Below are 137,975 nucleotides of genomic sequence, written 5' to 3' on the forward strand. Positions count from 1 at the left end.
TGCGCTTGGAACTATTAGTTACTAGTTTTATATGCATACTATGCGTGCGAAGTAGTTTATAAAATTAAATTATTGCATACTTACATCTAGATTTTTTATATAAGTTTTGAGTTTTATATATATGTGCGTGAAATCGTGATTGGAATTCAATTAGTTGCGTAATTACATCTAGTATTATTTATAGAAAATGTATTTACAAAATTTACCTGAGAAAAAATATTCATAATGTAACATTATAATAAGAAGATAGTAACTTTTAAAATAGTTTCCCACACATAATATGCATATAAAGCTTGTATGAAAAACAATCTAATAAGTTAAGACTTAAAACCTTGAATTAAACCCAAGAAAAGGAGAACACAACAGTTTACTTCTTATTCCTCTGAAACCGTCTCTTGGTTTCTAAAAAATTACTCAACCTCTTCAAAAAAAATAACCAAAAATTTGTGAGCAATCAGAGGCACTTCATGTCTCTATGTCTCTCTTCTCTTTTTTCATTCAAACCTTCAAACATTAGAATTTATCTTATAAAAGTCTTCCCCTTTCTACACCTTCTTTTCCATATCTCTTTCACTTAAAAACATCTACCAAATGAATTAGCAAGAAATCCATAAAACACACGTATTTATTTTCATTTTTTGCATGTATTATTTTTAATATAACAATTTATTTTTTTTGTACTATATAGTCTATATATTGTCTTGCTCAAAATTCAAAACTGAAAAACTCCGCATTACTAATTTTTCGTTGCTGTGTTTTTATAGCTATGTTCTTGAAGTAATTGGGTGCAAGAGTATAGTGAAGAAGATACCTTTTGCTCGACTTGGTTCACGCAACAATAATTTCAACTCCACTTTAACGACATTCCTGACCGAGCACTACCGCAATAAAATTATGGCAGATGAATTGAAGAAGATGACGATAGCTTGCATCTTATGTACCGTAATTTTAGTTTCAAAATTTACACATAAACAAAAGGAGGAGAGACATTAGAAGGCAATAACAATTATTCTGCCATATTTACATGTAACCGAAAATAGAAAGAGAAGGAATATGAGAGTAGTATACAAAGCAAATGAAAGATGAAGATTGGAGCCGAAAAAGGGGTGAAATACTGAAATATGTGCAGTTTTTCGTTTATATTATGAATTTGTCCATTTTAAATTGAACGGTTAATGCTTATTATGTTTTTTTTTCTAATTTTAAATAGATAGTTATCTTTTTATTTATTTTTATTTATTTTTATTTTTTGAAATCCTTCTAGTGGTGAGGGTAAAAAAGGGTTTTAGAATTTTGGTGTCGTACCCCTCTTCACATATAGAATAGAGATGCTGACGTTAAATTTCTTCTGGATGAATTAGTTAAGCGCTAAAGTATATTAGTTAAGCGGTTGAACTATATTAGTTAAGCATTGAAGTATATTAGTTATATTATAGAAACCATATTATAAAGCATTTTGTTTGCCCTAATTTCAACATCACGCATAAATCATTCTATACTTCTTTTCTAATCCATCGAGACGCCATTAAATCTGCATTATTTTCCTCCATTGTTCTATTCCACAACGTACATGGCGATTCAATTACATGGTCATTACTATATAAATTAATAAAAGTAATCAGTGGTTTAATTTGATGAGTGGAAATCACTAACAACCAATTTGATAGGTAAACTATATAAAAGTTTAACCAATTGCAAAAATTGTGCAACTATTTAATGAAAACATGTTGACTAATCAACTAAAACACATAACTAATAACCAATAAACCATAACATCAACCATACCGGCATAATTATAGCCCAAATATGATAACTTTTTATCTAAACCTATAACTAACAATCCAAAACAAAAAATATTAACCCGAAAACCACAACAAATAACAAGTAAACCATAACTATTAAGTATCCACGCAACACCATATTTTATCTCGAAAACTATAACTAATAACGTCAAAACTATAACTAATAATGTGTAAACTAGTACTAATAACTAAAATCATAACTATTAACCTAGTACCAAAACAGTTACTAATAGCGTTAACAATTACTAATAACTAAAAATTATAACTATTAACCTTACAAATATAACTATTTACCATTAATCAAACCCTAGCATGTCCCTTCTTTTCTTTTTCTCTCTCAAACCCTAGCCTCCACTACCCCTTCTTCATCAGTTAGGGTTGTCATGGATGATTTCATCCATGATAAGCCTCTCCCTTTTATTTTCAGTTTTTAATTCATTTTCTAGTTTAGTTGAATACATTAGTCTCTCTTTATGAGAATTTTTTTTAAACCTTGTTATGGGGATCTTAGTCTCTGGTTGTGGAGATCTCCTCCTCCCTTATGGGAGTTGTGAATATGATTTTTGTGTGTTTAAGTATGAGAAAATTGTTCTCATTGGTTGAAGTCTGAGGTGGTTAACATGATCAAGAGTTCTCTTCCCAAACTATGTCAAAATGATAGACTTCCTCATCAATAGCTGTTTGATTCAGCAAATACAAGGGGGTTGCGCTGGATTGCTCGATCTGATTTATTATAGTTTTTCCAAAGATTAATTTGATTTAACCTTGTTTGGTTGTATATTGTTTTTCTTTAATATATATAGTAGATGTCGTTTGACCTTCAATTAATAAAATTTATCCTTTAAAGATATATATAACTATATACCCATAACGACACAACCATAACTATTTACCTAGAATTGACAACTAATTAGCAAAAAACAATAACTACTTACCCAAAACATATACTACGATGAAAAATGTAACTATCTACCTAAAAACCATAACTCATATAATAATAGATATATTAATTACAGTTTAGATCCATTGATAGATGAAAACAATGAGTTTTGACAATTAAGAATATACTTTTTTTAGGGAAATTAAGAATATACTTATTTGACTTTGATGCCACGATGTCGTTGTTTAAGAGGGAGAAACTAAACTAAGTATCATCAAATTCTCATCATTAAGATTGAAGAAGACATGAAAAAGGACATTAGTTGAAAGTTTTAAATATTCGAAAAAGAAAAGAAATAAAAAGAAAGAGATGTAGTCGTGTAGGCTTTATAGAGAAATGGAAATTGGGTGGAGGAGACGGAATGGCAGTTCAGGCGAGAGAGAAACACGAGAGGTAGAATAGAGAGAAACAGGAAAGGTAGAAGGGAGAGAAATGACAGTTGGTAGGATGAGAGGGGCATGCATGAGAGATAGAAACGAGGGTTGGGAAAGTAGAGAGAAAATATAAATTAAGGGAGAAATGTGATGGTTTACTAGTATAACTAATAAGTCCAAATGCTTAACTAATTTTACAGTTAGCATAACATCAGTTGATCTCGCGTTAACACTAACGTGAGACCATCTTTTTCAAGAATTTGTGAAACTTTAACCTTAAGATGGATCATCAAAGGGATCAAAATAAGTAAGGTATTAGTTATTTTGCCATTATTAGGGATGTAAAGAAAGGTAAGAAACCATTAAGCATATAAATAATTTCATGTTTTTGAGTACACCTAATATATTTTTTCCATTGAACCATACAAATAGGAATGTTAGTGGATCATTTTTTTTTGAAGACCCGCCCCGTTTCCACTTTAATTTGGCGGGGATAGGTAAAAGTTTGTGGGTGATAGGGATGAAAATCGTATCCCCCATACGTGATGGGACAAGTGTAGATTTTATGTTGTACCTACCCCTTCCCCACCCGCCACGCTTGTCCTCCATCTATTACATTCCCATTTATTGAAAAACATATTAAATATCCATATTATCATTGTTAACCCTTGTTTTGTAAGTATTTGAAGACAATCAACATATTTAAGATATTAGGTAATATTTTCTTTTGTGAATTTATGACTAAAGTTTATTTTGTAATTTAGTTCATCAATTAGAGATGACTTATTAATCTTATAATTTTTCCAATATATAATATCTGTGTTAGAAAATGTGTTTGGGTGGAATATTTGCACTCTTGAAGTTTATTTGATAGGTATAATATCAACATATAATGGTAATTATTTGTTACTTTTTACTTAACAAAATTTAAATTAAAATTAATGATGGTTGAGGTGATGAGGCGAACCTCCATATGGGTGGTGAGACATGAAATTTTTTTAGTATTTACTTGTTGGAGCTGAGACAAATTTGAAAATTTCCCCTGAACGAAGATGGTGATGAAATTTTTAGTAAGTACAGGTGTAGAAAGGACCATTATCCGTACCCGCCCCATCCCATTAACATCTCTTATATACAAAAATGCCTCGATTTAGAATGCTCCAATACTTCTAGCAGCACCATATTATATGTGGATTGAACCTTGCTATAACTAGCCCATTTTTTCATTGATTGCTCAATTCTATTGAGATTGAGTCCCAAGATTAAGTTTGGATTGGTAGGCAGGCAAATTAACAAACAAAGGCCCATCTCTTGTACCCCCACGTAATTCCCCCCTTTTTTCCTCCTAAAATTCTAAAACCCTAAACCTCTTTTCTTTCTAAACTTTCCCTCGATTCCCTGGTTTCTCTCACCACCAATTTTAATGGCGGATAAATCAACTGAGATTCAGAAAGAAGAAATCGAATTAGATGATGACAATAAAAGCTTCGAGGATTTAAGCTTGGATCCTCGTCTTCTTCGTGCTCTTATTAAGAAAGGCATTCAAAAACCTACCCCTATTCAGCAAGTTGCCATTCCATTAATTCTCGTAGGCTCAATTTATTATTCTTAATTCTTTGATTTTAACTCTAATTCCAAACATAATTCTAGAATTTAATGTAAATGTTGTTAATTTTTTGTAGGAAGGAAAGGATGTGGTTGCCAGAGCAAAAACTGGGTCAGGGAAGACATTTGCGTATCTTCTTCCATTGCTTCAGAAGTTGTTTTCGGTTTCGGTTTCGGAAGAGAAAAATTGCCTAGCTCCATCTTCGTTCGTCCTTGTTCCCACGCGTGAATTATGTCAGCAGGTTAAGAATTGAATTTTGAGTGAAATAATCAAGCCTTTTATTGTACATTCTTGTGTCATTGCTGTATTAATGAAAGTGATGTGATTTTTTTGCAGGTTTATTCAGAAGTCACGTCGATTATCGAGTTGTGTAGAGCTCAGTTGAAAGTGGTTCAGCTCACTAGCTCCATGTCTACTTCTGAGATGGTTAGTTTGATTTATTTATTTGTTATGATTGCATTATAAGTGAGGTAGGTTAAGAAAATAGTGGTAAAAAACAATTGATTTCACCTATTAATGGTCAAAGTTATGTGTTGGCAAGCACAAAAGTGAAAACCTATGAACATTCGCTTGGCTATTAAGCATAGAAAGGGATGAAGTGATTTCATGGAGTTAAAAGATCTAAAATTGTTGGGATTGTTTAGGGGACAACTTTTGCTTTTTTTGCCCATTAGACAGCCATTAGCACTCAATAGTCACCTTTCTTTTCTCAATGGTTTCTGTGATTAGAGTAAGCTATCAAGAGTTTTAAAGTTGTGGTCTTTGAATTGGTTTCATTTTTCCCATGTTTATTTTTTCAGAAACAGGCGTTGTCTGGGCCTCCAGATATTCTAGTATCAACGCCTGCTTGTGTGCATACCTGTTTATCAGCTGGTATTCTTCAACCGAAAGCCATTCAGGATTCGCTTTCCATGCTTGTACTCGATGAGGTTACTTTGAATTCCTTATCCTAGTTGAAAGCCATCGTTTGTGTAGTGTCTGTTTTCCATGGTAATAAACTTGAATTTATGTTCAGGCAGATCTTCTTTTGTCATATGGCTATGAAGATGACTTAAGAGCTCTTACTGTCCATGTCTCTAGACGTTGTCAGTGCCTCCTGATGTCTGCTACATCTAGGTTTGTTTTGCATTTTTTTTGCTGGCTATATTTTATTATTTTCTTTTGAGTTTCTGTTTATCTTTCTCTGCTTGAGAAGTGCTGCAAATTGTTTATTCTGTTTGGTCAAATCCATGAATAATTTTTCCTGGAGGTTGACTTTGTAGGTTTGCGCCATTTGATTTTTTTTGTTTACTTTGTTTCATTGCATCTTTAGTGCTGATGTTGAGAAGCTGAAGAAGCTCATGCTACACAATCCCTATATTTTGACTTTGCCAGAGGTTGGTGGTAGCAAGGATGAGATTATTCCAAAAAATGTGCAGCAATTTTGGGTAAGGATCTTTTTGGATAATTGTGTAATATTACATCTCCATACTTTGTTATCAGGGTAACTATTATGATAAAACACGTCTTTCTTGCATGAGGTTTATTGTTGGTTAAGAAGTCAGAACTACACTATGATATCCAATCAACTATATAGTGATTAGTGATCAAGTGCTTTGTAAAGAAACCATTATAATTGATGTGAGGCTTTTGGAATAAAAGAAGGCAAGTTAGGGAATTGCAAAATTCATAGGAAGGTTCTTTTTCATTGATTATTGAGTGGCAATAATGAATGAACCCCCAAAGAGTTAAGGGCAGGGAGTTTATAACCAAGATGTGTCAAATTCCTATACTTCAAATAGATTTCAAATGAAATTTCCATTTTTGCGTTCTTGTGAAATGCCATAAGCTGTTGAGGGGAACAACTTCTCTCCTGTGCTATTGCAGTGCATTTATTTTTCACTGATACCTTTTGCTTTGCCTGATATTGTCATGACTTAAATGATACGAACACTTAGTGGATCTTATTATAAGTTGAGTTTGCACTCTCTGGCTATGTGAATGAATCTCCATATATCATTTTTACTATGAAAATCGATACTCTGACTATCTTCCTTGCTGCCCTTCCCCCTCTTGTGTTTCTGTTATTTGTGAAGGTTAAGGATCCATTGTGTCCCATGTCAATTTCTTTACCAGAGTCTGGTTTGGTGTCAGATATAACTGCTGCTATTTGTTTTATGGAGATTGATTTTCTCTTTTTTCGAGTTGTCTAGATTTCTTGCAGTGCTCGCGATAAGTTCATCTACATCCTTGCTCTCTTGAAGTTGGAGCTGGTTCAGAAGAAAGTGCTCATCTTTACTAATACAATCGACATGGGATTTAAGTTAAAACTTTTTCTAGAAAAGGTATTGCTGACTTTTATGATATGCTATGGTATCTTGCAAAACTGTAAAGTACTCTCATCCGGGATGTTCAGGACTATGTTAATGAGAGTTCTTTTTGTTTATCTAATGTTTCAAATGTTTCAATGATAAGATGTTTAGCTGGTGTGTCCATGGATCTGTCAAAAATTTGGTTGATGGTACCGAGGATTTCCTACTGTGCTCAGAGAGTATTGAAATGGAAGCTATGTAAATATATCTCTTTTTTGTTTTTTTATGGCAGTTTTCTATCAAATCAGCTGTTTTGAATGCAGAGTTGCCACAGAATTCAAGGCTACATATGCTTGAGGTATGCCAACATCTCCTTCTCATCATCGTTAACTTTTTCTGAATTTGTTATAGTTGCATGTTTTCTACGTGTGTATCTGACTTTTGGACCTTGAGTGCTTACCTATATGACTTTTTGTTTATCAGGCATTCAATGCAGGCCTTTTTGATTACTTAGTTGCAACTGATGACACCCAAGCAAATGGAAAAGATCCGGAAGACAGTGAGAAAAATTCAGAGGGAAGGAAGTTCAAAAAGCGCCGGAAACCAAAGTTGGATGCTGAATTTGGTGTAGTGAGAGGCATAGACTTCAAAAATGTACATACGGTATGTAAATATTACTCTCTCTGTTCCTTAAAGGATAGTGCAATGTTTTTTTTTCACAATCTCCAAGACAAATATTTGATTATTACTATCTTTTTTACGATTATACATTATAAGATAGTTGATGTATTGCGAGTATATAATGATTAAGTCCAAGTTGATAAACTTCTACTTTGGAAAAAGCAAAAGTTAAAACCTTTGGAAGACACAGAGAGAATGATATTTGGGCTAGAGATCGTGCTACTTTCTACTTGAAACTGTTTCATGATGAGGCTTAATGTTGTGGAAACCGAAATTTGAGCATGATGGTTAATCCTAATGAAGATTTGGTGATCTTCTAATGTCTTATAGAGGCACCAAAGTAGAGCTATTATGAGGCAATTATTGATTGTTGATAGCTTTTATTTTAAAAGCTTTATAGTTGCGAATTGGGATGTATTAGATGGCGGCACAGTGAGGTGAAATTTGGTGGTTGTGACCCGCGGCTACCGAGAAGGTATCTTTAAGTTAGATTCAGGACATCTGAAAATTGATTTGAAATAGAGGGAGTAGGAAAGGTCACAAATGACAAATATAGGTGGAGTCCATTGATTCTTCCATAAATGCATCACGAGTTCATGAGACCATAGTGCTTTTATTAGATCTTTAGAGTTCTTGAGTTATTGAGCATATGCTTAGAGAGAACCGGTTATGGTGGTTTGGGCATGTGAGTTATCGTATAGAGGATGCTTTGTTTAGGGCAGTGGAAGGTTTGGATATAGGAGATCTTAGAAGAAGTCGGAGGAAGCACAAGATAACTTGGATGGAGGGCGTTAGATACAATATGAAGAAATTAGGTTTGCACGAGCCTTTAATACTTGATAGAAGGTAACAAATGCAGAGGATCCATGTAAATAACTACCAGAGATAAAATCTTGAATTATGTAGTGGATCCTATTTAATGTCACTAAGGCTTTGACATTCTTGTTGTTGTATAAAATTCATAAGCGATTATTTAAAGCTTAAATTTGCGTAAGCCTTTAGAGCCATAGGGAATCTGACCAGAATCACCTTTCCTAGAGACACAAAGGTCCAGGCAATGTGTTTCACACATTTTCATACGCTGCATATTATATAAGAATACCTAACTCAGTTTCTACATGTCCCGGCATTTGGTATGGAGGGATCAGCATAATCCTCACCAGAATCACCCTTCCTATGGACACAAAGGTCTGCAATCTGTGCGTTTTGTACCTTTTCACACTCTGCATATCATATAAGTATGGCTGTATGGACAGTTGCTTGCTATATATCCTGGTAGATGGTTGATATAACAGGTTCAGCCTCAGAGAGTTTACTCATTGTTCGGCAGCTTTTGTTGTTTAACTTGCCAAAGTATGATGCATTCGGAACTCCCTTATCCGAATCCAAGGTTTGTAGTCTAGCTTTGCAATCCTCCACAAAGAATTAACACATTTTTTGACTGTGTTCATGTCTCACATGCCAATCGGAGGATGTACTCTGAACTCGGTAATCCAAATTACAGGCTTCCAGGTTTTCTTGCCAGAGAGAATGCTATGTTTGTTTACTGACAAAGATACAGTGAGCAATGGATATTGAGCTGTCATGGCGGCATTTTCAGTAGTGATTGTTTTTCGGCTTTGCTAGACTTTCTTACACTGCAACAACTATTTCTCATAGGAGGCTGTGCTTAAAATTTCTCCTATTTTTATAAGAGAATAAGCTAGCTAGTTTGAGCTCAAGAACATTCCCAGGGCCTGAATATAGGGTTGTGTGTGGATGAGATGCTTGGTTAAATTGTTTTTGGAGCAGGTATCCAGTATCCTAAATTACACAATAGCTACCATAACTTTTTATAATATTGTTTAGGTTTGCAACAGATTGAGTACTTGGCAGCCAGATACTTCCTTTAATCCAAATTGATTTGTGTGCAATTCAATGTTTTTTTTTATCACGAGTGCTGCTGCTAACACGGAAAAGGAGATTGTGCACACTTAACTTGGACAATAGATTCATGAGTGTTCTTGGTCTAACAACCCGTGGACTTTTTTCCTGCAGGTTATAAATTTTGAGATGCCTCAAAGTGTTGCTGGATATGTGCATCGAATTGGACGGACAGGAAGAGCTTTTAATACCGGTGCATCTGTTTCTCTTGTAAGTCCGCCAGCTAGTATCTACCTTTTTTTTTTCCTGGACTATTTTGAAATATTGCACAAGCAACCTTTTTTTTGGGGTCTCATGCCACATTGAGGAGTGCATTCAGGTAGTTCAGCAGCATTGAGAGATTTAACTCTTGTAACTATGCCATTTTTTTTGTGTAGCATGAATTTCTTATTTACTAAGCTTTCGGGGAATGATATGAAAGATGTACAAAATGTAGTCTAGAAGCAAGATCGATCTTTTGAAAATCTTAAGCAACTGCTTTGTGATATTCGAAAGACTGATGAACTGTGTGTCATATCAGTTTCCAGAAAGTTGTCTTGATCATAGCTCACATGTTAATTGCATAACAGTTCTGGTGTTGATTTGTGACCTGCAGTTCTGGAGTTGTATCGTGATATTATGCATGTGGTTTAAAGGTGTTATGAATTTTACTCTCTGTGTCCTTGTTTTTCGGGGTTTTGGGATGTAGGTTATCCATAATTGTATGATAGTAGGCTAAGAGCAATATGACAGAGTAAGTACCTCCATTATGTGGTTCATGGTGATTAATCTTTTATGGTCCCATCTATTGTGGTTTGATGCAATAATGCAGACATTATATGACTTTTTACTGAACATTCACCTTAGAGACCGGGTTATGTGCATGCGTTATATTTGAAACTGCACTTTTAGATTTCTTAATGACGAGCAAGCTTATGTTTGCTTAAAGTATGAATTGCCTGTCTTTTTGCTGTTCTAATATTAATTAATTGGTAGGTCTCTTCAGATGATATGGAATCTTTTGAAGAACTCAAGTCAACATTATCAGAGAAAGAAAGTGGTGAAGCTAACTTCATTGCGCCATTTCCTTTACTCACCAGCAACGCGGTGGAATCATTGAGATATCGAGCAGAGGTATGTCTATTGCATCTGCTCATTACCATATTTGTGTTAGATTACTATCGTCGAAACTGTTGCTTTTAACTGAGGATGGGGTTTGACCCAAAGCTTAACAATTTTACTGGACGATAGGAGGGATGCATGGCTGTAAGATTGATATAAATGAAATTGGTTTCAAAACTGTATGATGGTACTGGGTTGTTCCCTAAAGCATTTCCTATCTTCCCCTTGGCTTCATTGATTAGAAAAGCACTTTTATCCTAGGATCGAGCCATATTTTTTATCCTTTGATTTGTGAACTGGATTTGCTAGCTACTTCAAAACATTTAATCTTGCTTTGCACTATGATTGGGTCTATTTTGAATATATTTCTCCTTTTTATCCATTCCCTCACTTCTTTATCTATTAAGGTCATTTTGACACATTTATAAAAGAGAATGTAACAACCTTGTGACTTTGAAATTTATCCTAATGGAAGGATTGTATGATTCTTTGTGGTAGATGCAATGAATCGATATAAGAGGGGCATTTTAGAAAATAGCTTTACAATATTAGTAGCTTGAACAAGAAGATAGTTTGTTAGTAGAAACTCTATAATAAGGCAGATTCGAGAGGAAAAAAATATGTTAAAAATAGATGAGAAATTGGGTGAGCTTTTAAGAGTTCGATTGGGAGAGAATCAGGCCTCTCGAAAGCTTGAATATCGGTTACTTTTGCTGTTTTTACTATTATTATTCAATAAAGTTCATCTTCTTCCTTAATTTCTCCATTTTAGCACTATAATCTGTCCAAGGTATGTTAATTCATAGCAGTAGATTGATTGTGGAAGTTAGGATTGTGAAAAAGTTTGGTAGGCTGTGCTATTCCAGGTTCAGTGCTTGACTAGGGGAACAGTTTCATGGCTTTTTTTTTGGTGTATGCTATTAATAGTGTTTCTATACTTATGGGGTATCTGGTTTATGAATGGAATAATACTGGTTTTAAAATGTTCCTGGGAGGTTCTAGAGTGGTACATAGGGTACTGTGGAGGGGAAAAATGAGTGTGTTGGTATAATAATAAAGTGATGTGGATACACTCGTAGAATGTGTTGATTCCGGTGGGGTTTCCAAGCTTGTGGGGACTGTTTACATTTTGACATAAAAAAGAGGACTTTTTGATAGTATCTTGTTATAAATTGTAGAGAGTGATAGTGAATGTTGTTTGAGAGGATGGATATACAAAAGAATGCAAGAGCAAAGCCTACATGGTTTGAAGCCTTGACTGCTGTTCGGATTGACTACGAGGAGTTCTTAAGGGATGTTGCTAAAATCTGGCAATCTTGAACCGTGTGGTGCAGGATGTTTATAAATTATACCCGTCACTAGGCTGAAAGTGCATGTGTTGTAAGAAATTTAAAGCCTTTAATGGCTTCCAGTTAAGGAGGTCTATAGAAAGGGTCCACGTTCATTAGGCTTAGGATGTCTTATCTGATATTCAGAGGCAGCTGATTTTGTCATCTTTGTAAGGAGACATAGCTATGCAAAATTATATCCATATGAGGATGCTTAGCTGAGTATAATGTTTCTCAGGGCATAGGTCCAAGATACTAGATGGGTTACAATAGGTCCAAGATACTAGATGGGTTACAATATACTGCAGTATTGCCTATATTCATATAAAGGTAGTGTGAAGTTGACGTAGGGCTAGACTAACACTTGATTGGATGTTGATGGAAGTATAATGACTGATCCAGGGGGTGCTGAGGCCTTTGTAAAGTTATAGGTTGTTGCTGTGTATTGCTCACGATATGGATACTTTTTATGCTTCAGTGCTGTCTTTGAGTCTTTTCTTAGCAAAGGAGCATTATTGCCTTGTTCTTGCCGAGATAAAAACTTCGTTGTGTTCAAATCCGAAAGAGAAAAGCCCATAATTGGTGGCTGAACTTTTGAGGTTTACCATGGGCATGGAGTAAGGTTGAGCGAAATAGATGTGAACCTTTTGGAGAAGATCTTAGGTTTGTGAAAAAATTGGAACAACAAATACCACATGGATTTTGTCCAAATTTTATGGTGTATTGCATTGCATCAATATTAATGGAATTCATTAGGGATTTTCCTGGGAAATTAGGGTTGTGGGAAAGAGATCCGAATTCCAACATCTCTATAATTGCTTGTGCTGTCTATGGAAGTCCTTGCTAGGATGTCTAGGTTGCTTGCTTGAGGGCTGTGTTTGAAATGCACTTTGAGTGTGATGGGAGTAGGCCCTTACTTGCATTTGCAGATGACATTGAGCTGATAATAGTACTTTTTAATATTTTATCTCGTTATCTTGTTTAGCAATATTCGCAAAGAGCTAGTACTTGGGTGGTTAGTGCTAAGCCAGATGTTTTGGTTTTCGAGGCGTTCACTGATGGTAAGACTTGACTTTTTTCAGAAGTGGGGGGTGTTTAAATGTGGCATTGTGGCTAGGGTATTCTGCGTGAATGGAGTATGATCGGTAGACTGATGGTTAGTAGTTTGGAGAAAATGAGGCTAGGGATTTAGAATGGTTGAGGAATGATGGGCTATGCCATAGCATAAAACTATTGCCTGGTTAGCTGTGTTTGGGGGATTGGCAACCTAAGATGAGCTGATAAGTGGATTTTGCTGCTGGTCTGTGTAAGGGACGCTAAAACTGTGGACATCTATTTATGGTCTGCTAGAGTTACGTAGATAGGAGTTCAAAGGGGCGTCTTTTCATACAACCATGAGATGAAATTGTTATTAGAGCATTGTCAATGGTGAACAAAAAGTTCACCAGATTTCCCTCCTTACTCATGTTTTGTTCATTTCATGAACAAAAATATCATCTCCATTCCACTCATGAACAAATAAGTCATCACTATACCTCATTTCATTTTAAAAAAAAAAATTTCGAAATATGTTAATATGGGTATCATTTTATAGAGGGAAATAAATTATGAATTTTGGTATAATTTTTTTTTTTTGATAAAGGAATTTTCCGGAAAATTCCATGGAAATTTTCACAAAATTTCCCAAAGTTACCCACACATGTGGCAACTTGTCATTAGCTTGTTTTGTGTAGTTTAGGATGAACAATTTGTTCACATGGTGAACAATGAACAATTTGTTCATGTCACAAATTATTATCACCAATGGGAGAGGTGTTTTTTTTGTTGACTCAAAAAAATTGCAATTTCATGAAAAATTGTGTCACCATTGGCATTGCTCTTAGGAGTTTTAGGAGGAACATTCTTGCATAGGATACATAGTTTTGCATACAGGTCATAAGTTGAGGTATGATCATAAATTTTGAAGGGGTGCGTTTGTGTTTGTAGTGGAGAGTCTGCTCTTTTTTTTGGTTTAGCTACTTGTACTATTAGCACAAGATAAGTCATATATATGTACAGATTATTCTTTAGTGTGGAGGAAAAAGAACAAGCTTACTTACTGTGAGAGCTGATTTTCAATCTACAGGATGTATTAAGGAGTGTGACAAGTTTTTCTGTTCGAGAATCACGAGCGCAGGATCTAAGAAATGAAATGATCAACTCTGAAAAGTAAGTCTCATTGACAACCAATTGCCATTGATGTATATTCGCAATTTACACTTGTAAAATAGATGGTGGTGGTCATAGGAAAGCATCATTTTTTTGTTAAAGTAATGCACAGGTTATCTAATTATAAAAAACGGTTGATCTTAAGTAACGAAATAAAAGACATAATTAGACCGTTGTGAATCCGTCATTTGATAGAAAGAGGTGAAGCTCATATCTCAAATTAGATCTTGTATACATTGGCTTCTTTTATTCTTGGCATTCGCTATATGTTTAGCTATTATATTATTTCGTTCTTAAACAGTCAAAATGGGAAATATACACAATTTTTTTTTTAGCTTGGTTTAGCTTCTAGCTAGGTTTAATTGATTGGATAAAGTGAAGGTTAGGTACTATTTCTTGCATTGGTTTCTCTATATTTCTCTTCCTCTTGAAAAGCTTGTCATATTGCTAAATATAGAAGTAATGAAAGTAAAAGTTTTGTTCCTCTGCAGTCTAAAGTGTTCCTAAGATAATACCAAGTAGCAAAATCTACATAAGCATGAATTGTTTATATGGTTCGCAATCATTATCTGCTATAGTGGATGGACTTGGCTCAACTCCTATCCAATAGAGCTTACTATTGTAGGATACAGTGCTCGTAAAGAGGTCTCGGACTAAAATGGAAGACCTTATTACGTTGGTTTGGTGGGTGTGATAACATTAATTAGAAGCTGGGTAACACAACTCAAAAGACCCAACAAACACCTGCACCAAAACCCATTGAAGAGGTTCACATAAGCCAAAACGACTAACCTTGTTTTAGTACGAGAGCTTGATCACTTATAATTATAAATAATGACCGTCATTCATTATCTTTGTATTCTGCGTGGCACATGCCTATCAGTTATTTAAAAATTTGATGTTGCTGTATGGTACACAAGAACAAGTTTTTCCTTCAATCTAGAAGCCTTATCTTTTTATGCATATCTCTGGCCCTGTTCTTTCAACTGAACTTATTTGTCTGAACTGAATTTGTCTGAATTTCCATTAATTCAACCCAAAAGAACTGCGCCTAATTTGTAACAGAAAGCACAGCGCTGATGTAGTATGTGCAAAGAAGCCCGTAACACAAGCACAACCAGAAGATAAGGGAGTCCTTAAAGTGGAGAGAAAACCAAATGCACAGTACTCCCTCCGTTTCGAAGCATGTGTGCACTAAACTAACTTTTCCTGCTCCATTTATTTATCATTTAAGCTACCAATACACTATTGTTAGTTTAGAATTGCAATGCAGTTTTCTTTGTTAATTTTAAATTCCAATGTGTAAACTAAAGTACTGTGATTTGTGCACATAACATTATAAAAAACTTAAAATGGGAATGGTGGGAGTAAGATGAAAACAGGAAAAAGTACCAAGTTAAGTAAACCCATAAATCTCGAGCTCAACTGCTGAAGGCTCCTCGTTTGTAGAGGTCAATAATAAAGCATAAAATCTAACATGTGTGACTTGCACCATATTACTATCTTAAATAATTAAGTATTCATTCCTTGCTTTGGATGAAATTTAGGTCTGCTGTACTTGGTATCTATATGACTGACCGTACTGTCCCTTTGCACTTTTTTGTTCAGATTGAAGGCCCATTTCGAAGCTAATCCTAATGACTTTGGTAACTATTTGTCTAGTGAACTTTCAATTTTTTCGTGGTGTCGGATTTAGATCTGAATTCGGAATACTCTTCAACAGATCTTTTGAAGCATGACAAAGTCCTTAGCAAGAAGGAACCTCCTGCTCATCTGCGGGAGGTCCCTGAATATTTACTGGACCCAACCACACAAGAAGCAAGGAAGATTGTCAAAATTGCTCGAGCGGCAATGGGTCATAGAAATCCCGGTCCTCATCCTGGTTCAAAGAGAAAATCCAGAAGAAAACGAGACCCCCTCAAGACCTTATCAGCCGAGGTACCTTTTCCATCCTTTTACCAAATCTCTGTCTTAACAAAATCAAAACCAAATGTTTGGCTGTTGATTAATGGTTTTAATGTGTTACAGGGACCAAAACAACGTACCAGGATGAAGAAGAACAAACCAAATTAACCCTGAATTTGTAGAGTTGAGAAAAGGTTTCAAAATTGGCGTCAAACCAGATCACTTATTGTACGAGAATTTGATGTGTATGGAATATAGAGATTTCGTCGTGGCGTGATCTACTCCTCAGAAGATCCAGAGTTAGCCATTTCAAACTTTCTGAGCCTTACCAAGTAGAGGCATCAGCAGTCTGGAAGTAATTGTTATTATTTATGCAATCCGAACTAGCAATATGGCAATTTAATTCAATAGGAGGTAACATTTATGTTCAATTCTTAAGATAATTGTTACTCGAGGTGCAATGAATGTTTGAATTTGCTATATCGTACAAGAAATTTTGGCAGATAGTAGTAATTGATTTATGGAGTCTGAGAACGATTGTGCATAAATAAATGGATAAATTAACAATGACCAAAAAAAAAAAAAATTCTCCTACAAACAACTTGTTAATCGTGTCTGAGTGTTTACATAATTGCTACTCAACTTAAATTTTCAGTTTAGTTGTGAGCTAAACTCTGCTCTACTTTCGCTTTGACCGATCCAAATTCGAGCTCGACTTATCTTTCGCAAGGAGAACTCTATAAGAAAGAACTCTACTATTAAATGCCAATAATACAAAGGTTTTGTTACTTTGTAGTATAGAGAAATCTAACACATCTAGTAGCAGTTAAATTGGTATGGATTTACCAATTTCCCTCCCTCGAGAATTGCGTGACAAATTTAGTCACGCTTAGCTGTTTTTAGGTTGCGCCTCGCGGATAGCGTGGAAAGAGCCTACGTCCAAGTCCACCCATACTATTTGGTCCATCATAAATCATAATGCGTATGGACTAACAATAGGCTACGTGTTTCAATCTTCTCTGGATGCCATTCCATGCTACGCCATAAAATGACATAATTAATTAATGCTCCTCTTCAACTACTTCATCACCCCTTTCTCAATTCTTCACCTTTTGTCGTCTGGTTTTCTTACATATTTGTTTTTCACACCAACATATGTCAAAAGTAACACGTTCACTAGTTGACCCATACCTCTATAAGTAATCAACATTATATTTATATATGGACTAAAATCTAAATAAATTATTATTCATTGGGTGTTTGTTCCTAACAATGACAATAAATTTATTTATCTCAAGAATGTCTTCAACGGGTGGTTAAGATTGAAGTACTGTGAATTATAGGTCATATATTCGAATCATCCATCCCCTTCTTTATACTTTGTACTGCCTTTGTGACTCAAATGGATAAAAACAATAAATTTAATTATAAGCTAGTTCATTGATTGTCTTGAACTATAAGTATAAAAGTTTAATTAGTTAATTTTTCTTTTTGTATTGACTCTTTGTTGGCCTTGAATATCTCTATATTTTCTATTCAATTACCCTCTTGGTTTTCCTTCAAAAAGAAAAAGTTACTCAATGGTTTCCTTTTTTTTGTTTACATATGAAAATAGTAAAATTATTTGATTGGCAATAGTGGACAAAGAGAAGGTTGCTTGTCTAATCCACCTTGGATTGGTAAAATTCTACAAGAAAAGTTTAAATTTCTAAAATTAAGTAAAAAAATTTGATAGATTTTCAGGAAATAAGTATTACTTCCTATCATCAATCAAAGGACTACTTAAACGACTTTTTAAGAGCTATTAAAATACGCATTGTGTAACCACTTTTCATAGAGATTTACACAAGTCAAGACTCTACTAATTGTGAAAAAAGATGCTTAAATTAGGGATTGATATAATGTTTTCAAAAAATTATAATGGCTTTTTGAAGCATAATGTAGTTTAGTTGTTTCATTCTTCTACTAATCCAATCATTAGTTTTATTGAAACTTAATTGATTATAAGATTGTTTTTACTAGTATCATCTAACGGTTAACAACTGCCACAATAACTAATATTGTCAAACAAGTCCTAGGTTTTGATATGATTGCTCTAATGTTAACAAGCGTGGAAGTTAAAATGTTGCAACTAATAGAAAAAATAATAATATTATAAACATTACACAAACAATCTCAAATATTACCACCAATGACAACCCCATTTTGTTCAACTTACTTTCAGGCTTTATTTGGTTGGGTGTAAAATATTTTCAATGTAAAATGATTTTTCATGTAGAATATTTTACATTGGAAAATTCAAATACAAAGCTAAATTTTATTTGTTTGGTTCAATGTAAAAAAAGTTAAAGGAGAAGAGACTAGGGAGAGGATGGATGAAAGGAGAGTTAAAGGTTGCTAAGGAAGAGGGAGGAAAATGTGTTTTCCCTTCTTTTTGAAAGGAAAATAATTTTCACCTACAACTCTCTTGATGGAATAATTGCGTTTACTCCCCTTGCAAACCAATCAAACGAAAAATAAGAGAAAAAAGAGAACTCATTTTCATGGAAAATATTTTACACCCTAACAAATGAAGCCTTAGTCTTTATAAGACAGGAAAATAAGTTAAGAAAATGACTAATAATGTTTAATAAGTTCAGTTCAGAAAAAAAAGCAAAAATATAATTTAACACATTTACAAGTCACAAGACAACTTCAAATAAAGATTAATAAGTCGATTAAGTTCATATAAGTAAAAATAAGTTGAAAAATAAGAACCTGTTTTTTTCGGCATAAAACAATTGAATTAAATTGACGTGAACTGAAATAAATATTGATATGTGAGAGTAAAATTATTGTCCAAAACTAAACTAAGATGAACGGAAAATAAGGTAGGGAGGACAAACCCTAACACTCCTTAACGAGTGAAGCTAATCAAAACCTAACCGGGGAAAGACAAGTGTATAATTCAAAAGTGAAAAAAAGAGGTGAAATAACCCGCGAAAGCAACGACAACCACACATAATGAACAACCTACCATAATTCGGGAGGAAATATAATAAATGAAATGAAAGGGTCTCCATTTATCTTCTGCAACATTAAATCCAGCTTGTACATAATATCTCCAACGTCTTCTTCTTCTTCATTAATCTCTTTCCCTCTCATCCACAAATTTAATTCCCCCCTTCCTAATTATATATCCTTCTACAATCTTCCCACCTACAAATCAACCATTACTGCATATTCATTTTCATTTTCTCGAAAAAACACTCAAACTACAAGCAACAATATTAGGAGAGAGATTCATTATTCTTCAAACCTCCATTCTTTTCTTCAATTCCATTCTTTAGAGGTTAAATCTAAGATGATGATGGTGGTAATTGACCAATACATTGTTGGAATTTTTGTAATCTCTCTCCTAGGGTTTATTCTTCTTTTCTCTCTCTTCCGTGACGTTAAATCTAAGAGCAAGAAAAAGGATCGTCGGAGTGTTGTCGGAGATTTATCGGAAGTTGATCGGAGCTGCGATGAAGGACGTCATAATTCCGGTGAACCTGACGTCATTGTCGTCGGTGCTGGCGTTGCTGGCGCTGCTCTTGCTTACACCCTTGCCAAGGTGATGCTTATGCTACACGCTTCTTTTTTCTTTATTTGTTTTTTGTTTTATTTTAATTCCAGATTTGTGGATGTGTGTGGTTGTATTTTTGCCTGCAAAGTTGCAATTTGAGTTGCCTGTTTTGGATTTTTTTCCGGATTGAAATCTAACAAAATTTCCACTTGTGGTAGATAGGTTGGTCTGGAAGTTTCACAATTCACATGTGATATAATTTTATTATTATATGGTTTCAATTGAATATTATAATTGAGGAGATCGTGCAATTTCTTTTTTTTCTTCTTCTTAAAATCAAGGTATCCACCGTTGATAGACCTGAGTCAGGTAAAAGGCTGGCCAAAAATCTATTTCCATTCCCAGGTTGAGGATCGTATCCACGATCAATTGGTTAAGGGACAAAGTGAACAATCACTATGCTAAAATCATTTCGTCAATTTCTGAAATTAAGCTTCTACTTTGTCGCCCTTTTTTTTATCTCTTCCTTCCCAATAAGTACTTGCCAAGCTTATACCAGTCAAATTCGCCCCTTAAGTTGTTTCAGCCTTCAGGTTGAATATTGTGTTCAGAGCTCTTTATTTTTCAAGTAAACTCGTGTCAAGTTAGTGTTACCTACTGATTTAGACTGTGAGACCGGGTACGAAAATGCAATTCGCTATGTGATTTTGCTACGTACCATTTGTATGTACCAAATCGCCTTTTTGGGAACGCCTTTTATGTGGGTTTAGCTAATTATACAATATTGAATTTCTTATGATGCCACTGGATGACATATTGAACTTTTGTCATCAAAAGTGCTGCAGTGGTTTATTTTTTAAAGTATGTTAGATCTCATCTTTAGTTGCTTAATATGATATGTGGTCCTTATCACATTGGTTAGATCCTTATTCGTTACTATATCAAGAGATTGAGGGACTCCCACCTAACAGAATTTAAAAAAATCTTATTCCAAGAGTGGGGTTTAGTCATTTCTTGTGCTTCAATCTCTGCTGAAAATTGGGCATATACTGCCTCTTTTATAATCTTACTTAATCACCATTAGGGACAAATGTTTGCTTATAAGCTTCAAAAATCCACCCTTCTCTCTCTGTCTAGCTTATTTTTGGTTTGTATAATTCGTGCTCTGAAACTCAATTCAAAGTTCAAACACTTGTAGTAAGATTGCTCAGAAAACAAGACATTCCTCTGTAAAAGTAAGGAATTGCCTATTGTATAGAAAAAAGACTAAAAAGCGTATGTTCTGGCTATTGTTTTTGGTTCTTTTACCAGCATCAGCATAAGATATCACAGTGCTGGAAACATTAAGAGCAAGTTGTAGCCTTTTCACTTAATCTCAACTAAGGACATGGGAGATGAGCTACAATGACTTAACTTGTGTCTTTTGTAGTTTCTATATTTGCTTTCTGAAGGTCAAAATTAAATAATATTGATTCCTCTTTTTCACTAATATGACGTGAGATCTTGTGAGATTTGTCTTATTGTATATTTTCATAATATCAACTTTTATAGAGTTTTCTAATGATACGTAAGTAAAACATGTTAATGGTCAAATGCGTATTTTGGATACTGGTGAAAAAGCAAATGTAGCAAGTAAAACAGAAGACATGAAAACCAGGGTTGTTACAATCTTAAGCCCACTTGTCTTTAAGAGTAGCCGATTTGCTTTACACATTTTCATGTAAGGTTTATCCACCGTGTTTACAGTGACATGGTGACATGAAAAGTGTATATCCACCATGTTTGATTATGAAAATATAGTTTATATGTAAAAAAATCCTAAAGATCCTTTTAACCTGGATTTTGGTAAAACGTAAATAATGTTTTATGCAAATCCCTTGTGCAAGACCTTTTAACCTTAGTTCAAATGATATACGTAAGCTATAAAACCAGATTGATCAAGTTTAAGCCAAATCAACGGGAGCTTTGCACATTTTCTCAGAGAGCCACTGTAGACTTCTGTTAAGTCCTTGAAAGAAATCTTCCATTTCTTTGATGTTTGGTATACAAATAGGGGATGTGATTCATGCGAAATCTCATCAGCCCATTGGGTAAAATGAAAATTAGTGTAGATTGCACCTATTTACACTATATTAAGGCAGTTCTTATCCTCTCTTATTACGATGTGAAGGTTATTTGCTCCCTAAGGCAGCCTCACAGACTCACAGTATTGATTTCATAAAGAGAAGAGGAAGATATTTTGGACATTTTATTACACCTATCACTTATGTAGTCAAATAGTTAACCTTGGAGAAAGCCAAGTCTTGGATTTTCACTAATGAAGTTGATAATAGGGCTTGGAAGACCTTGCTTTACGTTCTTGACTTTAATGTACTAGGAGTAACTAGTAACTAACTTTACGAGGAAGGGAAGATATTCAGGGTTAACTACTGCAAATATTCTTGGTTCATGAATATGTTATTGCTGGAGTAATAAATTGTCACAAAGAAGTTATCCTTTCCTCTGGATAGTTCTCGTCTTCCATTTGAAGTCAAAGTTTCTAAGTTGTCTGTTTCTAATAATTAGGCTGTCAAAAAGTATATATTGATCTACAGTGCGAAATTATATTAGCATACTAATGGCCAAAACTAGCAAACTTTCTTGTCAATATGAGGACTGTCTGCAGAGTATGAAAGGATTACTTGTAAAGTTGTAATACTTGCCGCCCCTCTTTCTTGATTTGGACTTTTGCAGTGACTGCAGGATGGTCGACGTGTTCATGTTATTGAAAGAGACTTAAGTGAACCTGACAGAATTGTTGGTGAGCTACTACAACCAGGAGGATACTTGAAATTGATTGAATTGGGACTTGAGGGTATGCATGTAACTCGACCCTCAATTTTATTACAGAATCCTGCATCAAAGTGTTTTGGAACTCACTATAATTTTACATTTTCATCTGAGTTTCAGACTGTGTTGGAAATATTGATGCTCAAAGGGTGATCGGCTATGGTATTTTTAAAGAAGGGAAGCACATTAAACTGTCCTATCCCTTGGAACAGTTCCATTCAGATGTGGCTGGGAGGAGCTTTCACAATGGACGTTTCATACAAAGGATGAGAGAAAAAGCTGCTTCTCTTCCCAAGTACTTTGCTTTTCTTTTCTCTTTTCTTTTTGTTTCTTGGTTTCTTCAGAGATTGGAGCCTTTCACTTTCAAATGGTTTGCTGTAACAGTATCTCTTGTACTAATAACTGATTGAACTCCGTGTCCTTGGAGTTTCTTCTAGTGTGCGGTTGGAGCAGGGAACAGTTACATCGTTGGTTGAGGAAAATGGAACAGTTAAGGGGGTTCACTACAAGACTAAGAATGGTGAAGAGTTGAAGACCTATGCACCTCTTACCATCGTCTGTGATGGTTGCTTCTCAAATCTGAGACGTTCTCTGTGTTCACCAAAGGTAATGTTTTTCTTCTCAACCACTTCTATCCCACTGAACTAACCTTTTCTTCTTTCTTGGTCTTTTTAATTCTATGAGGGTTCTACTCAGATTTCATGTAATCAAATGTCTTTTGTTTTTGTTTTGCGTTGTTAGAGGAGATTTCATGTCTTGCTTATGGCGTTATCTCAATTTTATAGGTTGATGTGCCGTCACATTTTGTGGGATTGGTGCTTGAGAACTGCCATTTGCCATTAGTAAATCACGGGCATGTTATATTGGCAGATCCCTCACCTATCTTATTTTACCCAATCAGCAGTACAGAAGTCCGTTGTTTGGTTGATGTACCAGCTGGTGATAAGTTGCCTTCTATTGCGAATGGGGAAATGGCCAAGTATCTGAAGACAGTGGTGGCTCCTCAGGTCTGATGGATCTTTGTATATTATAAGCATATTTGTCTCTCTTTTGATTGTGATGTGAATCTTTCTGGTTTTCTGGTTTTAACAAGTCATGTTACTGATGTAGGTTCCTCCTGAAATTAGAGATGCATTTGTAGCAGCAGTTGACAAGGGGAACATAAGAACAATGCCTAACAGAAGCATGCCAGCTTCTCCTCAGCCTACTCCTGGTGCTTTACTAATGGGTGATGCTTTCAACATGCGGCATCCTTTAACTGGAGGTGGGATGACAGTGGCATTGTCAGATATTGTTGTGCTCCGAGATCTTCTCAGGCCTTTGCAGGACCTAAATGATGCCGCTTTGTTGTGCAGATATTTGGAGTGTTTTTACACCTTGCGCAAGGTAATTTGCATCATGTGAAAAGCATTACTTCAGAGTGACAACTATAATGATCCGTCAATTGTACACTTTTACTTACTTAAGTTTGTGTTTTCCTCACTTTATTTTCTCTTATTTTAGGTAATTAAATTTAGATAAGTTAAAGCTTAAGGCTAATGAATTCAAATAAGTTAAGGCTAATAATATCAGATGAGTTAAGTTCAAGGCTAACAATATCAGATAAAATAAGCATAGGGCCAACAAGTTTAGATAAGGGGAATTCAGGTTCAAATAAGTAGGTAAAATTTTTTAGGGCAAATAAGTTTAGCTAAGGGAAATTTAGGTGAAGTAAACAACTAAACACACCCTTAGTCAGTGCAATAGTCATAGTTGTCGCAGTTTCCCATACTCTTACTCCACAAGTTTGACAAGCGCCCTCCCCACCCCCCCTCCAATTTTTTTTTTTTTTTTTTATATATGTTAGCTGAAGTGGATACAGGTGAATTTCGCTGCTTGAAGTTCAGATATATAAGCGACAAAACTGGAAAAATCTATTCAAAGTTGATATGCAGAGTTACACGGTAACAACATAGTTTTTTCTGATTCTTGCAGCCTGTGGCATCCACAATCAACACTTTGGCTGGTGCCCTCTACAAGGTGTTTTGTGCTTCACCTGACGAAGCTCGTAATGAAATGCGTGAGGCATGCTTTGACTATTTGAGTCTTGGGGGAGTTTTTTCAAATGGCCCAATTGCTTTACTCTCTGGTCTAAATCCTCGGCCATTGAGCTTAGTTGCTCACTTCTTTGCTGTGGCTGTATATGGTGTTGGCCGCTTGTTGCTACCTTTTCCTTCAGTAAAGCGCCTTTGGCTTGGCATGAGATTATTATCGGTACAGTACAGTTTCTTTTGTCACTTATTGCTATCTCCAAGTTTACTCGCATGCTCATTACACATGTTTTCCTAGCAAATTGTTATTACTAGGAATATTGTTCTTTTGAAGTGGAAAAAATAGAACTTATCCTTGGCAGCATATGTAGTTGACTTGGGCTCTGTTTGAAAGAATTGGTTGATATGTTTGTTTAACGTTAAAAACTTATCTGATAGTAAGCATTTATGTCTGGTAAATCTAATTGTTAAACTGGATGATAACTTTAAACTAACATCATAAAACATTTGTTACATTCTATATATCAGATAGCTAGTTTTGGACAGTGCCAAAAAAATCAGAAACTTAGGCTCCGTTTGGTAGGGCGTAAAACGTTTTCCCGGAAAACTGTTTTCCTCTATTTTCAGTTTTACATTGTTTGGTTGGCAAAAGAGTGTAAAATCATTTTCCCTTGGGGTAAAATTACTCTCCCAAGGATGGAAAACCATTTTTCTTTCAAAATGAAGGGAAAGCTATTTTCCTCCTCTCTCTTGTACACTCCTCTCACTACCTCCTTACTTTCCCTTTCATTTTCCTTTCATTTCATCATTTTTTTTACATCGAACCAAACAACGGAAAACTAAATTTGGAATTGTGTTTTCCATTGTAAATTGTTTTCCATGAAAATCATTTTACACTGAAAATATCTTACGTCCTACCAAAAGGAGCCTCAAATATAAAACAGCTAGATGGACTTTTATCCCATGGGCAATCCTTATAGCAGAAGCCACTAAAACTGGTTTTCCCTCGAAGAACTCCCCCCTTTAAACACATCAAGAGTCAAGACTAACAAATGATTGTTTTAGAAATCATACAGGGGTCTTATTGGACATTAATAAAATGTTTGCATTGCAATTTAAATTCTAGCTCATCATTGCCAAATATTACATTGAACATTGTAGTTTAATTTATATATACTTAAACATCAATTAGAAAAACTAAGCATGGCTTGGGCTTACATACCTGGTAACCGAAATTTACAGCAGCGAGATTACTGATGAATTTGTCAAAATCTTATGCAGGGTGCAGCTGGGATCATCTTCCCGATAATGAAGGCAGAGGGACTGAGGCAAATGTTATTCCCTGCAACTGTCCCAGCATATTATAGGCGTCTTCATGTAAAATGATATCTTATAAACAATGAAGAAGACAAGTCACACACCCGTAATTGCTAACTAGTATGCTGCTGCTGAATATACCAGTCTGTGTCAAAGTTAATGGGGCTTTTGCTCACTGCTGCTACAGGGAGCAAACAAGTCTATCATCTATTTCCATCACATATAAGGTTGATATGTATTGAACTACACCCTATTGAAGTTTGAACATAATTCATTCATGAATATCAAGATCATATGTGTATGTTTCTTATATAGTCGAAACATATGTATTTATTTCAAATTAGTTATATTTAGTGTTGAGTCAATAATTATATGTTGTTATTACAGTCTGAAACCTAATTCTGACTGGTTAAGTGATTCTATCCATTTAAAAGATATGCTATGATCCCACGAATGAGATTCTCTTAGGTGATAATATATGCACCTGAACCTCTTCTAGAATTACATAATATAACTCGAGGATTATTTGGGTATTACCTAGTATACATACAAAATGAAGAGTCAGAAGAATCAGCATGACTGCACTGCGATAAGCTTGAATCATATGTTTTATCACAATGATAATGTCTATTACCCTGTATTCTTACAGTAGTTAAAATTTGAAACTACAGTTTAAACGCCAATCCATGGCACATTTAATCAGTCCATATGATAATCCAGATTTTAGTACACTCACAAACATGAAGGTAATGTAGTACTGCAGTAATGTCGAAATGTTTATCTTGTTAAACGTCGTCCCAAAATTATTTAAAATCGCCCCAAATTCAATTTTATAGACTATTTTACCCTTCCTTTTTTCCACACCACCCACCACCCCTTGCCACCCCCTGCAACCCCTTGCAACCACCAGCCATCACTACCTCCCCACTGCCATCCGCCACCTCCTCCACCACCCACCTGGAAGCAGTCGAAATATTTTTAGGACAATGGGGGAACGTCTGGCATGGACGTTCGGGTCATGGTGATGGGGCGAACGTCCAGGCCAGAGGTTCGTCCATCGTCCTAAAAAGATTTTGACTCCTTCCAGGTGGCTGGTGGGTGGATGTGGCAATGGGGTGGTGGTGGCAGAAGTTGGATGGTGGTGGAGTGAGGTGATAGGTGGTGGGGGTGGTGGTGGTTTAGGGAAAAAGAAGGAAAATGTTAGAGATGTAATTTTAACTTTTTTTGGGGTGATCTTTAAGTATTTTTATGACGATGAATAGAAGTTCAGCTTTAGCAGAATGAAAGATGACTTTAGAGGCTTCTCCAACGGCACAGCTCCCCTGTAATTTATCAGTCTATTGCCAATTAATCACACTCATATTGCGTTAATTCCAAAAAAGAAAATATGTGAGTCTCCTGCTGATTATTGACCTATTAGTTTATGCAATGTAATCTATAAGCTGGTGTCTAAGGTGCTTGCAAATAGACTGAAGAAAGTGCTTCCTCTTATTATCCATGAATCGCATAGTGGATTTGTGCTGGGTAGATTAATTACTGACAACATACTAGTAGCATATGAGTGTTTTCATTACTTGCGCAAGAAGAAAACAGGGAAAGAAGGGTATTTGGGCCTCAAATTGGATATGAGCAAAGCTTATGATAGAGTGGAATGGTGTTTTCAGGAGAAAATGACTGTTAAAATGGGATTCCCGGATTGTTATGTGAAATTAATTATGAAGTGTGTTCAATCTACCTCTTTCTCTCTTTTGGTGAACGGACAGCCTTCTAGGAATTTTCTGCCCACTAGAGGCCTGCGACAGGGTGATCCTTTGTCCCCATTTCTATTTATTATCTGCGCGGAAGGTCTTTCTACTCTCCTACGTGATGCTGAAGCAAAAAAATAAATTCATGGGTTAAAAATTGACTGTTTGAAGCTCATCTCGCATCTGAAAAAAGGAGTGAAGGAAAATATTAGTTTTGGCTTTATTGTATCGGATATTTTATTCTTTGGTAGCTTTTGCTTATCTTTATCTTTTAATCATGTTCGTAGGGACGGTAATAGGGTGGCTCATAAGCTAGCCCAGTTGAGCAAGGAGTTTAGGGAGATGAGGGTGTGGATTGAGGAGGTTCCACACGAGGTTTGGGCCATTGTAAACTCTGATTTGATATCTATAAATGAGTAGGTGTGTGGTATTTCTCCATCAAAAAAAAAAAAAACAAGATCTCACATGAAGATTTACATATTGTCAAAATCTAAATGGTGGACCATTGAATCGTGTAAACCAGATATTCTCTGATCCACTAGAAATATATCATGATTACAATGTTATAGAATATTCAAATAACATCAAAGATATTTTAGGAGTAAGGATTCTCTTTACTCTTGAGTCCTTCATCTCTTTAGAAGTGTTGCTTGTTTAGTTGGGTCAAATTGAGCCTACGAATTAGAAATTTCTCATAGAATACTGATTTGTACATCTCAAAGAATGTTGCATCGTCTACAAGCTCATCTTAAGTAACCAAATAGAACTAAAGTAATCTTCCCAAATCAATAGTGATCTACATTGTTTTTGTCAACTTGTATTCTCTTTAATTTCCAAGTATAATATTAGTAGCTCTATTTTTTTTACGGTCATATTATATGACTAGGGAAAGTTCGTAGTCTATCTTGCAACAAACAATAAACACATTTTTTTCTCTTTTTGGCAAGTTGTAACAATTAGTTGAATCTAGTAGAATAAGTTGTCTTCTTTACCTTATTATATTTTGAAGTTGGTGAAGGGTGGAGGTCGATTGGTGTCAATGTATATGTAACGCCAAGTTGCTACCTGCTAGCTAGGCTGGAGGCTACTGCTACTACCATATTTTCTAAAATAAAAATTGGACAAATGGTAATATATGAATTGTGGATATTAGTTGTCTTTATTGTAAAATATTCTATAACATGATGAGACTTATTGAAATTTCACACCAAACCTCATATGGGAAATAAATTTTAATAATGGCCAATGATTCATGTTTCTAATAACTAAATTAATAAGTAGTGACATTATATTTTGTGTATATAGGATAATTTTACTATATTTCTTTTTCCAGGAACAGAACCTATAACAAAAATAATTTTTTTTGGGACGGTAGCTCTGAAAAGAAAGATTGTCAATCTTTTCTTTCATCTCTGAAGAAATACAATCGGATGGGGTTAATTCAAACTCCCTTTTTAACTGTTAGCAAGAACTTGTTTTGATTACATATCATAAGAAATTCGAATAAATGCTTCAAATGCTAGTAGTTGGCCGCCATGACCATGACGACCTTAACCCGACATCGATGCCATATAGCTAAGAGACTCTATGTGAGTAATTTGGTCCATGCCCAACCGACTGTTCTTGCATACGTCAAGAGTGTAACATTCAAATCTATGAGACTAACATGTAGAAAATGTATAGTTTGATAGCTTTTATATTGGACTAGTGTTTAGTGGGTATATAATAACTCCCTTGTACTAATCATTAGATATTCACATTTACTCTATCATTGAGAAACATATTTACTATTATATTGTAAGAGTAGGTGTTAGAGTGCTAAAATGAACATGCATATACTTCAGACTTGTACAATGAGTCATATCGGGTCATGTTGTATAAGGGTCGGGTATGTTGTTGTTAACAAACCAGGTCGGTCTCGGGTCAAGGGCTACATTGACCCGACCCGACCCCAAACCTATTTTTTAGAGTAAAATTAGGATAAGAAATCTGTTTGTTTCTTGCGAAAACCAGTACAGCACATTATCAAACATTATTTTATTGGAGTGAGCAATTTTAGGCCTTGACAAAGCCCGATCAAGAACATTGAGTTCTTTCCATGTCCCACTCTTCAAATAATACACAGTGATATTATACTTAGCAAATGAAGCAAGAATCTTGTTTTAACACCTTCAAGCCATTACGTACTGTTTTAACATGCATCATGCTAGCTCCCTAGTAGTATAAAGCTAGAGGTTCGTTGTTGTATATACAAGTGTTGTAGCTCATAAATTTTTGGAAACTTTGAGTTGCTCCCTAAAAGGCTAAAACATAAGCATAGAAAAGTTATCATCCATGGATATAGAGCTAAAGGAAGCAGCATGCTCTGGAGATGTTGGATTCTTAAGAAGAGCGGTCGAATCGAAACCAACAAATTACTTCCATCATCAACACAAGCCATCAGATGTTGATGGCTATGTCGGAGGTAATATCTTTCACCTTGCAGCGTTTAAGGAAAAAGTTGAGTTCTTTAGAGAAGCCATGGAAAGATTACCAACAGAGCTTCAACAACAATTTTTCTCCCAAGTAGATGGTAACAATTGGACTCCTCTATTTGTGGCTACTTGGATCAACAATCTAGAAATTGTTCGACTAATTCTTGGGTTCTACAAATCAAAATTGAAGGATCATGATCATATACAGAAACCATGGTTAGCTCTTTCTAAAACGAAAAAGACTCCGTTGCACGTTGCCCTTGCAGCGCCTAACGAGGAATGTGCAATGGAGTTATTGTCGATGGACATGGAATTGCTTTGTGCCATGGTTGATGATGAAAAGAACAGCCCACTTTTCCTTGCGCTTCAAAATGGGGTGAACTTGGTTGCTGAGAAGATCTTGATGTCTTCCTTCTCATATAGTGTTAGCGGTGAAAATGGTTCTACTCCCCTGCATTTTGTACCAAAATATACAGGTTTGTCATACGTATTTATTTTCGTGCCCTTATTGGAAACTTACAACTATTTTCGAACAACTAAAATGGAACGGAGGCAGTAGCTTGCTTTTGACTCGGTAAATGTTTTGATTTTACCTATATAAAGGGTTTCAAAAACTCCTTTAGGCTACACATTTACAACAATACGCTTCAAACACTACCAGTGAATTCACCCATATGGTGTAAAGCTCACTAATTTTATCAAATGGGTGAAAATGAGGATCTCAAAACTAACATGCACACTTTAAAATATTGAATCGTCATGTTATCAATTAGAAACTTTTGCCGACTTTATCTATTAGAAATTTTTGCCGACTTAACTGAGGCTTTGTTCGGCAAAAGTAGTTATTGTGGTAGCTAGTAACTGTTAGGCAACATATAAGTTGTTTCATGTTAGTTGTTATAGTTTAGTTGTAAAATAATTTTTAAAACTGTTGAATTCTTTTTTTGAAAAAAAATCAGAATTAAAAATCTAATCTACCTCCAATTTTTTAGTTTTTTTTTTTGTACAAAGCTTTTACTTAAGTTTTGACTTGGTGAAACTTATAAAAGTACTTAAAACTTATTGTTGAACACGCCTCCACGGAAATTGAGGGAAAGGGTAGAGGTACAACAGAAAGTATGGCTCTGTTCTTTTGGATTGAATTAATAAATTGAGTTCAGTTCAGACAAATTCATTTCAGTTTAGATCAGTTTAATTAGTTTTCTCTCACAGTTTTCATTCATTTCTGTTCAGTTCAAACAAATTCATTCTAGTTCCGTTCAAACAAATTCATTTCAGTTCAAACAAATTCATTTCAGTTCAAACAAATTCAGTCCAAAACAACAGAGCCTAACGTCCTAATAATCATAACCAATAGCAAATAGTTTCTTAAAAACATGCAGAAAATGTTCTAAGATTGCTGCTGGAGAAGAATACCGACCTCATCGACAGAGTTGATGATAAGGGATATAACGTGCTTCATCAATGGGCAGAAATGGAGGAAATTTGGCCATTAAACTTACTTCTGAAAGACGACTTTCCTACTGTTAGGAACAAAATGTTTAAAGAATTAATCTATTCCACGACAGATAAAAGTGAAGGCAACAGTCCATTACATATTGCAGCAAAGAATAAAAACCCTGAAATAGGCAAGACGCTTGTACGAGGTTACCAGCAACTACAAGAGATAAGAGCTGTGGAAATACCTGAGTTACTTGACGGTAGAAGCTCTCCTTGGAAAACAAAGAATAAAAATGGAGATACGCCTTTGCACATAGCTTTATCATCAAAACATGAAGAACTTGCATTGTATTTCTTATCACTCGATACAGCGATACGTAAGATTCGTAACAATAAGGGGGAGAGCCCACTCCTCCTTGCTGTTGCTTCAGGATTTGGAAAGGTTGTAGACGAGATTCTGAAAACTCATGAACCTCGTTTCTCCATGCTACGTCGCAATGACGGAGTCACATTGCTTCACCAGCTACCATTCTGTACAGGTAACTAAATTTTCTGGCTGCTTTTCACCATTTAAACTATGATCCCTGCGATGCCTCGAATTACTGTATGTCCCATCTTTTGCGACGAATTAACAACTCTTGTGAAGAAGTATTAAAAAAAAGGTCAGTACAATGTAGAACCAACAAATAATGTAAAATCTACAAGGATACTGTGAAGACTTTGGAAAATGATGAAAATACAATTTGAATTTCATTTAGAAAGGAACACAAGGCATAACATAGAAAGAAAAACCTTATTATCTTTATATATATATATATATATATATATATATGTTCTGCCTCGGGAACTACTAATGCTCACTTGACTGTGATGAACAAAGAGGAAACTGGCAGGCGGTTGCTTGAGAAATTTTGGTGGCTCATCAACTTAGCTGATGACAGGGGAAAAACTGCTCTAAACAACGCCAAAGAAGCATGTGTCCCCTGGCTTGTATGTTTGCTGATGAACCCTTCTTTAATCCAAAAAGAACCCTTCGATTGGATTACAGCATGCGAGCGATCAGATGAAACCTGGGCTGTATATGCCTTCATTGATAGTTGTCAAGATCTTCAGATGATGTGCCGCGACCAAAATGACACTCCTCTGCACCACATCAAATTACGAACTTACAGAGATTACTTTAATTTCCTCAAGATACCATCCATTGCAGAGCTTAAGAATACAATCGATTATGAGGGTGCAACGCCTTTGCATCGAGCACTCGAGAGGAAGGACATGAATCTAGCTAGGGCACTACTCATTGATAATGGGGTTGAGCGAAACATGGAGGACTATCATGGTGCAACTTCCATGGATTTGCTTGCCAAGCTTTGCAAAGAAAATGACCACTGGGTATGTTACGAACTCTACAAACCTTGATCTTTTTTCCTGTTCGTGTTATGTTCGGCTGACATGCATCACTCTTTGAAATTAAATCATCATGTAGTTTAGATCTTGAGGGACATCATCAATGGTGGAACTAAGGAGGGTCGTTCGTCTTAAGAAAGGTGGCCCTGCTAATGTTAATGATTGGGACTAGAAAAAGCAGAGCACAAATTTAAATAGATAACACTTACAGTTCATGTCAATTTTCTTAATCAAAATGTTTAATAAACACTAAGCTGCAGGCCATGTGAGATGAGAATAAAAATATTTTGTATTTTCAGTTTGGTTTGTTGAGAACATCTGGGGCCTTATACTCTGGATCACTTTGAGTACCCAATTAGGTGGTTCTAGAACTAACATATTAAGCATACATAATTACCTGCAGGCGAAGATGTGCAAACAAATCAAAGTAAATCCATACCTGAAAACAACATACATCCAACCTGGGACGAATCTGGACCAGATGCGAAACACACTCTCTGTGGTTGCAGCTCTGTTGGCAACAATTACATTTGCAGCTGGGTTCACTCTTCCTGGTGGCCTTAACAGTGTAACTGGCGATGCTATTCTCGGAAAGAGAGCATCATTTCTAGTGTTCTTACTATCAGATGCATACGCCATGTGTACATCCATGTTCGTCTTGTTTTGCTTGATATGGTCCATGGTTTCTGACCGTGATATGTCATATTTATTGGTTGATCGCAGTGTTCTGATACTTATGCAATCCCTATATGGGACGATGGTTGCATTTATGACCGGCATTTATACTGTAATTGGCCATAGCTCTTTGTGGGCAGCCATCATTATCTTTGCCATGTGCTCTTTCATTGGAATTTCAGCTAATAGAACCATTTTGCATAACGTACTTGCCAAGTTAATCCCTGCAGCAAACCAAGACCGGAAAGATAAATTTCGATTGCTTGAAGAGGTAAAATAATGTTCTATATCTCTATTCGTAATGTATGCACTGTAGTTTAAGGTTTAAAAGATTGATCTAGGCTATGTTAAATGGTTGAACTATTGTTCCAGGGAAAAGCATCTAGTTCTGGAAATAAGGACTCTCAGGGAGGCGAGGGAACATACAACGATGCACATGAAAACCACGAAGATCACATCCCATTGCTGAAAGAGGTAAACTAAAATTTATCTAGAGTCCTATTCTTATATATATATATATATATATATATACTCTACATTCTATAGTTAATAGAAGGTACACTAGATAGTTTTCATTTTTACACGTTCTTATCAAACAGTGCATGGTAAACAAACCAAAACCAAAATCATAAAATTACATGTTATAGCTCCTAACTTAACCTGACAGGAGTTTTCAACTTTCTGTTATAGGGAGAAGCATCTATTACTCAGAATGATAATTCTCAACAAGCCACGTTAATTCCTGCAGCAAGCCAAGACCATGAAGATAAACTACAATTGCTTGAAGAGGTAAAAATCGTTCTATAGCTATATTCGTAATGTACGTTCTGTAATTTGTGGTTTAGAAGATTGATCTAGGCTACGTTAATTCGTTAAATGGTTGAATTCTTGTTCCAGGGAAAAACATCTACTTCTGGAAATAATAACTCTCCGAGAGTCAAGGGAACACACAACGATGCACATAAAAACCACAAAGATCAAATCCCATTGCTGAAAGAGGTAAAACTATTCTAGAGTTCTATTTCTTATATACTCTCCACATTCTATGGCTCATAGAAGGTACACTAGGTCGTTTTCTTTTTTACAATTTCTTATGAAACAGTGCATGGTTAAAGAAACTAAAACTAAAGTCATAAATTACATGTTGTAGCTCCTCACTTAATCTAATAAGGTAGTGTTTGGAAACTTGTATTTCACTTCAAATAATGAAATTGAAATCTGGAATTTAAAGTTTGTATTTCAATTCCTAATCACGGTTTTGTAAAGGGTGTTTGATAGAGGAGAGAGAAATAGAAGTTCAATGGAGGAGAGAGAAAAAGTGTGGGTTTACTAAAGGAGAGATAAATAAATATTAGAAAGAGAATGAGTGAAGTTGGGATATAGGTACTCATAGAGTTGGGATATGTATGAGGAGAGAATTTCAAATGACAAGGTAATAGCTTGGATTTGAAATGCTACTAATATAGGCTTTTCATAAGAATTTGGACAAATTCCATAATTTTAAATTCCATGTCATCCAAACAATAGATTTCATCCAAATCCAGGATTTGAAATGAAATCTTGCTATCCAAACATAGCATAAGAGTACTTCAAATTTCTGTTACAGGGAGAAGCATCTATTACTCAAAATGATGGCTCTCAACAAGCCAAGTTAATCCCTGCAGCAAACCAAGAGCAGAAAGATAAATTTCGACTGCTTGAAGAGGTAATAATCGTTCTATAGGCTATATTTGTAATGTCCGTTCTGTAGTTCGTGATTTACAAGATTGATCTAGGCTACATTAATTCATTAAAAGGTTTTTCTTGTTCCAGGGAAAAGCATATAGTTCTGCACATAAAAACCACAAAGTTCAAATCCCATTGCTGAAAGAGGTAAATAAAACTATTCAAGAGTCCTATTTCTTATATACTCTCTACATTATATGGTTCACAGAAGGTAGACTAGGCCGTTTTCATTTTTACACTTTCTTATCAAACAATGCATGATAAATAAACTAAAACCAAAATCATAAAATTACATGTTATAGCTCCTCGCTTAATCTGATAGGAGTATTTCAAATTTCTGTTATAGGGAGAAGCATCTATTACTCAGGACGATGGCTCTCAACAAGCCAAGTTAATCCCTGCAGTAAACCAAGACCAGAAAGATAAATTTCGATTGCTTGAAGAGGTAAAAATTGTTCTATAGCTACGTTTGTAATGTACTTTCTGTAGTTTGTGGTTTAAAAGATTGATCTATGCAATGTTAATTCGTTAAATGGTTGAGTTCTTGTTCCAGGGAAAAGCATATAGTTCTGCACATAAAAACCACAAAGATCAAATCCCATTGCTGAAAGAGGTAAACTAAACTATTGAGTCCTATTCCTATATACTCTCTACATTCTATGGTTCATAGAAGGTACACTAGGTCATTTTCATTTCCACACTTTCTGATCAAGCAGTGTGGTAAACAATCTAAAACCAAAATCACTACATTATTTGTTATAGCTCCTCACTTGACCTGATAGGATGATTTCAAATTTCTGTTATAGGGAGAAGCATCTATTACTCAGAATGATGACACTCTCAACAAGCCAAGTTAACATGTAGCAGTTGAAGGGAGAAAACGTCAACTTTTAGATATTTACTTTGGGGTTTCAGATTATGTAGCAGTGATGCAGATTTACCTACTTAATTCTTCTTTATTTGTTCTGAGTTTAATACAGAAAAGATTTATATCATGCGCTAACAGCTTTTTGTGTATATTGGGGCCTGGGGAGGGCGGAGATCCTATTGTTACTATTCAAAGATGAATGTTTTCATTGGAAATAGTTGACTGTTTGCTCTTTTATATAGCCCCACTTAATATTTATTGAGAGACAAGTTCTATTCTATTATTACTAAACCGAGTTAGTTATAATTAGTTATAAGTAAACAGATATAAAGTCTGGTCTGGTCTGGTCTGGTCTGGTCTGGTCTGGTCTGAAGTTTTCTGGTCTGGTTTGATTCTAACAGGAACAAGTAATAAATTCTATAGAAGGGGTGAAGAAAACACAACCTGATGATCAGAGCATTAGAAAAAGGCCATCTCTAGTTGCCTTGGCTGCAGGACTGGAAGTTGGGACCTCCAAAGTGTCCTGCAAAAATGACACAGTTCAATGCATATTAACCGCACAGGCACACAGACTTGCAACAACTCAGTGTCACTGATGACCCCAATTATATAGACTCTCAAAATGAACTATCACTTATCAACTATGGAGGCCTCCTAAAGTCTGCAGCTAAAAAACTAACACTAACAAATTGATCAAAATTTTCCATCTTATCTAACATCTACTTTCCAAAAAGTATGTGGAGACATGCAACATGGCGTTAGCCAGAAGCACAGTATACAACATCGAAGAATCCCATTGTCAACCTCACACCCTGTTTCCCAAGCAACTTTCAGCGAAGCAGCAGTAGCATAATATCACTGAGTTACATCAATCGTAAGATCTGGCAATATAATATATTTATTGCAAAAGTTCACCATTGTTACCTATTTTGCTCGATGTGGCCAGTATCATAATTTTGAAATAGAAAGCTTGGTTAACTTGATTTAGTAGACCATCAATTTTCAATTATAAGATGTGAACATTCAATGTCATGGAGAAATAAGAAAGACTAAGACCTTCCTCTACGTACATGATATATAGAGTAATATGTTTCCCGTGTAATATTAAGAGACTAACACCCAAACAAGCCAAACTTAGGATCTGGTGGGCTAAGACTATGTTCAATATTCTCTAGTCTGCAAGTTGTACTGTCAATTCATGCCAGCATTTGGCTTTGACACAAGAAGCCACATAATAATTTGCACATTCAAAACAAGAATCAACAGAACAATCAGGGAAACTATGGTAATCTTGAACATGTGTTACCAATCTGGTATCATCCGTTGCCCTGCATTCCCAGAAAATTTGATTTCTAAATACTGCACCTTAAACTCCAAAGTCTGAATCTATGGCCCATCTAATCAATCCAAATAGTTATCCAGTTTATTCCACTCACAAACATGAAGGTAACGGAGTATTCCAGCAATGCCAACGGCTGTTTTTGTGAAGTTGCTTAAAATGAAAGGTGACTTTCATGGCTTCTACTGTATAGCTCAACCACTGTACCTTACTGCCAACTTGATCTTTTAAGATTTTTATGGCTAAATCCAGCTGCATCCAGGTTGCTTTATAGCTCTAACTGTCTTCATCAACTCCCTAACTTGAGCTGCATCTTCCCACTGTCCAGCATTTGCATGAATATTTGACAGCAACACATAAACTGCTGGGTCGTTTTTCTCGGTTCGGAGAAGCAACCCAGCAACAATCCTTCCCAGCCTTACGTTTCCATAAGCAACACATGCACTAAACAAAGTCCACCAAACATTGGGATCAGCCTTAAAATACTCACTCTCAACAAGTCTCTCCATCTCATCAACATATCCAGCTCGCCCTAAAAGGTCAACAAGGCAAGAGAAGTGATCTACTCCCGGCTTCAACATATAATCATTCACCATGGAGTTAAATATGCGAATGCCATCACAAACTAGACCAGTACGGCAACAAGCAGAGAGAGCAGCAGTAAATGTGGCTTGATCAGGTCTAAGACCAATCTCATATTGCATCAACGTGAAGTACTCGACAGCTATTTTCCCTTCTCCATACTGTGCAAATGCAGAGATGACAGCATTCCAACTCACAACATTCCTTTTGTTCATGGAATCAAATACCTTGATAGACCACTCCAGAAGCCCGCATTTTGCATACATGGTGATGAGGCCATTTCCTAAGGATATCTCATTGAGAAAATGATGTCTAAGAATGTAGCAATGGACCTGTTTCCCATGTTGTGAAATTGAAATGCCGGAACAAATGCTTAACAAAATAGTTAGAGTGCATACATCAATTTTTGAATTTTGCATCTGACGAAACAGCTCTAGAGCTTGAAAAGGGTATCCATTTGATAAGAAACCTGAAATAATTGCACTCCAGGTAATCTGGTTTCTAAAGTGCATGTTGCAGAATATTTGACAGGCCAGTTTTATGTCACCTTGCTTAGAAGATGCAGAGATTAAAGCATTGACGACTTCACTTGTCAGACTAAGACCATTTTTCAGCACAAGGGCATAAACCATCTGGACAAACTCTAAGCTCTCTGAGCCACTTAAGAGGGCTCCAATTGTATACTCATCTGGAACAAACCCAGTTTTCTTCATCTCCATATAAGCCAAGATTGCTAATTGCATATCATTGTTATGAGCATATCCAGCTATCATAGTGTTCCATGAAACAACATCCTTCATTTCCAATTTCTCAAATATTTTCCTAATCGAATCCAATTGCCCGTGCTCAGCATACATTGCCATTGCAGCATTGCTCACAGCTGTACAAGGTTCATAACCTGCCTTTATAGCCTGGGCATGTAACTGGAAGCTCATGCTCAGAAGCAAACCCGAGCTCATAAGGCTCACAAAAGTTAACTCAGTAGGTCTTAGCTGAGCATATAACATGTTTTGGAACATTACCAAGGCCTCTTCCTTCCTCTCAAGGCCTGCTAACCCATTGATCATTGCATTATAGGTAATCTCATCTCGCACCATCTCATCTACTTCTTCAAAAACTCTACAAGCACCCATCACATTTCCGAAATTAAAATACATTGTAAGCAAAGAATTCACCACCGAGCTCATACCCAAAAACCCACTCTTATAAATCAAAGAATGCACTTGCTTCCCAAAGCCATATAATTCAACAACATTACACAAGCTAAGAACACAAGCAAAAGTGTAATTATCATGCCTCACACCCAACATATGCATTCGCCTAAACAAATCAAACCCTACATCCTCATACCCATTTTCAGAACAACCAGTGATCACAGCATTCCAAGGCTCAACATTTCTCAGAGACATTTCATCGAGCAGTTTGCAGGCATAAGAAACCTGACCCAACTTAGTACATGCTGATAATAGAGTGGTCCAAGAGTAAATATCAGGTGCACCCAGTTCAGAAAAAACCCTTTTAACATAACCCAACTCCTCAGATTTGGCATAGAGTGAAAGTAGAGAATTTGAGACATGGGGAAAGTGATTTAGTCCAGTGTAAGTAGCAAGAGCATGAAGCTGGTTCCCAAATCTGGAGTTGCGTGTATTGGCAGAGGCAGTAAGAGCAGATGAGAGAGAATAATGGTCTGGGGTTAGGATATCAGATGAGTAGATTTGCAGGAAGAGAGAGAGACAATCATAGTGACGATTTGAGCGGGTAAGTTTTGACAATTGGAAGTTGAGATGTATGAGTTGCTTTGCGGCGTCCGCTGCTACAAGTTTGGCTTTTTGGGTGTGGCACAGCAAATTCATCAGCTTCTACATGTTACTTGTTACTAGTTGTTAACTTGTTACTACTATTTCTCAATGGCAGCGCCACCTCAACTCCTCAAGTGCTAATATAGGGTGCGCGCTACGTGTAATGTGAATCGTGTTCACTCTAACTTATCTCTATTATATAAGGAAAAGGTGTCTCTTTCAAAAAAAAAAAAAAAAAAATAAGGAAAAGGGGAAGCAATGTTGTCTATATAAAATAATCTTCTTATTCTTATTTATACAATAAATCATGTAATTAATAATAAAGAAAAATTTAAAAGAAAAAAATCAAGCATATCTAATAAGTTGAGTAATTATCTATTTGACATAATTGACAATGAATACAAGTTTTAAAAAGTATTACATTAAACATTGATTCCAAATCTTGAATAATAAGGAAAGTTGTTATATGAAGCAAAAAAAAAAAAAAAAAAAAAAACTCTTGAAATTACAATTCAAAATTTTTAGAGAACGTATTGTGTCGGACTCGTCCGACCATAATCTTTGGTCGGACGACTTTCAGGTGGTTCCAATTTTTTTTCAGTTAGTCTTAATTTTTTTTCAGGTAGTCTTCATTTTTTTTTCAAGTAGTCTTCATTTTGTTTTCAGTTAGTCTTCTTTTTTTTTCAGTTGGTTTTTGTACTTCAGTTAGACTTACTTTGGGTTTCAGTTGGTCTTTATTCTTTTTCAGGTAGTTTTCATTTTTTTTCAGGTAGTCCTCATTCTTTTTCAGGTAGTCTTCATTTTTTTCAGGTAGAAAACAAAGTCCAACTGAAAAGAAAACAAAGTCCAACTGAAAGAAAACAAAGTCCAACTGAAAGAAAACAAAGTCCAACTGAAAAGAAAACAAAACACTAACCTCTGCTTTCTCTCACTTTCTCCTTCTTCTTTATTCCTCTTCTGTCAGCTTAACAAAATTGTACACTTTGTTGGCCTCCTCGTTCCAAATACTCCTAGAATGTTGGTCCATAGGTTGTAGGACTGCAACATTCTCTTACGAACAGATCCAGAAATTTCTTTAATGTAGCAATAATCTTTCCCCTAAAGAAATCCTCTTTCTCAGTAAAAGGTGTACCAGACATAAAAGCTCGATCATCAACAAAAACTTCTTTAAGCATGGTGTCACCAGAATTATCACCATCTCCACTTGAAGGGCCAACCTCTTTGTTGTCGAGTGCGCGTCTACTAGAAGGTTCAGCAGGAATCTTGAAGTTCGTGTCGTCTGAAGAGGCCTTGGTTGCCCGACTATGTTGCCGGAGGTATGTGATGGGGAGCAATGGAGGGTTCTTGATGTTGTCGGGTTCACTGTGAATCTTCAATGATGATGATGAAGAAGGACGCGTTATTATTGTTGGTGAATTTACTGGGCTCAGTCCGTCTGACGAGAATATTGGGTCAGACGGTCTGACCCAATACTTTCATAAATTTTTAACACCATTATTTTACTTAAAATTTGAGTTACAATTAAATTAAATCCTTACATAAAATACCATGGTTGCTAAATACAACCTCACTTTACTAATACAACCCTATAAAATATCTAAAATACCCTTTACCTTAAAACCCATTTCTCTCTCCACTCCTCTCTCTCCATCTTCCATGGTCGTCCTCTTCAGTTATAGCGGTATAATTATTTATCTCCAATTGATGCTTTCACTTGCCAGTTGCCAAATGTGAGAAACATATTCGACAAAAATGTTTGCCCACCCATTTTCCACCAATACACCCAATGTGATAATCTAACCGTGTTCCATTCATTCATGAAAATCATGATTCGTTTCATAGATACTCCCTCCGTTTCATATTAATCTACACACTTTGACATTTTACACTATTCACAAATTGCACTTTGACCTTCGTTTGTGATTTATACGTGAATGAAAATATAGTCATGTGGGATCTTGTTAGATTTGTCTTAGTATGTATTTTATTAATATGCACTTTTTATAATTTTTACAAATACAAAACTAAAGATATATGTCCTCAAAGTTTTACATTGGCATGCGTGAAAAGTGTAAGTGTGTAGATTAAAATGAAACAGAGGGAGTATGACTTATGTCTTGAATTGCCAGATTGGATAAAATTTTGTTGATTGCGAAAATCAAAATCTTCTGAAAATTGAAGCAGAATCAATGGTTACATGCAATCTGTACGAAGTAGGCTCGATTTTTTCGAGCAATCTGCACGAAATGGAATCGATTATGATTTGTGTAATCCACACGAAACAGATTAATCACGTTCATGTAGATTGCACGAAATAAGGCGAATCATGAATTATCGTCCGACATATCATAATTACGAAAAAAAATTAACAACTTACATCAGATTGAAATTCGATTGGGTCAAAATTATCGTCCATTGAGTATGAAACTAAAATTTATAGATCTTCTATGAAGCTTTTTTTATCTAACAGTTAGAGAGGAAGAGAGTATTTTTAGAGAGAGAAATGATTTTTTTAGAAAGAATATGATAATAAGGGTTTTTGGGGGTTTTTTTAAGGCTGCGTTAGTAAAGTGAGGCTGCGTTTAGCAACCCCCTAAAATACATTCATAATTCACGATCCCTTTACAAGTTCGCTCAACTTTGTGCAAGTGGAGTATCTAACAACTATCAGATAATTTCAAGCCGAAATACAGTCGAAAAAATTGACAATTTATTGCTTTGTACATAGTGTTTGATTTCTCTAAACATAGTCATGTACAAAATTGTTGTTTTCTTAATTACAGCCTGTAGATCATGAAAAAATATATGTTGATCATGAACAAGTTGACATATGTATGACTTGCATCAATCTTTAATATAAAGAAAAAGAATGATATGATATATTGTAATCCTATGAAAAATTATTAAGTAACCTTTATATTTAAAAACTAAAGCAGAATTTCAAATTCACGCACGCATCGCAGACATAAATTGCTAGTTTACTATTGAGCCCACGTGGTGACGATAGTGGTAACGAGGATGGTAGGAAGGTGGCTAGCAGATAGTTTGTGTGGTGGGTGACTATGATTGTTTGAGATAGTAGACATGGAAATCTCAATGTTACACATAATTATCTGATATATTACCACGTGAAATTCAAAAGCTTTCAATGATACTAAGCGCAATTATGTAGATAAATTTGATCTCACGTCTTAGGGTATGTTCTTCGTAACTTATTTTTTGTTCAGTTCAGTTGCAATCAGTTCAATTCAGTTCATTTATTGTAATTTAATTCAGTTTAGTTGCAATCAGTTCAGTTGCAACTTATAATGCAACCGAGAAACAATTTATAATGGAAAACCCAATTTTGAAATTAGTTTTCCATTGTTTGGTTTCATGTAAGAAAAATGATGAAACGAAATGAAAGGGAAAATTAAGAGGTAGTGAATAGGGGTCTAAGTTCGGTTTTTAGTTTGGTTTTGGGGTAAAATCGAAATAATTCGGATTTCGCATTTCAAGTCCAAATTTCGAACCAAAATCTTCTTAAACCAAACCAAATCACAAAACCAAAACAAATACAAACCGAAAAAAAATCGAAATTCTTTTTTGTTGCAATTTTTTCCCCCAAAATTTTACAAAGATAATACACAAATTATCAAGTTTCAAATCATCAAACATAGAAGAATTACTTAAAATTACAACTAAAGCTTAAAATTGAAGTATTAGAACTAAAAATAATTGATTATAATTGAAGAAAATAATGAAAAAGATAAAGAAAATACAAGATGTTATTCGATTCTTGTCAAAAACGTTCGTTATATGACTTATAATCTTATATTCCTTTCTTAGTCCATTTCGAGCTACCAATTCAATATCCATCATTAAGATTTCGGGATCTATAATTTAAGTGAGGAGAGAAAAAAGAGTTGAGCGAGAAAATCAAAATCCATAAATGACTTTACAAACCAAACAATAAAAAATAAAAAATACACAAAAATAATTTTGTAAGAAAATGTTTTTACACCTTTAAACGAAGCTTAAAAACTAAGGTAATGTTATATGTAACCCTAAAGGGCTACATATAAACATTAAATACATTTCTTTAAATGGAAACAGTTTAAAAATTCACGATACATTTTCACGTCAACTGAGGTAATAAATGCTTGATTCAACTGAGGTAATCCCATTCCCCTTCACATGGGAATTTAGATATCCCCTCAAACAAACATGGAATATCTAGTATCTACACATGTATATCATCCCGTTAGGACTATGTATATCATTTCCCTAAAAACTATTATTTTCCCTTAAATAAACAACTTTCATGCTGCGTCGATGAAGAAAAACTGTATCCTCAAAACCCCTCTCAATAGTGAAAGTTGCTGGTGAGAAAAATTGCGAAGTTGAAGAGAAAAACCGCCATTATAGAAGACCACTGAACAAGGTTAGAAGTCATCTTTTATGCCCTAGCAGCATCTGAACTCCATGAGCTCTTCTCTGAATTCAAATGAAAATTTATAGAATTTAGATTGAATATCTAGATAAATCCTTCATAGTTGAAGCAATAGAGAATCTTTAAAAGAAAATAAAAATGCGTAGATTGTGTTTAAGATCATTTTATCTCTGCAAAAAGCGTTACCCTACTTTGTTGGTACCCTCAGAATCATATGCTGGAATAAAACTTGTTACCCATTTCTCGAATATATCTGCTCCTGATAAATTCCCAGGTCTTGTTCATCAGAAAAGTGGGTTTGGATTGATTAGTTTAGATAATGAGCCTCAAGATGGTGTTGCCCATGATCATAAATTTGATGAATTTGAGGCTGATGTTGAGAAAATTTATCGAATTTTGAGGAAGTTGCACTCTAGGGTTCCAAAGTTGGAGCTTGCTTTACAAGAATCTGGTGTAGTTATGCGGCCGGGGTTAACAGAACGTGTGTTGAATCGTTGTGGGGATGCAGGGAATTTAGCTTATCAGTTTTATGTGTGGGCATCAAAGCAGCCTGGTTACAGACATAGCTATGATATCTATAAGTTGATGATTAGGACTTTAGGTAAAATGAGGCAATTTGGAGCGGTTTGGGCAATAATAGAGGAAATGAGGAGGGAGAGTCCACAGTTGATTACCCCGGATGTGTTTGTCGTGTTGATGAGGAGGTTTGCTTCTGCAAAGATGGTTAAGAAGGCGGTTGCAGTGTTAGATGAAATGCCTAAATATGGATGTGAACCTGATGAGTATGTTTTTGGGTGTTTGTTGGATGCATTGTCTAAGAATGGTAGTGTTAAGGAGGCAGCCTCACTGTTTGAGGATATGAGAATGAGGTTTACACCTACCATTAGGCATTTCACTTCCTTGTTGTATGGATGGTGTAGGGAAGGGAAATTGTTGGAAGCAAAGCATGTCTTGGTCCAAATGAGGGAGGCAGGGTTTGAACCTGACATTGTAGTCTATAATAATTTGCTTAACGGGTATGCAGTGGCTGGGAAGATGGCAGATGCTTATGATCTGTTGAAAGAAATGAGAAGGAAAGGTTGTGAGCCAAATGCGGCATCTTACACGGTATTAATCCAAGCACTTTGTACGATGGAGAAAACTGAAGAAGCAATGCGACTCTTCTATGACATGGAGAAAAATGGTTGTGATGCTGATCTTATGACTTATAATGCCCTGATTAGTGGACTGTGCAAGTGCCGAAAGATTGATAGAGCCTATGAGCTTCTAGATAATATGCTTCGGCGAGGCCACTCCCCTGATCAAACAACTTATCTGCATATACTTTTGGCTCACGAGAAGAAGGAGCAATTTGAAGAGTGTGTGGAGCTTGTGGATGAGATGAAAAAGATTGGTTGCTTTCCTGATACTAAAATATACAATACCTTGATTCGTTTGGCATGCAAGTTGGGTGAGGTTAAAGAAGGTATTCAACTTTGGGATGAGATGGAAGCAAGTCGGGTTAGTCCTGGCCTGGAAAGCTTCACCATAATGGTTCATGGCCTCGTTGAGCAAGGTTGTCTACTTGAAGCTTGTAATTATTTCAAGGAAATGATTAATAGAGGTCTTTTAACTGCTCCACAGTATGGTACTCTAAAAGATTTACTGAACACCCTTTTACGAGCTGAAAAGCTTGAATTAGCTAAAGATGTGTGGGAGTGTATCATCACAAAAGGATGTGATCTGAATGTGTATGCATGGACAATCTGGATCCATGCCCTTTTCTCAAAGGGGCATGTGAAAGAGGCTTGTTCTTATTGCTTGGAAATGATGGATGCAGAGGTGATGCCACAGCCAAGTACTTTTGCAAAGCTAATGAAGGGCCTGAAAAAACTGTATAACAGACAAATTGCTGCAGAGATAACAGAAAAAGTGAGGAAAATGGCAGCTGATAGACAGATTACCTTCAAAATGTACAAGAGAAGGGGAGAGAGGGACTTAAAGGAGAAGGATAAGGAGAAAATTGATGGAAGAAAGAGGAGGGCTCGTCGACGGCAGTGGGGTCAAGGTCGTAGTAGAGCTGATATTGGTATCTGATGAATATGATGCCTATGCTTCATAGACTCAACTTGGGGTGGAGCATTTCTTGGGCAGTGGCTTATGTCTCAGGTACAAATTCTTGCTCTCTACATCCAGCAACTTTTATTTTGTATGAGTAAGTGAACAGGCAGCCATTTATTTACATCATTAAGCTATGACCTGTTGTATGTTATTTTCTTTTCCGATCAAGTTCAGCTCATCCTTATGTAGCTTATCAGAACCACTACAGAGTATTCCCTTCAAAAAATAAAAAAAAAAAGTAAAAAAAGAACACTACAAAGTCAATAACTTAACGTGTTCCCAGCGTTTTGTTGTCATGGAGAAATTTCTTTGATACGAGCCTCAACCCGTGGCATGGAGAGTTTCCTAATCCTAAGAGCATTGTCGCTCATGATTGTTTTGGTCATGAAAATTGAATCATGGATGATGATTAAAAACATCCCCACCCATGATCTAACTGATCATTAGCTGGTAGGAGAAATGTAATTTCTTTTGGCTAACTACAGGTCATAACGACGTGTTTTGATCTCTAGGTAGCCAAATTATATATACTTTCAGCAAGCCTGACGTGCCAGATGCGTAGACGAATAGTGAAACGCAGGCCTGTTGTCACAATAATCATAATACAATTTCATTACTTAGAATGACTATATTTTAAAAACTACAAATAAAAAAAATAAAATAACAACGATCATAGTTTTTTGAGATCTATAATCTGATAACCATTTTGTCGCATTTTGATGCACTTTTAGAAATATAGTTTCCTCTCTAAATACCATATACTTGAGTTTATTTGGGTAATTGGTGATCTTTTTTAGTCATGAGTGGAATACATTTTATGAAATTTGTCATGAGTCATGGAACTTTTTTGGAGGATGAGAGAGAAAGTTGTAGAGAAAGATGGATGTTAAATTTTTGTTGAGCATGAGTGACAATGCTCTAATTAAATTCGTTTCCAACCTTTTGTTGTCATAATGAAGACATTCTTATTTCCTCACAGTTAGAAACATGTTCTCGTTCCTTGTTGAAAAGAACCTTTATATGCTGTGTGCTCAACTATGAATGTTGTTTATTGAATTACAAATGTTGTATACTAAATTGAATGTTATCTATGAAGTCTATCACCTACCAGATATATTAGGTTAGTTTTGTAATGATATTTTTTTTTTTGTTACATTAGTGATTCAAATACACTACTTAGATCATTCATGATTCAACATGGAAATACAAAATTGTTTGTCCTGAACATTACAAACTAGGCAAAGCTTGTCATAATACTCATAATACAAGCCATTTATATCTTTCTCTTGATTAGTATTTGTTGATCATAATTAAGGCAATCAGAAGAAGAGATCTATCTGATTTGAGCATGCATATTTTTAAAATCAACATAGACACAATACTCAAAGGATATGAGATTTCTTTATTTGCTACAGCAGATCTTTTTCAAGGGACTTTAGTGTTCAGTAGGACTAGTATCGGACATCTGAAAAGAGCCCTTAGAGAAAGGAAGAATATAATAATGGATGATGAGTTTTGCTTTTTGTCTCTTTTGACCATACTAAGTTATCATAGAATTTGTGTCTGGCTTGTCAGGCAGAATTGTTGGGAAATTTTGGAGATTTGAGTCATTTGACAACGCTGGGCGTGAGAAGTGGGAGAGAGACTTTTCTCGCTGCTCTACCTGTGTTGGAGTATGCTTATTAATGCCGACATGTATGCAAGATTGGAGTTCAGAATAGGTCAACCTTCCTGTTTACACAATAAGAAGCACCACTTGTTAATTGCCATATCTTTTTACACATCATGGAGCTGCATTCGGTGGTTGAGCTGATCTAGATGATTTAAGGTAAGAAAAGCTCTCAAAGTTGGACCATGTTCTAATTTCTGCCATGTCCTGAGCCTTTATTTACAGAGATCCCGCGTAGAACCTGAGTTTGCTTCACGTCTTGTTTCATTCTGGATGTTTTGGTAATCTGTGTGGTATTCTTTTGTGCTAAGTGTCTTCAAAAGTCTATCTCTGATATTGTCCATTGAGGACTGAGGTTATGCTGGACCATTTCAGTTGAACATAACATATGCTTCAAGAAAAAATATCAATACTTAACACAACGTAGAAAAGAATGAAGTGAGTGACGTGAAAATAATGTTGGCAAGGGCACTTCGCCGCGATCGTAATTGAAATTCAAAAGCCAATACTAGCTCAAAATTTCAAGGTAAATCCATCCAGAATGACAAGATATTACTTCTAAATATGATTTCATTTCTTGTCGGAGGAAAGCAATTAGAACTGTGTGGCTAAAAAATACACCTCGGCTTCTAAATCGGTTACGTTTTCGCCTGAACCTGTGTTATAAACTCTCATGTCTGTGGTCAGTCTCATCATATATTTCCTCCTGCACATACAACAGAACCAGCGATAGCAAGTTTAGATACTTGGCAGACATTGGAAAGAGGGATTCTGTTCTTTTACCACACTCACCTGTAGTAGTTCTTCCATGACATCTTCCATTGTGATTATGCCAATAGCTTCTCCATCTTCTGATAACTCATAAAGTGGTTTCTGGTTGAGGTCCAATATTTCGGAGTCCACATTTTTGGACCACTTTTTACCTTTTGAAGTTTCTCTATGAAGCTCATAGGTAGTATTAGGCAAGCTCTTCAGCTTCTTCAGTGATCTTTTGCTCCTCAATTGCCTTTCTTGAGACTGCATATCGCCATCTATCTCCACTTTCACCTCTGTCAATGATTCTATGATTTTGTCATATAATCAAGAGGGAAAAGAAAAGAAATTCAATGGAAGTTACTTTGAATTTCAGTGTTCTTATAATCACATTACATACCTTCAAGTGGATAGTCGCTGGTTGACTGCTCTGAGCGACTTTTTCTAATGACAACAGCCATGTGACTACGGCCTTTCTGGAATTCATTGAGTATGTCATACAAAGGCATGTTCTCTGAAACCCTGTCATAGAAAACTGAATTTTGAGATGAAAAGAAAAAGGCTGTCCCTTTTTATCAGAAAAAAAATCATGCACATTAAATTTGACTTCCTATGACATCCTTTTCTGGAATGACAATAGTAGTGTTAGGAAAAAAAAAAAGCTCAGAAATTGGAATTAGATAATTTACAGCACACAGTATTCTCTAGTGAACTGAAGCCTATGCAAGCTCAAAGCTCAGACACATGACCCCATTAACTCCAGGTGTAGTTCATATGTGCACAGTGCACTTATGTTTCAACTGCTTTTGGTGATTGTCTGGAATTTTCTTTTTCCTTTCCTTTTTTTGGTCATAAGTGGATTTGCGAAGCTAAAGCAACAGAATTACGAGAATAAAGCTGAAGAAGTGTTGCTAAGTGGCATGACCGCTGTGGTATGCCACATTGTGTCGTTCTTATTCTTGTACCTTGGGATTTTCCGAATGGTGACATCCTTTACCGGCACATTGTCATCTGGATTAACAGTCAGCAAATTCTTCACCTGCATTGGCAAGGATACATGGGAGTAGGAGGATAAAAGATGACACAGCAAAATGCCTTGTTAATAAGCTGTGAACATTTGCTTATGGAACATTATTGTCTCAATATCTTTATCAAATCAAGTAGAGGTCACTACAATAAATCATACCCACAAATAAAAGCTGGATTATGATGACAATGTTTGGTTAGGAGAAAACAATTTCTAGGAAAAATGATTTCCCCATTTTTCTTTGTTTGGTTATTAAAGAGTGGAAGACATAGTATTTTTTCAAAACTTCAATAATGAAAAATAGTTCTCAAGTGTGGAAAGCGTTTTCCTTTCTAGAGGAAGAATGCCACACTTTACTCCCTATTCCTTTTACCTTGCTCTTTACCTTCTCCCCTCCATTTTCATTTCACCTTTTTGTTGAAGAACAAAAAACATAAAACTAATTTACGATCATGTGTTCTTTCGGAAAATGTTTTTCCATGATTAAGTATTCTCAATGTCCAATCATAACAGACCCTAAGCTAATAAGTAATAACTTAAGAGACAAAAAGAAAATACCAGAACAAGGCCTATTATGTTTGTAGGATTCTCGTAGTATACTGGAACTCTGCTATGTCCATTATCCAATATCAGTTTCATTGTATCCCTGTCAACTTGCAAATAAAACTCTGTGAGCTCATTGCTTGGACACTGACATATTCCCTTCTATCTGATTCAAAGATATGTTCTGGTAATAGATTTCACCTGTCGAGTTTAGAATTAATCTCAATGGCGAAAGTTTTTGCTATAGGGGTCATAGCATCCCTTGCTGTTTTTTCTGTGAGTTCAAGTGCCCCTGCTATGATTGTAGTTTCGTCATGAGTAAGTTCTCCTCCCTTTCCTGCCTATTTCATGTCCACAATCAGAACTTATGATTTGACATTCTTTTGTTATCTGGAAAACAGGTTTCGGTTCATTGAGGAAGAAATAGAAGATATAGCCCACCTCATTTCCATGCAGGTCAACTAGAGTTTTCAGTTCAGCTCGCCGGAAGAGTGCTTTGTGTCTTTTTCCCAGCAAAAGGTCTAACAACTGGTGAAGTGAACCAAAAAAAGGATTAATGAAATAATGAAATATACTTATTTGCTGGCTGCTAAACCGAAAAAGGATAGCGAAATGTAGATAACACATTGATAAGTTTGTCACCTTGCTTATTGGATATGCAACGGGAAAACAAATCCAGACAAGAAGTCTTACAAGAGGGGTCACAGCAGCACCAATTGCCAAGCCATACCGGGAGCAAACAGCTTGTGGGATTATCTGTATATTCAAACATGTTAGATTAGATCTGAGTTGGTTTCCGTGCATTACAGCATTGATTTTTTGTCAAGCAAACTTAAATTACAGGGATCCCACCTCACCAAACAAGAGTATTAGTGTCACTGAGAGCAGAATAGCACCCCAAGCTACTACTAAACTGTCAAGAAATATTGGAAGAGCCTGCAATAATATCAATGAATGTCATTTTTTATCAGTTCTCTTCCTTTGCATATGTACCAGATATGATGTCATTATCAATTTCTTTTACGGCGAATTACCTCCATGGCAGCTGCATTGCATATTAAGAGGGTGCAGAGCAACAGGTGCTGGTTTTTGACAACAGGTAATATCTTTGCTGCATGCCACAAATTTACTGCTGTTAAAACATTTCATTTCAAAAATGTGTCCAGCTTTCAACTGTTAATTTTTCTTCTTCAGCTGTCAATTCTCCGAATTGCTTTCATGAAGCCCCTTTCACTTCTTTCATGCATGCAAATCTTTTTAGTAGTCACTGACTAGTGACTAACATCAAAGACATAACAGTAATTACTGTACTGAATTTATAACTTTTTCATCATGTAGTATTCTCTCTCATTCAATGCAATAAGGTCATTATAAGCCTTATGACACAATCTCAAGCAAGTATAATAAATGGCAATATAAATCCGAAAATCTAAAAACTAAGCCAATCAGTTTATGATAGGCTATGAATAGTTTTCCATGCAACAACCCTGGACATCGTCGCGGCCCAAGTATTAAGCAAAGAAACAAGAAAATGTTACCAGCATATTTTCGGTCGCATGGAGTTCCAGATTTAGCAAGAACTTCAAGCTCAACAAGACTGAGGGACATGAGTCCTAAGGTGAGTCCAGACATCAACCCAGCAAACAACACCAGCATGATGCATATCACTATTCTTATGAAAAACTGTGACCCACAACATGAATACTCCACTGCCATTCAACTTTATTTTCTGTAAATGAATTCAGAGGTCTAAAGTTTGTTAACTTTTACCTAGATGATCAAATGACAATGAAAGAGAAAACAATGGTTTATCAGCTTTGATTGAGATGGGTATTTTTCCAGATTTTGTAACTAGAAACCTCCAGAATTGGAAGTTGACAACTTTAACCCTTTATTCTTGCTTGCTTACTATATAAGGAAAAACTTTAAGGCCCACCATAGATTAATGCAGGATTAAATTGGAATGTTTAAGAATTGTTTATCAAAACAGAATAAACAAAAACTTTTTGGCTGTTTGTTTTGGGAATGAGGAAAATTTTGTGCATTCTGATTCTGGTGTGTTGTCAACTAGCAATATGAATAACTCAGCATCTTGGAATTTCAGTGATGACATTAGTGTATGGAGTACTCTAGTATGCCTGCCGACTTATCTGTTAGCATGTATTTTTGGTGCAAACTTATCTGTTATGTTTGAAATTTTAAATGAATATTTTGAAATATATTATCCTAGCATTTTTTGTACGCTATGCGTGCGTGTCAAATTAACGTTTTTTTTCTCAATTAGTTATTCATTAATATTAAAAAAATATGATTCAAACACACATTTATAGTTATTCTAATTTTTAATATGTTTTTTTTAAATCAATGTTCCATTGGGTTTTTAGTTAGTTATTTACTCCCTCCGTCTTTTTTTATTTGCTACATTTTGCCATTTAAGGGTGTTTCAATTTATTTGCTACATTTGCAAATATTTCCATATATAGTACATAGGTCCCACACTTTATTTACAAATTTGCCATCACTCCCTTCTTGATTTTGTAAATGTTTCCATATATAATACATAGGTCCCACAATTTACCTATTTGTTTTTTTTTGTTAATTCCATTTATGTCAATGGTCCCCACTCCCTCCTTGGTCTTTGTGAAAAAGTGCTTGTAGCAAATAAAAAAAGACGGAGGGAGTATTCATCATTATTTAAAAATAGTAATGAGAGAAGGCAATATAAAGCAGAAGAAAGTTTATGCTCAAATAAAGTAAAGGAATCTGTGTATCAAAACTCAATCGTTAACATTTAAAACATTATCGATATTAATAGAGATTACTTAATAATAATAATCAATATTTAGGTTTTAAAACATTATCGATATAATAATTAATATGAAATTCAAGTTATTATTTTTTCTTCTTATTGCTTCAATCAATTATATTGTCAATTTACTTTTTGATCAGATTTTCTCACACAGATGGAAGAATTAGGAAATCATTCTCCTTGATTTAATATTTAATTGAAATTTCAGATTCAATTTCATTGTTTTTTTTTTTTTTTTTTTGACGGGAAAACAAACTCAAGCCTTCATTAACTCCAAATTAGAGAGTACAAAGACAACAACCTCAGGAGGCACTTCTTCGAGCCATACACGCATACAATCATACTCCTTGCTACGTTGAGCAAGAATGTGAGCTACTCTATTTCCTTCTCTACGTACATGGCTGAAAGATATACTGGAACAACAATTTCCTAACCACAAGATATCCTCTACTATGTTGCCAAAGCTTGTATCATCTCGCTTCTTTCGCTTTAGATGGGAGATCAATTTTAGGCAGTCACTCTCCAATACAATATTGCAGAAACCCGCCTCCATAGCAATCTTCAATGCATGACGAGCAGCACACGCTTCAGCTTCGTGCACCTCCATATCCAGCTTCAGATGCATACTCGTTGCCCCCATGATATCCCCATTCGCGTCCCTCATGACTCCTCCCAGTCCCACCGTGCAGTCTTTATAAATAGCAGCATCCGAGTTGACTTTATAGTGCCCTTCCACAGGTGGTTTCCACACCTTACTTCCTCCTTTGTCAGTCATGTTCTCTATGGAACGAGCTTCCTGGGCTTTTGCAAATTTCCCGACTGTACCCACTGCCCGCTGAATGGTCTCCATAATGCCCACCTTTTAAAACTAAAAAATCCATGAATTCCTACGAAGCCACACACCCCACAATATACTCCAAAAAATGTCCCTCCATTCCTCGATATCATTGGCGAGTCGTATTTTCAGCACCCAGTCCATCACTGTTTCACCCTCCCTTGCCCAAACTTCAAGTCTCAAAGGGGAGGCTCGCCATATCTGCCTTACTTCATGACACAAAGCTAGCGAGTGGAGGCTCGTCTCTGGAGCTTCGCCACACATTGGACACACCTTTTCCACCGCACAACCTCGCCGAAATAAATTCTCCCTCATAGGCAGGCCTTGATGTAGAGCTCTCCACCCGAAGTTCTTGATTTTAGATGGCACCCTCGCCTTCCATAGAGATTTCCATACCCTTTGAGTCCTGTCTTATGAGGTCGAGGCCGTCGCCTCCTTCTTTCCATTTAACTCCAAGTAGTACGCACTTCGTACCGAAAAGTGGCCATTCTTCGTGAAGTGTCAGGCCCAATTATCTTCACATGGTCTTATGGGAATGGGTATCCGAAAGACTGCCTCACTCTCCCACGGTGATAACCATTTCAGCACCTCCTCCTTATTCCACCCGCCATCCCGTAACAGCTCATTGACCATCTTCGGCGCATCAGTACCGCGCTCATCTTGTAGTACTCGAAACCGTGGTAAGGATGGGATCCACGGTTCTTCCCATATTAATGTGTCATTCCCGCTGCCAATCACTTTCCTCAATCCTTTTTCTAGAAGAGGTCTTGATGAGAGAATTGATTTCCACGTATAGCTTGCCAAGGGGCTAACTTGAACCTTCATGAAAGATTTCTTCGGGAAATATTTGTTTTTAAGCACTTTCGCCATTAGAGAATGCGGATATTTCAATATTCGCCAGGCTTGTTTTGCGAGCATTGCCTTGTTAAACACCACCAACTTTCTCATCCCTAAACCCCCCGCCTTCTTTGACGCATACAATTTTTCCCATACCACCCACACCATCCTTCTCTCATCATTTTTTTGCCCCCAAAAGAACGCTCTACACATTTTTTCAATATCATTTAAAATACTTAGCGGGATGTTGAAACACTGCATCGCATAGGTTGGGATAGCTTGGGCGATAGCTTTGAGTAATACCTCGCGCCCTGCTCGAGATAAAAAGCCTTCTTTCCACCTTTTAACTTTTTCAGGATCCGATCTTCAATTTCATTGTTAACTTGTTCAATTGTACGTCAAGTAGTTAAGAGAAGAAATATATATATATATATATATATATATATATATAATATAATATAGGCAAGATCACATGAGAATGCACCTTACATGAGAAATGAGAATAAATCTCAACCACACGATTGGTTTAGAGTTACAACACTTATTCATTAGAGTTATATCCCTCAAAAAAAATTTGAATTCAAAAAAAATTTATTTTTTTTGAATTTTTTTTTTCAAAATATTTTGTTTTTGGAGTAACATCACTTTTTCATTAGAATTACATCAGTTATTTATAAGAGTTATAGCGTGTAAAATTCATTCTCATTTCTCATATAAGTATGAATTCTCATATGAACTCAATTATATATATATATATATATATATGGCAATTTGAAATCATGAAGGTAATTAGATTTTTTTAAAGGAATACTATCTTCTCTCTCCCTTCACTTACATAATACTCTATCCATTTGTTGTTTTTTTAATCTATATATACACTGTTACTTATTCTATTTTTGATAATATATTTTCTCCTCTTTTTCCACCCATGTCATCTACTTTTTAATATTTTAACCCACTTTTTAGTTTCTCTCTCACTTTTCAATTTCTTTCTATCTTTTCCGTTTCTCTCTCACACTTTTGCACTTTATCTTTGGTTCTCTCCAAAGTGGAGTGAGGAAATAAAAAAGAAACGAAAAAAGTAGAGAGTATGTCAGTTTTACAAATTGTTAGTATTCTGATAAGGACAAGCACCACATCACACGACCTTTTAACTTGACTCGTACCTGAACTTGCCCTAATGGGTTAATAGATCTTGACACAATACAAATTGTTAAATTAAAGGCTAGAAAGAAACCTAAATTACTAAAAAAATTGAGGGCTTGTTTGGTTGGGCTACAAAATAAATAAGTTTATTAATATTATGACAAGCATTAAAGACGCGATGTTCTTGGTCTAGTGAGGCAAATAGTGTAGTTGCGAGAATTCAGCCTTATAATCTTAAAGTTATAAGGCGAATCCCCAATTAACTACATCAAGCAATCTGATATAGCCTCATACGACTACTACATGGAGAATTAATTAGTGAAGAACAACAATTTATTAACTTTTGGAGTTTCAGCTGGTTTTAGTAGGCCTTTTCTTTTCATGAGAATTTACTTCAATAAATTCCGATAAAGAAGATTTTACTCTGAAATGAAACAACGATGATGAACAACAACAAAACTGTCACATCAGTTACTTTTTTAATTTTTAAATCACGTTCATTTGGGTATATATACATGTTTATTAGCTTAGGACTCGTTCGACATCACTGTGATTTTCAGGTTTTTGGTTTTTTGTATTTAAAAGTCGTATGATATATGTCCTATAATGAATCAAAAATTAGTCAAACTTATTAGAAAAATGATGATTTTGAAAACTTACAACTAAAAATTGAAAATCACTTTTTCTGTTTCTTATTTTTTGTTTTTAGTTTTCAAAATAACTGAAAACAATAAAAATATGATAACCAACGGGCCATTAATAGTTACCTTTAGTTGCCAACATTTTGTTTTATTTTGCTTGCATTTTAAAGCGTACATACCTTTCTCATACAGATCAAGGGACCTGTGCACAATCTAAGGAAAAAAAGATTTTACTATGAAATGAAACAACAACGATGATGAACAACAGCAAATTGGCCTTGAGAGGGTTTTCTCTCTCTCTCCTGCAGCTGCGATCACTTCACCTCCTTCAATCCCATTGTTGCTTCTCTCACACTCCCTCCTTGCGTAGAAATTCAAATGAAGATGACCCGAATCTTGACCCACAAGGCCCACCCAAGATTCTGGTGGTTCAACCACGTGTTCGACCAAATACCCATTTACAGACCAAGCTCAATGAAGCTCTTAACCTCGCTAATTCACTTGATGAACAAAGAGATGGTTTCTTTTCTACTGATTTGAGTCTCAAAAATTCGCCCCCTCATCTTGTTGTTCAGAACCCACTTTCTGGCTCTAACAAGAGCCGTTCAGGTTACTTCATTTTCAATTAAAGTTGGGTTTTTGTTTGTTTGTTTGTTTGGTTTTATAAAGCTGAAAATTGGGTTGATGTTGAATTATTGAGTTATGCAATGTTTCATTCTTTTTTGTTGCAATTTGAGTTATGCAATGTTGTTGTAGATTGTGGCATTTTTGTCAAATATGTTTTGATTGATATACACTCCCTCAATTTGGAAGTACAGACATATAGGACATACTACTTACTAGTACTATCCATGTTTCTTTTTTAATCTACACAGTTCGAGCTTGCCAATACACAACTTTGTCCGTTTATTTATTGGGAAATTTCCTGAGTTAACATTGAGGTTTGGCTTAATTCTCAAAATACCGTTATTGAATTTTGAAGTTCAAAGTTTAAGTTTCAAAGGTACTTTAGGAAATTAATGCACTTGAATTTCGATGTATGATAAAGGTATTTTAAACCCAATTACAAATTTCAGGGGTATATGAGAAATTCCCCAAATGTGAGGGGTAATTTGAGAATTACGTCAAACCTCAGGGTACCGGAGGAAATTTCCCATATTTATTTAATTATGAGTAACTAATAATTATGAAAGTTGATATTTTGAAGATATATGCTGTGACGAATTTAATAAGATCCCATGTGAGATGTGACTATGTTTTTCTTTATGTATAAGACACAAATGATGGTCAAATTGAAGTATGTGGATAAGGTCAAAGTACAAAGTATGTTGATTAAAAGAAAGTGGAGGGAGTATAGAAGGAGATTGTTGTAATTTTGTTGTTATTGATTGTGATGGATGGTTTCTAATAGATCATTTTATGGTTGCATTTCGTTTATGAACTTCTGTATTGACTATTTAACATGGACAGATACGTACTTTGGGCCGGGGACGGTTGATAATATTAAGTGCCATATACATGCCATTGAATCAAAGGCAAGGAATTTTTATGATACATGTAGAGTACTATCTTTATCACTTAGATATATTGGATTGATAACGTTTTGATAAATACTCATTATGGTTGTGTAGCACGATGATGAGTTGGATGCCGTGTTTGTCAATGCAATACTGTCTGCCATTCAGCAGAGAAATTTGGAAGTAAGTTGCTTAAGTTAAATGTTAATATCATTGTTCCTAGTAATATCCTAGCAGGGGATATCCTTGAAAGTTTTGGCGTGACTTATGATTCATGATTGTGCATTTGCTTTGTTGCAGAGGGTGTGGGAGAAACCTGTTTTAGATCGTGTGGGTCTTATCATAGAGATTTTTAATGCTCATGCATACACTAAGGAAGCGAAACTTCAGGTAGACTTGTGAACGATTCAGTGACTTCTCTTTTTATTGTTTTGCTGTCTTTCATCAAGATACGGCTTTGTTTAATGGGAACTAGTATAAACTCTTTTTCTGATACTTCTAGATTTTCAGGCTGAGTTAGCAGCAATAATGTATAAGAAGAGCCGGCTTGTACGAGCACGGGGTTCTGATGGACGTTACACTTTTGGAACAAAAGGAGAAGCTGAAGTTGTGAGTGCTCGAGGGTGAGTTTCTACTTATCTACTCTACATATAGCAAGATAATGATTGTAGCATTCAAAGCTCATCATGAAATTGGAGAACTATGCTATACACAGTATGAGCTCTCTGTGTTGTCTTTACATTATTGACTAGAAATATGTGAACTTGAGATGATGCTGTTGGAACCTCTCATTTTTTTTTGTGTTGGCACTCACTAAGCAAGTTCCTTTTTGTGATACTGCCATTGTTGTTGAAAGGGAACTAAGTTGCTTCTCGTCATTATTGAATCCTGAAGTTGAGTGGACTTCATATGAATCATAAATTTCTAGTTGCTTTGGGATCCTACAAACCTCAGATCAAATGTCATTCTTCATAAATACTTTATGGTGGTGTTTCAGCTCTTTAGAACACTGTTCTTTCGCTTGCATTTTACCCCTCATATCTTTTGATATGAGCCAGTTGCATCCATTTTACCTGGAAATTTGATTTTATTCACACTTGCTTGAAATATTACTACTCTTGTAGTTTGTTCATTGGTCTGTTGCTCTGTTACTGAAAGCATCTTCTAATGTGCATGAATGGCCATTACAGGAGAGGAAGTGGTGGACGTGGTTTTATTAGTGGTGCTGGAGAAACCGAGCTTGAGCTTCAGCGACGAAGGTTTCCTTTTCCGACTTTAATTTTTTCTGGAAATTTTGGATATATAGTTACTTATCTGCGTAGCAGGCATCTGTCTTTGTGTTAACTATTGATTAATCATATAGTACATTATACCTGTCCTATTGTTTCAAAATTCAACCAATAGTTCCTGTCACATCGGGGTTGAATTGGTGTTTAAACAGGCTATCTCTATTAAAGTTGTAGGGTTTTGCTTTGGCTCCTATAATTTTGTGATTTATGCTAGTCCTGAAAGCGCATAGCAGCTGAGAATGAGATCATCTCTTTTTTGGACACTTGGAGGATCTTTAGCTCAAAACCTAAGCCAACCTCTTTCCACATGAACATGTTCTTAAATTTGCACTTTCCTTGTATACTATAAGTCTATGAGCCCCTCCATGACCTGAACTCTGGCAAATTGGCACATACTTAACCTCTCTTGGTTTATTATATGCTTCTGAATAGTGGTGTGAAAAAGTTTTTTTTTTTGCTAGACATGACCATGTTCTCGTATCATCTGTGTTTCTGTCCTCTTTTACAACATGTATACAGTTCTGGATGGGTAGGGGGGATTCGTGCTTCCCTCACCTTTAGATAATCGTGAGAAACTACCTACAGATATTGCATAGTTAATGTTTGCAGTAAAATAAAATTTGGTTTTTCCAATGGCAGAATCTCAGAAAGAAGAAAGCGCCTGCTGGCTGAAATTGAAGTAGTTCGTAGAACACGTGCTGTGCAGCGTGCTGGTCGGAGAAAGCAGGGAGTTTTAGATGCTCCAGGGCTTGCCTCTGTTGCTGTGGTTGGATACACTAATGCTGTCAGTGATCAATGTCCCCTACACATTTTTTCCCTGCCTTTCTTATGCATTTGAGTGACAAATTCTTGTGTTTTCAACTAAATAATTCTTCAACTACAGGGAAAGTCTACATTAGTTAGTGCACTCTCAGACACTGATCTTTACAGTGATGATAGGTATATTTGTTTCAAAAGAGCTCCTCTGTTGTCATATATGGTGTAATGGTTGATAACCATGCTGACTCAATGTTTGCAGATTGTTTGCAACAGTTGATCCAAAAGTACGAGGTGTGACTCTTCCGTCTGGGTAATATACTGCATAGGCAGTCTTCAGTCTATTACTGTTGGCTAATTTTGGATATAATGAAATTATATTTCAAATTATTGCTAACTTTTTTGAGCTATCAAATTCAGGAGGAAGGTCCTACTTAGTGATACAGTGGGATTTATATCAGATTTGCCAGTGCAAGTAAGTTGGGGGGACAAGTAAAATGGGCGGAAATTAGTTGTCACACTATCCCAATCCCTAGTCATAATGAGGATATGATATGATTTTGCAATATATATATATAATATATTATAATAATATATATATATATATATATATATATATATATTATATATATATATATATAATATATATATATAGAAGTGAGTTCATATGGGAATGCATATTTACATGAGAATGAATTTTACGCGCTATAACTCTAATGAAAAAGTGGTGTAATTGCAAAAAAAGAATATTAGAAAAAAAATCATTTTTTTTTTGTTTTTTGGGTTCAAAATTTTAGGGGGATATAACTCTAATAAACAAGTGTAGTAACTCTAATTTAATCTTGTAGTTGAGATTCATTCTCATTTCTCATGTAAGAAGCATTCTTTTTATGCTCATTTATATATGAGAAATACCCTTATGGTGAGAACCATGAGAATGACTCATTTTTCTTCATTTTATGAAGATTTTGCTCATTTCACAACGTTTTTGCTCATTTTATGTTTTGCTTATTTTATGTTTTTGCTCATTTAACATTTTTATGCTCATTTCACAAGTCTTTTACTCATTTTACGTTTTTGCCCATTTAATGTTTTCTACTCATTTAATGTTTTTGCTCATTTTCTTTTCTCATTTTATGAAGTTATTGCTTATTTTTAGTGTTTTTCACGATTTTCAGCATAAAAGGTTTCTCATCAGAACCTAACCCTATAGGTTATATATATATATATATATATATATATATATATATATATATATATATATATATAGTATTATGAAGGAATATTGACGCTACCGGTCCCAATTATGACCGCTTTACTAGTTTACTTTAAATGGTCCCAACTTACGAGGGTCTCTTCTCAAAACGGTCCTTTAGCTAAGAAATATTTTGATAAATTTTTACTGGGGTCAATTGGTCAAATTTTTTAAGAACAAACTGAAAAATCCAAAATTTTATGAAGACAAATTTTCATTTTTTCATTTCAAGTGGGTTCAAGTGACCCCACTTGGTCTAATGTGGCTCCGCCACTGCTTTAGCTTAGCTAAATGGCTAAGTTAATTGACGCACCGGACACTCATCCAATAACCATTTGTTTTGATTAATTGAAGTCAATGGAAGAGTAATGTGTCATAATTAACCAATTTAAAGGACTGTTTTGGTAAAAGATACCCCAAAGTTGGGAGCACTTTTGAGATAAGCAGAAGTTAGGACTTAGGGCCTTCGAAGGTGAACTGGCCATAGTTAGGACTGGTTGTGTCAATTTTTCCAATTAGGAAAGTTAAGGACTTTTCCCGGTAGGTGACTATTAGTTCTGCTGGATGGTGGGCTTGCACAATGTGTTCAATCTTTTCCATTAACGTCTAATATGCATATTTTGCACTTGTTGTGCAGCTAGTTGAGGCATTTCATGCTACCTTGGAAGAAGTTGTTGAAGCAGATTTACTTGTGGTGCGTAACTTTACTCAGGCCTGTGTTTCGCATTGTCAAATATCAATGATTTTTTACCTGGGAGCTAAATTATTTATAATGAAACTATGCGATGTTTGTGCACAAAAATTCACAGCATGTTCTGGATTCCAGTGCACCGAATCTTGAGGAGCAACGACAAGCTGTATTAGATGTCCTGCAACGTATAGGTGTTTCAGGGAAAAAGATTCAAGACATGATTGAGGTTTGGAACAAGGTAATCTAATCTATCTGCTAATGCTAACTCTCTCTTTTATTTTATTTTTTCATCTTTTTGAATCATTGAGCTTTATTTGATTTATACTCAGATTGATATTCAAAGAGACACAGACACTGGAGTAGAGAACTTCAATGATGACTTTGATTCCAAGTTTGAAGAGGATGAAGATGAAGTAACTGATGAACAACTACTGCAAAAAGATAAGATGCAGGAGGACCAACGAAGTGAATTCTCAAGTGACAGGCTTGGACCAGGAGTTGAGCCACATGATCAGAAAGGGGAATTCTTCATTGAATCAAGGATGAAGGAAAAAGGCCCAGATTCTCATCCCGAAAGTGAACACGTTCCACATGTCAAAACTTCGGCAGTGGCAAGGATAGGGCTGCAGGAGCTGCTTGGGCTCATTGACGAGAAGCTGGTGCAGAATGACAAGGAGCAACAGTCGTCACAGATAGTGCTGGAGAGGGGCAAACTTGACCGTAAGTGGCGGCCTCCTCAAGCTGAGAAGATTGAGATTTCTGTGGAATAGGGCGTGCCTTTTCTATTCTCTCTTTTTTTGGCTACAAGTTACCATGCATGTTCATCATAGTCATAGCCGTGCACGTTCCATACCAAAGAGTTGATTATGACTTGTTGCCAATGGCTTACAACTTACAAGGATGTGGGGGTCTTAACGTTGCTTTCTTCAATTTTGTGTGTACCAAGTCGCCAAATCCAAATCTTGGTCTGTTGAGAGCCATGAAGGCATTTATGTAGGCGAGATATTGATCCACCTCTCACTATACAAACTAAACTAGTTGACATCGATAATACTGAATGTCGATCTCTATCTTATACTACCTCTGTTTTTATTTAGTTGCAATATTCACCTTTTTGCACAAACTTTAAGAAATGAGAAAAGAGAGTATAATTGATCCACTTATCCCTGCTACTAGTATTGTAATTAAATGGCGAGAGTAGGTGAATAACGCAAATTAGATCCTGCACCGAGGTGTAGGATGAGCATCCTGCACCTTGCCCATGTGGCTGACTTTTGGCAATATTTTTGAAAGTGGGCCAGCTCTTTCTCTCTCATCACGTGAAACAATTTTTTTAATGTACAAATGCATATGGTTTGGTGTACAATAATCTACGAGTGTACATTTAGGGATTTTCAGTGATCAAAGCAATGACCATCAATGTACATTGTATTTTTATTGAATTTCGGTATGAGAATGTAATTGTACATATTGAATTTCATTAGTGAACAAACATCAAACACACCAGTGTACAAAGAATGGAAATTACTCACTTGACATATTTCGGTATGGACTGTAATTGTACATATTGAATTTCATTACTGAACAAACATCAACACACCCAGTGTACAAAGATTGCAAATTACTCACTTGACATCAACTTCATGAATTGGGTTACTTTCAGCTGGGGGATTGTCATTGTACATTTTGATTTTATTAATGAACAACCATGAAGCCAAGGATGTACAAGGAGGTTGAGTGTGGAAAAAGAGAGAAGTGGTGAATTTCGGTATGAGACTGTAATTGTACATATTGAATTTCATTAGTGAACAAACATCAACACACCTAGTGTACAAAGATTGCAAATTACTCACTTGACATCAGCTTCAGGAATTGGGTTACTTTCAGCGGGGGTTGTCATTGTACATTTTGATTTTGTTAATGAACAACCACGAAGCCAAGAATGTACAAGAAGGTTGAGTGTGGAAAAGAGAGAAGTGTGAACAATATATGGGGGACATCAAATCAGTTATTAAATGGTGAACAGTAAATGTCAAATCATTTACTTTTTGAATTTTCGATTTTGTACATTGGATGTAAGGGGAATGTACATTGGCTGTCAAATCAATTACTTTTTGCATGTTGAATTGTGCGTTTTATTCTTTTTGCCTTGCGTTTTGTACAAGGTGCAGGATGCTCATCCTACACCTTGGTGCACCATCTACGCATTGGGTGAATAAGGGTAATATAGTCAAATTATCCCAAAAGCTTTCCTAAAAAGAAAAATGTTGCAACTAATAAAAAATACCTAAAAGTATAAATTGTTGCAACTAAATAAAAACAGAGGTAGTATGTTATAGTTTTCAAACTTTTCAATCATACTTCCTTTTTTCTAATTGCACCATTTTGCTTTTCACGTTTGTCGAGATGTTTTTTTGAATGTAAATATCTGTGATTGCATATAAGTAAAAATTATTAAAATTTGAAATCCTTGCATTGAGATGAATTTGACAAGATCCTATTTGACTATATTTTTCTTTATAGTGATGCAAGATAGCTCAACAAAGTTGGTTGATGAATAGTGCCAAAAACGAAATGGTGCAATTAAAAGACTAAGGAAATATAATAATATAATTGTAGGATAGTGAAGATAATTTTTGGGGGTTAGCCTATTCTGATGGATCGCAACCTTTTGTCTTGACCATTGTAGCACGAGTGTTGCCCTAGCATTAAGGGGATGATGACTTGACTTAGAGGTGATCAAAATGTAGGTCGGTTCGCCGCAATTAAAAACGACCTGCACAGCAGCTAGGCCAAAATTTGGGCTGATTTTTGTTACCCAAACCCACTTTTCAGGCCAAAAATAACGAGCTTTAGGGTCAAAATCACGCTGGGCCAAAGTCATTTTTGACTTGTCCAAGCTCTTCCCAAACAAAAAAAATCAGAATGGACTAGAAATTGGGCCCAAAAATCTGCCTAAACTCGAGCATTTTTGAGTTGGGCTACTTTTGTTCAACTCTAACTTCCTTGCCTTCCTCCAACTTATCATCGGAACTTGGCATTGGCAATTAAGTAGAAGGGTTCTACTTGTTGATTTTAATCAACACCTTACATTACAATCAGATAACACTTATATTTGTGTCGTAATGTCTTTGTTCTTGAATGTAGCCTTCTCTTTGACAAGGACTTGCGTAATGTCAAGTCTTGTCCATATACTACCTCCGTTTCATATTATTTTCAACGATTAGACGTTTTTTACTCAAATTTCATATCAAATCGTTGCAAATACTCCCTTCGTCTTTTTTTATTTGCTACAAGCACTTTTTCACAAAGACCAAGGAGGGAGTGGGGACCATTGACATAAATGGAATTAACAAAAAAGCAAATAGGTAAATTGTGGGACCTATATATTATATATGGAAACATTTACAAAATCAAGAAGGGAGTGATGACAAATTTGTAAATAAAGTGTGGGACCTATGTACTATATATGGAAATATTTGCAAATGTAGCAAATAAATTGAGACACCCCTAAATAGCAAAATGTAGCAAATAAAAAAAGATAGAGGGAGTAATATAAAACAGAGATAATAAAAGACCCCTCTCAAGAGTCAAGATTTCCCTCGTACTTGGACAAAAGTACCCCTTGGCCCTTTCAAGAAAAATACGAGGACAGTGAAGTGGACCAACGCCGACACTAAAAGTAGTGAGTGAGTGAGAAATGCACAGTCTGTAAAATTAAGACCCTGCTTACTCTGCGCCCCACCGCGTATTATAAGATCTTCACTCACCTCCTTCTCACTTCCCATACAAACGCGCTCTATCACTCTTTTTCTTTCCCTCTTTTGCTCCATCCACTTTTCTTTCAAACGCTATCACACTCTCATCATCTTTTTCACAATTGCAAAAATACCCAACTCATTAAAGTTCAATTCTATTAACAACCCATATCACTGATTTTGCTAAGATTTTAGTAGATCTAGATCCCAGGTTTTGGAAATTTTCCATTTTTTCTTTTGCTTAATGTGGTGTCATATTCATTGATCTTCAGGTATAATCTCAAACCCCATTTTTTTATATCTGATTAGCAATTTGGGAAATCTTATTACTCCATCATTTGCGGAATTGATGCTTTTTTTTATATATTTTTCTGTTGGATCTCTATCTGGTAACATATTTTTTTGTTGATTCTTTATGTGCATTTTTATATAGTTAGTTAAGAGTGAATCTAATTAAATTTTGTGAATATTTTTTTTAATATTTTCCTAGTTGAGAAGATCTGTGATGCTATGTTATTGATTGATTAGTGGTAAGGGATCGGTTACATTCATGACTGTAAGAAAACTTGTGCTCATTTGTTGATGACTAGCATTAGTAGGGTTTGAATTATTTTGCTTGTTTTGGCAGAATATATCTTGATTTATTTATGTATTGATCTTGTTTATGTTTTTCCTTTGGTGGAAAAACATTCAAAACATCATATAATGCAATATTATGTTATAAATTTGATTCAGTTAAGCTAAGATTTGCCATTAGTTCATCAAAGATACTGGCTTTCTTGTCGGGCTTGTAGGTAGAAATTGTGGATGTTTTTTTTTTTTGAAGAAGTTCACTCCTAGATATGTTTACTTTGATTTGCAGCTCAGCTAATGCTATGTTTTTCATCTATTTTGAATGCCAGGTAGACCTAATTCATCTGAGTAAATATATTATAAACAGTAAACAGAAAGAAGGTATGTCAAGGAGACCCGTAAATCCTGCTCGCCGACTGGTGGGCAATGGAGGGTTTCCTCTTGTAGGAGCATTCCCATCAAAGACACGTTCGTCTCCTTTGGTGTCGGTTACTCTTGTCACATTGGTACTTTTCAGGCTTTTTTGGCAATAGTCTCGGAACAATATCATGTGTCATTTATTGTCGTACTTTAGTTATCTTAAATTATCTAAATGTACAGCTCTTCATTGAGCTAGATAAGATGAAATGTACTTAAGAAGAATTTGTTTCTCATTCTGTACTTTGTTCTTCTATGTCTGTAGGGCGTCTTCCTTATTCTTGGGTATCTATACAGTGGCTCAGGTACGTCTTGCATTTGCTCGCTATATTTCAGAACTGGTCCCCTTTTATGCTATGACTTTATCATATTGAACTAAGTATTCAGTTGTTGTCATTTGTCAATGCTCTTCTAAGTCCCATTTATCCGCAGCGCCAAAACTTCACTTACTATCTTTTATAGCGTGTTTGGATATGTAGGGAGGAGGAGAAGTGAGGGATAGTGCGGATCTATTTTCCTTTATATATATATGGAAGGGGGAATCTTTTTTTCCTTTTGATAAATTAAATCCTTTTGATAAATTAAATCCTTTACTATTCGAAAGATTTGAAAGGAATATGTTAGCCTTACTGGTTACTGCTTTCCCTCCTCTTTCCAGCTCTCCTTGTCACTATGATTGTTTACCAGACAAACTGCATACTGGCGGAGTATATGTTCCAAAGACATGTACTAGATATTTTTCCTTGAGCTACAAGGCATGATATTGAAACTCTTGTTGCTTGTGAAACCAAGTGATCGCTTCTTGTGTTGATGACAATATCCATTGTCTCCTTTCCTCCGCTTTGTTTCGACATGTTCATTTGATTGCTTCTAAAGCTTTTAAAGTCATTTTATTAACCCCTCCACAAAGGATTGTTGTATGACAAGTAATTTAATCGATTGCTTGTATCTTGCAGGTAAAAAGGACGTCGTTAGCAGGATCGAAGGTAGATATGCTTGCTTGTTTTTAGATTTATGCTTGGTTTCTTATTCTAGTTGGTTTCTTTGACTCACATCTTATTCAATTGGATGTGTTGTTGAATCTATTTGTTTTTCTTCTGTGTACCTGAAGGAAAAGAAGCTATGTAATCTTTTTCTTGATTGAAATAATTCTTGTCAATATTCGTTAGCTGTACTGATGAGTTTTTGTTGCAAATTGTTTTTTCAACTTTTTTCTCGCTTTTCTATATCACGCAATCGTGCTTGCTTGCTCACATTATAAAATCTTACTTCTTTGATCCCACCTGCAATGGAGGCTGTGTAGGCTAAGATATATGCAGCTTTTACCCCTGAGAAGTGGATAAGCTGTTTTAAAGAGACTGCAAGAAACCTTTTTTGACAAGAAGCTTAAGCCTGAAAAAATTATTCAAGCTCCTTACACAAGAATATTACTTGTTATCTATTTGACTTCCTAGTTTTTATAGCTCTAAAAAACTCACAAAATCAACTATAGAATTGAATACTTTAGCCTTTGTGAAAGGGGGAGCTTTTAGTTAGTGTTCAAATTTCAAAACATCCTTTTCCAAAACTTATGCTTTAAAATCATGGTTTGACAACATGTAGTCTGCCAGCATAGTTAGCAAGAACTGGTTATTTTTTTACATCTGTTTTGCTTATTTTGTCTACCTCTTGTTAATATACCTATTGTCGACCTTTGAATGAAGTTCTTTAAAAATAAGTTTATTCTTTACCTCCAACGCAGGTGAGTTTTCTGGAACACTAGAACTTCAAAAGGCGATACCTCTTCTGAAGAAAGCCTATGGTGATGGCATGCACAAGGTTTTGCATGTTGGACCCGAGACCTGTTCAGTGGTTTCTAAGCTGTTAAAAGAAGAGGATACTGAGGCATGGGGTGTGGAACCATATGATCTAGAGGATGCAGACTCAAACTGCAAAAGTCTTATGCGAAAAGCCATTGTGCGTGTTGCTGATATCAAATTCCCGTTGCCATATAGATCACAGTCTTTTTCACTGGTCATTGTCTCAGATGCATTAGATTATCTCTCACCAAAATATCTGAACAAAACTCTTCCGGAATTGGCAAGAGTTGCTGCTGATGGTATTGTGATATTTACTGGTATGTCTTTGTCCTTTTCCTCCTCTTTGTTCAACTTCATTTGATCATTTCTGAATACATCGCAGCAACTGTCTGAGAAGATAATGTCTTCTCTAAATATTTCATGATTGCTGTTAAATTGATGCTGGCCGATAAAGGGCCAGATCAGCTATCCTAATTTTCTTTAGTAATTTAATTATATGTTCATATGTGTAGGTTTTCCTGGTCAACAGAGAGCCAGAGTTACAGAGCTATCTAAATTTGGACGCCCGGTGAGTGCTTAGTGACTAGTGTTTGTTCATGGTCATTTTGTATCATAGTCATATTTCATTAGTTTGGTCTGCCTAGAAAGCAGGAGTCACTGGTGCTAACCTACTAAATAAGGTTTTGCCGACCATAGACTTGAGGGGTTTTGTATATGCATCAAGTACCTTCTCCAAAATGATATTATATCTGAAATAAATGACACTTCTCTTTTTATGTGAGATCTTTTTGAGAAGTGTTTCATTTATTTCAGATTGGAGGAAATATTTATTTTGGAATTTATTACAATCAATTGCTTAGTATTACCACTTTTAGCTTATAAGCCACAGTTGGCTATATTTAGCGATTTCCAACTAAATAATCTCAAATGTAGCATATTACTAACCACCTCATGAACACAAGGTTACTATTGGCTTGAGAAATTATGTGAAGAGTATAAAGCTGTCCTTTCTTGTGTAATGGCAATCTGTGCATTTCTGCTTTTCATGGGATCCGAAGAGGAAAAAGGAGGAAACTAAAAGTCTAGTATGCTAAATTTCAAACTTCTATTAGTACTTACACTTGCTGGGTTTCATTGAATAAAGTGCTTGCTTGGTTGACATAAAAGAAAATTGGGGAAGTAGAAATTCCTAAAAAGCGGAAGTGTGAAGCTGTTTGGTTAGCAAAACTATAGGATGTTGTACATATTAGGAACATATGCCTCTGTCGTCTTTTGCCGGGTTAAGGCCTGCTGAGACAATAGATAGTCGGGCAGGTGGCCTAGCCCTAAGGTGATTCTCGCTCCGACTTTTCTTTTTGATTCGCGTAGTGATAAAATCATTTCAATTGGCTTTCTAAACCTCCCACAAAATGGTTTAAGTTGCTTACCTATCTACCCCAAGGTAATAGGCTTTTCGCCAAATTTCAGGGAAGTCCCGAGGAGAATGACATTTCTTTATCTTGATGAATCTTCCTGCAGGCTAAGATGCGCAGTCAGTCCTGGTGGGTGCGTTTCTTTGTTCAGATTGGATTGGAGGTGAATGAAGCTGCTGCCAATAAGTTCGAGCAGGCTAGCACAAAATTGGCATTCAAGCCAAGCTGCCAAGTTTTCCACCTCAAATCATTCCATTGACACTGCAAGATGGTCAGCCCTTTTTGAGGTGTTTGCTGCATTCTGATATAAGGGTGCTTCAACACAGAGAATACGCCTTGTGTTGTGTAGTATTAGTTTGGTGTAGGATATGTTGATTCAAAATCACCTTTTGTTGTGTTATCCACGATTTTACAAACTCATACACTCAATATTGATTAATTAAGGTACGAAATTTATTTATTCCATAGCATATATATTCCTTGTTTCATAGAGAGCAACTAGATGGAAAAAAAGGTAGTGAAATAAATTAGGAAAGTGATTTATGCAATTCTAACGGCCCGTTTGGTAAGAGGTCATAAATAGTGGGAATGGTAATGCATTATAGTGTAAATTTGTACTAAAAATCTAATGTCATTACCTATGGTAATGCTACTTCATCCCAAGTTATCCATTTTCTTCCTAAAATCGCATTATTATCCATTACTACTTGGGAATGTGGTATTGGGTGGTAATGAAAATTTATAAAGGGAAATTCATGTTTTGTGATAAAGTTTCATTCCCATGGTCGTTGACATGAGAATTTCTTTACAAATTTACACTAAATTTCATAAATATTATTGCTATTTACGACCATTGACCACAAACCAAACAAGTCATAAGGGTTGATTATAATTAGTTAAAAGTGGAAACATTAAGCATAGATAAGATCATAAGACCAGTTGACGTGTTATGTACTATATTTCTAAACATTACCATGTTAGGAAATATATTTAATGTTATTTGTTAGCCTTAGAGGCATTACATAATTAAATTGATAAAATAAAGGAAAATTTGTCAAAAACAACCTTTTAAATACAAGTTTTTGAGAGAAACAACCTTTTAAAAAAATATGGCAAAAGAAGACCTTAAGAAGAAAATATTTTGCAAGGAATAACTTCGATCCATTTTCTGGCATTGACCAAGCATTTTTCAGCGTTGTCTCTTTAAAATCAAACATGTGAAAGGCACGTGAACTGTATCTTTTATGTTTCAACCCTGTTTTTCTAGCATTTTTCGACATTGACCAAGTATTTTCTGAAGTTGACTTTATCAGTATATGAAGGGAAATGTGGTTGAAACATAAAATATGGGTTATGCCTTGCCATGTTTGGTTCTAGCGAGTTGAAGCCGCAAATACTTGATCAAGTCCCGAAAAAAGGGTCAAGATTGTTCTTCGCAAAAAAAATACTTTTAAGGTCTTAATTTGCCAGATTTTTTTAAAAGGTTGTTTCTAACAAATTTTCTTATAATGAATGACTTTTGTATGTTTGGTTTTACAAATTTATGAGATTTTAGAAGAAAGGAAATAGTACAAAAAGAATCTTCTGAATTTTCCAATTTCCTTTTGACATAATTGGAGGAATTCGGAAGAAAAGAGGATCCTAATTTCTAATAAAACGTCTTGGATAGACCAAGTTTACAATACTTTATATGCACCGAAAACCTTATACAATCATTTTTCATTAGATATAGTCAGTTTTCCGTTTGATATAATCAATTATTGTATGATATAATTACCTTTTATCTAACTAATTTTTATATGATAAAACCAATTTTTGATGTTTACTGTTACCTCCAATTATTCTATCAGCCAAATTCTAGTGAATTTTTCTTGTTCTGGCAATGGCAAGTCATGGGTAGGTCGTAGGAACAAGAGAGTACAAAGCACAATGGAGGATTTTGAAAGTAGTTGAGCGAGTTTGGTTGGAGGTAGTTTTTCCTCTCAATACTATCAGAAGATATGAAGTCATCCAGTGGCATGTTCCTAATTTCCAGTTAATTTTTCAGCAAAAATCATCTCAGCCATTAAGCCTGACATTTTACAAGCAATCAATCCAGTGAATCCACCCTCTTCCCCTACCTGAAAGGGGAAAAAAGCTATCATATTGAACCTTATGATCTACATTCTACCATCATTAAAGCATTATGATGAAGGAACGCAGGAGACCACTAGAAAGCAGAATCGGAGTTCTTGGGTTTGCCCAGCATCAATTCTTTAGCTTCGTTAACCTTTGAAGCGAGGTAATGGCTACCGCCTGCATCAGGGTGGTTCGCGATCATAACCTTTCTGTGTGCTTCTTTTATCTTCTCAACAGCTTCCCTTTCTCTGTACAAAAACAATGATTACACAAGTAAAGAACTGAAGATACAAGGAACATCAGTTAAATAAAGTGGTAATATTTTTTTACATTAAGAAAAGGAATTTCAGGTCATTCAAGACAATAATAAACATATGCATATGAGGCCACAAATTTCATCAAGAAACACGATGATTTTCACTTGGCACAAACACGCTAAGTTAGACTTCCTCTCATCTGGAATTGATTGTCATATTGTCGCAACTCGCAATTTCCTTATGTTTCAAAATTGACCATTACTACAGATATACCCTTTATTATAGTTGTCTCCTTCCTGTCATCTCTCCACCACACCATTTAAGACTGCTGGTATATTTGGAAATCTAACCATGATAGATTTCTACATTGGGGAAGTTAACATTTAATCCCGGCACATTACAAAAAGGTACAGTGACCATTGTTTCCAAATCGAGGCAACAATTTTAAAAGCTCAATTTTTCAAGCAAGGGCCAATACAATTTTTATTCCACTTGGAAGCAGCAAAGTAACCAAAGATGAAGCGGAAATTTTTTCAGCCATAAATTAGTTACACTAACACCCAAATATATATATATGTAGCTGCAATACTAAATAGCCTCAACAGACGCGCCAAGGTCAAGCAAGGTTTTATGAGTCTAAGAACTACAAAACTACAATAAATCAGACGATTTTACCATATTATTGTACATTCATCCAAGCCAATCAAACTTAAGAGATTTTATGCTATGTATATCTCCCTTGAATAAAGGAGTCAAGACTGTGAATGTGGCCATGCTTAGTTCTGCATTGGGTAAGTTATAACATGCTACAGGAGTAGCATCAGTAGTAGTTTCTTCTCCATTAGGAGCACTGACATGAGCAGTTAATCCTTACAAGAAAAGGGTCCTTAGATGCAGGGCACCATAATGGAATTTAGGAAAATTTGCCAGAAACAACCTTTTATATACAAGTTTTTGCGAGAAACAACCTTTTTTAAAAAAAATTGGGAAAATAAGATCTTAAAAATAATTTTTTTTGCGCCGAACAACCCGGACCCATTTTCCGTGCATTGCCAAGTATTTTGCGGCTTCGACTCCCTAAAACCAAACATAGCAAGGCACATAACCCGCATTTCTTATGTTTCAACCCGATTTCACATCCTATACTAATGAAGTCAACATCGGACAATACTTGGTCAATATCGAAAAATGGAGAAAAACAGGATTGAAACATAAAAGATGCAGTTCATGTGCCAAAGTGGGTCGAGTATTTTTCTCGAAAAATATTCTCTTCTTAAGGTCTTCTTTTGCCAGATTCTTTTTAAAAGGTTGTTTCTTGCAAAAACTTGTATTTAAAAGGTTGTTTCTGACAAATTTTTCTGAAATTTATTCAACCTTACCCAGGAGTAGTGACAAAACGTTTGTAGATTACCTGTAAAATTGGGCTATTTCTATTTGATGCAATCCTACAGGATAGTCCAGGATGTCAATGAGTTCAGGCACGTAATCAGTTTTCAAGTTCAATCATGTACTCTTATTGGTAATGTTAAGAGTAGGTAATATGCAATGAACCACATTGGGCAATCATGAATATTTTAGTGGCAAACAGCAGGAATCAGCAGAGCCCCTTTATCATCTTAGTCCACTTTGATGATCAAATTTATCGACAATTCTGATACATAGGTTGTAGTTGTGTCTAATTTGGGGTCGATTACAGGTTGTTTTGTGTTTGTACTTTGTTAGGTTTGTGTTGTGTTGTGTTTGGTCAGAGATTGCTAGCTCTAACTATACATGTCAATACAGCAGGGGAGGTTAATTCAGTCTGGTTCATTGATTTCCAACTAGGAGAAAACATGTTAGAAAATCCCAAAATGACCCAGTGACGACTTAAAGAGCCACCACGCAAGAATAATAGCCGCCACAATAATAGATCTTGTGATGCACAGTGGGCCGTGCAGAAATACATATGTTTGACTTGACTCTAACCACCTTGAGGCTTGATCTGATAGAAAGACGACCTATTTTCAACATATTGACAGTTCTTGTACCTCAAATTAAGAGTTCAGCCCTAACTACAGCTTTCACTAATTTTTGGCCAAATCTTTTGATAGCCACCATATAAGAAGTGGCGATCTCAAAAACACATAATGGCATCACACAGAGACTGTCTATTAGCCCTACAAAAAAAATGTGGACCTTTGTATTACTAAAACTGTTATATCTCAAAACAAAGATGATTGAAACATGGAAATACCGGACTCCAAGAATCAAAGCTGCTTCACGTTTTGTCATTTGCTGCTGAAACCCACCTTCATAGAACCTGCGAGTTCTATGTACAGGAGGTCTAGCTTTGTAAGTCTGCCAAGCTTGAATACCATATTTACCAGCAAGGGCAGTTACAGCAACGACAGCTCCTGCTACAATAGGTAGTACCTGTTGCATATTAAGATAAACCCATAGATGTAAGTATAAATCACTAAAGTACTTCTGTAGCATTGACGTCTCGCAGGTTACTAAATTGAAACTCCACATCAGATAACTGCTAATCTGCTATCGTGACCCTTTCCCTATAATCTACATGAGAAATCTTTGATCAAGCTTCATGCTGATGCCGGCTACCGAACACAGCACTTTTGAAGGTTGGAAATCGACATAAATGATTTTTTAAGAAAGACAAGGCACAAGTCACAGCAATAGAACAAGCACAAGAAAAGAACAAGTAAGGACTAAATACTGGATGACACTCGAAAATCAAAATGCTACGAGGAAACAAGGGGAGGAAGGTAAACAAAACAAGAACGGAACAAACCCAAATGGACAAGCTGAAAAAAAAAAAACGGGTAACAATGCATAATTCCTATTCAATCAAATAGGCCACATTGATATTCCATGCGCAAGGTGATGTTTAATCAAATTTATTTGGCCAATCCATAAGTTGTCCATATGGAACATAGTCCTCCTCTCAGCTCTGGACCTTAAGGTGCATCTGGCGAGCTATACCTATACCCTATACTCTCATCGCTTGAATCCTACTGTTTCAAATCCCATCTCTAAAAGGATTGCTCGCAGCTCGTTAATTGATCTCATGAACCATCGTCATAACTCCTTCCACACTTCATATCTATAGAATGGTCTTATATCAAAATCTCACCAAAATATCCTTCCCATACTAGACTTCTTCATTATTCAACGTTTCCTTATCCATCGTATCGACAAGCTAAGAACTTGATTCCTTTTCCAATTACTTGTTACTTTCTAAAATGTAAATTCACCATTTATTTTACTTAACAATTTCAAGAGCTATGAGATTATACAAAAAAAGTGCACTAACTTTCCATCTCTACATGATCATCCTACCAATAATCAACTGATTTAGGGTAAAATAACACTGATAATTACAGTCGGTAACAATGGAACCATAAGTTGTTATTACATCCATATACATTCTCATATTACATGAATGCGCTTAGCAAATCAATAAGTTATTAAGTTTCAGCCAGCTGATACTCCTTGACAAAATAACATAAACTGCAAACCCTAAAAAGCAAAATTTTGAAAATTTTCTTCTAACTAACAAACTCATTACCCCTCAAAATTCATTGCGAGAAGGTAATTAGCGGTTTAAGTTACCCCCCATAGAATACTGAATACACAAACAAAAATAAAAAACTTGAAGTTCATATAGAATGGGAAATAAGATGAATATGAGCAAGAAGAGTAGAAGAAATTTACCATATCAGAATTCAAAATTCAGGTGACAGGAGATCTTGGAAATTCCTCTGGAAAAGACTCAAACTTTCCCTCTCTCAGCCGTGAGTGAGACAGTTTAGAGAAACAAACCACTACCGGTGATCAAAACATAATGACCTTTTTTAAACGGTTTTGATATATGACCATTGACCCATATCAATTATGCTATGTTTGACAATATATTTAGGAAAAATTGATTTTATTAGTCCCAATTATGGGCGCCCTGATAAAAACAGTCCCAACTTCAATTTATTATTGTTCAGTCCCAACTTTTGGGGGTATTTTACAATAATGGTCCCAGCAGTTCTAACCTACTGTAGCAGGTAAACTCTTCTTCTTCCTCTTTCCTCCCTCCTCTCTTCACTGCTCCCTCTCCTCCTCTTCTCCCCTGCCACCCAACCCCCTCCCCTGCTACCCAGCCCCCCCCCAAAACCACCAACACCACCAGCTCCCTCCCCGCAGCCACCACCCCTCCCCCACCCCCCGCAATCCCCTCCCCAGCAACTGCCGCACCCCCTCCCCCTTTCCCTTCCCTCCGCAGCCCCCTCCCCTTCCCCTGCAACTGCCGTAACACCCCCTCCCTTCTTCTGCAACCGCGACAACCCCCCTCCCCTCCCTTCCCCCGCAAACGTCGCTGCAACGGTGACGAGGCGGCGAAGCGACGAGGCGAACACCGAGAGGAGCGACAACTCGACGAGGGCTGAGTGAGAGGAGATGAAGACCGACGACTGAGAAGAGCCGAAGAGGACTGTGCGCGAAGGGACGGGAGGGAGGGGGTTGCGCGAGTGGCGGGGAAGGGAGGGGGTTGCGCGACTACGGGGAAGGGAGGGGGCGGTGCGACTGGCGAGAGGGGGAGGGGCTGGGTGTTGGGGCTAGGTGGTGTTGGGGGGTGGTTAGGGAGAGAGAGGGTTAGAGCAGGGAGTGGCAAGGGAGGGGAAGGGGAGGTGGGAAGGGGGGGTTAGAGCAGGGAGGGGAGTGGAGGTGGCAAGGAGGGGGAAGGGAGTGGGAAGGGGAGGTAACCTCTTAAACGGTTACTGGTTAACCTGGACCATTATTGTAAAATACCCCCAAAAGTTGGGACTGAACAATAATAAATTGAAGTTGGGACTGTTTTTATCAGGGCGCCCATATTTGGGACTGATAAAATCAATTTTTCCATATATTTAAGGGTGTTTTCTTCTCATCTTATATTGGACCTGAATTTAGTTGAATTGAACTTATTAAATCTGAATTGAACTTATTATATCTGATTGGACCTGATTCAATTTATTGAACCTGATTGAATCTTATTGAAATTTATTGGAGCTAATTGAAATTTATTAGACTTTATTAATTTTTAGCAATTAGAACTTATTGGACCTGATTGAATCTTATTGCACCTGATGGGAACTTATTAGATCTTATTAGACCTAATTGAAACTTATTGTCCTGATTGGACCTGATTGAAACTTATATGAACTCATTTGAACTTATCTGAACTTATTGGACCTGAAACTTAATTTATTAAGGTGAAGATAACGCACCTAAGAACATGTACAATGGCTTGGTTTTAGTTGGTCTAGCAAAAAGTAAAGCTAGCTTTACTTAGTCTAACCATTGGGACACTTGGTCCTTGGAGCTGGTTGGTCTAGAATTCCAGACCAACAGCCCCTCGAATGGCGTGCACACACCTAATAAAGAGCAGCCACGTGGCGAAGAAAACTGGCGAAAATAAGTGTTAAACGTTGGGTTTAGGATGAAAAAGGCGGAAGAAAGCAGGGGAAGTGTAGCGTTTCATTTTGCGTGTGGGCCAAAGCAACCGATGAGCTGTCAGTGGCTCTGACGCGCGTCAGATGCCACTGAGCAGCAAATCTGTTGCTGCCAAGTGTTATCTTCTGCCGGCTTTTTTTGCTTAAGCTCTAAAACAGTATTTGTAATGTTACGAATTTTGTAACGGTAAAAAAAAAAATGACGTTAAAATTAAAAAAAAATTACAATAACGGCTATAAAATATTTTTATCTATAAATTGAGCCCAAATTTCATATATTTTACCACACCTCTTCCTAATATTTTTTTATCTACTTAGCTCTCTACCTAATATTACTTAAAGTAAGTCAATATTATGGATTCAAATAATCCTAATTACTCCCAAAATAATCCAAACCACCCACAAAATCCCCAAAATTAACTTTATGTATCAATCTATCATGTATTTGTGTTTCAAATTATCTAGGTTTATGTATCAGATTTCATGTATTTGTGTTTTTTTAATTATCTATCTTATGTAATGTGTTCGTTTTTTAAATTTATAATGTCAAGTTAACGTAATTTAATTTAAAGTAAGCTAATTAACACATATTTACTATAATCTCAAGTTAACGCTAATTTAATTTAACGTAAGCTAGTTAGCTAATTAGCTTGTAACGTAATTTAATTTATCGTAATTAATTTAATGTAAGCTAATTAGCTCGTAATTAATTTAACGTAATTTAATTAACTTTTATCAATTTAAATCATCTATTTCATATAAAAAAAATTAAACGTTGAATATGGTGGGGTTGGTAAAAGTAGGAGAGAGAGTATAGGGTGGGGTTTGGTAAAAGTAAGAAAGAGAAATAGAAAAACCAAGTAAGACCAACCAAGCCATTGTGACAAAAAAAAGATGAGTTGGTGGGAGTTTTAGTGGGATGTGAGGTGTAAGAAGGAGGGAAAGAGAGAAAATGACAAAACATAAAAACCAAGTAAGACCAACCCACCCCATTGTAGATGCTCTAAGTTACCTTAGATGGGTAGGTGTTGGCTCTGTTTAGCATTATTAGCTGAAAATAAACTGAAACTGATAAGTTAATTGAAACTGATAAGATGCTATAATTGATAAGGTAATCAATTAGTTTAACTGTTTGGCAAAATTAGTTGATTAAGTTGATAAATTATTTTAGCAAAATTAGTTGTGAAAATTTCGGAAAAGATTTTTCAAAATTTTAGTCACTTGATTTTGAAAAGGTAAATTTTTTAATTTATCATTTAAGTCATTTTAGCCACCTGAAATTTTAACAAAATTAATCAACTACAATATGAGCTGACTTATTTTGTTTCGGACTTAGATAAACTAATTTTTTTCCATAATCTACTGATGATTAACTATTCGACTACAACAAGAACACTAAAATCTTAATTCTAATATGGCAAAAAAAAAAAATAAACATAACAAAAAGATTTACGTCAATTATCACCTATCACAACCCTCCTTTATAGCACCAACATCAATATAGCTCTCCAACGTAACTCGCTAACCCATTTTTAACTTTCTTTATTCAAGTTCATTCCTTCAAAAATTGCTAACAATGGTACTACTCTCCAATATGTTCTCCAATTTATTAGTATTTTTAATTTTTATTTTTTAAACTATTTTCAGTGACACGTGTCATCCTACTATGCCAAAAGCATGTTCTCACAATGCTCTTGGAACAGAGCATCTCTCCAAGTTATCTCAATGAAAAGCTAAGTCGAATAAGAGCACCAATATTAGATTGAGATTTGGGGTAGAGTTGACTCTCCATTTTCTCTCTCCTTAAGAGCTTTTTGAAAACTACTTAAAAAGTACCAATGTTGATCCTCTTAATGACTTAGGGTCTTATCTCCCCAGCTTATTTTCAGTTCAGTTCAATTCAGTTCAGTTCAGATCAGTTCAGTTCAGATCAGTTCAGTTCAATTCAGATCAGTTCAGTTCAGCTCTTGACAATATTTTTTCTCTCACATATCACTATTCATTTCAGTTCAGTTCAGTTCAGTTCAATTCAGTTCAGTTCAGATCAGTTCAATTCAGTTTAAATTAGTTCAGTTCAATTCAATTCAGTTCAATTCAGCTGTTTTATGCCGAAGAGAACAGGCAGTTAATCTAGATGTAGGCTTAAAACCGGAAGCTAGCCAGCTAGGGTTAATCTACACATAAATTAATGATCCAGACTTGAAATCTAGGCCCGGCCCATATCATCAACTCTAAAATTTTTGCTTCTGAGTTCTGACGAGGAGGAATGCGAGAGAGAGAAAAACAGCAGCAGTAAAAATGGCGCCGAAAAACAAAAGAAAAACCTCTAATCAGACAAATCCTCAACTTTCAGACGCTAGGAATTTGCAAAAGCAACATCATCCTAACAAGTTATTTTGTTTCTCAATTGTCTAATTTTACTACTTTGCATTCCTTAATTAACAATTCCAATTAAACTTGTAATTTTATTCTTTAATTTTTCTAAAATTTGCTTTATTTTTCTACTTGCAAACAAGTGATTACTGCTTTGAAGGCGACCATCTTTTCCGTCTACTCCATTCCTTCCAAAGGTAAATTCATTTATTTTTCTTTGTATTACTTTTATATTTCTCTTGCTTTTTCTTTTTATCTTCAATTTTATGTTAGTCAATTTCTTTAAATTTTGAGAACCCAATTACTGAAAATTCGATTTTTTCAGACACCCATGTCATATGGGTGCATATGTAGTATTGGGGAAAAGGAAAAAGTTATTATTCATGAAATTTGAAATATTATTATGGGTCTTATATAAGTTATACTACCTCCGTTTCTTAATAAGTGCAACATAGAGAAAGTGGGGGTATATCAAGGAATGTAGAGAGAGAAAGTTGAGTCCACAATAAAGTAGAGAAATTCAAGTGATGAAACACAAAAGTTGTGGTCCCCTCTTGCTTTTTGGTGGCATATTTGTAATAATATTGAGTTTTTTTTTAACATTTTGAGTTTGATTGCACTTATTGTGACTATTCCAAATAAGGAAAGTATTACACTTGCACGCTATGCGTGCGAGAAGGATGATGAGTGGTGAGTGCTTTAGAGTGATAGGTGTTGTAGTTTTTTTAGTTAGGGGTATATTGGTCAAAAAAGAGTGGACACTTAAGTGATAGAATATGAAATATACTGAGGGCCTGTTCTCCCTAGCTTATTTTCAGTTCAATTCAGTTTAGATCAGTTCAGACCAGTTCAGTTCAGTTCAGCTCTTGACAATACTTTTACTCTCACATATCACTATTCATTTCAATTCAATTCAGTTCAGTTCAGATCAGTTCAATTCAGTTTAGTTCAATTCAGTTCAATTCAATTCAGTTCAGTTCAGCTGTTTTATGCCGAAGAGAACAAGCCCTAAGACTATGGCTATGTTTAGTTCACCTGAAATTTTCTGATCTGAACTTATCTTATCTGATCTGAACTTATTTTTTCTGATCTGATATGATCTGAACTTATTTTTTCTGATTACAAGATCTTATCTTTTAGATTTTTCTTAATATATAAGAAAAAATATAGTCATGTGGGGTCTTGTTTGATTCGTCTCAATGAGTACTTTATTAATATTCAATTATTATAATTTTACTAATATGTAATGAAAGATATAATGATTTTCAAAAATATAAGCATAATCTGAACTGATCTGATCTGAACTTATTTTTTCTGATCTGATTAGATCTGAAATAAGCAAAAATAAAGTGAACTGAACCTAGCCATAGATAAGCAAAAAGTTCTTGTATTTACACTTCTACTATGCTTAGGTTTCCTAGTCCTGTTGTAACCTATATATGTGAAATACACTTCAAGAGAGGGAGTTTACCCAAAATCTAACACTAAGTCATCAAAAGTTCATATATAATAGAGATATATAGGAGGATGTTGGAAAAATCTAGACGAATTCATGTTAGTTTCAATATTTGGAAGTATTAAAATTTAGCTGACATGAAAATGTTTCTGGGTGTGATTATGGAGCAGGGTAATTGAATCAGAATTAGAGTCCAATAAAACATTGCCTGAGAAGTTGTGGTTCAAGGTGTGACTTTTAATTCATCTTCGCCCAATTCGTAAAAGAAAATTGAATATAGAAGAAAACTTGTGTTGCTTAAAGTTACATGTTACTAAATTTTAGTGTTATATTTTATGTGGATTAATGCAGCAACACTTTGCTGTTGGGATCAATGAAGTAACACGGATACTGGAACGGATGAACCCATTAAGTGATGGTAGATTTGCTGCTGACCGAGGGGGTTCTCCTCTCTCTCTTGTTAGTCAGGGCCGGGGCTGCCCACCCTGCTCTTCTGTCAACAAACTTCAGGTTTAGCTTTTCTTATAATGCATCATTATGTTGGTCTAGAAGTACCATTGCTATCTACTATCCAGTGAATTGGCCATTGGGTAATTTGACCCGAGAATAATATTTGGAATTTGGATGTGTATTTTCGACTGTTGCTTTTTGTGTAATCAGTGTGCAAGTTGGCTGCTAGTAATTGATCTCAGTAGTAAAGTAGTCAATTCATACTTCCTTCGTTTCATTGTTACAATATGGAGGGGGTGGACAGGCTGTTATGAATTGCAGGTGGAGAGTAGAGAGGGATAGAGATAAAAAGAGGGATCCATGTGATGAGAGAGAGAGAAAAATAGCATTTGAAAAGAATTTTCTAACTAATTTGAAATTATAAAAAACCGAAGTGTTGGACTTTGCGTGCATTTCTGAGTATGCTTCAAAGAGTTATGTGTCTGATGTTTGCACAAGATGCCTTATAGAACCTGCAAAGAATTGAAGTTCCTTTGCTAAAAGGTTTGTGTATAATACCTACAATTCTATACAACTTAGGATTTGGGGATAAGGGAAGGATTAGGAAGATAACAAGATGATTCAGTAGAGTTCCCAAAGCAAATGTTTATATTGTTTAGATAATTAAGAGTCGCCTGTAAAATCACGTTGGTAGGCAAAGTGGGATGTAACACCTGGGAACTCATGCTCAGAAGTGGTTCACTGATTTAGATCCACTGATCTTGCTGATTTTTGGACATGGTTCTATGCTTTATGTGGCATTGCCTGATTCTTGATCTTACGAATTCTGTAAGTAAAGCATTTTAGGGTGTAAGGAATCAAGTCGTGATCCTAGATTAAATAGAACACGTTCAGCGAGTACATACTATCAATCCCAGGAACGTATTAGGCAACATACAGTCTCCATCGAAGACTATATACGTCATGTCGCAAAGTATGACCTCATCCATGTAAAAGCTAGACAGGTGACAAGGATATAAACAAAAGGCTGTCACACAAATAGCCAATAGGTCATACCGCAAAACATCCTAAAGATTTTCTAGGTCAATGACCATGCCTAATGTCCAAGGGCAATCTGCTTATAGAATGGTTTGGAGACCATTGGATGGATTCCCATAACCCCTAACTGTACAAGTGATGAGGTGTATGACCTGAAACTTATACTATATTTTTCTGGAGTTCTAGCCAAGTTTTTCATTTTTGTTTTGGAGATAGTTTGTACAATAACCTCTCCAAAATTTCGGAACAGATTTTCTTGGCTCATGCAGCATGTAGAATACAAGGAACATTATGATTCCTAAAGATCATCTTCTTGTGGAAATAAGGGGTGTTTTGCATGTCTTGCACAAACCTGAAGGAAATACCCTGTATTCTAATTCTATGTCCAGTTTAATTTGGACTTAGAATTAAGAGTACAAATCTATTCCAAGTATTTTTGAAAGTACAGTCCAATCTAGTTCAAATAATTTATCTTTGGCCACGTCCATATCAAAAATTTAAAATTTATCTGTGTCTTCTACCTTTAGATCTAATTAAAGCTTTTTGGCCCAACCTTTTTAATTAGATTATACTGGAAGATCAATATACACCATATTAATAATGTAGATTGCACTTGGTAGAAGCGATTAAACATTATCACATTAGTACCATATATGAATTGTTAATAACATCTCTTAAAAATTAGATTTAGGGGGCGTTTGGTTGCAACGGGGTAAAGGGAATGTAATCAAGAAAGGGAGAGGAGAGGAAATGAAAAGAAAACCTTTAGATTTAGAGTGGTGTTTGGTTAAGATAATGTTAATTCTCTTTCTTCCTCCTCTTACCCTTCTTCCATCCTAGCACCACCACTCCTCCCTCTGTTGCTATTCCCCACGCCGCCTCTCCCTACCCCAGTAACACCACCTCGTCGGCCCCCCGGTCTTCCCCTTCCCGCGACGGTTCTCCCCTCCTCGGCGCCGTCACGTCGTCCCCCTCCCCTCCCTGCACCGTCGAGCTCTCCCCCTCCCCTGCGCGTCACGTTGTTTCCCCTACTGCCGCGTTCTCCCCTCCCTTCCCTGCACTGTCGCGGTCTATCCCTCCCTCCCCCTGCGGCGTCGCGGTCTATCCTTCCCTCCCCCTACGCCGTCGCGGTCTCCCCCTCCCATCCCCTACAGCACCGCGTTCTCTCCCTCCCCTCCCCTGCATCGTTTAGGTGTTGGATGGTTGGGGTGTTTCCGGCGGCTGGCTGGTTGCGGTGGAGGGGACGGGTTGCGGTGGTAGGGTGCGCAGATGGTGGTGGTTGGGTGGTCGGGTGTGGTTGAATGGTTGGGTCAATGGGTGGTTGGGGTGGTCAAAGAAAAGGTCAATTAGAAGTCAAAGAAAGGGTAAGTGAAACCTTGGGGGTAGGGGAATGAAAGTAGAGGACTTTGGGGTAAGGAGAGGGTAAAGGGTTTCATTGATTTAAGCAAACAAACAACAAGTAAGAGAATCAAGTCTCTTGATTCCCTTACCCTTTCCACAATACCCCCAACCAAACGCCCCCTTAGTGTATAACTTGAGAATATGGAACATTTGTAATTTTACACTCCACATTTTATTAGTTATACCATTTGCTTTTTCATGATTCAATGCTCATATTTGATCAGTAATATCTTTGGTTATGTGCTATTAGAGTATGTACAATGGGGCTCTCCAACTAGCTCTCCAACTAGCTCTCCAAAGAGAGAGAAAATGGAGAGCCACCTCTTACCCAACAATGGGGCTCTTGGGTGTGTCTTGGGTGTCTCTCCACGGAGACACTTTGCCAAAGGGCTCTTGGGGGAGATACCATTTGAGTTGATGGAGAGATGGCTCTCCAATGTGTGGGACCCACTTTTTATTGTAATTACTTCAATTCTTTTTTCTTCATGCAACTATTTAATGATCTTTCCTATAAAAATTAAAAAAAAGATGGTAATAATTATTATGTCAACAAGTATAATTTTCCTTTATCTATAAAATGAGCCTAATATTGGATATTTAAAAATTAGTTTTTCATGTTGTAGGTTAATTCTTCATTCCATGCCAAATTTATGAAAATTAAATATTAGCACTCATAATTATATTGTTTTTTTAAAAATTCTACTTTGCTTAAATTATGAAAAGGATTAATTTGTAATTATATTTAATTTACATGAATAACTTAATTTATATAACTTTGATCATAATATGAAATGAGGTTCATTTATTGACATGGGGACCACAAAATAATGAAAAGTTAAATGGAGAGCTCTTTAAAGGGTTTTATTGTTGTTGGGTGTTTTTAAACATGGCTCTTGAGAGTAGCTTGAAGAGAGAGAATAGGAGAGAGAGTGTGGAGAGCTAGTTGGAGAGACACCAACCATTGTACATGCTCTTACACTCAAAGCTTATGAATTTTGACCTGAAAAAGCAAGTGGGACAACTAATAAAAAATAGAGGGATTAATAATTTGTATACTTTGGGCTTAAGTTTTTAAACTTTGGACTCTGAAGGTCGAATCCAAAATATTTTGGACTCCAAATGGCTATGTCCAAATCCGATCCAAAACATTTGGGTCTTAAAAATCTGAGTTCAAATTCAATCCAAAACATTTTGGTTTTGAGAATTTGAGTTTGAATCAGTCCAATCTTTTTCAAGTCCACTCTGAATTGGACTAGATTAGATTGGATTCTAACTTTGTTCAGTCTATCACTCTGTCTCAGGGTAACATAATTCCCCAATCTGCCCGTGAATTGCTATCTGAAAAAAGCGAATTATGGTCGGTGTTTGCCTATTTTTTTCCCATTTTGGACGAACCACAAACTGAAAAAGCGATTATATTACACTGCTCTGTCTACACCCCTAAGTAATTCAGCAGCTCAACTACCAATCAAAGATTATAACTCACATTTATAGATGGTATGAAAGGCCAAAAGGGCTTGCTAATTTCCCTTGTTGATCCTAGGAGCGACTACCTGCTGATCCTAGGAACATATAGCATAGGCAACAATAGTCTCCAACAAACACTATAAGTCGTGTAACAGGGTTGATCCTCACCGATGTGAAAAGTAGACGGGTGATAATGGCTAAATGGCTAAAAACAAAAGGCTGTCACACAAACAGCAGAACATCCTAAATGCTGCTTAGTTTAAGTGGCCATGCCTTTTGTTTAAGGGAAATCAAGAGCTTAAGTGCTTAACCATCGGATGTACAATTCCCATAACCCCTAACTGGCTAACTTAAGGCTGTAAAGTGATGAGGGGTTATGACCTGTAACTTACACTTTGAGTCACTTAAGGGGCCAGACTGGGACTAGATGTTTTAGCATAGCTAAATTCTTCACTTTTTACTTTTCTTAATTTTGAACTTCTAATAGAAAATTTTGTTCTAAACCTCTCAAAAATCTTGGACCAAACTTCCTAGTTCATGCCACTTGGGGATTCAAGGAATATTATGATCTCTTAAGAACTACTTGCTGCGGACGGAGAAAGGGGTGTGTATCCATGATTTGCAGGAACCCCATTAAAGTACTGAAGAGCATAATTCTAGGTGTGTAATCTAATGAATGACAAGTCCTAATTCAGCCCGCAAATAGTTTGGATTAGAATATCTGAGTCTAAATCCAGTACAAACTTTTTTAAAAGTCCAGCTTAATACTTCAATCTAGTTCAAATAATATTTCATCAGCCCAGAAACGTTTCAATTCAGTCTGAATGTTAGAATTTATATTTTAGTTTTTGCAAGAGCAATGAAATATAACATCCTTGACACTTATAAATCAATCTTCCCTCTTCTTCTTTTAACTCATCACGGATTTTCTTGGATCATATTTTTCGTCTCTTAAATATCTTAATCTGATTGCTAGTTCTTAGCAAAACCATTATCTCGAGGTATTATGTCACCATGACCCATCGGCCATGCCTGATAGAGAAGAACATAGCGAGGTATGGGTATATTTGACACAAAGATGCCTAGATTCTGCCAACAAGTCTATAACTGATGCAACATGCTTTGACCTCCTATCCACTTTTACATAACTGACAGCAACTTAATTTTTCTGATGCTCGTGACAGATTTATATTCGTCATATGAAAATGGGGTAATAATTTGATTATCTTCTGAAAGGAGAATAAGCAGACATGACAGGGATAGTCTCTGCTTGACCTATATTGTAATGCTTAACCACCGTTCTTTCTTACTTGACTTGCTTATTCATTGTACTATGTGATAATATTACCATTACAAAAGCAGCTTAATCGTAGGTTCAAGCATTACTTGTGAGATCATGTTTAACATACAAAGCTAGGTCCCAATTGTATGTTCCTTTCATTACACATTCTGGCTCTTCAAATTAACAGAACATAAAGGCATCATAAAAGAACAGGCAGATGTAAAAGAAAAATCATTATATAACAAAAACATGCAATTGCAATATATGGAACAGACACGTACATTCATAGGGAAAAAAAAAACACTGAAATGTTAAAACGAACATGCAGGTGCCATGAAAAGAGCATCCAACTAGGAGCATGCCCTTGTGTGTAGGTTCTAAGTCATGGTTTAACAGTTACTTTAATGTGTATCTTCATTGTCATTAAGCTTATTGCCTGAATTTGAATAATTTGGCTTGCCATATTCATGATACCGTTTACCTCTTCCCACATTCGTGGTGCCTCAGTCCAGATCCATTTCATGATCTATCCATTTACAAATCCAGGCTGTGCTGGTTGCTTCAGACTGCAATTCAAAATGGCTCACTAAGCATCTACCAAGCTTAGCCACTTCCAGAAACGTGCCACTTATCTATGTTAAAGACAACAAAGAAGGTTCTCTGAGATTAGGCGGAATTGTTAAGGTGAAAACTGTCATTGCTCTCGGAGTTAAGGTAAGAAAAGATCATAAATTACCATTCCTTTTATTTACCAGTGACAAACTAATTTGTGGCATTCATGTTTAATTGTTTATAGGTGAAGCAGAGTAGCATCAACCAACGTGTTGAAGAATTTCTTAGTCGGGACGAGTTAACTGGAGCTAAATGCATAGACTCCACAGAGCTGGCCAAGGTGTTTTGTCATTGATATGCAAATTGGAGACAATTTTGAGTCTTTGATGCTGGCTTGTAGGAGACTAATGGTATTAATACATACAAATACAACCCTACTAAAACAAGATGTATTATGATGAACATGTTTTATGTCATCTGATCTTTGGTCATTCTCAGAAAAAGATAACAAACATAATTTGTATTTGTAGATTGTGAGATTGTTTTTTGCCCTTTTCTAAAGGAAATGTAATACTTCAAGATTAGTAGGTCATATAGGACATATTTAATCCAACCGGTGTTGTTGGTCCACATTTGATTTTTCCACTGCAGATTAGAGACCAAAAGGCGTTGAAATTGGTGTGGAACCCTCAATTGTTGACATTTTGGTGCTACCATATTTACTAGCTTCCTTGTAAGTGTTATAACTGGAAGTAGAAGATCTATCTAAGGCCTTGTTTGGTTCTATCATATTAACATTTAACTATGCTGTATAGTTCTACTTTCATGGAAGTGATTTTTTTGGGAGGGGAGGACTTATTTATCGGAATAGAAGGGCTTCTTCAGTGATTTGTTTGGCTGTGAACATAAAATGAGGGGAGGGGGTCAGATGTAGTTACCACTTACCAAAATGCCACTATATATAAAGTTGAAGGGGGATGTTAGCTTAACAAGTTACAAGAGATTACAAAATTTTACTTCCTCTTTATATTTCTACCCATCTAAGGCGGGGAGTTCCTCCCATATTCCAGTTTTGTTATTTCATAAAATTCAGTTTCGGTTAAAGTAAATAGCAAAATCGAGGATAGGGAATTATATTAGCAATCCACCCAATTTATTGTAGAAATTTTCGGAATCAATGATTGGACCATGCAAACTATAATAACTTGTTAACCTATGAGAGTATGCAACCTTCCATGCCCTATAAGAACTTGGGAACTTGCCATTAAAGTTCTCAATTCGAATATTACAACAACAAACATGACCTAATTTGATATTTTTGGGTTAATCTATGCATAAACTGAAGATGAGTAATAATACATGCATCAGCGTAGGTCACAGACGAAATCCAATGGTGATCAAGATGTTTGTCTTATCCTACGGTTGGAGTTGAAAATTTAAAACTATTATAGTTTTTACTCCCTTTTGTTACCAAAATATCTTTGTCCAACTTATTCTATGTAGTTTTTTTCTTAGGAGTTTTTGTGAATATTCTTTATAAAACGATTTAAAGGGTCACTCTCTGAAATCCATGATTTGCAATCAGACCGTAATGTCTAATGTCAAATGTGGGTTAGAATTGGGTCACTTGGGATTAACACGATAAAGCTATGGGTCCTAACCGTAATGTATTAATGTGGTCTTATTACATGAGCAGGAAATTTGTGTCCAAATCTGTTATTATTACTATCTTTTTCTAAGAAAATGGTTGTCTGAACTTGACTTTTTCAATCCAAACAAAATTACAGAACCATCTCAAAGGCAAATAGCCAAATACTATCCCACCCCACTAAGCAGGCTTGTTTATTTGGGCCACACAGGCCCAGTGTCCTTTTGGTATTAACTTTGCGGTTGCCTATTGCAAAATTCCAGGTAGTGGTTCCACATGGGTTAATGTTACCATTCCCTATGTAACTAGTTTTATATGCAAAGCGATGCATCCGAAAGCAAATAAAATACTCAATTGAGGAAGTATGTGCGAATAATTATTCATAGTTATAAAATTTGATTGGTTTAGTCTCTGTTACTTAAGTATCTCACCAGTCTTTTTATTTTAGTTGATTTTTGAATTAAGTACACTATTTCATAGATTGTGAAGAAAGTGGACACTTTGATTTCGAGTCAAATTTTTGTGAATACTTTTATGAGTATATATTGACAGTGTAGTGTATTGGCAGCTTATTTTCAGTTCAGTTCAGTTCGGTTCAATTCAGATCAGTTCAGTTCAGACCGGTTTAGTTCAGTTCAATTCAGCTCTTGACAATACTTTTACTCTCACATATCACTATTCATTTCAGTTCAATTCAGTTCAATTTAATTCAACTCAGTTTAGTTCAGTTCAGTTCAATTCAGTTCAGATTAGTTTAGTTCAGTTCAGTTCAGATGTTTTATGCCGAATAGAACATGCCCGTAGTTTTATGCTGGTAGAGCACTCCCCTCTGATCCTTGAGGTCAGGGGTTCGATCCTTACCCCCAACATTATATTGGGGTATTTCCTTAGCATGCTTTGCATGCTTTACCAGCCAATGTGCTGGTAGTTCCTACAAGGCTAGTAGCCTTGGTAGGGGTTAGCCCTTGGGCTGACTTAATTTCTCAATCAAAAAAAAAAAAAAAAAAAAAAAATTCGGGGACACCATAACTCAGCCTTCCCTTATATAATAAAGATATATATGAAAATGTTGGGGCAATTATACATTAAATTCTAATTTTAATTATAATATTTGGTATTGGTTTAAATTTACTTTGAATGCTAATAGTTAATTAATATTCAATAAATCTATTAATTAGAATTCAAAGGTAACCAAATATTAAGTTTTGATATGTTTAGGTGGAAAATCGTAGTTTTATGATTTACCTTTTATTTTTTTTTTAAAGGAGAAGGGAAATGGCTTATTCTATTTTAGCACATAGCATAGATCATTTTAGCGTCTCATATAAATTTTATTATTTTAAGAACAATGTGCTAGCTAGAAACTACCATATAAAATACACATTGTTTATGATATACTATCATATAAAAATATTTTGCTAAGAAACTATCTTTTAAAACACGTATGTATGTATCGACCTTTTATCCTTTTGCTTTTCTCTCTTTCTTTATCTTCAATTATTAGTCAAAATATCATTTTCCCTTGAGAATTAGTTTTAATTATATGCATTTGTTTCGCAAATTTTGGTAAAAATAAAGTGGAAAAAGCAAAAAGAAAAAAGAGTCAACGTAGTTTTCATGGTCAATGGTTGGAATCCCACAAAAATGTAGTTTCTATTAACTTCTTTTTCTATAAAAAGTATTTTTGTTTAAAAAAATTAGTGTATTTCTTCTTCCTAATACATTTCTCCTCGAACAATCGTATATATATTTGACCTATCTGCATGTTACCTTCTTTTTAATTAAATTGGACATGGAAACTCAAGTGGACCTATCGATATTGGACTAGTGAAACATATCTCGCATTGCTATCAGTGTAAAAATATATTTTTTTGGAGTATAGTACGTACCTGGTTCAAACTTTAATTCACATCAGGCAATGATTGAATGCGAAATTGCTAACACATACTTCGTTCTAAACTCTTTCCCCATCAGTAAAAGTATTGATGTTCGTATAATATGACAAATAAACCTACTCCATCGGCGAAATTAAAGCAGGTATGGTGCATCAGACAGCAATCATAATTGTTTCTATGCTATATGGATGCATTTAATATGGTAAGGTGAAATAATCACTTATAAGGATGTTATCTAAGATTTGAAATCTATCTCATTTACATTATTGTGTTTAGTCGTTTATTTAGTCAAAAGAAGAAATATTGTTCATGTGATTTAGATATATACTTCATCCTTTTTTTTTGTAAAGAGTTTACGAGTAGTGTAATATGCCTAGAAAAAAAAAAAAAAAACATATGATAAAGAGATTTAGAAAAAATCTTGAACCAACAATAAAAGTGTAATATTATTTTACAACTTTAAAATGAAAAGTGTTGTAGTTATTCTAAAAAGAAAGAAGTAGTCCGATATTGGAAGCACTATTTTCAGTTAAGTTAAGTTCAATTCAATTCAGCTCTTGACAATACTTTTAGGGCATGTTCTCTTCGGCATAAAAACAGCTGAACTAAACTGAACTGAACTTATTAGAGCTGAACTGAACTGAACTTATTGGAGCTGAACTGAACTGAACTGAATTGAATTGAATTAAATTGGATGTAATAAATATATAAATAATATTTTAAACAATAATAATATGAATATTAAATAATAATAATAATAATAATGATAAGTAATAATAATGAATAATAATAATAGTATTTAGGATATTTTAAAATGATAGTTATAAATAAATAATATTAATAATCATACATTAATAATAACAATAATTAATATTACTATTTTAATAATTAGATTTAATAATATAAAAATATTTAGTAATAAAAGTAATGATTGGGTTGGACCGCGAAAATTACATCATAAAACGTCTTGACGCGATTTGATTGGGTATGGGCTAAAAATAGTGGGTTTATTTGTGCTTTGAACTAAACCATGTTCCTCCTAATAATGATAGTATTAATAATGAGTAAAGGTATTATAAACAAAATAATATATAGAAACAACAACAATAATAATAATAATACTTAATAGTAATGATATATATTTAAATAATAATAATAATGATGATGATGATAATAATAATAATAATAATAATAATAATAATAATAATAATAATAATAATAATAATAATAATAATAATAATAATAATAATAATAATGATAGTGATAATGATAATAATAATAATAATAATAATAATAATAATAATAATAATAATAATATTAACATAATAATAATATTTAACAAAATGATTATAAAAGAATGGAGCTGAGCTGAACTGAACTGAACTGAACTTATTGGAGATGAACTGAACTGAACTGAACTGAAAATAAGTTGGGGAGAACAACCCCTTAGTCTCACATATCACTATCCATTTCAGTTCAGTTCAGTTCAGTTTAGCTGTTTTATGCCGAAGATAATTAGATGATCATAAAAAATATTTGTGATCTCTTATTTTGTATTTGAACGTCATTCCATTTTTGATTTCATCTTTTGCTTCATGACTTAATTTATTATGACCTATTTTTTTCAACTCCTTGTCCTTTTTTCCTTAATAGATAATTTTTATTTTAATGGCTCAACTCCATATAATTTACATCATTACATGCATTGAGTGATACGTACACCTCACACATGCATGGATGATGGATCACTATTTTGAATACTCTCGACTCTCAAATATATAAAGTAAGTATTGGCCTCATTAATTAGAATTTACTCTGTAAAAAACTTAAAAATCCTACAAGTGCAATTCAATTTCAATTCCATCCTTAGTGAAGAGCCCACAAGGCCATAAGCAAACCAGGTGGGATTTTTATGATACAACACTAGAATCAATGTTTATTGGTCCTGGAGTAGATTTTTTTTCCTCAACTCCCATTCCCCCTCCATATAGTAGCCCACATTTTCTTTATGAAAACAGTGTTCTTTCAATATCAAATTAAGTGGGATATTGACTTATAAGTTTGTCTTGTAAGAGATCGCCTACTTTTAAATTAAAATTAGGTAATAATAGCCCAATAGTGACTAGTTTAATTTCTTTCGGTGATTAGTTTAATTCATTTAGTAACTAGGTCAAACGCTATTAAAATTAGACTGCTTTTAAAGTAGTTATTCTACAATAACATGAAAAAGCAACATTCACTAGTTACTACTCCCTCTGTTTCAAAATATAAGTCATTTACGCTTTATGAAAATTTGCTTTGACCACAAATATCTCTCAAATACGATAAGTAAAAATTATAAAAATTATACCGTTGGATTTGTCTTGAAAAATACTATAATAATATTATTTTTTTAAATTTTATATCAACATAAATTGAGAGTAATTAACGGTCAAAGTTCGACCTCGAACATCGTGCGTGCCTTATATTGTGAAACGGAGGGAGTAGTTACTATACTATCAACAACAACAAAATCACTAGTTACTACTATAATGACGCCATTATCATTTTAATTACCTCTATTTTTGAAAAAAAAATCTAATATTGAACGCCCCAAGAATTGGGATACAAATAAAAACCACTATGAATGACAACATCCCAGAAGTCCTTGTAATACAGCTATATTAGGTCATTTAGCAGAAGTCCAAAAATCAAGTGGTTTTCAAAACAGTTGCATTTTGTCTCTAGATAATCAAATGCTAGTAATATTACACCGTCACAGTTGGCATGAAGATTATTAAAGCATCTTCACTTGCTAATTTAGACAACACTGTTCCAGCCTTGCTTGATCGAGACCTTTTCATTTAATCTTAGTCAATAGAGCGTAGATATGTATTTTTCTCCATCTTCTTTTAATTCGAATTCATGAAGAAGAGTTCTAGATAGTGTGCTTAACGTACGACTCTTATATGGCCCGTTTGGGGAGCTACACTAATGACACTAATAATAGTCCGTTTGGTAGTCGTTAATAAATCGCGTTAATAAAAAATGAATTTTAAGTACAATGTTACAAGAGACACGCCCTTAAAATTTTCACGGAGAGGCAATTTCAACCCCAAGTTTGTGTTAAGGGAAATTAACTCATCCCTAAGTTTGTATTTTTTTTTCTCCAAGGGATGTGATTTTCATTACCACCTAGCTACAAGATGGTATTGGATGGAAATGAAAATTTAAGAAGAAAAATAAACGCTTTAGGATAAATCAGCATTAACATGAAAATGAAAAATGGTTTTCTTTACAACTTTATGGTAATAATGGAGTCTCACCCAAAACATAATTTTCTTCACAAATTCCCATTACCAATCAATTTCACATTCCCAAGTGGTAATGAAATTAATTTTAACAAAAAAAGAGATATTTTGAGATGGAATAACATTACCGGCTTACCAAATGAAATGTCAAGGTTGTGATGAATTGTTGTATACTTTCATAATATAAAACATGTTCCTGGTTAAGTTGCATTACATGTATGGATATCTTCCTTGCAAAATGCACAGAACTACAAAAATCATTATCATTTTTCCAATACTATTGATTCTTGCTTACCAAATTTTGCTTATGTTTCATTTTAATCTATAGAGTTTGACTTTCACGTTTATCGATATAAAACTTTGACCCTTAATATCTTTAATTATGAACCAGTAAAAATTATAAAAAGTCGACATGAGGAAGTTATATGCTGAGAAGAATCTAATAATATTATGTACAAAAACGCATGATGGTCAAAGTGAATTATGTGTGTCAACTGCCAAAGTTAAAAATGTGTAGATTAAAAAGAAACGAGTAAGTATTACCTTTGTACTTCTTTAATCTACAAAACTAGCTTTTAAATTAAATTTGCCAACACATAGTTTTGACTATTCACCATCAATAAGTAAATATCATACTTCATCTTTTTATTTATCGCAACATATACGTCTTTTGTTAGTTTTATATCTATCGCGGCATTTCCTCTTTTAATAACAAAAGCTATCCAAGCTAAGTGGACTACGTTACCCTTATTATTAAGTCTACCTAGACCCATTTAATTAACTACCAACCAGTGACATGGGCTCTTTTTGCCAAAACCCATGTAATTTCCTAAGTGTGCCCAAATCGGGATATTGTAATAGAAAAATAAAATGGAAGTAGTAGTAACTGTACAAGTGTGGGAAATAATTGTGTTAACCTGTTGTAGGTTAACCTGACATTCAATATATATAATATTTATAATACAGACCTATGACTATGAAAGTACCCTTCTACCCTTTTACAATATAATATTATCCCTTTACATATAATATTATCCAATAGTAACTAATGATTACCTTAGGACCTTGTTCTTAGATTATTAGAAGAAGAGAGCTTGAGAGTATGCTTAACATAACCCTCTAGGCGGTACTGACTACTAATAATTTTCTTTCATCTTTTTCTCTCTCTTCCTCACTTCCCCTCCACCCCTCCCCCTCCGACCACCCCCACCCACCCGCACTAACCACCCCCATCCCCACCGGCCACCCCTACCAGCCACACCCCAACCGACCCAACCAAGTCTGCCCTCTCCCACCCGTACTTCCCACCCCCACCACACCCGTACTGCCCTCCTCCACCCCCACCCGCATTGGCCACCCCCACCCACAGACCGTTGGCCACCCCACCCTGCCGGCCACCCCACCCTCCCCAACCACCGGAAACACCGCGTTTGCCCTCCCCCACCCCTGAAAACACCACGTATCCTCTCCTTTATCCTCGAAAACACCACGTTTCCCCACCCCAACCATCGATAACACCGCATCTCCCCTCCCCTCCTCCGAAAACAACCAAACACAACCACCCCAGCCTGAAAAGCAACCAAACCAAGCCGCCCCCGCCCCCGAAAACCTTCGCCCTCTCTTCCCACCATCATTCTCCTCACTTTGTCTCTCCAACTTTCTACCACCTTATACATCACCGGCGAAAAATAGGGTGCCACAAGAAGCGCGCCACCATTGCATCGTCTCTGAAGAAACCCCCGTCAAGTCGATTTCGACGCTGCAATCGAATTAGTCTCAGGTGAGGGGTTGTTTCAGGGGTGGGGTCGGGCTAGGGGTGGACTGGTGGGGGAGGTGGTGGACTGGTCAGGGGTTCTTTTCGGGTGGGCAAGGGTAGGGGAGGAAGGGAAATAGAAAAGGCTTTAAAATTTTTTTTTACTTGTTTTAAAGGTCACAGGTAAACTTGTCTTGCTGTAGGAATTTTAGTATGAAGTTTGTATTATTAAAAAATAATCTAAAAGTTGTATTATTACGAGCGAACCGCTCAAAATTTGTATTATTCTAGTTAAAAATCCTAAAATTTAATAATCTAACAACAATAATATTTATAAAGTTGTAATAAATGTGTTCACACTATTGAGTAGTCATTTTTTACTTTTTTATTCAAAATAGTGGAATCATATCCATTTTTTAGTTGCATTGGTTTCTTCCCTCATTCCAAATAAGAACAACAAAAGAAAATGGAGCGAGTACTATAGAAACCCTATGATTAACTTCTGCCTCCATATTCTGTAATTTGTATTCTCTCCCAAACCTAAAAAAACCTTTTCTCCTCTGCCTATTTATGTAGCTAAGACATTGTTAATAAAACACATTATTTCCTTAATTATGTCAATTCTTCATTTTTTTTTGAATAGTGAAATTAATTCATTAATAAAAAGTCATACGACATCTACATAAGCAATCGAATCAAATAAATACATAAGTTGAATCAAACAAAAATTTCCTTCATAAAAACTACAATCGTCAAACAAATCTTGCAATGTGGAACATCTCCCGCTTATAGCTGGAAAATACAGCCTTGTTGGAGAGACAATCTAACGATCCCTTGTAGTCGTGAGGATGATTTCCGCCGGATTCATCTGACCGTATTCGAAAAATTGATAACCTTTGTGATCCCGCATAATTCTTCACCAACAAAATAATTTCACTACAATCCATTAGATCTAGTATCCCAGATTGTAACATGTAGAAATTCCCCCTCTAAAAGAGGAGAAAAACCCTGTCTTTCGAAGGAGGTCGAAAAACCTTGTCTTTCGAAGGAGATCGAAAAACCTTTTCTTACGAAGGAGATCAAAAACCCTTTCTTTTGAGGGATAAATCGTTATTGGAAACCTAAAAACAAATAAAAAAAACAAAGGTGGGGGCTTTCCAACGGTAAAAACCGATGGAAGCCCTTTTAAAAATCAACAATGGAGGCTAGGGTTTTTGAAAGTAGAGAGGAGAGAGGGGAGAGAGAAAAGTTGGTTTTAATGGGGTTTGTGCCTCCAACAATTCTTCATTATTTTGCTTTGTTAATTGCATTCGTTACAACAATCATAGGTCTGTTGATCGGTCCTGAAGATTTAACAATAGAGAAATCAACATATATTTTTAAGAGTAAATTTGCATTACCAACATAGATATATTGATTTGGAACGAGTTTCCTTCAGAATGCACACATACGACATTATCATTAAATTGTCAGTGTTTATTACCTTCTACCATATAGATCTTGGACCTATGACCCCAACATGAAGTGATATCTAATTTAACATTAAGTTTAATTAATGCCTATATTTTGTGATATATATTAAGCTCATGACATAATAAGTAATTCTTACTCCAAAATTTAGAACCATGCATGGGAGAGTATCTGATCTACATGTCATGTTGTGTAAACATGATGAACGAGCAAATAAATCCAGCAAGATCTTATTGAGGGTCCAAAAGACCATCTGCAAGATTTGAATGGTAAGAGCTGCTTGACTAAATGATTACCAAACAACCACAATAATGTACATCATCTTGATATGGAGTTGAAACACTTAAATGAAACATATATTATGGTCACATGATCATATCATAAGAACAAATATAATGTTAGTTTAGTATTATCAAAATTCTCGAGATTTTATGTGATCTTTTTCATGCATATATATTCGAAAAAGGGATATATAATATAGTATTATACCTTATTATGCAAGAATTTATCAACATGGCATAACATAATTGATGTTTGTTACCAATTAATGATAACGTTATCATATAGTCCTACTTATAATCTATGATAAAAACTCTGGTCAAATCAACAAAGGATGTACATATATACATATATTTCTTGATTTTATTGAAAAATATTCTCCCAAAAGATATGGCATGAATTTACGATACTGTTTGGAAAATAAGCTACTCATCATGATAAGCTGCTTCCCTTAATATAGTATAAGGTTGGTTGCTTCATATTAATCATCCCCCACATGTTTGGTCAAAATAAATCACTTGTAATTGTTAAATTGGCATGCCGTCCCCCACATGTTTGGCTTAGGAGGTTGAGATTTCACAGGAGAGAGAGAGAGTTTATTTTGTATGTTGATTTCAAGCTAGGATTATGAGGGGAAAATAAAGGACCTACTCTATTGAAGAGAAAAACAAAAATTAGGCATGGTCATGTTCCCTTCTAAGAATATTAGGGGATGGCATCTTGGACGTAGAGTTGTTTTATGGTCTCCTACTACTTGGTTAATTTAGAGTGTCGTCTTTACTATTAGTCCTACGAAACTGATAATCAAATTGTCATGTACGCATATAATTCATTTACGTCGATTTGGTCATATTTAGATCAGGTGATGTTACGTCATATGTATTAAAATTTTCAACTATCATCTTTAAAGAAAGTTAATTAGTCATTCATGTATTTTTCTTTTAGAATAAAAGTGTCGATATATATATATATATATATAATATATATATTATATATATATATATATATATATATATATATATATATATATATTATTATATAATATATTATATATATATATATATATATATATATATATATATATATTCAAAATCGGTCCAAAATCTTTGATTTATGGGTGATTTGAGGTCACGTTTGACAAGTCTATTTTTAATTATTGAACATTAATTTTTTAAAGTTGAAGAATTTAGGGCCTAAATCCAAGATAGGAACTTCAAGTGCAGCATTAAAGAAGGGAAAGTTTATAAAACATTATTCACAAGTCTAGGTTTAACTGGGTAAACTGTCGACTTTTCTTGCAAGGATCTAAAATAAAGGACTAGTCTATGCACATGCCTTGCCTATAGTATTTTTTTTATGGGTTTTTTTTCCTTAATTGAAAAAGTATTTTATCCAACCAAACAAAGTCTTAGAAAAAAAAATCATTTAATTCTCAAGAAAAACAAAAATGTAACTAGATCGATTTTCAAATTAAAATCACTAGCAATACATTATGTAGGAATAACTATATATCTTATAACATACAATTTATAATGTGTGTAAACAAATATAAATACAAAATCATACACAAAATTACATCTCAAATTTCAGAAGATTTACTAATTTGGTGTTTAGAAATTAAAGAAGTTCCCATTATGGTGCCCAAATAAATAATAATTCTGCAATTTGGTGCTTACATAGGAATATTATATTAGAAATTTATGATTAAAAAAAAAACAAGTTGTTGGTTTTAGAAAATAACAAAATATTAAATTATTAGCAACTTGTTACGTTGGGAACTATAAAATAATACAAATGTGCATACTTTATACTCCAGTATTTCATATTCACCTTTCTTCCTCTTATTTTACCATTAACATATGACAGAATTTGATTAAATTTTTACTATACATTGGATTAGTTATGAACCTTTTATAATTTAATTTAGTTACAATTTATCTAAAAAGTTCTTATAGTTTCATATCTGAATTTGTATTACCTAAATGATTATAGTACTATATATGTTCGATATAATACTACTCGTTTGTTCTCCTCAAAGTCAAATAATTGAAATAATAATAAAATAAGTTCACCAATGTGATAAAAGTATAATGTAAAATATTGTTAAATCTATCTCAATGCATATATTATTCAAAGTGAAAATTCATTTATCTTATTATTAATACAAATTAGAAATATGTATATATATTATTAAAGATGTTCATTGTATATCGTAACCTTGTTCGGCAATAATTTTTAAAGTAGCTTTTGGAGTTTGATTAAGTCAATAATTTACTAATGGTTAAAAGTAGTCGTTGAACTAGTATTTTGAAAAGGCAAATAAATATTGACTTTTGGGATAGAGGTGACAATTTTAGTAGCTTTTGAAGAAGGAATGTAGCTCATTTTTATTATTTTTCTAAGCCAATATATAGTTTCATTACATCATACAAAACTAATTTTTGTCGAATGCTTACGCAGTAATTTTTTTATTAAGACAATATTACAAGAATTAATCAATATGAACCAAAATTCAAACTTTCACAAACACCAAATCATGAAATTATTTTTGTTGAGCACTGAGAATTTCTTTATTTATTTTAAAAAAAACAATTCCAATAATCGAGCTCCAAGTTTTAGCTACCCCTCATCTGTGTAAGACTATCAAATATACTATTTACCATTAACATTTATTATAAATTTATGCTTGTAAGTTGGAAGGTATTGTTGGAAATGGCATGGGGACATCACATTGACTATTTCACATGTCCTAACGAAACTCTTATAACACAATCCATGTGGTCCTTTCAATTATTCCCTCGTCTATTATTCTATATTATTTTTCTGACTCTTTATTCTTCCATTTCCCGTACGTTAAAAAACCATTATATGTAGTAGATAGATTAATCATTCATTACATATTAGTAAAAGATATGGGTAAGAATTGTAGCTCGGCCATTACTAGCTTGTCGCTTCAATCTCAAACATTAATACGACATCATGTTACTTAGATATGGTAATTTTTCAAGCTAGCATTCTGTCCACATCATTCTCATAATACATTAAGATAAACGTATAATTATTATATTCTGGATTTATTATATTTGAATAGAATGATATAAAGTTGACCTATTTTCTTTGGAACCGACAACCTCAAATATAAAATGGAGAAATCTATTTACCACTTGGTTAAACTTATGGATTTTCAATGAAAACGAATAGTTAAGTTACAATGTTACAAATACATATTGTGAATAAACTAACTTAATTTCTTGTTCAAATTAACGTCTTTAATTTTCATACTAAATGACATCAGTAGTTGTCTTGGACTACTAAATCATAACACACATGAATACCCCAAAACATCGTCCAGACTCCAGGCACACAAACTAGTTGATAAACACAAACATGTCTACATTTCTTTCGATTTAACTATCCATATATCTATCTGTCTAATAATACATCATGCTTAGGTATAAATCAAAGGGATACATTGCCAATTCTCTATTCCTTTTCCATTGTTATCTCATTGCATTGATTATAATCTATATAATCTCTTTTATTATCCCTCAAATTCATCTTTATTTTTTTTATGTCCAACCCTTTCACTCTTATATATAGCATTACCTCTAATCCAAGCATACCGAAGATGATATGTATTTCAGCAAATCTTAGGAAATTTCCCATAAATTTCTATTTGAAATAGATAATTCGATAAAACTTCGGTAAAACTTGTACACTCCATCCTAGGTGCATATGTTCTAGAAATCAAGACCAACCAACCCAGATGGCCAAGTGCCTCAATAACAAAATAAGTAAAGGTATTTTTACTATCTACTAGACTAACCTAAAACCATCCCATTATAGTGACACAGATCATAATATTTTTCAGATGGATTTGACGGGCCATTTATTCCACTTTGAATATTTTTTTCTGAAAAATTGCATGGCGGCTAGTATGCATGTAGTCATTCTTTACGTTCCCTCCATGACAAATATTCTTCTTGGAAAACTTTTAGAAGGTACATACCTAATTTTAGTGGCTAGATTTGTATCGTATAGGGCATATAGTGCCCACTCTATTTCAAAAATTGACTATCGAATTTCCGACACAACCTGTGAGTAAATTTCCATGCGATTTCCTCAAGCTAGAGTCTAGAGACCAAGAAGCTAAAGAGAATCGAACAAAAAGTTAGTATGAGATATACTACTAGCTGTCCCTCACTAGTAAGGCACTGAACCAGGTATTTGGGAGATTTGTTGAAAGCATAACCTAATACTTCTTCATGATATTCTGATACTTTTTTATATTTTGTTGAAGAAAGTAAAAAAAAAAGGACGAAACCTAAATCGGTGTTCAAAGATCTCTATTCTCTCTTTTTTCTAACCCATTTGTCAAGGAAAATCTGGAAAGTTAAATCATATTCATATAATCATATACTTTGAACCTCATCACACGTTGATGATGTTCCAGCGTGTTTCAGATCATCATGTTCAAGAGGAGTTAACTAATAATAATAAAAAATAGTACGTACGTAGTCTATGTTCTTTGCATGCTAATTACTTAGAGGTAAAAAGGAATTGGGATTAGCTCAAGTTGTGAGTTTTTTCATCTTCCCTAACAAGATTTAGGGTTCAATTCTTACTCCAAGTATTTGCTTAAAAGTTAAGGGGGAAGGGGTTGGGGGTCTCTGGCTTGTAATTAATGGGCCTGTGGGTGGGAGCCCTCTACGAGGACAGTCCAGAAGAATTCTTCTTACCAATTAAAAAAAAAATTGCTTAGTGTCAAAGATCAAGAGCGAAAAAAAAATAAAGTTCAAAAGAGTATCTCAATTTTAATTCGCGTGTTGAGCGGTTAATTACTTTTTAAATTTTAAGATACAGCTCTGATAATATTGTACACCCTTCATTCTAAAATAATTTTATTGTATGACTTTTAAGGTCAGATCAATTTGATCGTGGATTCTCAGCAATGTAAGTACATATTATTAATTTACCTCAAGAAAAAGTGAAAATATTAATCTACTCTTAGATATATGTAATTGAAGTTATTTATGGTCAAAATAATATATTAGCATGAGGTACACTCCTTTCCATTAGACCAAGTAATATTGGAGATCCGTTCAAAAAAGTAATTCTGAAGAAAAAATAATTCTATACTGATATAATTAAAGACATGTCTAACAACGTATACGTGATACCTCTATTATGCCACTAGAAATGTCAAATGTCTACATATATCATGTCAAGTAATAAAATATAAATTGGCTCGTGACAAGATTTTAAACTCGTGGCATCTTAGTATTATACACAGTACAATTAACATCTAAACCAACTTTTAATCATGCTGATTGCCCACATTGTTATTGTCACCTTTATGCATATCAAGTTTGGAGAAAAATAGCCACCCGAGGTAATGCCCGGACATAAATACTAGTTATATATAAGAATATGGAATGATATGTGCAACTATCAACTATGTTATGGTTGCATTTGAGAAGTTAAAAGTTGCAATATTGAGTAATAACTAAGCATTAATAATGTCAAATCGACGTGCAATGTCACAATCAATCGCAAAAGTAACACTCCTTTCGTTTCATTTTAATTGTTACACTTTGATATTATTTTACACTATTCACAAATTCCACTTTGACCATCATTTGTGATTTATACGCAGATGAAAATATAGTCACGTGAGATCTTGTTAGATTCATCATAATATGTATTTTATTAATATGTACTTTTTATAATTTTTACATTTACTAAACTGAAGATATATGTCCTCAAAGTTTTGCATTGACATGCGTGAAAAGTTTAAGTGTGTAGATTAAAGTAAAACGGAGGGAGTACCATTCTTGGAGACGAACCTAATTTTGTTAGCTCTTAGGATCGCCTGTATCAATAATTTTACTTTTCGTTTACTTAAAAAAAAAGATATAGAGTTTACTTTCTAAACTTGAGTGTCACTTAATAATTTTACTACATTGTATTAAATTTGAAAATAAACTTAATAGCCAAAACCTGGCCAATGTAATAGTCTCCAAAATAAAAGTAGGACAAAAGAAGTAATAACTCAACATAGATATACTCACATAGCAACACTTGGGGAACAAAATTTGCCCAAGAAAACCAAGGATTAAATAAAATTAACTAGTTATTAGGTCCGGGTTATGCCCCGGGTAAGAAAAAATTTATTTATTAATATTGTACTTTGATATGATATCACTAAATACAACTTGGTCTAGTGGTTAAAACTTTAGTACATGAACTTGAGGTCACGAGATCAAAACCTATCCCATGCAATTAATTTTTTTTATTTTACATGGATTACATGAAATAAAACTCGCTAGGGAAAGCGTCACATGTCACTGTTCTTGATTTACACACGCCTTTTGATATATTAGTATAGATTATTAAAGTAAGAGTAAAAAAATTGGGGTGAAATACGAGAAGGTGAAATCTAGGAGCGGATATTGTTACATTTCCTCCCACCTCAAAACTTAATCATTGTACATTTTTATGCAAAAGTGAACATACATAATTACTTCTAACAACTGCGAAACCTAATTAGTTCATGATATCCTTAGTTTTGATTAGTAATCTCTTCATCTCAAAATATAGTTTCTATTTTTAGTTTTTAGCACAATCTTTAAATGTACCTTTGTCCTACGATATTTTCTATTTCATATTAGTAAAGAATATAAAAAGTTAATATTATGAATTTATACATTTGACGAATCTAACAAGACCGTACATGAGTATGTTTTTGTATATATACATTAGTGAGAGTATTTGATCAAAATTTTTAAAATTTGACTCTCAAAATAGAAACAAAAATTATATTTTAGAATGAAGGGAGTATCACGGTAGGAGCAACAATTACCACTAAAATAGTTCCATCATCATTTATATAAGTGCGGTTGACCAATTATCAGCCCTTGAACTTTAAATGGGTCCCCTCGTCATTCAGGTAGCTACAAACCAAGGGGCTGTTTCATTGGTTTTCAGTTGTTGAGTACTACTATGTCTTATAAGATTAAAATAAATCCCAATTCAATCAAGTAAGACTAGTTCACACAGGCTACAAAACAATTGTTAACCACTAATTAGTGCCATGTTGACATGCAATTCCGTGTAGTTTCAAATATAAATATATATATATATATATATATTATATATATATTATATATTATATATTATAATTATATATATTATATATTAATATATATATATATATATATATAAGGTTGGATTCTTGTGAGAACCCTCTTATGGTAAAAACCGTGAGAACCATTAAAAATGAGTAAAAAAAAGGTAACAAATGAGCATAACATAAAATGAGTAGAAAACATTAAGTTATTAAAAACATAAAATGAACAAAAATGTAAAAGGAGCAAAACGTAAAATGAGCATAAAAATGTTCAATGAGAAAAAATGTAAAATGAGCAAAACGTAAATGAGCAAAAAACGTTGATAAATGAGCATAAAATTGTTAAGGAGCAAAACCATAAAATAAGTGAAACAAAAAACGAGCAAAAATATTATGAAATGATCAAAATCTTCGTAAAATGAGGAAAAATGCGTGGTTCTCACCATAAAGGTGGTTCTCATATGAATTTAATATATATATATATATATATATATATATATATATATATATATATAGTGTGTGTGTTCAATCTTTATTAATTTGCTGACCTAGTTAGAGGTATTAGTCTATTCCAATTTTCCAACTATGATCTATATAAATAACTACCACTATATATGGCAAAACTATCTTGCTTTGAACATAAAGGTGTTTTCAAGACTATAAAAAAGCGATAACAAATCAAATTTTGTGTCGTGCAACATAACAAAGCCACAAACTTGAGAAAAGAAATTCGGTGTGACTAAATTAATGTGTCAAAGTATTCAATGATATATCTACTAAGGTTAACACGACACTCTCACTCGGAAGCACTTTTTTAGCTTTTAAGCATGGAGAGTTGTAAGACAAAGGTATGTATGAGTGAGGATAAATTGGAGAAAGTAATATTGTAAAATAATCCTCAGCATCTCATAATAATTAGAGCCTATAAGATAGAAAAGCAGCCTGAAATCCACAATTCATGAGTGCATAATAAACTCACAAATTCAAGATATACATTAAAAAGAGTGATTACAAGGTGCTAGAAAATGATTCTTCTGTATCAATGTCAAATTCTTATGTTCTTGTATTGCTGTGTTTTTAGGGTAACAACTAACAAGAATTCAGAAAAGGGGAAAAGGACAGCGGGGGACTACATAAACCTATGTGTTATGTACAATAAAATTGAGAGAAATGAGGGACAACGCAAACTTTTAAAAAAGAATATGTAGCAAGTAATTAATATGAAATTATCATAAAAAGGGAAACATATCAATAATAGTATAAGAATGAAGTAATTATACATAAGAATTTCAACGTACAATATCAAAGTTGCTTCAAGGGGTGAAACAATTGGCACGACCTCCATTGTTACTAACATAGGCTCTCGTATAGGCTTCGTACCATCCCATACTCACCTTCGTTCATGTCTTTTTCCAACCTCACTAATTGAACTGAAATGAATATTGGGGTCACTGATTTGACGCTTTATGTCATTAATTAAAAAAAAAAAAGACGGGTTAAACGGTCATTTTATTTCAGCAACTCATTATGAAGCGTTCTATCTAGACTTCATATCGGTTATTATACCCAGAAGTAGCAATTTCATATTCTAATTATGACCGTACCTAAATAATGGAGCTAAACTAAAAGTTAATATAGCTTGTATTGATATTAAAAGATGTAATTACTAACACAAACCTCCAAATTAATGAGAACCGACCTAAACGACTAGTCATATAATCATGACTTCAACTACATTAATTCAATCGAATTCAATTTAAGTGACCAACTAGACTTGTGAGTTGTGTCATATATGGGTTAAATATCTTTTTTTAAATAGTATATTTCATATTGAAAATACTATTTATATTTTTATTGTTTTTTTAGGGTAATGTTATATGTAGCCCTAAATACATTTCTTTAATTTAAATGGAAACAGTTTAAGAATTCAAGACACATTTTCACATCAATTGATGTAATAAATGCATGTATATCATTTTCCTTTTTTTTAAATTAAATTAGGACATGTTCTCTTCGGCACAAAACAAATGAAATGAACTGAACTGAGTTGAGTTGAAGTTAACTGATTGCAATAGAATTGAACTAAATTGAACTGAACTGAATTAAATTATAACTAATAGAATTGATAATTGTTGTTGAACTGAATTGAATTGATCCGAACGGAACTGTTTGCAACTAAACTGAATTGAATTAAACTGAACTGAATTGAACCGAACTGAATTGATTGCAACTAAACTGAATTGAATTAAACTGAACTGAACTGATTGCAACTGAACTGGATTGAATTGAATTAAACTAAACTGAAATGAAAATAAGCTAGAGAACACAGGGTTTAGGGCCTGTTTTTCCCAACTTATTTTCAGTTCAATTCAGTTCAGTTCAGCTCCATTCTTTTATAACCATTTTGTTAAATATTATTATTATGTTGGTCTAATTTAGATTACCAATTACTCTTATTATTATTTATTTATTTTTATATCATTATTGTTAAGTATTATTATTACTATAATTATTATTATTTCTATATATGATTTTGTTTATTATAGTTTTACTCATTATTATTACTATTATTATTAGCTAGGAGGAACATGATTTAGGTCAAAAGCACAAATAAACCCATGTTTTTTAACCCATAAACCAATCAAATTGCGTCAAAATGGATTATGATGCAATTTTGCACGGTCCGACCTAGTCATTATTTTTATTACTAAATATTATTATATTATTTAATATAATTATTAAAATAGTAATATTAATTTACTTCTTAGATATTATTGTTATTATATAATTATTATCAGGTATTAATATATTAATACAAATAATATAAAATAATAATTATTGATTATCATTCTTATCATTAATTATTATTATTATTAATTTATGATTATTAATAATATTTATCTATAACTATCATTTTAAAATATCCAAAGTACTATTATTATTATTATTATTATTATTATTAGTATTCATTATTAATAAATATCATTATAATTATTATTTAATATTCATATTATTTTAATTCAATTCAATTCAATTCAATTTAATTCAGTTCAGCTCAATTCCGTTCAGTTCAATTTAATTCAGCTATTTTATGTCGAAGAGAATAGGCCTTTAATATTAAAAAGTAATTAAATAAGGCAAAAAGGCTCAAATCCAAATAAGGGAGATAAAATATATTTTCCTAACCACAACTAGAAGTCTAGAATACGCGGTAATTCTATGGTAGACTTCGAGTATCCATAATGTACACTTAATTGATAGCAAACATTGATATATTTTTAGACATTTCATGTTACCTTTGCCTAATTGAGGCGAAGTTTTAGCACATGTAAGAGAGTAGGCGGTGTGCTATATTACGGTGATTCGTTTGGTAACTTCGTACTTTCTCTCGGGAAAAATTGGCCGTTGGAGTTACTTAAGCTCTTTACGGAGTTGTAAGTTGTAACGAGTAGATTGAATTAGACTCAATCATTTGCAAACGTTTATTTTATAAGTGAGAGTAATTGCTAAATTTAGATGGAATCTCTCAAACTATGCCGACTAAGAATCATAATTAATTGACATCTTCTACATCTAAATGCCACTTAATGCATCATTATTTCGCCATTTTAACATAAACCAGCAAAGTGACATGTTTATGTTTTTCTCCGTACTTTTCTGACTACATGTGAAAAGGAAATGTTTTCTTCTTAAGTTTTACTGAAAGACCAACAAGAATTTAATGTATTTCAAAGTAGATTTTTTCCCTTGCGTCAAATTTCAACACTTACCCACTTCAATGAATTGGATGCGTGAAGTACTTTCGTGGAATTTGTATTTTAAAACACAAAAAGTAGAAATATATAAAATAAAAAAAAGTTATATTGCTTAGAGAATATAATTGTAATAATGGGTTGCTATTTTTGCCAAAAAAAAACATAAAGAAAGTTTTGTTGCAACACTTAATATAGTGATAAGATTTTAATACTTCATTCTTTTTTTTAATAATTGTATCCAAAAATATTGACATATTTACCAATACATAGCTTTGAGTATTAGTGTCGTCAATTATGCATAACAGCATAAGTATATACTGGGAAGAACTTCACAAGATCCTTCCGAATTATATTTTTTCTTATGTATAGATAAAACTTGAGGTTAAAGGAAATAATATAAATCGTGTTAATATCAACATGATATATAGAACTAAATAAACAGATGAGACTAGCCAACTGCTAAAATAATTGTGCTATATAAATGTTATTGAAACCAAAAAAAAAAAAACATGATTTTCAAAACTATGATGACGAACTTCTAATAACGACCTTAAATTGCGGATTGCACAAACTTTTTTCTTTTTAAAATCAATTGTCAATGTAAATTCTGATAGAAACTTAGAATCAATACGCTAAACACTTGAAAAAATGCACACATAGATAGCAAAATTAACTAATTCCAACTCGCTTAATTTGATAGTGATTTAGTGAAAATTAGGCCGTATAAACATTATCCATCCGTCCCATAATATAAGTCATGTTTTCTTATAAGGTATTATAAAAGAGTATTATTATCTCCGTTTCAAATTATAAGGCATGTAAACCACTTTTACGCATATTAAGAATTTAGTTAGATTTGCATAAGTAGTAAGAATTGACATTAAATATTATATTGATAATACAAAATAACCTATAATCTTATCTTGATAGTATGAAGTTGCGTTTAATTTTACATTGGTATTGTAGAATGCCTTATACTTTGAAACAAATTTTTTTAGCTAAAATGTCTTATAATTTAAAATGGAGATCAGAATATATAATACTTTGCAAAACGACGTTGACACTTGTCAACTACAAAATAATATTAAAGTGATCATAAATTAAATAGCTAAATTAGCTTATTAATTATTCGTGATAATATTCTTTAGCTCAAAAATAAGCCAAGGCAGCTAGTTTACACCTTATTTCAAGCAAGTAAAGAGAAAAGAAAACTAGTAGAGAATAATTATGCATGGAACTAAATGTTGTTATTAACGTCTTTGGAAAAAAAATTATGTTGTTATTAACGTTGACTTCGAATCATATTTTTTTATTATTTAAGGTTGCTTGCTTAAAGATGGGTCAAGAAACAAAAAGAAAAAAGAGAGGAAAAACATAAGGTATTAGAAAGTTTATTTTCTAAGACAAAGTGGCCGACAAAATTTGGAAAGTGGGGCAACCCGGCAGATGGACAAAGTCACCATTTTGGGTCCAACTTTGTATGGGCCTTGTGGGTCAAGTTTAACCCTTGTCGCTAAGATATGCTGTCGGTATGGCTTTCTACAAAATGTTACTTTCTTCTTGTCTATAAAACTTTACTTTGATGTTATTATAAATTAGGGTAGTTGTTAAATTACAAAAGGAATAAATGTTAAAATTTGTTAAGAAATTAAATATTTTGTTTAAGATGGATATGTGTGATAAATTGCAGTGAATGTACCGAGGTAATTTCTATATAGTCCGGAAATTTATAATTAAATATTTTTGAGTAATTCTTATGAGATTTATTAATAATTTCATTGTTTTATCTATATCCAATTATTTTCAAAAAAGAACAATGATTTCCAAAAGACTAGAAATTCTCCTGTCACCCCCCTTGAAAATCAATCTACATACGATGGTCTACTTTGTGATGAAAAAGATAAATACTTTTCTTATAAAAGGTCCTCGAATTGTTAATTTTTTAAAAATTAGACATGAAATATGTATTGTGTTAATATTTAATTTTTTAGAAATATAGTATTTTTAGTTAAATTTATTTCACTTAGGCTCTATTCTTTTGGACTGAATAAGTTTGAACTGAAATGATTTGTCTGAACTAAACTGAAATGAATTTATCTGAGCTGATTTGAACTGAATAGAATTGAGTATTATTAATAATTACATATAGAGTAATATTTTTCTCATCATTGATAATGATAATAATTAATAATATTAATGATAATGATAATAATTAATAATAATTATTATTATTATTATAATAATAGTAATACTAATAATTAATAATAATAATTATTATAATAATAAGAATATTAATTATAGTAATGTAATAATAATAATAATAATAATAATAATAATAATAATAATAATAATAATAATAATAATAATTAAGATGTAGTCTGAACTGAACTGAAATTGTCTGAACTGAACCGAAACGAATTGGTCTGAACTAATCTAATCTCAACTGAACTGAAGTGAACTAGAATGATTTTCCATTTATTAAGTCCAAAAGAATAGAGTGTAAGACATCATCTTAAATGCGATATTGTGGTCTATTTCTAGAAGACAAAACAATTTAATTGATAGATGTAAGATGTCATTTCTTTTGGACGTAATACTACAAGTGCTATCATAATGTGCGCATCTAGCTTAATTAATAAAGTCTTATAAAAGCGGTAACTAAGATTTATGATCAAATTTTATCTATGTCACTGACTTATTGCGCTTAGTCGCTTTGATATCCAACACTAGCAGAAAAATAAGTATCACAATCACAATGTACCCAACTAGGCAACTACTGATCCATACTCTACATACTCCGAAAGATGAATAAACCAATTCCATGTACAAACTGATGGATGATCAAGTAATAAAACTTAAAGTTCTAAAAGAAATAAGGTGGAATTCAAACACTAATTTAATATATAAAAGAATTCGCAGAACTACAATATACAACTAAACAAAGTTTTTGTCTATTATAATAAAGGAAAATTTGTCATAAAAAAACCTTTAAAATATTCAATTTTACAGAAAAAACCTTTTATAGCATTCCTTGCGAAAAAAACCACAAATATAATTTTTCTTGCAAGATGCATAGGGGTGGTGCCGCAATTAATGGAAATAGGGGTTAAAGAAAGATAGAATGATCAGCGCCGAAATTGAGAAAAAATACACCGGAAAATGGAAATAAGTTTCTTCTTGTAAGAAACATTAAGTTTGTGGTTTCTTTTTGCAAAGAATGCTTTATAAGGTTTTTTTTCGCAAAATTGAATCTTTAAAATTTTTTTTTGAGAAATTTTCCTATAATTAAACAAAAACCCGAGATTGATACTCCATCTTGTTTCTAATAGAGATAAATTGATATTGATAAACTCTTTCTTTGGCCTCAATAAAGTTTTATATTTTCGCATCATTGATTAAATAGTGGGATTCAAACATTAATTTAAAATTTACACTTAATTACATCAGTAGATAATCTCACCCTTATCAAATAGATAGATTTCGTGGGCAATAAATAAAAACTTTTTCTAAAGATTGTTTCAGGGATTTTCTATTTTATATGAAAAATAAACTTCTTTAGAGAATTCATAATTTATATTGCTGTAAAAAATGGTGAATGTCTACGTTTCATCCAAGCTGAAATCATATTTCAGATATTTATAGGCACACATTAGTTGAAATTTAGTGCGTATCTAACAAATCTAAGCATTGATTATTTTTCTTACAAGTAAGTGTTCATGAACTTTTTTTCAAAAGATAAAATTAAATAAAGAAAACATTTTCTCACTAGTAAAAAATATTTCCTTTTTAATTCATCTATTGTTTTCCCCATCTAGTATTTAGCTTTTTACCTACCACCTTTTGCAAAGTGCACCGACTTGTAAAGAAGATGACCAAATTTGTTTCTGCAGTACGTATACATTACATGCATGAAACATCTAGCTAAATAAGAACCATTAGCATCGTGGATTCATTACAAATGCAAGAAAATTTTCAAGATTAATTCAACTATAATAAAAGAAAAATCATTTACGTAAAAATGGAAAGGAAAACAGGTTTATAGCATAATATACAATAAGTCAGTCTTTTTTTTTTAATGAGAAATTTCATTAATTGAAAACGGTATCAACAATATAAATTAAAGAAAAACAAGATACAATTAAACCAGGTTATAAATTCGTTTTTGAAGAAACTACAATGAATCAGATCGAGCAATATAGTGCAGCCCCATTGTATTTGTTGAATCAATCAGCTAATGATGATGAATAGTCTATCATTATGAAATAGTTTGGGAAGAGCATTCTTGATCGAGTCATGTTTACCGCATCCGAGATTCCAATACGTTCATGTTGATATCGAACTTCAACCAATGAGAATAATTTCTCATGCCTAAAAAAAAAAAAAACATATATACTCACAACTTTTATAGGGGAGAAAGAGATCTCCACAATTATTGAGACTAAAAACCTCATAATAGGGTTTGAAAAATTCTCATAAACAAATACTAAATTATTCAACAAAAAAAATAAAATGAACTAAAAACTTAAAATAAAAGGGAAAAGGGGCTTACCATATATGAAATCATCCATCACAGTCCCTAACTGCTGGAGAAGGGATAGAGGAGACTATGATTTTAGAGAAGGGGGGGGGGGGTTTTTTTTACCCCAGATATACAAGAGAAAATTAATTGTGGTTCTAACTAAATGATGTTTTTTTTTGTAATAAATGTCGTCTTATAACCTAAGAGATCCAATAAATCTTATAAATGAGATAAAGTATTAAACATTCAATTATTATACCCAAATAAACAAAAATCGAATAATCATATGAAAAAAGATTGATGGATCGGAATTCGGAGGTGCATAGCTTTCCTATAACATTATGGCCGGTTCTTAAGTTCGAGCACGTTCTAGAGAGGATACTATAAGAAGAATTACTTAGCTTGCATGCCATTATTAGAGGAAAAATAAATGTTTGAACAACACAACGTAACATAATAATTGCCATTTATTGGAATAATGGTACAAATATTAGAAATTATATGAAGTGTCTTAAACTCATAATTAAGATTATTGAAAACCAAAATATACATACTCATACATTTTTCCTTAAAAATAAAAAACATAACTATTCTATGAAAAAGAAAGGTTCTGTTTAGATAATCAAACTAGTATTTTTGTCCCGGGTGATGTCGCAGATCAGTTACAGTTATCAAATATATTATTATTCATAGATTTCATAATTGACTTTATTAATTAGCTTTTCATAATATTTTGTCAAGTGCGAAATTGAAAATTTGACATTATGGCATGATAATTTTTCTTTTTTAAAAAACTTATAAGGAATTCAGGATAAAAATAACAATTTTCGCGGTCAGAGAATGTTACTATTTAATAAAAGTGTTAGAGATCAAAAAACGTGTCTATGTCTTTATAGTTACAAAGAATTATAAGACTTTATTGCGTTTTACCTTGAAACATTAATCATTGAAATTAAAGCGGATTAGTGGTTAAACTCTCACATTTCATTTCAAAGGTCTTGTGTTCAAATCCTACTAACTACATATTGTTAATATCTTTAAAAGAAATTATAAAAATGTGTATTATAAGTTTAAGAAGAGTGGCACATGACACGTGGCACCGTTCTTTCTCTAAGAGCTAGAGTGATCATGGGTCGGGTCAGAATTCGGGCCAAAATTTTATGCCCAAAGCCCGCTATTATGGGCCAAAATGAGCGGGCTTTTCGGGCCAAAAAAATAGACTAAAAAGTTATTTTGGGCTTGTAAAGCCCGTCCAAAATTCGGGTCGGACTGGACCCAGCCGCTGGCCAAAAAATTATGCCCAAAACCCGGCCGAAAAGTGGACCGGGCCAAAATGATCAGCTCTAGTAATAACGCCTTTTAATACATTTTGTATATATGAACATAAATTTTGAATCGCATATATATATACTCCTTCACTCAAATCTGCCATTAGGTAATTAAGTAACTTCACCCAAAAGATCTACTACTACGTAAGGTAATTAAGTAATGTTGATATTGTTCATTTTATGTTTACAGCCTGATATGTATGTGATGCATGTATAAACATATAAAAATTAAATTTTGTAAATTTTCACTGATTCTTTTTGTTATGCCTTTTATCTTTTTATTTTTTTTAGTTAATTAGTTAGTTACATTTTTTTTCTATGTTTTCGTAACCCAACCCTGTTGTCACATATAATAGTGATAGACAAAAATATTATTTATTAATTATATAGATTATAGATCCTTCATCTCCTTCTATCTTACAAGGATATGTACAACTTTTTTGATTGGTTACATTTTATGCGAATACAATAAAGAAGAATGAAGATTAGACATGGATAATTACCTCTTCAATGAGAATGTTTATGTATCCATATAATTATCTAAAATATGATCCTTAAAGCCACGTGGCATAGTTGCTAATCAGTGATCATTTTCAAAAATTGAAGATTGTAATTTTTTCACAAATAAAAATGCCAAAGCACTGTTGTTAGAATTATATTAATTTTCAAAAATTGAAGTTTATAATTCTTTCACAAATAAAAGTATGAAAGCACTATTGTTAGAATATGCATGTTCAATATTGAAGTTTATAATTTTTTACAAATATAAAAACCAGAACAATACAACTAAATCATTATGCATTTTCAAATATCAAAGTTATAATTTCTATTTATAGGTTAAAGACATCAAAAGTGAAAATTGTATAATGGACATGTGAAACTTATTACTCCCTCCATTATTTTCTCATCATAGCACACAAACTCTTTTTCACTTCAAAAGTGAAATAAACGTAGAGAAAAGGTCTCGAAATTATGAGAGGGAAAATAAAACCATTTGATTTCAGACTTACTTTTTTCTTTTAATTGAAAGAAATTTCCTCGCTACGTCGAGATATTATGTGAAATTAATGTTTCTGAATCTATAAGAGATTATTGTATTCATGTATGTCTAATAATAAACCACGCATACAATATATATATATATATATATATATATATATATATATATATAAATATATATATATATATATATATATATATATAATTAGGGAAATTTTTTTAGAAAACCTAGGCTCTTATACCATGTACAAGTGTGGAGAATAATTGTGTTAACCTGATTAGGTTAACCTATAATATAATTCTCTAATATTTCCCAAACAATTGATGGAAATAATTCATAAGATAATAATATTTTTTTAAAAAACAAATACTTCATAAATATATTCATCATATCTTTATTATGCTGTAATATTTCTAATAGGACAATATTCTCTAAGTCTCTAATATACCATAAAGATATTTATCATATATGTATCTCCAATACAACGAAAGCCATAAAATAAGAAAAAGTTGAAAAAAAATATAGAGAAATAGAGTAAAAATAAGAAAATTATATTAATTAGGTAGATCAAGTCATCAAACTACAATATAAGTAAAATAGGTCAAATGTCCCATACTAAAAAAATCCCAAGAATGATAAAATATCCCTACTAAACAAGTGTATATGTAACTATGAAAAAAAAAGTACATTTCAACTTTATTTTTATCCAATCCATAAAAACATAGAAATACACAATTGAAAAAAGGGATATTTGTTTGAGGGTTGTTTGGAGAAGAGGTAACAATTAATTAAAATAGAAATAAAATTAAGACTATTTGTCTCTCATTCTCTTAATTAATCTATCCAAGTCAAAAGTACAATAAGTCAAGTGAAAATTGCTGACATGGCACCTCGTAGTTTCCTATAAATACCTTATAGTCAGCTAGTTTAGTTGCATCATCAAACCATTAAACTCTTCCCCATCACTTCAACAACTCATCCCACCACTACTCGTCTCATTTCTCTCTCTCTCTCTCTCTCTACATTTTTATTCTCCAGCTCTTCCCCGCGTTAAAATATCACCACTTTCCTTCGTTTCCACACTACGTACAACAACACCAACACCAACAACAACAACAACAAAAAGAAAACTCGTTTACAGCAAATTAAGCAAAATGACAATGTTGTCAACATTAGCTGAAACTAATACTCATGGTCAAGATTCATCTTATTTCCTTGGTTGGGAAGAATACGAGAAAAACCCTTACCATGAATCCGATAACCCGGATGGTATGATCCAAATGGGTTTAGCTGAAAATCAGCTTTGTTTTGATCTTCTTGAATCTTGGTTAGCTAATAACCCCGAACCCGGTTCGTTTACCCGAAAGGGTAAATCCGTTTTTAGAAACCTTGCTCTCTTTCAAGATTATCATGGCCTCCCTGAATTCAAAAAAGTAAGTACTATTTCTACTATTATTACTTTTACTATATTTGGTAACTTCTCTTTTTAATACTACCTCTGTTTTTTTAGTTGCAACGATTTGACATAAAGTAGTGAGGGAAAATGTCTAATCGTTGCAACTAAAAAAACAGATAAGTAGTAGTACTTTAATTTCCAACTTGTTCAAATTATTGATGGTATTGTTGCCTTTGCTTGTTACAGGCTTTCGTAAATTACATGTCAATGTTACGAGGAAATAAAGTCACATTTGACCCTAACAACCTCGTTCTAACAGCTGGTGCAACCTCGGCTAATGAGACTCTTATTTTTTGCCTGGCTAACCCCGGCGAGGCTCTTCTCTTACCTACCCCGTACTATCCAGGGTAAGCATAAATATATATACTTTCTCCGTTTCTTAATACATGTAACATTTTTGACTTTTTTGAAAAGTCAAATGTGAACTGCAAAGGTTAACTAATAATATTGGTTATATGATTTCAGGTTTGATAGAGATCTTAAATGGAGAACTGGAGCAGAAATAGTGCCAATCAAGTGTACTAGCTCAAATGGGTTTAAGATCACAAAGTCAGCTTTGGAAGAAGCTTACAACTCAGCTAAGAGGCAAGGGCTCAAAGTGAAGGGTGTTTTGGTAACTAACCCATCCAACCCTTTAGGAACATACTTGTCAAAAGACGAAATTACCCTTCTTCTTAGCTTTGTATCAAACAAAAACATTCATCTCATCAGCGATGAAATCTACGCTGGAACTGTGTTCAATGGGCCTGGATTCATCAGCATCATGGAAGCAATCAAGGATAAGAAATGGGCCAACAACAAAGATCTTATTCAAAGTGTTCACATTGTCACAAGTTTGTCAAAAGATTTGGGCCTTCCTGGGTTTAGGGTCGGAGCTATTTATTCCAATGACCCACTTGTAGTCTCAGCCGCTACAAAAATGTCTAGCTTCGGGCTAATCTCAGCCCAAACCCAATACCTTCTTGCCGGACTCTTATCCGACATGAAGTTCATGGATTACTACATCATACAAAACCAAAATCGTCTTAAAACTCGACACTCAATGTTAGTATCAGGTCTTAAAAAAGCCGGTATTAACAGCCTAGACAGTAATAGTGGCTTATTCTGTTGGGTAGACTTAAAACATTTACTCAAAAATCCGACATTCGAATCCGAAATCGAGCTATGGAAAGAGATTGTTTACAATGTTAAGCTAAACATATCTCCTGGATCATCATGCCATTGTGTAGAACCTGGGTGGTTTAGAGTATGCTTTGCTAATATGTCTGATGATACATTAGACATTGCCATGCAACGTATTAAGGAATATGTTGATATCAAAACCAACAAAAATAGTCATCATGCAAGAAGAAATTCACGAAGAATCAGATCACTCAGTAAGTGGGTTTTTAGGCTATCGTTTGATGGTGACAAAGAACCAGAAGAACGATAGTTTCTGTCAATTATTATCATATGATTTGACCACCCACAAAAATTAACCTGTGTGAATCTGTTCAGTAAAAACAAAAAAAAAAAAAGTTTTTTTTTTTTACTTTTGTTATTATTTTTTTTTTTACCGTAAGGATCGGATTAATTAGTGTGAACACTAAGCATGTGTCCGTGTAATTTTAATTTTTCCCGCCGCTGCTGTTATTAGTTGGTTGATTGGCAGGGTAGAAAATTGCTGTATTTAGAAGGGTCGGCTTGTTTTTGAAGGAATTGATTGATTAGAAATTCAATTCCTTTTTAGGAGGTGAGAGAAAGAAAAGAAAACAAAATACTATTGTAATTTGTAGAGTCATCAGCACTCGGTCCATGTGGACACGAAGTGACTTTGATATTAATTTCAAATGTTTTAATTATTACTATTTTTTATTGGAGATAAATGGAATTGTTATACTCATTTTCTTATGTTCATCTCGTTGCTTTGGTTTGTTTTGCTTTTACATCTGATTTCTTAAATTTACTTTGTTTGTTTTTTTTTATTTTATTTCATTTCCTCAGTCCTTTTTTTATTACTAATTTGACTTTTACTTTGGTCATCAGATTTATTTATACATAAGGAATTAAATACATAGTTATATGAAATCTTGTTGAATTCATCTCAATATATATATGTTTTATTATATAACTAAAAAGACGGATAAATCATTTGATGATATATATATATATATATATATATATGTTTTCCTCTTTTCAAAAATTAAGGTTGGCGTAATTGATTGGAGTCTCTATTTCCACCTTTATGACAAGGATTTTTACAATGCAGAATCCCCAATTTTCCCTTTTTTTTTTATAAAATATTCATCTCACCTTAAAAAAAAGTATCTTCCTCCTCTACTCTTTACTGCCACACAATATGGGCCCCAATCTACTTTCTCCTCCCCGATTTTTTTTTTTGGTAAACACAACATTTCATTCATTAATCAATAAAGTTAAACATATTACAATCCGAAAGTAGTTGTTCTAAACAATAACTAGGGGGGTGGGGAAATCCTAGTTACAACACTATCATCATCCATGACCCTGTAGGCCTTAGCCATGTTGTCTACTACATGGTTGTACTGTATGCTACAATGCTTAATCAAAAGATCTGGCCTCTTGTTGATCCACAACCTGCACAATTTAATCATGTTGGAATATAAGTCAGAGTGCCTCACTGCGAGGAGCTCAATAGCATCCTTACAGTCATAGTATATGATGCCCTTGGGAAGATTGTACTTCTTCACAGGACAAAGAGCTTCCAAGATTATTGCTAAGAGTTCCGCTGCAAGAGAGTTATTAGTATAAATCAGTTTTCCGAACCCCGAATCCAGTGATCATTTCCATTCGGAATCACCCCACCGATCCCCACGACCTCAAGAGTGCCAACAAAAGAAGCATCATCATGTGGATCATCAGATAATCCTGAGAATGGGAAAACAAGAGTGAATCCTGTTTTGGGCTAATCGTACCTGTGGTGGATACATATTCCCTCGCCTTACCTGTAGTCCTAGAGTATATCACCATAATATGCAAGGGTTCCCGGCCATTGAAGACACAATCATTTCTATCCTTCCGAATTTCGTGGCAAAGGTAAGGGAAGACACTTCTCCAGAATAGCTCTCTAAAATTTTTTCTAGATTGCATATTCTCCCTAAGCCAGAGTCTAAACTTTGTAAAAGTCCCCATAGGCATCCCAGAACATGCACCCCCATATATCTCTACTTTTGACGCAATCACGAATAATATGGGCACTGTATTCAGGGTGGCATTGACACATAGGATATGATGGGTCTTATGTCTTACCTCTAACCGCCAGAAGGTGTCTATGTGGAATACGAATACTAACTACATAAAGACGTTGATATTGGGTTCAAAGTTACCCTTTCAAATTAAATCCAAGTCAGGTCATCCTCAACCAAGGAAAGGGGAAGTTGGGCAGCATAGTCTTTTTGGAGCATGAATCCCTTATGGTTCACAAAATTTGGGATAAGAAGGTCCTCTGAAGAGTTTTGAAGAGGGGGAATGGTACTAAGAATACGATTGTCAAGGTAGCTCGGTAGAGAAAGTGTTAAGATAAATAGGTCCCACTATCCTAGGTAAACCAAACTTTGAACTTTTCTAGCATTTTCCTCAGGACTAAGGGGGCCCTAGACCCAGGTACGCGATGGTCCAATCGAGAGCCAATCATCATGTCAAAAGTCAATACTTCTGCCATCATCTAGGTTCCAAGCTAAGAGCTATTCTCACTTATAAGGTCCCAAATCTGCCCAATGTTTCTCCAGATCACAGACCCATTATGGAATTTTGACACATGATTATTATAGATGTATTTAGACCTAATACATTGCTAGGCCAAATTAGGTTGATCTTGAGCTAATTTTCACCCTACTTTAGCCATGTAAGTTATGTTCATAAGTCACTGGCTTCTAATTCCCAACCATCCCTGGCTCTTGGATAGGAAGGTAGTTTGCTCGCTAACCAGATGGAGTTTCTTTCTTCCCCCTCCTCCCCCCGAAAAGGAAGTTATTACAAATAGAGTCTAGGTAATTGAGGGTACTAATCGGGAGGGAGCTAGGTAGCCTGCATGTAACAAGTCGGGATCATTGGTAAGGTTGAGGAAATAAGGCATAGACGACGGGCTCTCGAGAGACATTTCATTTTCCAGTTGGCTAGTACAAACCTTACCTTATCCACAATGAACTGATCCTGGGCTGGAGTAGGGCGTTTGTGAGAGATTGGGAGGCATCAAGGTTGGTATTTTTCTCAATATTAAGAGTCTCCATAAACAAGTTTCTGTGCTCACCTAGGTATCAACATGGTTACATTACTTCGGTTGATTTAAATATTAATAACTATAAGCCAAAAGCCCACAACCTAAGATACTAACTCACGCAGACACGCACAACCTAACCCTAGGACGCCCACGTCTCACGCACATCACCACATGCAACCGTTTCTCTTTTCTCTCTCCTAAATTCAACGAACTCCTCCATTGAAGAAGGTCGAGTGGTTGCCTGGTCGATGCACTCAACAACAACCAACTCCTCCATTTCCCCTCCTTTCACGGTTGAAGAAGGCCGACGAAGATTAGGAATTTTCAGTGTTTTTTGTTATTTCTTCATTTGAAGGTTAGATAAATAATTGCGAGTTTTTTACAATTACGGCCGATAAATTATGAAATTCTAATTTCTCCTATGTTATTTCTACTCTCTGTTATTTGTGTTTAGTTTTTTTAAGATTAGTTTCGAAAATACGAAATTAATATCACTGAAAATGCGAATTTGATGTATCTGTTATGTTTTTGTTATTTTTTCGATTTTTTGGCAAAAAGTTTAGTTTAAATTCGGTCCATTTGATCTTGGTATGGTTTAATTTTCGTTTGCTTTGGTTTAATTTCGATTTTGTCTGGTTTGATCTGGATTGAATTTTGGAATATAAAAAAAATTCGATTTGGTTTGGTTTCAAATTTTGTTTTGATTTGGTTTGGATTGAGTCGAATTCCATTTTGGATTGGAAATTTCAAAACCGAATTTATTTCGATTAAAACCAAACTAAAAACTGGATTTACACCCCTAAATACGCCCAAATTTTTATGAGTTTGACTATCGAAGTCAAACAAGACAATTATTTGAAACCATGGGACTATATATATAATCAATCATTATATTTTGTTTAAAAAATAAAATTTCCTTTTGCATACGTTTGAGGGCAACATGAAAGGGTAATAGTGGTAGGTGATCTTACTTTTATATTTTTTATTTTTTATTTTATGTAGTGGAGATATTATAACTATAAATTGGAGTATATACTTGGCAATTCTCAAATCTCAATAAAATAGAGAGGCAGAGATTCCACCGTTGATTTTCTAGTTAAGATCCCGTTGAATAAAGCCGGTAATGAAGTTACTGATGATAATTTCACATGCATTAATCAAATCCCATCATTGGTTTGGTGGTAAGCTATTCTACTTACTTCTTTATAAAGAGGGTGGGACGTATAATAATAAATGTTTGAATAAAATAAACAACCACCAAATAATGCCACGTGGATATACATCTTGAGATCAGATTATTATGTTGCTTGTTGCAAGCACAAACATAAACTAAATGGTCGTTACTTCCATCGGCGTAAATAACGGCGAATTTGGCCGGTTTTACTCACTCTCACTATTAACCGACCACCACTTCTTTTCATGGAGTATGTCTCTTTATAATTTCTTTCGAAATCTTTATTATATTTTTACGTGAAGATTATAATATATGTTTTGGTGAGACCATATATCATGCATGGAAGGTTCTAATGATGAGTTTAATGAATGAATATGAGTTAGTAGTGTTCATTGGATCTTTGAAGAATTTGAATAGGAGAACCTCCAAGTGGTAATGTAAAATCATTGTATAAGCTAACTTCATGATGCATTGATATCATCTATATATTGCATGCAATGTATTTGAATGCAGAGAATGATGTGATGTATTATGTCTATAAAATAATATATAATGTTATATTTGTATATTTTATATAGTGCAATTAATGATATTTCAACCAATTAACAAAAGGACATGTTTGCCAATAATGACATAATTAATGTATTTGCATTGGTTTAGGTCCTATCATGTTCAACTTATTTTAACTTATTTAAGATTATAAGATAAAATAAGATCAGATAAGATATTCTGTTCAACTTATTTTCATTCATTTCAGATAAGATAAGATCAGACAGATAAAATAAGTTCAAAAAAGATAAGATACGGTAAGATAAGACAAAATAAGTTGAATCAAACATACATTGACCCGCAATTTGCAAGGCCGAACCGCTCTTATTCATTAACTAATGAATTAATCTACCAACAAAAATTCTATTTAGAAATTTCCATGTATAGACTTTTTAATAGTTTTTTTTTTCTTTTGGTTTTGTATGAGTGCATATACTCCTAAGTCCTACTTAAGGTTCAGTTCCCGCCTTCCCGGTACTAATTAAATTAAATTAAGCAACTACATTACAATCTATGGGGGAAGGGGTGGAAATCAGGAGAAAATGCTGCAAAAACAAGTAAACTCAATTAACCAATCCAACCATAGTAAAATAATATAGGAAACCCCAAGTCAACCAACCTGAAGTTGGCGGTGACTGTTTATAGTCTGGATTATTTATTCTCTTTCTTTTTTTGCTTTTGGGTCTTTGGCAATTTTGTCCATCGACTAACAAGTTATTAGTGGCTTTGAGCATCTGTTAACTGCGCAAGTTCTTTGCTTCTCCTGCAGAAATATATAAGTAGTGATACATACAAGAATCAATTTTATTTTAACTAGTTTATAGGCTTGGGTTATATCTCGAGTATTTATAGTTGTCATTATTAATAATTTACTTTAAAATGATATTACCAAATATTATCTGGTTTAATAATTAACAGTTTAGTATATAAATTTGAAGGTTATGGGATCAAATCCTATACAATGCATTTCCTATTTTGTTGTTGTATATGGATCATATGTAGCAAAACAACCTAAGAGAGAGCGACACTTAACGCCGCTCTTTGGTTAAGAACGTCTCTTAATATATTTCTTATCAATTACTTTACTAGCTAGTGAGCTAGTTGACATTATGGTGCATTATTGGTTTGATACATTAGCAAACTTAAACGGAAATTTTTAATTTTAGGACTCCAAATAAAAGTTATGTATCCTTTAATATAAGGAGTTAGGATTGTAATAGATAGATTGTAATGTACCGCTTAAAGATGTTCCGTGATCCAGGTAGTTAACTTTATTTCGATTATGAGACAATGTAAGATTTGTTAGACTTATATTAGGCTTTGTTCTTTTGAACTGAATTAATGAATATGCAGTTTAGTTTAGTACAGTTCAGAGTCTTCAGACAACTTCAGTTCAGTTCAGGAAAATTTAGTTCAGTTAGTTTTATCTCAAAATTTTCATTCACTTCAGTTCAGTTCAACTCAATTCAATTCAATCTAACAAAATAGAGCATTATCGTTTGATTCAATTATTAGAGACAATATAATTAGGGGAAAACTGGCAATAAAAATCTAATTGTAGCTCAAAGTTTCAACAAAATAAGAAACTGAAAGTAGATTATGAAAAAGTTTATAATAACAAACGATGTTAAATTTTAAGATTATGGAGTTTCGAAACACATAAGATATAGGAGTTTCGAAATATTATGGAAAAAGCAACATAGATTTTAAGATCATAATTTGGTGGAGATTATTAGTTTATTCGCACCACATAAAATCTACAATTGGTGGACCACATTTGTTAGGGTAGTTTAAGTAGTAGGATAATGGAAATAAAATATTTTGTGTTACATACACCTGATTCAATATTTATGGAGGAATCATCAATTTATTTGATGAAGATTCAAAGGTGACGGCACAAATCTTCCACCCCCAATATTATCTTATCATTCGGCTAATTGTCTTGGAAACATTAATTACTTTTGTAAGTATATATACTTATATGAATAATTATTGGATTTTGTTTTACAAACTAAAGAAGTCCCTTAAAACGCGGCTATTCGCATACGATTATGATGATCCCATGATACTTGCATGTGTCTAGTGGTAGTTAGTTTGGTTGAATTCATAGACTATTACATATTAATAACATAGAAATGAAATTATTCAAACAATATATACCCGCAAAATGAATATTGATCAATATTTTTTTTGAGATAGGAGGCCTAATTAGGGCAATTTTGAATGAAATACTTGAACAAACATAGAAGTGGGAATTTTGGTCGATTTTCATGTTCAAGTTTGACTAGAGATACCATGTGCCTCAGATTTTTCCTTGCTTATGCACTCAAACTACTTATACATGTCATACTTTATTATATAGATCTTTGATAAATACTTGTAGATTATAAAGTCAATCATAAGCTAATACCATAATGCGTAAATTATACATGATAATGATAAAGCATATGCATTTACCAAATCTTGGATTATTCTTCATATCCGAGTTGACCGATCGAGTAGTTATTATGTGATCCAATACCATCATTTTAACTATATGTAATCTCTTTATTTCTTATATTTCCTCCGTTATGAAATAAATAAAATGTTTATTTTTTTATGTGAGAATTTTTTAAGAGAAGTATTTCATTTATTTCATAAAGGAAGAAGTATATGTTTCTCTTTTCATCTTTATGGTCGAATTTTGAACTTTTGATTTTTGATATCTTAGAAATGAAAATAATTTATCCAATTTGTTTAAATGTACTTTCATATAAAAATACATTAAGAAAGGATGAGGAGCTAGCTCATGTGGTAGAGCACTCCCCTCTGATCCTTGAGGTCAGGGGTTCGATCCTTATCCCCAGCATTATGTTGGGGTATTTCCTTAGCATGCTTTGCATGCTTTACCAGCCAATGTGCTGGTAGTTCCTACAAGGCTAGTAGTCTTGGTAGGGGTTAGCCCTTGGGCTGACTTAATTTCCCAATCAAAAAATAAAAATAAAAATAAAAGTTAAAGTAGAAACACGGATAAAAAATGAAGGGGGTAGTTTCAATCAAAATCTGATCCATAAGATCTGATGCATATTATAAAGAAAATCATTATCATTAATTGATAAAATGATATTCATTGTTCATTTGACCATATATACGCTCTAGCAATACATATCGTGTATGCATAGGTGTGTTAGGCCAGGGCTGGCCACAAGCTGAACTCAACTCTAAGGATCCGTTTGTTATCGTTTCAGGACTGGCCACAAGCATTACATCAAGGATTTTATAGTCTATTTTTATAAATTTCGGAAAGATTTATAAAAAATTTCTTAAACTGACAAGGATTAGAAGGATTAGTAAAAAGTTTCTTAATATGTATATAGTGTGTCGACTATTTTATTTACTAGGAAAGCATAATACCAAGGCCTTTCTAAAAAAATCTTACTTAAGATCACGGATCACCTATTAAAGTGCCATAAACTTGGGGCAGTTTGAATCAATGATTTGGTTTTTAATGCAAACAACCAATCAAAAACGGGTAGTTCTTCCCCTAATTATTTAAGCATGATCACGGTGGTTGCTCTAGAAATGACTAATTATAGGAAATAATTTATAGTATAAAATAATGAGGATTATCCAATAGTTTGACGTGACTTAATCAATGTTGTCTCTCCCAGTTACCAACAAAAAGTGTTTTTAACCTAGATCAAAATGAGGGGGCATGACAGTTCACTAAAGCAACATTGAAGGTCAAAAAACTTGGCTAATTGTCGTTATGTCAAGGCATATTAGCAAAAATGCTGACACAAATGCCATTGATTTTAGGAGCTGTTTCTCGACAAACAAAGAGACACTAAACATCACAATTTTGACACTAATTTGTCCTCCTGAAGGACAAGACTTTTTACGGACTATAAAGAAATTAACTAGAGGAGTTAGGTAAGCTATGTGTACAAATTACAATAGTCAATTGTTAACTTGCTTGGAGAGCGTTACTGATAGTTTTCAACGTACAATGTAAACTTTTTGTTGGATATGTGAATGTTCAACTTTAAGTTTAGTATAGTATTTAGCTTATTTTGATTTAATAAGGATTCTGGCCTGACGCATATAAGAGGAGAGTTCAATCCACATTATTGATTGTACAATTAAGAAGAGGTAGAAACACGGTCGATTACCAATCTTGTGATCCGACAAAAGTTTTATCGACATTGGTTGACAAGCTAGCTAGACAAATAACAAGAGTTTGAAAATTTCTCAGTGATTAGTTTTAAGCTTCTCTTTCATTTGTAGGATACGGGTGTGCTTGGTTATTTAGATAATATATTGGAAGTTCGTACAGTGGCTCTGACAACTATTTTCATTGGGAGGAAGAAATTCAAAGGCAACTACTGTAGCCTTTGCCACCCGTCTTTCTAGGCACTCATCACAATATTCTTTTAATTTGTGTGGAGTTAAAGAGAGTTTTACAGTAAAATCCTTCTATACGAAATTGATTTATTTGCAATATGGTGAAGACTTAAGGGTTCTCAAGGGTAGATTTAGTCCCCTGTAGGATATAGATCTTTTCGTGGTTGGCTACACTTCTAAAACTGAATACAAAAGATAAATTAATAAGAATAGGTGTTCTACAAAATTGCCAAGGAACATGTGTTATGTAAACTAAGTTGATGGAGTCTTAGCTTGTGATCACCTTCTATTGCATTGTGACTTTGCATGGAGGGTGTTATGGCGGAAGCGTTTTAATTAACCAAAACAAGAATGCACAACAACCAGGCACTCAAACAAGAACACAAGAAACGAATAAAAAAAACACAAGATTAACGAGGTTAATTCACTGTCAATTCGATAGCTACGTCCTCAAGGCAGGGGGAAAACGATTCTTTCACTATGAACGAGACGATTACAAATTACAATAGGCAAGATTCAATTGTATGCAATTGAATCTCAAAGACTCTCTCTAATCTTCTCAATTGTGTTTTGACTAATTAATCTCTCTCTAATATTTGTGGTTAATCTGATCTAAATATGAATTAACATATTTATATGAAGTCTAGAATACAAACCCTAAGTCGACGAATAAACCGAGCGAAGCAAATCGCCCTCGCGCTTTGCGAAAACAGAGTCGAGCTCGCGACCACCTCGCGACTCCCTTGTGATCTGCGTCGCACCTCGCGACGAGGAGTTTGCCACAGCACACGCAAAACCAGTCCGTCGCCCCTCGCGACCAATGTCGCGACTCGCGAAATGGCTTCTGCCGCAAGTCACAACCTCACAGAGGGTGTAGTGTTGGTGGTGTTGGGCGTAAAATAGGCTTAACCAAACTCACTCAAGGAGTTGGATATGATGTGGTGTAATATTGGGGTAAAATTTAAGAAGGTATGGCTTTCTTCTCTCTTTGTGATAATCTAGTCATTACGCAAATAAAGAAATGACAGAATCTTCAAAGATGTGATGGGATACATGATTTAGTTCTTCTCAGATTGGGGTGGTGGATCAAGGCTTGGAATAGTGACATCTCATATCCCTCCTTAGATATGTTCAGGTGCCTTGATATTCTAAAATTGGAACAAAATTCTCCAACGAATAAAAAGAAGGGTTTTTTGTCAGAAAGGACCTAATAAAATACAAGTTTTGTGGGGAAGGACCTAATAAATTTTTTTTTGTCAAAAAGGACCTAATAAAATACTTCCGATTGTGAACAGGAACCAATTTATGAATTTCCGGCCAAATTTACCATTTACCGGCGTTGACCCTTTTGTTTACCCCTAGTTGACTCTTTAATGTTCAATTCCTATTTTAACTGACCCAAACATATTGAATTCTCACACTTTTCTCCCAACAGTGCAATCTCCATTGAAGTGAAGTATCAACTTATTCGATCTTATCCTGCAACCTTCATCAAATCCAAGCTATGTTTTGCTCTTCAGATTTTACTCTCTCAATGTTTAAGGGTTTTTGAAATTTAGGGCTCCTATTATACGTTTTTCCCAAAAACGCAAATTAGGGTTCTTAATTTTACTGTAATTTCTCTTCTCCTCCTAATTTTACAGTAATAGAAACAGAACATTAAAGACTTAACTAAGGGTAAAAAAAGGGTCAACGCCGGTAAATGGTAAATTTGGCCGGAAATTCATAAAGTGGTTCCTGTTCACAATCGAAAGTATTTTATTAGGTCCTTTTTGACAAAAAAAATTTTATTAGGTCCTTCCCCACAAAACATGTATTTTATTAGGTCCTTTCTGACAAAAAACCCTAAAAAGAATAATAAAAAGAATAATGAGCTAATACACGGGCTCCTGCATATGCACTAAAATGGAACACCGAGTAAAATTGGAGGAGAGGAAAGCAGGCGCGGAAGGGATCCTTTGAAATTGGAAAGGCGCTTTCATAGGCATGTTTTCTTACCTGATACCGTTCAAATAAATCAACGAGGCTGATGTTTTTGCTATCTTTGAAGCAATTTATTGGATTGGGTTCTTTATTCTTGTGTGGTGGGAAATCTCCATCAATGTTGTGGAATGTGCAATAGCAATAATAATAGGGGTCCATAGAACCTTAATTTTGAACTCAACTTCACTAGAGCTACCATGCAGTTGGCTTAAATTTTAAATCGTATACCATGGAAGGGACGCAAACTCTGTATTTGATCATTTGGCTAAACAAGGAACATCTAGGAGTTCAAATTTTTTTGGCATGGTTGTAAGTGTTTGTTTTATGGTTGGTTTCTTTTCTTGTATATGGTATTTGGCGTTTGGCTTTGAATGTCTCTTTGATGTACCTCTTTGAAGAGCTCTCTCGAACTCCTCTTTGGTGTTTTTTCGCTCTTGTCTCTAGTACTAAATTATAAAAAAATTGCTGCAATTAATTTGAAACCACCTGAACAAGGGAAGTGTTGCCACTAATATGGAACGACAAATTTGTATAATGAAAGTTGTTTCCAAAAAGATATTCAACGTATATATATGTGTGATACATGGATTATTGTGCAATCCCATCCCCTATGGTGTTCCCATAAATCAATATGCATATAGTATGTACAACATATGCATGGAAGGATAACAAATTACGGTGTATATTTACAATGGAAAATACAATATTAACACATATCCAAAACATTACAAAGCTATACAAATAGCTAATTCGACGTTAGCACAACATAAAAACATTCCTTTTATTCCTGCTGCTTGAGTAATTATACACATTTTAACCAATGAAAAATTAAGTGAAAAGGACTCCCAAAGACCAAGTATGGGGGGGATGTCATGTGGGAATCACATGAAGTATGATGGGTATAGGCAAGGCACATGCCTTAAGAAATATATACAGCACCTGCATAATACAAGGGCGTATCCTATCCCTCGTGCCCAAATTCAAGGGGCAACCTGGTATGCCTTCCATCTTCTCATGCTTCTCTTATAACAACATCAAGGGACCATCACATTATGGTCTTCAGGTTCAGGCTCCTTGATAATGCTATGTATTAACATCCCCGTAAATAGTAAGGCCTAGCCTACCAATATATGGTAACAGTAACAACAAAATGTATTTTAGGATCATCAAAATAACATCTAGGGGACCCTTAAAACATATCATATAGTTGCTTTGCTGGCTTCTGACTAGTTGGTACTTTGAGATAATTTTTGTTTTATCTATACGTTTTAATTTTTTTTTTATTAAGAAAGATAATTGGTCTGAAGACCAACCCTTGCTAGGCTACTGCCTACTAGCATGCAGGCATACATAAGTTCAGAAGCTGGGTACAGTCCAGAATTAAATGCCCAATATATTGTTGAGATGAGAATTCAAACTCTGGACAATGTCCTGAAATTCACAGTGGTACTTCACTGAGCTACCACCTTTCTTTCATCTATACTTTTTTGATTATGTTGAATTGATATGATTGAGCTGCATATATAATTATTATAAAAGAAAATTTACCTCATTCTCCTATTTGTCTCATTTACAACTTCTTTTGGAAGGATATAGGATCCATGTCGTGCCCATGTCCCATCGTGGCAATTTAACACTAGTATTATGGTATTTGGAAAATTGTTGTTCTTTTTAATATTAAAAAAAAGTTATTTCTAGGTGAAGATGTCGTGCGTAGGTATGACTTTTTTAAAACTAAATAGCTCAGTATTTTCAGTTTTTAATTTTAAGATTTTAGAAGTTATATAATATAAGTTGTATAATTAATTCAATTTAAGTCATATTTATACTCATCATATTTATTTTACAGTTGATAATAAAAAGTGGATACGATTTTTTGAAATTTTCATATTTTGTGCTTTTGGTTTATGAAAAACTAATGATAAAGAAGCTCTTATATTATGTTACCGTCCAATCACTTATCTAATTAATTACTATCATATTATTCTGATCTCTTATATACTCGTACGTAGTTACATCCGTATATATATTGAGAATTGAGATATTTATCCTTCTTATGTTCAAAATCAATGCTTGCATATGTTATTTTAAAACATCTCAAAGAATTAATACCTTATTCTCTAATAAATTTATGGTTTATGATTGAGTTATCGTATAACTAATGCCCTTAATTACCTGAATCAAATGAGGGCATGAATTTGAAATTACACATGAAAATATATTGGCCAAGATTATTATAAATAATGAAAAAAATTACATTGAATTCTTACCTCAAGATCCCGATCACATAATCATTAAGATTCTTCTTAGGTATAAAAAAAAGAGTGCAATCAAATATTTATTTGACTTCTCTACAAAACAGGAAACGAGTAAAACAAAAAAGAATGGAGCGAGATGATAGTTGAAATAATGACATCTATTTCTCAAAATTTGATGGATCGAGTAATATAATACTTCCTCCGTTTCTAAATAAGTGCAACACTTTGTGTTTTCACGTTTGCCAATGCATTATTTTAACCATTAATATCTTCAATTATCAATAAGTAAAAATTATAAAAAGTTGATATTAAAAAAATTCACATTCAGACGAATCTAACAAGATCCCACATGACTATGTTTTTCTTAAAATGTAAATCACCAAAGCTAATTAAAGCTTAAACTGTCAATAGTAAACACTATGCAAATGTTGCACTTATTTAGAAACGGAGGAAGTATAAATTATTTTTGAGATGATGATTAATATAATTTTTTTACATGTACGGTGTATCTATGAATAAAATCGTTATATTAACAAATACTCTTTCATAATTTGAGTTCAGTTTATAGCCGATAATTCAAAAATACTTCATTATTATTTTCCAAAAGAATTTGTCTCTTTTAAAATAACAGCATTTGTGTAATTTTCTTTTCAAAGTATCTTTGCTGTACAAGAGAAATAAAAACTGATAATTAGATATATCCAGATGGGGTTGAAACCCGAAATATGGAGTACTATTTTAGAGGGTAAATTTGCTGAAATTTAGTTATTTTATTTCGTCTTACATACATATTGTGCTCTGCATTGTGGCATTTAATTATCCTCGTTGCGCTGGCTTCATATCTATGTCTCAGCAGACAAAACTAAAATCTTGATTATATATCTACATGACCTGCTTGTTCAAACGCATTAGTCAAAGAATAATTATAAGTTATTAGAAGAAAAAAACTACTATTTAGGGCGTTACCATAATTAATCTCCAGTCTCAAATATGTGCTTACTATAGAACCTTTTTAGTTATGCAGTGTTTTACTAAAGTGATCAATGTGAATATGTGATTGATAACTTGTGAATTACTTTCTTTTTGTTTTTCTGCTTCTCATCCTCCCATCCCTCCCGCCTCATGCAAAGCCAATTAGTAGAGGGTTGCATCATATATCAATTGACCTTTTATATCAAATCTTCTCAAGCAACAAATAATTGCGATTATAAAGAATAACCTATAGGTTATAAAGCGGGTTATTATGAGAATATCAGTCATAGTTAACTTTATTCTCGTGATTTTTTCTCCTTTATTATTAGCCCTTTTTTTAATCTCAAATTAGTTGCAAAATTTAATTGATTTTTTCAAAGTTTTGAAGACATAACTTGTACTATTAAGATCTTAATTCCGTACTAATATCTTGTTTCAAGATACCCTTGAATCAAAACTAATTCAAGACCTACTAATTGATTAAGTTTAATTTTGAAAAAACGAACATTGTTAATTTGTTACTAATCTGAAACAAAAAATATACGTCTTCACATACATACATAAATTTATTTATTCATTAGTTTAATTTTTTGAGTAACACTACAACATCGAAAGAAAATATACCATACCACGTCAAAAAAAAAGCCTAGGGAATTTTTACCATCGGATAAAACTCTAACATAACATGTATGACCATCATGGTAATTATTAAGTTGGTAACTTGGTAACTTGGTCTCCTGCATAACAATAATTGCATGATCACCAACTGCAATTTGTATTGATAAAAAGAAGGCATTATTTTTGTTCCGGGTGGCATGATATTCTTCCTTACACTACATCCGATTCGGTTGTCTATATTTACTAGTATGAGAAGAATCCAGATGCATAAACAAATAATGACTTGATATAGAAGTATATATATAATATATATATACTCCATAAAAATTTATGACTGCAAACACATCATATATACCAACTACAGAGAGTCTACAGCAGAGAGATACCTATCTGGATTCTGGAGTGCTATTATGGAATGAAACTTGCCATCAATATCAGATCAGCAACAATATTGGAACAAATTATAGATACTTCCAAAATGCCATCTCGCACTAGATGCGAAATTGCGAATCCTACTTTAACTCTAGTCTCTACATATAACAATTACTTAAACCTGCTCTACTTGCCACATAGGCAAGTTTCTCATTAAGTTGTCCATTATTAGAGAGGATTATTTTTTTATCCATATGAGCCACAAAGGCAGTACAAAGAAGGGGAGGGGGATTCGAACCTGTGATCTACTGTTCATAACACCTCAATCTTAACCATTATTAGGCCAAGACAATCTTGGTATTATTAGAAAGGACTATGATGTAGCAAAAACGACTTGAATAAATCAGGTTCATAGATCATAATAGCTTATTGTACAACGGAAATCATTTAATTAGTTTTTATTCAATATAGTATTAGCAATTCATTGCTTAAACTGTTTTTTTTTTGTCATTCGTATTATCGTATAAATCCAATAATCGTATAGTTCATCATCATATAAGAATTTTTCTGTTGTATCCAAAGAAATCTTTCTTTGTATCATTTTCCAAAAAATTGCTAAACTGGATGGATATGTGAAAGAATTTTTTTGTTTTCCATCATTTTGACATGTATAAAAAAAGTATTGTGACAGTTCACAATTTTGGTTTGGTATAGTCAGATAAGTCCGTTCTTGTACGATATAATTGTCTTTTATATACTCAATTTTTGCATAATATAGTCAGTTTTTGTATGATATAGTCAATTTTCTGACATATTTAATTTTGTATGTTATTTTGATTTTTTTTTTCTAATATAGTAGATTTTTATGTGATAAAGTCAGTTTAGATACACAAAAATGTATTAATTATGGTAGCTGATCTATAGGGATTAGGATTAGTGAGATCTAATAATACGGTGCTAATATCGCATCTAAGAAGTTTGCGTAGGATCAAAGCATGTCTTTGGTCTCGCGGCTCGCGGTCTCGCACTCTCGCCTAGAAATATAATTGTTATTTATAATTGTTATTTTGTTTGTCTTTTCTATTTATTACAAAGGAGGATTCCTAAACGTTCAAATTCTTGATATCATAATACCTTAAAATGAGAGTATTGGATCATGAGTTTGGATCTACAAAGAATAATATTCTCTTTAATTATTATAATATATACAGAATATAAATAGATCTAAAAATTACTGTGTTAGGTCAGGTCCGGGTTTTACATATTGGTATCAGTTTACAAACATCTTCACAAAAGGCCTACTTCGACAAGAATTTACTAATTTTCGATCCAACCTACTTGATTTGGGAGTGTGATTAGGGCTGGCAATGAGTTGGGTTGGGTCAAGATCAGGCGGTTGAGTTGGCGGGTAAATGGGTTGAAAACCCCTTGACCCAACCCGTTAACTTAAACGGGTTGAAATAAAATTACAACTCAACTCAGCCTTATGATAAACAGGTCAACTTTCGGGTCGACTCGTTTATTTTTTCGTGTTATTTGCAGAAAAAAATAAAACAACAAAGAGTATGTTACAAAGCAACAGTAGGCAGCAACTTAACGTTAAGCCATTACATAACCATACATACTACATATTGTTCAAAATTAACAAAATTGTTCAAAATCAACAAAAAAAATCAACCCAACTGCTGTTCAAAATCAACACTATTACAACTTCATAATGAATTGTTCAACATTAAATGTAATGAGTTAGGATTTTTAATTTTTTTTTTAACTTTCTATACCCAATTCTTTTAGTTGTGAAATAAGTTAGGGTTTTGGGGTTGTTTTCATATAAATGGGTTAAAATCAGGTCAAAATTTTCAATCTCACCCAACCTGATATTTAATTAAACGGGTTGGATCATGTTGACCCATTTAATTAAACGAGTTGAAAATTTTGGACCCATTTGATTAAACGGTTTGAAATTTTCGACCCAATCGATTATTAACGGGTTCGGGTCAGGCCGGGTTGGCTGGTTGGATAATATTTTGCCAGCTCTAAGGAATATATTTAACGGGTTGATATGGAATATATTTATTATATCTTCTTAGGTTATATTTTTGCATAATTTTGGATATTATTATATTGTTTACATTATCCTTCTCACATCAGAGGTTTCTGATATTGTGAAGACCTATCTATTATAACCCTATATTTATATATTAATTAATGGAATTACTTCAGGATTAAAGAGTTTCACAATATAACATAATTCTTTCAGAAGTCCTTTAGTTTCGTAACAAAATAAATTACCTCATCCATTTTGGAAAAGATATTAATTGTTGTTATATTTCAAAACAGTTTCATACTTGTTAGTTGCTAGTAGTGCAAATTAAGCATCTAATGACAAGTAAGCCTCCCCTCTCCTTTTCTCTCTAAAACCTAGTCTCCCTTACCCCTTCTTCATCAATTAGGGGGCTGTCATGGATGTTTTCATCCATGGTAAGCCCCTTTTTCCCTTTTATTTTCAGTTTTTAATTCATTTTCTTGTTTTGTTCAATAAATTAGTACTCCCTCTGTTTTTTTTTATCTTTCTCACTTAGAATCTTGACACTATTTATGCATAGAGAGAATCTTCTCAAATATTCTCAATTTATAAGAAAAAAACATAGTCATGTGGGGTCTTGTTTGATTCGTCTCAATTAGTACTTTATTAATATTCAATCGTTATAATTTTTACTAATATATAATGAAAGATATTTAAGTTTTAAAACGTGCATTGGCAAACGTGCAAAGTCAAAGTAGGAATGATAAAAAAAAACAGAGGGAGTATCTCTTTATGAGATTTTCTCAAACCCTTTTATGGGGTTTTTAGTTTCTGTTTTGGAAATCTCCTTCTCCCCTATGGGAGTTGTGAGTATGGTTCTTTTGTTTTTAGGTTTGAGAAATTATTCTCATTGGTTGAAGTTCGAGATTCAACCTGAAGAATTAGGGTTTCACAACTTCTGTAAAATTATGGAAGACTATTGGAGTACGTTCATCCCAAAATTTCTGCATCTGCAGATCGTATGCCGAACCAGAGCGAACTCACAGATTGCATTGCTTCAGATGAAGATTTTTATTAAGGCAAAATTAAGTCAAATCTGCAATGTTTACATTTTTAGGGTGATATGTATTTCTATTAGAATTTTATGTTTTTCAGAAATGACTTGTAAGTGCCGTTTGGCGAAATATTAATGAAATCCCTTTTCTTTAAAAAAAAAAAAAAAAAAGCATCTAATGACAAGGTTATTTTAGGAGTTTCCTTGCATGTAAACTTGGATCCTTTAAAATTGGGCTTGTTTTGAACAATTTCTTTGCTGATGTTTAGGTTTGCTAGCCCTAATTTTGAATGAAAATACATGTAAAAGTCGGAGAATGGAAGAAAGGGGGATGAGTTGCTTCGTCGCATAATCCTACCGAACTTATAGAAAAGGAAGCATCTTTTGTTCTCTAAAAGGTGCACTTGGGGGTCATATTGATGACTTTATACATGCAATTGCAAACCCTTTTTACCCACTTTCTACTATCTTACAAATTTTGCTCCAAAAAAGTGAACTAAATATCCCTTAATACTCTGATTATGTATCCTACAGCCTTGTCATACTTTTAGCCTGCTTTGACAAACAGTACTTGCCTAGTAAGTACTGGTACCTAGCAGTTTCAAAAGCTTAGGATTTTTTTGGTGAATTTTTTTTGTTTGAAAATAACCGATAGTTTTGACCAAAGATATTATAGTAGCAAAAATGCCATGAGCAATAACACTTCCCACTAAAATGTGTGAAACTAGGTCCTGTTTGGCAAAATTAGCGGTTGTATTAAC

General features: G+C 34.1%; 11 protein-coding genes across 31 annotated transcripts; 8 read left to right on the plus strand and 3 right to left on the minus strand.

Annotated features, from left to right (window-relative positions):
* Positions 1-4,416: 4,416 nt before the first annotated feature.
* Positions 4,417-16,639, plus strand: LOC104894985 (DEAD-box ATP-dependent RNA helicase 16). The gene is made up of 15 exons (XM_010681374.4): positions 4,417-4,704; positions 4,799-4,963; positions 5,059-5,148; positions 5,523-5,651; positions 5,738-5,838; positions 6,035-6,149; positions 6,915-7,046; positions 7,306-7,371; positions 7,497-7,676; positions 9,732-9,827; positions 10,593-10,730; positions 14,172-14,254; positions 15,863-15,900; positions 15,978-16,192; positions 16,283-16,639. The coding sequence occupies exons 1-15, from the start codon at positions 4,540-4,542 to the stop codon at positions 16,325-16,327; spliced, it is 1,758 nt and encodes a 585-aa protein (XP_010679676.2). The 5' UTR covers positions 4,417-4,539; the 3' UTR covers positions 16,328-16,639.
* Positions 16,640-19,205: 2,566 nt separating this feature from the next.
* LOC104894986 (squalene epoxidase 3) lies at positions 19,206-26,250 on the plus strand. The gene is made up of 8 exons (XM_010681375.4): positions 19,206-19,754; positions 22,449-22,560; positions 22,656-22,830; positions 22,973-23,141; positions 23,321-23,542; positions 23,646-23,921; positions 24,510-24,788; positions 25,847-26,250. Exons 1-8 carry the CDS (start codon positions 19,206-19,208, stop codon positions 25,949-25,951), a joined length of 1,887 nt encoding a protein of 628 aa, XP_010679677.3. The 3' UTR covers positions 25,952-26,250.
* A 3,756-nt stretch (positions 26,251-30,006) lies between these two features.
* LOC109135305 (pentatricopeptide repeat-containing protein At3g49740) lies at positions 30,007-40,077 on the minus strand. Of its 15 annotated transcripts, none has more exons than XM_057395895.1 (7): positions 37,763-40,077; positions 36,661-36,739; positions 35,642-35,746; positions 32,403-33,847; positions 31,787-32,178; positions 31,522-31,624; positions 30,007-30,552 (listed from the first exon to the last, which is right to left on the minus strand). In XM_057395895.1, exon 1 carries the CDS (start codon positions 39,988-39,990, stop codon positions 37,798-37,800), a length of 2,193 nt encoding a protein of 730 aa, XP_057251878.1. In that variant the 5' UTR covers positions 39,991-40,077; the 3' UTR covers positions 30,007-30,552; positions 31,522-31,624; positions 31,787-32,178; positions 32,403-33,847; positions 35,642-35,746; positions 36,661-36,739; positions 37,763-37,797. The 15 variants fall into 15 exon arrangements, with proteins under 15 accessions (XP_057251878.1, XP_048502163.1, XP_057251871.1 ...); XM_048646206.2 differs by having other exon boundaries at positions 37,523-40,077; XM_057395888.1 differs by having other exon boundaries at positions 32,403-32,684; positions 33,388-33,847; positions 35,642-36,739; positions 37,523-40,077.
* On the plus strand, positions 32,412-36,478 carry LOC104895013 (ankyrin repeat-containing protein NPR4). 2 transcript variants are annotated; one of them, XM_019250054.2, is made up of 10 exons: positions 32,412-32,933; positions 33,352-33,894; positions 33,996-34,097; positions 34,314-34,412; positions 34,521-34,622; positions 35,230-35,328; positions 35,436-35,495; positions 35,695-35,793; positions 35,902-35,961; positions 36,155-36,478. In XM_019250054.2, exons 1-10 carry the CDS (start codon positions 32,412-32,414, stop codon positions 36,203-36,205), a joined length of 1,737 nt encoding a protein of 578 aa, XP_019105599.2. In that variant the 3' UTR covers positions 36,206-36,478. The 2 variants fall into 2 exon arrangements, with proteins under 2 accessions (XP_019105599.2, XP_057251881.1); XM_057395898.1 differs by lacking the exons at positions 35,230-35,328; positions 35,436-35,495.
* A 4,163-nt stretch (positions 40,078-44,240) lies between the features above and the next one.
* LOC104894990 (putative pentatricopeptide repeat-containing protein At5g65820) lies at positions 44,241-51,653 on the plus strand. Of its 2 annotated transcripts, XM_010681383.4 has the most exons (3): positions 44,241-46,516; positions 48,044-48,296; positions 50,862-51,653. In XM_010681383.4, exon 1 carries the CDS (start codon positions 44,507-44,509, stop codon positions 46,442-46,444), a length of 1,938 nt encoding a protein of 645 aa, XP_010679685.2. In that variant the 5' UTR covers positions 44,241-44,506; the 3' UTR covers positions 46,445-46,516; positions 48,044-48,296; positions 50,862-51,653. The 2 variants fall into 2 exon arrangements, with proteins under 2 accessions (XP_010679685.2, XP_010679684.2); XM_010681382.4 differs by lacking the exon at positions 48,044-48,296 and having other exon boundaries at positions 50,862-51,435.
* LOC104894989 (DUF21 domain-containing protein At2g14520) lies at positions 48,592-52,540 on the minus strand. 5 transcript variants are annotated; one of them, XM_057396044.1, is made up of 11 exons: positions 51,999-52,538; positions 51,495-51,571; positions 51,313-51,396; positions 51,154-51,216; positions 50,902-50,988; positions 50,662-50,801; positions 50,476-50,563; positions 49,856-49,929; positions 49,291-49,412; positions 48,930-49,198; positions 48,592-48,843 (listed from the first exon to the last, which is right to left on the minus strand). In XM_057396044.1, the coding sequence occupies exons 1-11, from the start codon at positions 52,174-52,176 to the stop codon at positions 48,799-48,801; spliced, it is 1,227 nt and encodes a 408-aa protein (XP_057252027.1). In that variant the 5' UTR covers positions 52,177-52,538; the 3' UTR covers positions 48,592-48,798. The 5 variants fall into 5 exon arrangements, with proteins under 5 accessions (XP_057252027.1, XP_048502153.1, XP_010679683.2 ...); XM_048646196.1 differs by having other exon boundaries at positions 51,103-51,216; positions 51,999-52,537; XM_010681381.2 differs by having other exon boundaries at positions 48,930-49,186; positions 51,103-51,216; positions 51,999-52,532.
* Positions 52,541-56,886: 4,346 nt separating this feature from the next.
* LOC104894991 (GTP-binding protein At3g49725, chloroplastic) lies at positions 56,887-63,339 on the plus strand. Its single transcript, XM_010681385.4, has 13 exons — positions 56,887-57,337; positions 58,199-58,263; positions 58,360-58,428; positions 58,546-58,635; positions 58,756-58,868; positions 59,436-59,504; positions 60,174-60,318; positions 60,418-60,473; positions 60,553-60,603; positions 60,711-60,765; positions 62,183-62,239; positions 62,355-62,474; positions 62,566-63,339. Exons 1-13 carry the CDS (start codon positions 56,983-56,985, stop codon positions 63,004-63,006), a joined length of 1,686 nt encoding a protein of 561 aa, XP_010679687.2. The 5' UTR covers positions 56,887-56,982; the 3' UTR covers positions 63,007-63,339.
* A 2,634-nt stretch (positions 63,340-65,973) lies between these two features.
* On the plus strand, positions 65,974-70,660 carry LOC104894992 (hypothetical protein). Its single transcript, XM_010681386.4, has 7 exons — positions 65,974-66,266; positions 66,897-67,073; positions 67,250-67,289; positions 67,941-67,970; positions 68,726-69,100; positions 69,296-69,351; positions 70,302-70,660. Exons 2-7 carry the CDS (start codon positions 66,951-66,953, stop codon positions 70,452-70,454), a joined length of 777 nt encoding a protein of 258 aa, XP_010679688.1. The 5' UTR covers positions 65,974-66,266; positions 66,897-66,950; the 3' UTR covers positions 70,455-70,660.
* Positions 70,661-72,214: 1,554 nt separating this feature from the next.
* Positions 72,215-76,436, minus strand: LOC104894993 (mitochondrial import inner membrane translocase subunit TIM14-1). The gene is made up of 3 exons (XM_010681387.3): positions 76,282-76,436; positions 74,804-74,982; positions 72,215-72,561 (listed from the first exon to the last, which is right to left on the minus strand). The coding sequence occupies exons 1-3, from the start codon at positions 76,282-76,284 to the stop codon at positions 72,405-72,407; spliced, it is 339 nt and encodes a 112-aa protein (XP_010679689.1). The 5' UTR covers positions 76,285-76,436; the 3' UTR covers positions 72,215-72,404.
* A 3,800-nt stretch (positions 76,437-80,236) lies between these two features.
* LOC104894994 (hypothetical protein) lies at positions 80,237-88,696 on the plus strand. Its single transcript, XM_010681389.4, has 6 exons — positions 80,237-80,437; positions 80,564-80,617; positions 82,047-82,104; positions 82,228-82,386; positions 88,061-88,228; positions 88,311-88,696. Exons 1-6 carry the CDS (start codon positions 80,346-80,348, stop codon positions 88,419-88,421), a joined length of 642 nt encoding a protein of 213 aa, XP_010679691.1. The 5' UTR covers positions 80,237-80,345; the 3' UTR covers positions 88,422-88,696.
* A 28,300-nt stretch (positions 88,697-116,996) lies between these two features.
* Positions 116,997-119,478, plus strand: LOC104894995 (1-aminocyclopropane-1-carboxylate synthase 3). Its single transcript, XM_010681390.4, has 3 exons — positions 116,997-117,565; positions 117,775-117,935; positions 118,054-119,478. Exons 1-3 carry the CDS (start codon positions 117,287-117,289, stop codon positions 119,018-119,020), a joined length of 1,407 nt encoding a protein of 468 aa, XP_010679692.1. The 5' UTR covers positions 116,997-117,286; the 3' UTR covers positions 119,021-119,478.
* Positions 119,479-137,975: the final 18,497 nt, after the last annotated feature.

This window comes from Beta vulgaris, chromosome 6 (assembly GCF_026745355.1).
Source record: "Beta vulgaris subsp. vulgaris cultivar EL10 chromosome 6, EL10.2, whole genome shotgun sequence".
NCBI lineage: Eukaryota > Viridiplantae > Streptophyta > Magnoliopsida > Caryophyllales > Amaranthaceae > Beta > Beta vulgaris.

Bases quoted from the DNA above. Each gene is read 5' to 3' on its own strand.
- LOC104894985 (XM_010681374.4), top strand. From the start codon at position 4,540: ATGGCGGATAAATCAACTGAGATTCAGAAAGAAGAAATCGAATTAGAT. The intron at 7,372-7,496 runs GTATGCCAACAT...TTTGTTTATCAG, and splicing joins CAAGGCTACATATGCTTGAG to GCATTCAATGCAGGCCTTTT. The intron at 7,677-9,731 runs GTATGTAAATAT...TTTTTCCTGCAG, and splicing joins ACTTCAAAAATGTACATACG to GTTATAAATTTTGAGATGCC.
- LOC104894986 (XM_010681375.4), top strand. From the start codon at position 19,206: ATGAAAGGGTCTCCATTTATCTTCTGCAACATTAAATCCAGCTTGTAC. The intron at 23,142-23,320 runs GTAATGTTTTTC...TCAATTTTATAG, and splicing joins GTTCTCTGTGTTCACCAAAG to GTTGATGTGCCGTCACATTT. The intron at 24,789-25,846 runs GTACAGTACAGT...AATCTTATGCAG, and splicing joins TTGGCATGAGATTATTATCG to GGTGCAGCTGGGATCATCTT.
- LOC104895013 (XM_019250054.2), top strand. From the start codon at position 32,412: ATGAACAAAGAGGAAACTGGCAGGCGGTTGCTTGAGAAATTTTGGTGG. The intron at 34,098-34,313 runs GTAAACTAAAAT...TTTCTGTTATAG, and splicing joins ACATCCCATTGCTGAAAGAG to GGAGAAGCATCTATTACTCA. The intron at 35,496-35,694 runs GTAAATAAAACT...TTTCTGTTATAG, and splicing joins AAATCCCATTGCTGAAAGAG to GGAGAAGCATCTATTACTCA.
- LOC109135305 (XM_048646205.2), bottom strand. From the start codon at position 39,990: ATGAATTTGCTGTGCCACACCCAAAAAGCCAAACTTGTAGCAGCGGAC.
- LOC104894990 (XM_010681383.4), top strand. From the start codon at position 44,507: ATGCGTAGATTGTGTTTAAGATCATTTTATCTCTGCAAAAAGCGTTAC.
- LOC104894989 (XM_048646194.2), bottom strand. From the start codon at position 52,176: ATGGCAGTGGAGTATTCATGTTGTGGGTCACAGTTTTTCATAAGAATA. The intron at 49,413-49,855 runs GTACAAGAATAA...TTTCTATGACAG, and splicing joins ACCATTCGGAAAATCCCAAG to GGTTTCAGAGAACATGCCTT. The intron at 48,844-48,929 runs GTGAGTGTGGTA...TTGTATGTGCAG, and splicing joins TCATGGAAGAACTACTACAG to GAGGAAATATATGATGAGAC.
- LOC104894991 (XM_010681385.4), top strand. From the start codon at position 56,983: ATGATGAACAACAGCAAATTGGCCTTGAGAGGGTTTTCTCTCTCTCTC. The intron at 58,869-59,435 runs GTGAGTTTCTAC...TGGCCATTACAG, and splicing joins GAAGTTGTGAGTGCTCGAGG to GAGAGGAAGTGGTGGACGTG. The intron at 60,319-60,417 runs GTCAGTGATCAA...CTTCAACTACAG, and splicing joins TGGTTGGATACACTAATGCT to GGAAAGTCTACATTAGTTAG.
- LOC104894992 (XM_010681386.4), top strand. From the start codon at position 66,951: ATGTCAAGGAGACCCGTAAATCCTGCTCGCCGACTGGTGGGCAATGGA. The intron at 67,290-67,940 runs GTACGTCTTGCA...TGTATCTTGCAG, and splicing joins GTATCTATACAGTGGCTCAG to GTAAAAAGGACGTCGTTAGC. The intron at 69,101-69,295 runs GTATGTCTTTGT...TCATATGTGTAG, and splicing joins TGGTATTGTGATATTTACTG to GTTTTCCTGGTCAACAGAGA.
- LOC104894993 (XM_010681387.3), bottom strand. The intron at 72,562-74,803 runs GTATTTCCATGT...GTTTTTGTACAG, and splicing joins GCTTTGATTCTTGGAGTCCG to AGAAAGGGAAGCTGTTGAGA.
- LOC104894994 (XM_010681389.4), top strand. From the start codon at position 80,346: ATGGCGCCGAAAAACAAAAGAAAAACCTCTAATCAGACAAATCCTCAA. The intron at 80,618-82,046 runs GTAAATTCATTT...ATTATGGAGCAG, and splicing joins CTACTCCATTCCTTCCAAAG to GGTAATTGAATCAGAATTAG. The intron at 82,387-88,060 runs GTTTAGCTTTTC...TTACAAATCCAG, and splicing joins CTTCTGTCAACAAACTTCAG to GCTGTGCTGGTTGCTTCAGA.
- LOC104894995 (XM_010681390.4), top strand. From the start codon at position 117,287: ATGACAATGTTGTCAACATTAGCTGAAACTAATACTCATGGTCAAGAT. The intron at 117,566-117,774 runs GTAAGTACTATT...TGCTTGTTACAG, and splicing joins GCCTCCCTGAATTCAAAAAA to GCTTTCGTAAATTACATGTC. The intron at 117,936-118,053 runs GTAAGCATAAAT...ATATGATTTCAG, and splicing joins CCTACCCCGTACTATCCAGG to GTTTGATAGAGATCTTAAAT.